The sequence below is a fragment of the Macrobrachium nipponense genome, chromosome 4 (genome assembly GCF_015104395.2).
Source record: "Macrobrachium nipponense isolate FS-2020 chromosome 4, ASM1510439v2, whole genome shotgun sequence".
Taxonomy (NCBI): Eukaryota; Metazoa; Arthropoda; class Malacostraca; order Decapoda; family Palaemonidae; genus Macrobrachium; species Macrobrachium nipponense.
The window spans coordinates 114,492,455-114,606,072 of NC_061100.1; the positions used below are offsets into that span (position 1 = coordinate 114,492,455).

General features: G+C 39.8%; 1 protein-coding gene across 1 annotated transcript; it reads right to left on the reverse strand.

Annotated features, from left to right (window-relative positions):
* Positions 1-31,244: 31,244 nt before the first annotated feature.
* On the reverse strand, positions 31,245-108,910 carry LOC135211076 (serine/threonine-protein kinase 16-like; the record flags this gene model as incomplete). The annotated part of the gene is given in 8 exon segments (XM_064244134.1): positions 31,245-34,836; positions 36,591-36,725; positions 45,262-45,416; positions 61,722-61,866; positions 67,400-67,459; positions 76,612-76,752; positions 90,740-90,833; positions 108,793-108,910. Coding segments are annotated over 8 exon segments (960 nt in total). The 3' UTR covers positions 31,245-34,719.
* Between the last annotated feature and the right edge of the window lie 4,708 nt (positions 108,911-113,618).

Consider the following 113,618-nt stretch of genomic DNA (forward strand, 5'->3'; position numbering starts at 1 on the left):
ATATATATATATATATACACATACATACCAGCAATAAGTCACCAAACAGCACGTGACAAATATGTACATAAATAGCCACATGAAAGGTGAAGAATCAAAGAACAGGTACCAAGCGCTTTCGTGTATTGCGTACACTTCTTCGGGGTACGAAGAAGTGTACGCAATACACGAAAGCGCTTGGTACCTGTTCTTTGATTCTTCACCTTTCATGTGGCTACTTATGTATACATACATACATAATACATGCGTGTGTTTTAGCCAACCAAGATGAGATCGAAAGTGTAATTGTTATCCTGCTTCATGTGCATGTATCTGTATTACCAGTAAAACACACGTGTGCTTTTACAACCCCTGTTTACTCTCGTCAGATAGAGAAACAAATATTATGCACATTTCTATATTCTGTGCACATAAGCTGAGGATAGGCAATGGTTGTAATATACAATAACGAGCAAGCAAGTTATTCATTTCCTGCCAGCGAAACCATTCTGAATCATTTTGTATTTCCAAATTTGCTCGCGCCAAGTCATTCCTAATGAAGTAGTCTTTATGACGCCGCGATCTCATTTGATCATATATACGCTAGAATGGTCGTCAGATTCGATGAGAGCAAGTTCTCTTAAAGCGAGAATAATAATAATAATAATATCTTTTATTTCAGTTCAGGGCCATATACATGGAATATACAAAGTACAGACAGTAACATACACAATCTAGATACATGAGACAACATAAAAAAAAATGAATAATCGGCACTTATCCACAAAATAGCTGAGGTAGCATAAAAGATAGTAATCATAATACTGGTAATAACAGTAATAATATTGGTGAGAACAAAAATATGCATTGAGAGTAATAACAGTTAGTGCACATATTATATAACATTAAATTTCAACTAGAGACCTAGTCAGGTCCAGAGGGCTAAATACAAAAACTGAATGTAAAAAAATCTTTAACTTGATAGTAATCACAGTAATAATGAAAAATTAAAATATCAGCAATAAATGTAATAATGACAAAATCTGCAGATGACATCTTGCCAATACAGAGATTAAGTCCTTTAGGGGACAAAGGCCTCATTTTCCCATCTTTCCCACAATTTAGATCTTGCTTCACTCCTTAGGATGCTTTGTATAAGCGAGTTGCTGCTGTTTCTCACTCGGGTTACCGGACTGGACATTGTTCGCCTAACAATGATTTTTAAATTGTCCAGGTGGTTTTCTATGAACATCTGTGTGGCGGATTGGTAGCGGGGAGTGTTTGTGAGGCGTCTCAGAATGTCATTGTGCACAACAGTGCAATCATGTTGCCAGTTGCACATAGTGTACGACACCTCTGTTCAATGTATGCCGTATCTTTTAGGTCGTCGGTGATAATGTGACCCAAATACGGAAATTCGTGCACAAATTCCAGCCGATAGTTTCCGAGGAAAATTTGTGGTTCTGCAATATGCTTAAGCGACATGCACTGGGTCTTGGTTTCGTTGTAGATTCCTCTGCATATTGGCGGCAAGTGTCGATGAGTCGTTGGAGACCTTGCACTGATGGGGAAATCAGAACCATATCGTCGGCGTAACAAAGGTTGTTTATAGTTGTTTCATTGACGGTGCATCCGATTGGGAGTGAGTTCAGTTTGATATTCAAGGCATCAATGTACGTATTAAACAGGTATGGAGAGAGAATGCCCCCTTGCCGAAGCCCTTTTAGGGAGCCGAAGGTGTACGAATAATACGTTACCCCATTTGACACAGAATTGCTGTGTGGAGAACCAGCAATGTAAAATGCCAATTAGATACAGGGGTGTGCCCCTTTTATGCAGCTTCAGGAAGAGCTTCAGGTAGTTTACTCTGTCAAATGCTTTTCTCACATCTACAAAACAAAGGAAAACAAGAGAGGCTGAAGTAGTTCAGCAATTCTTTCAGTATGTAAATGCAGGTGTCGGTTGAGTGGTTTGCTTTAAACCCGAACTGGTTGACTTACCTTTGGATAACCATTGTCAGATACAGTAATAACGCAAAATTAACTGACGTATGATAATGACACGAAAAATAATGCATTTAATCATTGACATAGTGGTGGATTGAGGTGGAGGTGGGCAACTGTCCGATTGCATCTCTCTACCCCGGCCCGGCTGCGCCTATACTTTTCAGTATAGGGTAGTTAACCGTAACTAAAGCTTCCCAAGTTCATTACATATGAGGCGGAAACGGACTTTGAATCACTCTCGAAACATTACTTCTCCGATATTAACGCAAATGTTCTAATAGCCTCGTTTGGACGTTCAAACACCTGAAACTCGTTCGGAGACAGGCTCGAACTTTCCAGTTTCCAAGTTCATTTCTCAGAAGTAATTCGTAGTGACCAGACTGGTGCGTCAGTGTGGTTTGGTACTCGGGGATCCCACTTAACCTGATTGTAAGAAACGAAATAGGAAGTGCGATGAGGGTAAGGAAATCAGATAGACATTAGATCTTGCCAGAGTGGAAGATATCCTAGGGAAGTGAAAAAAAAGGAGAAATCCTTCATCGCAAAAGATGGAACCTACAAGGCAAATTGGCTCGTCGTTGGACAACATGAAAACGACGCTGGAATTCAGGTACGTAAAATAGCATGTAATTTTAACATTTATTGTATATGACGTATGTGTGAAGGTTATATTTGTACATAATTGTTAGGTTTGTGTGTATGAAATTTTCATAACAGCAAACTTGACAGTAAAGTTAATAACGTATACTGTTCATGGTCAGAAATAAGGTACTAGTAAAGATTTATCAACGGTTAGTAATGCAATTATTTACACATGACATTATTCGTAGTATAGTATTTATTATTATTATATATATATATATATATATATATATATATATATACTATATATATATATATATATATATATATATATATATATATATATATATATATATACATATATATATATATATATATATATATATATATATATATATATATGTATAGTGTGTATGTATACTATAAAATTGGTAACAAAATTAAGATGAAAAATGCTGTTAGGAAGGATGAATACCTAGATGGGTCAGGAAAGAGTAAGGAGAGAGATATCGTGAGGGATCCGAGTATAAACTAATAAAGGGTTTGGGGGAGACACTTGCTATTTTGTAGAGAATTAGTGGTTCATATTGATTCAAGTTTTGCAAACATGTAGGAAGTCCATAGAAAATGATAAGCTATTGTTGTCGCATTAACTTATGTGGGTAGTTAACAACCAGCTATTGGTCAACGATGTCGCCTGCCGTTATCTGTTTGACTATTTCTAGTCGAGACAATGCTCATCACTCAATGATGTTTAGCGTAAACTTATGATGAATGGATAATTACTATAGCAAAATAAACGGATGTGTAACTCCGAACATAAGTCAGAAAAATATTGCATAAAAAACTATTCCACAGTTTTACATTTATAATGAAAGAATGGATTTTACTTTACAATGGCAGGTAATATATGGAGATTTTTTTATATTGTATACGATAGTTTTATTACTGAGAACTTTTTTTATCGAATAGAATATCTTTAGATAAAGAAGGGTGGGTGAGCTAAGTCTACCTTACCAAGTCGATTTGTGGAACCTGGATAATTAAGGATAATTAAAGATTAACAATGTTTTTAAAATAATCTAATATTTTTATTAGATTATTTTAAAAACAATAATATTTTTATTGGAACCCATTAATCATAATAGCTATCGTTCCATGAGGAAAGTCCTGCGCATGCCTAGCAGTGTCTCCTACCCTGTAACCTCCGTAGGATGGTTGGTTAGTGCCGTCAGTGGATCTCGTGCAGCGTCCCGTCGGCCGCCAGCTGCAACCCGTGTTCATCCCTTTTTCTGTACCTCCGATCATAAGCACTTCTTTTCCAATAATTATTTTATCATAATGCAATTGCAAGCTTTTACTTCCGTTTCACCTTTCAAATAGACGTTTTACTGTCGATTCCCTTTTCAGCGCTCCCCGTTAGGCCTTTGGGTTAACTGTATTCTATTCTATTCCTACCCGCTAACTTACGCCTTCAATTCTACAATGCCAACCCTATGTGGAAAAGTGAGAGGAAAGGAGGATTGCACCGATTATTTTGATTGCTGAGTTTGGATTAAAAGAAAAAACTCTTTACTGTGAACATAGTTATACAAATTTAGTCCATTGATCGTAATTAACCCGAGTTTAAGACCCAGGTGAAGGAAGTACAATTCTCGCGACAGTTTAACCAGGGCTGATTTCGCAACTCCAGGTGGCTTCTGAAGGGATGAATAGAAAGATACATGACTTTGGTTAGTATTTGCCTCAAGTGCCTTAGGCATAAATATAGGTCGTCTAGTTCCTGTAAGTTCCTGATAACATTAACTGCTTTTGTTTTCTTCAGTATTCTATTTCAATGCTACATTTTTCAATCGGCTCAGGAAGAGTGGCGTTGTGGTCGTCCAGAGGTCATGATTGAATGTTGTTAATTCTCCCGACTTCAATTTATCAAAAGCATACGATAACGAGGCTGTTTATTTGCCAAGAAGTGAGCTTAATAGAATACAAGCATTTCTGTCCAATTAATGGCGCAGCATTGCAAATAGAGACCTGACTTGGATTAGCACTTGGAATAAACAAAGGTTGTGAAAACAAAGGTTGAGAATATTTTGCAAGGTGGTATATTGGATGATACTGTAACTCTACGTAAAAATGATTTCAGCCCTGAAGCCATTGGGCAGACATGCATAATAATATAAAGCTAAGAGTTTGTTTACATAATCACCGTTCAATATAAAATGAGAGAAAAAAAGAAATAACTTTGGTAAATACTCGAAGTAAAAGATCCTCCAGTTTGCAGCGATGTGGAAAATATGAAATTAGTTCGTGCTATACTAGGATATTTCACCACCCTCTTCGTTAATTTTAGACCTCATATGGTCCGTGTGGCAGACACCATTTATTTATGAGTTTGTAGTTCTCTTTAATGACTTGTTTATTTGACAGAAGTGTTTCAAAGCGTTCTTAAACGTTTCTGAGATTGTACATTGTTCTTTGGGCCAACGCCCTGAATTGTCTAGTTGCCATATTTTCCAAACTTGCGTCAATCCGAATTTTGTCATGTTTTTGCGCGTTTGTGCATTCGGTATCATATATCCTTAGGAGGCCATTTGCATAATTTGGTGTTTTATTGGTAAGCATTGTGTGCGACCAAACAAATACTATATTACTTTCAACTATACACATTAAAAGAGCAAAGAGCCCACAGCGCTCCAGTAGATAATAGAGCAAAGTTGTTCTGTACTATGCTGTATATTTGAGCATTTCAGTGAAATTCAGGTACTGTGCTCAAAATTTATATCAACCTCCCATCACCATTACAGCCAATTGATGGGTTTGTAACACCCGTTTAATTATGAATTTTTGTCACATAAATACGTTTTGACTTTTTTATTTGCACAAGTCCTAAATATATCAAATATGGAATTCACCATGCTTTGGGTATTATTGACAAGTGCTATGTCCCCAGCAGAATTCAAACTTTGGAGAATTCAAACTTTGGTGTGGTTCGGGAACGATAGTGCACTGTGCAGAGTGACTTAATAGTTGTGAATATACAAAAAATCATTGATATTTGTGACAAATTCTTAATTAGAAGTATATCTTAGTTTTACCAGACCACTGAGGTGATTAACAGCTCTCCTAGGGCTGGCCCGAAGGAGTAGATATTTTTACGTGGCTAGGAACCAATTGGTCACCTAGCAACGGGACCTACAGCTTATTGTGGGATCCGAATCACACTAGATCGAGAAATTAATTTCTATCACCAGAAATAAATTCCTCTGATTCCGCGTTGGCCGAGCCAGGATCCGAACTTCGGACCACCGGATTGGCAGCCCAGCGCGAAAACCACTTGTCCAGCGAGGAACTTATCATGGTGATGGGTTGATATTTGACAGGACTGAAATATGTCCTACGTATTGACTGCACGGTCAAGATCTTGCTCTAGTGATAGCTAGGCGACGAAATCGCTGTCTCGTTTTTACCAGGCCACAACTGGAATCCTGACCAGCGTAGACTTACTCACTATCCATGATTTCCTTTGGGTGAGAACCATTTCCAAAGCATATCAAATTAATTATCAAACTATATAAACTTATATATATAAATGTTGGGTATAATTCAATTATTATAATGTAATGTCCATATATATTAACATTCACATATTATACTATATATAGTACAATACACTATATATATATATATTTTATATTATATATATAATTCATGATATGTGTGTTTGTGTATATGGATGTATTATAATTACTATATTAGAATATAATATATATAATATGTAATTATACATGTATAATACAAAGATTATATATATATATATTATATATATTATAACAAATAATACGAATATATATATAGAGATATATAGAATATATTATAATATAATATATAATATATATATATACAGGGTGATATACAGGGTGGGCCAAAAGTAGCCTCACAGTTACTTCATGATCTGTTTCTCATTCAAAGTACTCTTCAATAGAAAATTAATACTGTGCCATTAATACATGCTACTTATTTTTATCCTTTTCATGTCACTCATTCTTAAATATGCCACTTATTCATGTCTGAAAAAATTTTATGCGTTTAATAAAAATAAATGTACTGCGTATTACCTGTTTTAACTGTGAGGCTACTCTTGGCCCACCCTGTATATATAATATTATATATTAATATATATATATATATATATGATATATATATATATATATATATATATATAGTATATTATATATATTTATATATATATAAGTAATTATGTGTGTGTGTGTATGTTTAGATGTGTATAGGTGTACACACACACACACACACACACACTATATATATATATATATATATATATATATATATATATATATATATATATATATATATATATATATATATATGTGTGTGTGTGTGTGTGTGGTGTAGGAGTATATATGTATGCGTACATAAACATACTTGTTAAATATAATAGATATATATAAATATGAAAGCAAAAACATACCTATTTCTTAAGTGAGGTCAGTGGAGATATATATATATATATATATATATATATATATATATATATATATATATATATCATACACACTATGTATTGGCCGACCTCACGTAAGATATCAGTAATAAACCAAACAAAAACTTCTTTCAGTTTTCTTCTGAAGATTGAAAAAGAAACCCACAAAATCACTTTGTAACTTGTTTACTTCTAAGTATTTTTCAATATCAGTAAATATATATATATATATATATATATATATATATATATATATATATACACACTATGTATTGGCCGACCTCACGTAAGATATCAGTAATAAACCAAACAAAAACTTTTCAGTTTTCTTCTGAAGATTGAAAAAGAAACCCACAAAATCACTTTGACTTGTTTTTCTTACTCTAAGTATTTTTCATATCAGTATATATATATATTATTATATATATAGATAATTATATATATATATATATATCTATCTGTATTATTATGGTATATATATATATAATATATATATAATATATAAATATATATATTTATATATATCTATTATAATAATATAATATATAATATATATATAATATATTTCTATTATATATATCTCTATATATATACTATATATATATATTATATATATATATATATATATATTATTATATATTGCTACTTTCAAAATGCATGTTTCCCCTCTTTGAAATGTTATTTAGAATTGTGTAACATTTTTTCAGATTCCTAGATAGCTTAGAGATAGCATGTTTTAAATGTGCGTTCAGATTTCGCATTACATATTGTAAAAGAATATATGTATAACGTAGAGTGTAAAAAGAGAGATTTTCTTTGTCCGTTCGAAACTATGATTGTTTCCCCTTTTATGTCAACACTGTAAGATTAGAGGGTCTGCGAGATCCGTTTGCTTTCCTAATCTGTTTGATAAGCAAGCTCAAATCTTCATTTGTGTTTTGGAGAATCTGTCATCGTATGTGATAAGACTTCTGCTTCGTGTCGATCGAGTAGAGTAAGTGTCTTTTTTTTTTTTTTAAACAGACTCGTTATACGTGTATGTCTTTGCCGAGTCCCACGTGGGGTTACACATTTCTTTATGAAGGTTGCGTCAGATTTCGAAGATTCTGGAAGAGTATTATATCATATAACCTCGAGGCGGTCAGATCTCTCTCTCTCTCTCTCCATCGCATAGCACTTTTGATCTTAACGTAACATAAACTGGTCACTCGTAACTTGAGAACTTTCATATTTGATATTTCTTGGAGTTTATTTAGTATTATTTAGTTTTTTGTGGAATCTGAACAAACATTGTTTCGTAACGGCGCCTGGTTTTTGTGAAAGTGTGATACAAGCTGCAGCAAGAAAGAAAGAAGTTGGTATACCAAGGTAAAGTGTGTTATATTTGTATTAGTTGCAACTAATAATTGTTAGGAACAGTAAGAAACTAATAACTAATAACGGATAGGAACTGTGGTTAACTAATAACAGATGTTTATGAAGGTTTGGTAAAAACTGATGGTTACAATGCTTGAGTGAAAAGATTTACACTTTGACACATTGCAAATTTTTTTGTGTTTTGTGTTTGTTTCAATTTGTACATTTTTCATTTTCTTGTTGAAGTGTGCCTTTTTATTTTGATACTGTCCACATTTTTCTGTATTTTCATTTGCATTCACAATTTAATTGACTTAGTTATTTTCATTGCTTAATCATTGCACATTTAATTAAATTTAACACTTGTGAATTAATTTGCATTTACTTAGAATTCTTTTCAAGCTTTATTATTGTTTAGCACTTGTGAATTAATTTCAAATTTTCAATTATTGCCTAACACTTTGGAATTTCAATTGAATTAATTTTTTTGAATTTTGTGATAAGTTAATTTTTATTTAATTTTACTTAATTTGATTCAAGAATTAATTAAACTTTACTTTGTTTTCAAGTAACAGTCATTTTCCCTGATGTTGTGAATTTCACTTATAAATTTTGAATTTAATAATAAATTTTTGTATTTAAAATTTTTATAAGTATTTCATTTCTAACCAGTATATTTGCATTTGATTATGATCATGTTAGGTAGAAACATAGAGTGGTAATTGATTTGCTTTCCTTCAATTTACTTGAAGTGACTTAGAACCAGGGAAGTATTTAGACTTCTGAAATCAGGGAAATACTTAGAGTTTTAAAGTTGTTGATGGAGTGATGCCCTTTGATTAATTTAGTTACTTACAAGATTACCTCACACCTGTTTTGATGAACTTAGTCTGATTTTCTGCAATAACGGTAAGTTGTTAAGGGATCACTGTTGCCTTTAGAGTATTCAGTCGTTTAATACCTGTTGTGAGGGTTCAGGTGTCTGGCTTTTGGTGAGGTAATAATTGATGAATGGTAACCAGATACTTGGCACTTCGTAACAATATATATATATATACATGTGTGTATATATTGTATGTATTACACATGTTTACATTTGTTTATTGTATGTATATAAATTATATATATTTATTTATTTAGTGTATGTGTATATATGTATATACGTAAGTAGCCACATGAAAGGTGAAAAATCAAAGACCAGGTACCAAGCGCTTTCGTGTATTGCGTACACTTCTTCGGGGTACAAAGTAAAATAAATAGAAACATAAAACAAGAAAATTTCACTGAACAAAGATCAAAGCCATCAACAAGCAAATTATCGTTACAAATTGTCACTACCAAACCAGTGAATACTTTAAAAGTGCTGAAGAACTGAAACTGCAGTTAGTAAAACAGGCTGTTGCTAAAAGGTGACATTGTATTTCCCTACAATTTTATAAACAAGGTATCTATCAATTTAAAAAGACCTAAACTCAGATTCATAAGTTGATCGTTAAAATGCGTAATAAAGGTAGATTCAATTATGTTTCTTTTTACAATATGGTTACAAAATATTACCTCAGATGCATTTTTCCAGTTTATACAATGGTTAAAATCATTCATGTGTACAAATAAAGCACTTGTCGATTTACCTGTTCTAACTGCGTAACAGTGTGTTGTTTTAGACGGTAATCTAGTTCTTTACCAGTTTGACCGAGGTATTTGTAATTACAGCCAGCACAAGGAATCGTGTAGATACAGCCCTATGTTTTGGGGAATTACGCACAATGATATTTTGAAGTGTTCCTGAATTTTTGTATACCACATTTATCTTGAAAGTCTTCAGTAATTTCTGAATAAAAGAAAGATTTACATTATATGGCAGTGTCAATAAATTAATGTTTATATATATGTATATACAAACATTAATTTATTGTATGTAACGTATACATGTATGTACATTTATTTATTGTTTGTATATATATGTATATATACACTTATTGTATGTAGGTGTATATATATATATATATATATATATATATATATATATATATATATATATATATATATATATATTGTATGTAATTATATGTATATATGTAAGTACGTATAGATTATACATATAAACATAAATCAGAATTTATATAGATTTCTAAAGTGAGGTCGATGGAGAGAAGTCGCATTTTAATGGAAACCGATTACCTGTGATTTGCAACCAGTAAGACAAAGCCGAGGCATCTGAAAGCTATTTTGTTACGCAGAGGGGTATAGGTCTAATCAGGCTTAGGGTGTAAAACAATAGTTATGGTAAGCTCTATGAACCAAACCTTTCATCGGCCCCTCCCCCCCACCTCCCCAACCTGCAGTCTCAAAACAAACGAAGTACGGCTTTCATTCTCTTGATTAACGATTACTGGATTATACCGAACCACTTTTAGGCTTAATATATTTTCTCTACCCATGAAACATTCTAGAAATACTCTACTGCGCAGCTCTGCCTTCCATTCTCTTTCTCTTTGCCCTTTGCTTGAATCCACTCCAAAATCCTCTCTGTTTAGGACCTGTTAGCGTAGGTGAGGGTGGTCGTGAATACATTGTTTAATAGTTGAGAGTCTTTATGGCGTCGTGATTTGTAGATGTTGGTGCCACTATATTAAATTAATCTGACTGAAAACTGGTATTTAATATATAATAATACAAATTCCAATGGTGGATGCCAACTACGATTAAACTGATAGATTTAAAGCTATTTCTTATTTAAAATTTCGATTTCTAAAAGAAACTTGTAAACATTCACTCTTTAAAACTTGATCCTAAAATCCATAGAATGAACAATCCCCACAACAACCGCTACAGCCAAAAAAAGTGAACACTCCCTAGCTCATCTGCTAAACTTGGGACATTCAGTCAAAATTGAGGGTTTTGAACTCTGGCTCAGTGTTATTTGGTTGTACACTGCATTTCAAGATAATCTTTTGGGGGTATGACATGTTCCTCTGTCCACTGTAAATTCATCGCGGTATTTTGATCAAGGTAATTCGAAGTAGTTTCTTTTTCTGGTAATTGCACTTTCGGATACGACATCAACGGTAAGTTCATCGCTGTGCTGTTGTTACCGTTCTCCGTATATCATTGTATAAATTATTTTATTAATTGTTGTGGAATTTTCCACCTTTGCAAAATTTATTAGACATGAAAATAAGAAAAGATATTATAGCTGGGATTGTGCTTATATCCGAAACTAAATGGTGGGAACTTGGGTAGGATCATCAACTGCCCGATAATGTTCTGACCTGAGAGATATCAGGCGGAACTATTCTTCAGAGATGGACCACGGATTCTATCTGGTTTGCCCATAACATGGTTGGAGTGGGGATGATTGTATTCTTGTAACTCTGTCCTATCAAGTGGGTTTGGCTTACACTTAAGCCACTCTAATCATGTTATGCCATCCCCTGTGGGGTAGGGTAGGGACGTGGACATTTGGGAGTCTGTTCACACTTATGCCATTGGTGGAGGAATGAACTCCATGAAAGGCTGATGATATCTTTATAAGGTTTTCAAGTTTAATTTTTTTTCTATTTTTTTATACCCCCTCTAATCATTATGAACAGTAACTATAAGGATTCGAGTACCCCGGAACTTTTGATGATTTTGCGGAGATGACGACCTTGGAAAGGCCTTAGACCACCCCCAAGAAATCTCAATTAATCAAGAGCAGAGTTGTAGCTCCAAAAAACATTGTGTTGGTAAATTACCAACTGTGAAGAATTTGCAAGTGCTTCATGTAGTAGACATACCAGTCCAGTACAACTATGATCCTATTTTGACAGCTTTCGATTCCTTTGGACCATGACTGAAATACGAATGAATTTATTAGAAGTCACGTTAAAATTGGAAGCATGGGTTACTTTTGAAAAATATGAAGATGCCATAAAGACCAGTAGTAATATTAATACAGTGCAAATAAATCAAACTGTTATAAAATGAACTTTGACAGATAAAGTACCTTAAAATTTGGATGGACATATACCATTTGAATGGGTTAAAGATACCTTTCAGACAACACAGAGTAATACTCCATCCATAACTCCCAAGCCTCTTATGTGGCTAGTTGCTACAGCTAAGGAGGAAACTTACAATTACGTATTATAGGTTCTCTTAAGTACCTCCAGAAAAAGGTGGGGGGAATAAAGAGTGGAGATATATCTAGTTTTGGAAAAAGTGCAGTGCTCATACATGCTAAATCAAAAACACAAGCACAAATGCTATCTGTAATGAATCCCTCTGGGCATGTAAGATTAAAGAAATCAGACCCCACCTGAATTTTGATTATGGTTGTGGTGTAATCTCTGGAAAAGATTTATAAGAGTTCACAGAAAGTGAGATCCTTGAAATGAGCCCAACGACTGTATGGAAAGTGAAAAAGACATCCGTTGCTAATATGGTAATTTTGACCTTTGAATGCCTTAAGTTCCATCCCATGTAATCTTCGGAAGCGAAAGAGTACGAGTAAGACCCCTCCTCCCGAAACCTATTTAATGTTTCAACTTTTTCAAGTTTAGTCATTCATAAAGAGTCAGCTTAACCATAAGGCTAATGACAAAAATTGTGAATTATATAAATATGAACTGTCAGCTGTAAATAAAGCTAATGCTGAACATTAGCAAAGGATATGCCAGACAACAGTTGGGCCAATCAAAGAGCTATGCAAGAGCTCTAAACCCACTACCCCTTACTACTACAAGGGGACTAATGGGGGCGCCTTCTCCTGCAGTAGGTGTGTCAACCCCCGTGTTAGAGGCCCAGGTATCTGGGTCAGGTGCTCAATCACTGAGAGCAAGAGCACACACTACCAAAGCAGGCAAGCTGCCTGTGGTTGGAAAAGTGTCTTCTCCAGATGATGAGGCGCTTTCATCATCTCTTCCATCTCTTACTTTTAAAGTGATTAATTTATCACAGGCAGAATCTCTGCCTGATCGAACATTCTTTTAAAGTATGCCAGAAATATCCTTACAGAAATGCCACAGAAATGGAAGCCATTAGAAGCTGATGGAGAAGTATAAGAAGGAAATCCAACTAAATAAACCATTTAAATCTTTTAACAACCATGTACAAGCATATGATTATTGGACAAGCGCTGTTCTAGCCAGTGCAGAATCCTCTATTCCAAAAGCCTAGGAGACCAATAGTTCCATGGTGGGACAAAAAATGATCCACCTTAAGAAAAATTACTTAAAAGTGCTACAAGAAGTACAAACCAAGTGGCACTAACACTGCTGAAACAATATAACATCATATCAGCAAGCCATGGCAAAACAACGCCGATACTTTCGTCGTGCCAAGAAAAACTCTTGGATTTATTATATATAAATGAAATTAACTCTAAAACCCTATCGAGGTTTGTATGGAAAAAGGTACGAAAACTTGCAGGGAAATTTGTGCCACCCAAAACCCCCTCTTTAAGAGTAGAAAATAACTTCATTACAAACCTTTATAGATGTAGCTGGAATCATTGGGTCAACATTTCTCCAATATTTCTAGCCCTAATAACTATTCTAGTGAATTCCAAAGTATCAGGAACACTCTGGGCAATCTTAATCTATCTGGTGATAACCGGTAGATATACAATGCAAGGTTCTCTCTTCAATAACTACATGAAGCTCGCTCTTCTTCAGATAACACTTCTGGTGAAGATACTATTTTATATATATTGCTTAGGAACTTTCCTGGAGAGGCCAAAAGCTACCTTCTTAAGATCATTAACAAGATTTGGGAGACTTGAAATTATACCAAGATCCTGGAAAATTTGCATCATATTCCCAATTCAAAAACCAAATAAAGATCCCAAACAGACTACAAGCTATAGGCCTATAGCACTAACAAGTTGTGTTTGCAAATTAATGGAAAAAATTATAAATTATTGCTTGGTATGGATGGCACTTAAAATCAAATAAGCTTCTCTCTCCTTTCCAATTTGGATTTTGTAAAAGTAGTTCCACCCTCGACCCACTTATGAGACACTCAAACCAAATTCAGCAGGGTTTTGCCAATCCGTGTCAGACAATAGAGGTCTTCTTTGATTTGGAAAAAGCCTATGATACTACTTGGCGCAATGGAGTTCTTAAACAACTACAGAAAATGGGTATTAACGGCAATTTAATTTGGTTTGTTCATTCCTTCTTAGATAAGAGAAAGGAGTTCCACAAGGAAGCGTTCTCAGTGTGATACTCTTTGCTGTTGCCATAAATAGCATCTTCATTGGTGGAGAATTTGAATACCTGACTAACCCACGATACCTTCTTGATATAACCAAGCAGTCTACAAGTATACTGAAAATATGGATATCGACCAATGTTTGCCCTCCCCTGGATCAGACGACTCAATGGCACTGGCGACAACTTCAGGCATGGACACGGATATGAGCTTGGCTATCACACGGAACCATGCACCGCGACACCAGGGTGCTATTAAAACTGGTGGATTTGATGTGAATAATAGAGTACTTTATTGCACTAATGTAAGCCTGTTGTTGGACTACGAGTGCTTGCATAGTGTTGCAAAATAGTTTGGTAAGGTGGAGAGGATTAAGATGCTTCTAGAAAAAGACAAGCAGTCTTTTTCTGCGTACATTAGATTTTCCTCTCCCCAAGAAGCTAGTGAGGCACAACTGCAATTAAATGGCCACATTCTAAATGACTCTGTTCTAAGTACCAAGGTGTTTTCAGTGAGGAATTTGAACGATGAGCCGTTTGATTTTGTTCCTAAGGACGAAGAATGTGGACCAGCAACATACACCAGGACGCTTCCTCCCCCTATATGGCATGTTGCCAGTTATAAAGAGGGAAAGGAAAATTTCATTAAAGCGGCTGAATGTATCAAGAACAAAGTGGGTTCTATTCCTATCGGTAATCTGAAACGATATGGAAAGAACTTGCTCATAAAAGCAGGCAATGAGACGCAAGCTGTTTTATTATCAAAGTTCAAACCCCCTAAAAGTGGAAATATTGAGGCTATCACATCACACAGATTTTTTAACACGCTGAAAGGGTTAGTTTATTCCCGAGACGTGCATGTTTTTAATGAGGAGGAGATTCTCCTTAGGTGCCCTCCTTGTGTCTCTCATGTTAAAAAATTGGGAGGGGATGCAGCTATGCTTTTAACGTTCTCCTCCAATTACTTGGCTGATACCATCAATGTTGGCCATGAGAGGATGCAAGTCAAAAAATATAAAAGAAACCCTAAACAATGTCGCAAATGCTTTGAATATGGCCACATTCAAGACTCATGTGGAAATAATAAGAGATGTTCTGTGTGCTCTGCTGAGCATGACAATTTGGACAAGTGTGAAGCAGCCCGTTATTGTTTCCAGTGCAAGGGTGATCACTCTCCAAACACTAGGACTTGCCTCAGGTACAGGTTTGAGCAAGACGTGTTGGCAGTGGCTGATAATGAACATCTCGGCATAAGTGCAGCAAAGCGTGTGGTAATGGGGGCTAACAAGAGTGCCAACTCTACCTATGCTTCTGTAATAAAGTTGATGAAGAGTTCTAGCAATGAGAGGCCACCAGTAATTGAATCTAACAGTAAGCATCGGAAACCTGTTTCTCCTTGCAATGGAAAAAATCAGAAACTTGAGTCAGCACGCGTTATGAAGCCCAATACTAAAAATTGTTCTTCCAAAAGCATGGACAATTTATCTTCTCAAGCTGATACAAATGTAACGATTGCACATTCAGCCCCTAAGCAAAGTTTGGAAATGGGCACAAATAAAAATTTCACCAAGAAGCAACCAAAGGAGTGGTCCAAACTAGAGAGATCTAGCTCGGATCCATCAATTATCACAGTCACTAAGAAACCTTACAAGACCACAGCTGCATCCACCAGGAAGCGTATAAGAAACGCGTCCCCGAATAATGAAAGTTTTATCATAAAAACTTCAAATGGGTACATTGTTCTGGAAGAGAGATCTCCGCCAAGGAAGATAGTTCCGAAAGCAGATTCAGTTCAAAGACATGCGAGTTCTCATCAGTCTTGCCGCCCCAAGACTAATAGCAGTAGTGATGCACATAATCACAGTAAAAATCCTGAGCATCAGCCTCGAATTCAGAAAGCTGTTTGTCAGCCAAGAACCCTAATCTCTGATAAAGATGAAAAGGGATCAAGAAAACCTCTTATTAAGGAGAATTTTCCTCTCCACCCTAGGATCAGTACTTCCCCTCCAAAGAGTGGGAAGTAGTACATTACCACCTTAACATTCAAGTTCGATGTCCTTCAGTGGAACTGTAAGGGTCTCAGAGCCCGGACAGAAGACTTAAAAGTTTTAATGCATGAATTCAATCCAGGGATTGTATGCCTGCAGGAGACTATGTTAGGTAACTCTCCTTATAATCCTGGACTTGATTATGCTATTTTTAACTCTTTTCCCCCAATTGGTGATCGTGCCCATGGAGGTGCTGCAATTATTGTTAATAAATCTCTGCAGCACTCCACAATACAATTAAATACAACTCTACAAGCTGTTGCTGTCTCAGTCATATTAGACAAAAGGATAACGGTTTGTTCATTATACCTCCCACCAGACCTTTCTTTTAACATTGGAGATATTCAGTCCTTGATTAATCGACTTCCCACTCCTTTTCTCTTATTAGGAGATTTTAATGCCCAACACCCCCTTTGGGGAAGTCGGTGTTTAGACAGCAAAGGGAAAATAATTGAGGACCTTATTGACACGAATGATGTCGCCCTATATAATAATGGGTCAATGACCTTCCACAGCATTCATAATAATCATCTCTCTGCACTGGACCTTAGTATTTCCTCAACAAATATCCACCTTGACTTTAACTGGTCCGTTAATGAAGATTTGAATGGAAGTGACCATTACCCGATCCATCTGAAATATGTTGTAAATGCTCCATCTGAAACATTACCTAAGTGGAAGGTAGAGGATGCTGACTGGGACAAGTTCAGTAAAGGAGTCAATCTAGATAGGGAGTTTGAGTCATTTCATTCTCACCTGGATGCCTATGACTACTTCATTGAATCCACACTGAAGAGTGCTGAGGGCTCGATTCCCAAGACAAAAGGTAAACCTCATAGACCTGCAGTTCCCTGGTGGAATAAGACGTGGTATTCTGAGGAAAGTCACTAGGAAGTGCTACCGACGATACAAAACTAGTGGTTCCCCTCAGTCTAAATTAATCTATAATCGTGCGTTAGCCAAGCATCGGCGCTTTTACAAGAAAGCCAAAAGAGAGAGTTGGCTTTACTATATCAATGGAATCTATTCCAGAACTCCAATGAGAGTGGTGTGGCGCAAAATCAGGAAACTAAGTGGAAAATTTGTTGCGTCACCATTACCCTCTTTAAAGGTCAATAACACTCTGATCACAGAGCCCACTGAAGTTGCCAATGAGCTGGGAAAACACTTTTCTCAAGTTTCCAGCCCTGACAATTTTTCTCTAGAATTTCAAAGAATTCGGAATGCCGAAATGACTCTGAAATTTGAATCTGGAAAATCTGAACCATACAATCACAAATTTTCCTTAAGAGAATTTCGGGAGGCCCTCTCTTCAACTGAATCAACAGCTCCAGGGGGTGATTCAGTTTTATATGAAATGCTTAAACACCTCCCAGATGATGCCAAAAAGTATCTACTTAAGATTATAAACCAAATATGGGAAACTGGAATTTTACCCAAGGACTGGAAAATATCCATAATTGTTCCCATAAAAAAGCCTAATAAAGACGCTTCCCAAGCCACCAGCTATAGACCAATAGCTCTTACCAGCTGTGTGTGTAAGCTGATGGAAAGAATGATAAACACCAGATTAGTTTGGCACCTGGAAACAAAAGGACTAATATCTCCTTTTCAATTTGGTTTCAGGAAAAATCGTTCCACCCTTGATCCCTTGCTGAGGCTGACCAATCAAATCCAGCAAGGATTTGCCAAACGATGTCAGACTATCGGCGTATTTTTCGACCTTGAGAAAGCATATGACACTACTTGGAGAATTGGCATCATAAAACAATTGCACAAGATGGGCATATGTGGAAGAATGATTAAATTTGTATATTCCTTTTTAACAGAGATTTTTTAAGGTTAGAGTGGGCAACACACACTCCCAACCTTTTGTGCAGGAGGAGGGTGTTCCACAAGGAAGCGTTTTAATTGTAACACTTTTTTCAGTGGCAATAAACAGTATAGTCCAACAAATCTCATCACCTGTTAAATGCTCACTTTTTGTTGATGACCTTGCAATATACTGCACAGGATATGATGCCTTGTCAGGATGTAAACATCTGCAAAGGTCTGTTAATGCCATTACAAAGTGGGCTGATGAGAATGGCTTTAAATTCTCCTCCTCTAAAACAGTTTCTGTAAGATTTACTAGGTGCCAGCGTGTGGAAGAGGTTCCCACACTCGGTTTAAAAGGATCTATCATTCCTTATGAAAATGAAGTGATATTTTTGGGAATGACCATTGACCAGAAATTGACATGGGCCAGCCACATAAACTCCTTAAAGATTAAGGTTAAACAATCTCTGAATATTTTAAAGGTTGTTTCCTCAGCTTGTCAAACCAGGCTGAAGGAACTAGATGATGTACACAATATGGGGCTGAGAATATGCTCAGGGGCTTTTAGAACTTCGCCTGTTGAAAGCATATATGTTGATACTAACCAACTTCCCCTTGAGTTGAGAAGGCAAGAACTAGGATTAAGGTACATGGCTAGAATTAAAAGTGCTCCCAAAAATCCCTCTTTCCAGGTGTTGAGGGAAGCAGACTCACGGGTCTTTTCTGGTATAAGAGCCTCTAGACCATTCCAAGTTAGACTAAATGAAGATGTTAGGGGTAATCATCTTAAATCCCAGAAAGTCATGGAAATAAAACATCCTGTGTATCCTCCATGGCTTATTCCAGAAGCATCCGTGTGCAAAAAAGCATTTAACAAAAAAGACTGTCCTGAGGAAGAGATTAGGGGAAAATTCTTGGAGCACGAAACTGTCCATACTAATGTGACAAAAATATATACGGATGGATCAAAGTCGAGTAGTGGTGTTAGCTGTGCAGTTATCCTTGGTGATACAGCATATACAGCTAAACTACCTGACTTTGCATCCATATTCACAGCAGAATTAACAGCCATAGTCTCTGCCCTGGATATAGTTGTTCAAAGTAGCGACACTAATTTTGTCATTTACTCCGATTCGAAAAGCACTTTAGAAGCTATTAAAAAATTCAATAGCTTCCATCCGTTAGTTCAATAAGTTCAGGAATCGCTCCTCCATTTGTATTATTTGCGTAAATCTGTCTCTTTCTGTTGGGTCCCTTCACATGTGGGGATTTGTGGAAACGAGATGGCAGATAGGGAAGCGAAAGCTGCTAGTGTCTCCTCAGAAACAGCCTTTAGTAAAGTGCCTCATACAGATCTAAAAGGTCCTTTTAGGTCTTATATTTTAAGCAAATGGCAAGAAAGATGGACTTCTCCTCATCTTGCCAATAATAGAAAGTACAGAAATATTATAAATAATATATTGTCACGGCCTTCGTCTTTCCAGTCTGATAGGCTAACAGAAATAGTTTTAAGCAGACTGAGGATTGGGCACACTTATTTGACCCATCAGTTTATTTTAGAAGGGGGCAGCCTCCCAGAGTGTGCTTGCGGTGGCGAGATGCTAACAGTGGAGCACATTCTGGTTGCTTGCCCCAGATATTTTAACCACAGAGATATCTTAGGGGTAAATCCCTTTGTGATATTTTGGGAGATGAAGCAGATATTTCTGCTCTCATCTCCTTTTTAAAGTCTATAAATATTTTTAATAACATTTAATTATATTTTATCTATCACATCATAGATATATATATATATATTTATTTATTAAGCATTTTCTTCATTTTTTTCTTCAATAATTCATTCATTTCTCATATGATAATTTATGTATGAACCATTTTCTTCATACACTTATTAATGTAATTTATTTAATCTCCATTACGGCGCTGAATGGCTTCTTTGGCCCCAGTGCCTGGGCTTTTGCCCTAAAACTCAGACATCCATCCATAAATAGCATCTTGGATGAAGTTCCAAGCTCTGTTCGAGCTTCACTGTTTGTGGATGATTTGGCCATTTACTGCATTACCTGCGATGCTATATCTGTATGCCTATATATCCAGAAAGCTATTGATTCTGTCTCCAAATGGGCCAAGCTAAATTGGTTTAAATTTTCAGCAATTATGAGTGGCACTATCCGCTTTTCAAGGAGCAGACGTCAAGAGGTTATACCTAATTTAAAACTCGAGAGATCTATTTTACCGTAAACTGATGATGTCAAATTTTTGGGAATGATTTTTGACTCAAAACTCATTTGGACCAAACATATTGATAACCTTAATGTAAAATAAAAGCGTCATTTAAACTTTTGAAAGCAGTCTCTGGATATGAGTGGGGAGCTGACAAGATATGTTTATTAAGACTTTATGATGCACTTTGTAGATCAAAACTAGATTATGGGTGTCAGATTTATTCTTCAGCGTGTAAAAGTAAACTTAACGACCTCAATAGTGTCCATAACATGGGATTACGAATTTGTTCCGGTGCATTCTGAACATCCCCTCTCGAGAGTCTTAATGTAGATACCCATCAACTGCCACTTGACTTACGGGCCAACTTGACAACAAAAAATTTAAACCAAGGTCACCTGTTCCTTTCCAGGTAATGCTACATCAAGGAGTAAATAATGACATGTTAACAAATCAGGATATTTCTCAGTTGATTACCTCCATATTACCCCCATGGCTTATCCCTAAAGCAAAAGCTTGTAACAAAACAATGGTTAAGAAGAACCTTACTGGTGAAATGGCAACGAATTTATTTTTAGAACATGATGTAATCCATGATGGTGCATATAAGATTTATATTGATGGTAACAGCAGAACTTTCTGCCATTAATAGAGCATTAGCTATTGTGCATCGCACCGAGAAAAAGAAATGTGTAATATATTCTGATTGTAGAAGTGTTTTGGAAAGTCTAAATAGTCACAATTCATCCCATCCTTTGATTCTCCAAGCTCATGAGTCACGAGTGGCTTTTTCGAATTTCTTGTAAACACAAATTGTTTTGTTCTGCTGGTTTCCTATCCATATAGGGATCAAAGGTAATCCTATCTGTTGGTCAAATAGGTTTCAAGTGAATTTTTAAAAATCTCTTCCTCTCCATCTAAAGCATTCATCAGAACCAGACAGGCATAGACCAAGTCATGATTCCTGGTTCAACAATTCTGTGAAGAAGGTGGCAGTGCAGAGCGCACTAGAATTGAACGTTCGTAGATGAATATTACTCAGCAACATTTACACTACTTACTTGATACGTAAAGCCATACATTACCGCTCTTAGCTACTTGTTTAAATTAGACGACTAACAAGAAAAAGAATCGTAATGAGCCCTTAATGGATGGAATGCTCCTCGGGAGTAGTAATAACAGGTTTGAGGTGGTGGATTGATTGATCCTGTAGATAAACAATGTTACATGCCACCGATTTCGAAAGAATTGGGCAGGAAAGAGGTGCCAAAATTATCTGTTTTAGTCCATAAATTCACTACTGACAACTTTTACACTGGCTAATATCACGAGTCTGGCGCATCAGGGCATCAGTTCTGCTTCTACTTGAGGGAAGAATGTACTACTATGTTTTTGTCTCGGACAATGTCTTTTTGTAAATTTGCTCATAAATATACCAAGGGGATTGCTGTTGGTTTTTTATCTTGTCTTTTATGATAGTATATCAGTTGTAAATGTAATTTTGCAAAGAAATATTAGAAACATTCACAAATAAAAAAGAATGACTGAATCTTAGTTCTCGGTAAATTTATGTAATTTTTTTAACAAAAATGCTAAGAATGTATTGTTGATTTCATTTCTTATTTGTTTAGATATTGTGTGAGCTATTAATTATAATTTTACAAGATAAAATAAAATAATTTATTTTAAAAAACATATATGTTTAAATTAGTAAAATTTACGATCGTCTTGTAAAAGAGGTCCCACAAGGTGTTGTAAATAGTCATTTTCAACTTCTCATGGAAGGTAAGGACATTTTTTTTTATTTTTTTCTTTCACCATGTGCATTTGCATATCTTCCCCTTTCCATTGATTTTTTTTCGTAAATTTACTGACCTCAAGGTTTTGTAGGCATGGGGTGCTGCACATTGATTTATTACCCTGGCTCCTAAGGGTTAAGACTATCAATCCACGTGCCTCATTCACTTTAAATCTCCCTCCCCCCATGCACATCCCAGGCTACTCTGATCTCCACGGCGTGAAAGCAGCACTAATGTTATGTTTATTTTAAATTTTCCCTCGCTGACAAAGGCTTAAAATGCATATGTTTATAGAACATTTTTTGCTCAAAATTACTTGTTCTTCCATTCCCCAAAATATTTGCATAAACTCGTATTACACCCCGTATAAAGTATGCATAAAGCCCACTCATAAGCCAAGGTATCTAGAAAAAAAGATAGCGTCATCCCCATTGAGTGCCATGGTAAAATACCAAAATATGATTTTTACCCGTTTGTTTTTTAAGCTTCTCTATAATACAAATAGCTTTGCAATCTTAGAGGAAACTTTAGATTATTTGTTGCGTTCCTGATACTGATACTGACAATGATTAAGAAATAAAGAAAAAATGAAAAACCAAGCCATAATTGAAAACTTTTTCTGTCCTGATTGCCTACCAATGTATGATGTCACTAAGCTCCTCCCCATTTATACCATGCTCGTCATCTTCCAGTTCTCAAAGTGGGAAGGCAGCCTTTTTAATTATGCTGACATTTTAACAAAGAAAAAACATAGGAAAATTTGTAAATTTCCATTGCTTTCCAAGAAAAGTTTCTGCAGGTGATGTCATATCTGTAGTATGGTGTTTCATCCGTTTAGCTGACGAATTTCCGTCAGTTAATCTTGGAGTAATTACATGTGCTTTGTCAATTACAGTTACAATTATAATTATCATTCCTAGTATATAATTATAATTACAACTAAGATTAGTATTAATAGAAATAAAGAATTACAATTACCTTAAAAATTTGTAATTATATTTATGTTAAATTAAAATTACTCCAAGCCAGCTGTGTAAAAGGGGCGTGGCATAGGAAGGCAAGAGATGCTGATTAGTCAATTTCTTTCGCATAAGATGAAACCACCTTTCTTATACCCACCTGGCTCCTAAGGGATAAGACTATCAATCCACTTGCCTCATTCACTTTAAATCTCCCTCCCCCCATGCACATCCCAGGCTACTTTGATCTCCATGGTGTGAAAGCAGCACTAATGATAATGTTTATTTTAAATTTTTCCTCGCTGACAAACAAAGGCTTAATATAGTATGATTATAGAACATTTTTTGCTCAAAATTACTTGTTCTTCCATTCCCCAAAATATTTGCATAAACTCGTGTTACACCCTGTATAATGTATGCATAAAGCACATGCAGAAGCCAAGGTATCTAGAGAAAGAGGTAGCGTCATCCCCATTGAGCGCCATGGTAACGAATCAAAATATGATTTTTACCCATTTGTTTTTTAAGCTTCTCTATAATGAAAATAGCTTTGCAATCTTAGAGGAAACTTTGGATTATATGTTGCATTCCTGATACTGATACTGACAATGATTAAAAAATAAAGAAAAAACTAAAAAACCAAGCCATAATTGAATAGTTTTTCTTTGTCCAAATTGGCTACCTATGTGTGATGTCACTAAGCTCCTCCCCATTTATACCATGCTCGTCACCTTTCAGTTGTCAAAGTGGGAAGGCATTCTTTTTAATTATGTTGACATTTTAACAAAGCTAAATTATGGTGCCTTGTGCAACATAAATCAGAAAAACATGGGAAAATTGTTAAATGTCCATTGCTTTCCAAGAAAAGTTTCTGCAGGTGATGTCGTATCTGTAGTATGATGTCTTCATCCGTTTAGCAGATAAATTTCCGTCAGTCTGGCTTGGAGTAATTACATATGCTTTGTCAATTACAGTTACAATTATAATTATCAGTCCTAGTATATAATTACAATTACAACTAAAATGAATATTAATAGAAATAAAGAATTACAATTACCTTAAAAATTTGTATTTATATTTATGTTGAATTAAAATTACTCCAAGCCTGCTGTCAACGCACTGCCCTGGTGTAAAAGGGGCGGGGCATAGGCAGGAAAGAGATGCCGACTAGTCAATTTCCTTCACTTAAGATGCAACCACCCTTCGTATACCCACCTTGGTATAGTCAAGAGTGCATACACATACATGCGTGGATGGTCATAATAACTGTAACGCCACGTATACCACAGTGAATAAAGTAAAATTTTTGGGTACATTGCTGACGGCACACAGATCAACCTTAGGACTGTCTCAGCCTTACATACAGCTATGAAACTTCTCTCATGAACTATGAACTGTATTGAAAATTTATTTACTAAAGGGATAACAAGTTATATTACTGTGGTGAGTAAATATAAGGGTACTGTAGCATTTCTATGAAAATGAAGGCTATGGTAGGAAGGCATCATAAGATACTTGATGAAATAAAAAAAATATATGATAGCTGAAAAGTTTTGTATGAGATGATCCAAACCAGTTTGAAGTAGCCCATGAATCATTTGTTTTGGGGGGCATTCTAGTAGATTATCCTGTTAAACAAAACAATACATAAGAGTAAGTCTCTCTCTCTCTCTCTCTCTCTCTCTCTCTCTCTCTCTCTCTCTCTCTCTCTCTCTCTCTCTGTTGTTAGGATATTACTCTAACGTAGACTATATTCATAAAGATCTCGATTGCTTTTATTTAATAGACATTACTAATTTTTCGTTAACAAGAGTAGGCAGATACGTAATTCTTTACACCAGTATTTTATGAATAGGTCTATTTATTCTGCACTGTTATGATACCATATGAAAAATTTTCAAAGACACTACAAGCACCATAATAGTAGCAACAAGAACAACAATAACCACAATAAAACCATTGAATATGAGATAGGCATATAACCCAAACGTCATAAGCTGCTTAAACCAACAAAAAGACATAGGACCTTATAAGTCTATGTCATTTTTTATGATCCTGTTATTTCAACAGGAAATTCAACGGAGATTTTGTCCTTAAGAAAATTCTCAGCAATTTATATCCAGTAAGACTGGTAAAGCCTATTATACTGTAATTTTCTTTAAACAAAGGTACGTATACTATTCTGGTTTTGTAGTGTAGTCGCTGCTTGTCATCCCTCTGATTGTGTAAACTATTCCAATGAAATTGTTTTTAAGACTATTAAAATACAGTCAAATTTCCTGAAATCAATATGAAATACCAGTCTGCATAACTGAGTAAGTCTGTGTTTAAATTTAGAATGGTGAACACACTTGATAATATCAATTACCATTGTCCATTGATATAAGTGCACCGGTTTGAACACAGACATTTGTATCACATCTGCACTCAGTTTTGAGATGTGTATTATTGTTTTTGTTTTGGGGGATAATATAGTTTCATTTTGATAATCAGCACTACGTATTTTAGTTCGGTAAAACAACATTGCAAAATAAAGGAAGATGAAAAGAACCACAGATTAACTAACTTTTCAAAACTATTAACAACCAATCAGCTTCAAGGAATGGGTTGTGATGTATGTAATCAATGGGAGGGGCTTAGCTGCAAAGCTAGCTGGTCTTTCCTATATCAACGCACATCCAAGAAGGGGATGGTGTTATCAGCAGTTCCCTTGTCCATGAAGTGGAGAACTGTTTATTCTTCAAATATTCAGCAAAGTTTGTCCAGCTCTGCCTCATTGACAACATTGACAAAGGTATTTATGTACATTATGTTACACAGGGTTGGCTTTGGGACCTACTGAAGACATGCTGCTTGATAACTACCATGTAGAAATTGGTGAATAGCACCCCAAAGGGAAGACCCATAGCAACTCCATCAATTTGAGTCATAGTTGTCCCCCATTCATTTACGAAAGGAACCTTCTTTGTATGGCTCTCCAGCAGGCAGTGGAAGGACTCTTCTGGGTTCAAAGTAAAGGTGGAATCATCCTTATAGGCCTTGTCAAGGATTATCTGAATGGCCTCGTCAATGAAAATGTTGGTGAAAAGACCCTCTACATCCAGACACAATGATACCAAGGGATGGCATGGTGAGTAGGTACTTTGCTGATCAGAAACTATGGAGGCTGCATTGCAAAATTCATTAGGCATGTTAGGTGTTGGAATTTTATTGAATATTTTGGTAAACTTAAAATTCTGCATTGAGGATTGGCTGATTATCAGCTGGAGAGGGTTGCTGGTTTTGTGCATTTCTAAGTTGCTGCAGATGTAGCCAATGTCATGGTCATCCATATGTTGGGAAGGTGCATGGCATCTCAGGTGGCATTAACTCTCAATAGTAATGCAGCTTGCTTCCCTCCTGATGTCATCAGCAGGATCCCCAAGTATATATCATTGAGCTTCCTGAGGTATGCCTCTCATCTAATCAAGACAAAGGCAGTTGTTTTATCTACACAGGGAATCACAATGTCTCCCCTTTCTCAAAGTCCTCTGGTGATTTCTATCAACTCCCTGGTTGTCGGGGGGCTATGATACAAACCTTGTTCTGTCAAAGCCTCCACCAGAAGTTGAAGTTTATCTGATACTGTTGAGGCTACAATCTTCAAGGCCAAAGGTCTAAGAGAACCTCTGTTTCAACACATTTAGCACCAAGCTTAGCTTTCTCCAAGACATTGCAATTCAGCTGCATCTATAGAAAGGCATATTCGGTGGAAGAAGTCTGGTAGTCAGTGACGTTGAAATATGTGTTGCCTGTTTTCTTGGGGATATGAAGATGTCCACCATTACATTACATAAGAATCTTGTGAACTGTGTGCCTATGGCAAGAGTAGTATTTGCCCTACAGAGACTTAAAGACGAGTGATTTCTACCTTGTTCGGATAATCTCCGAGGATATCCCAGTCCTTCTTGAAGCGCTTCAGGTGGGGGCTCTTTCCCCTCTTCATGTTTCTTGATTGCCAACTGGCGATGGACAAGTTGTTGATGGAAGTGTGCAGTGTTTGTACCTTGAATCTGGTGTTAGGGTCATGGAGCAGTAGGCCAGAATATCTTGGAAGAAGACCTCCTTTGTAGTAAACTTCATGAATAGAATGGTCCCATGTATTCTGATAAGATTGTATTGCTCCTTCTCAACTTGGCATGCGAGTTTCTTCATTTCAACAGGTATGTTATAAAGCGGTCCTCCAAAAGTTCATTTATTATTCCAGTGTTTCAGTAGTCCATGCTACTTTTTAAGGGTGAAAGGCACAGAGGGTACATACATGGAATATTAATACTCTAAACAGGTTTACAAATACATGAAGAACAGCCCTCCATTAGCAGCCATTCCATGAAGAGGAGAGCACTTCTAACAAATATGTACTGTGCCTGGAGAATGGATGCCACTGTTCTCATGTTGGTATGACCACCACTGTCCTTTCTAAGAGGATTGCCATCCATTGGCATGAAGGGTGGTATACCACCACTGAATGAGAATAAAAGAACTGGGGCTGCGCAGCAGTTTCTACTCCGATAGATCAAAGACCGAGGATGGGCTTAGCACTGAAGTTGTGCATACTGATGAGTCACTTAGTTAAATTTTCCAGTAGACTTCCAATTTTTACTGCTGAATGGACAGTCATGCTAAAATCTCTGGAACTTGTGAAGAAAGGACATCATGGAGATTTCATTATTTTTTCAGATTCCTTTAGTTTTGTTACAGCCATTTGGCAGATTAGCCCATCTCATCCAACTGTTCAAAATCCAAGGATGGCTTTGTGGACTTCCATACCATTATGAATCAGTCAAGTTTTGTTGGGTGGCAGCCCATGCTGGTGTCAAGAGACAACAAACAGATTTAGAAGCAAATTATGTAAAAATAAAAATAATAAAACATTAGTATTGCCTATCCCTTGGTTCTACTTTTAAACAAAAATGACAAAATACTAAATACTAGAAACCTTTCTCTCTCAAAACTTGAAAAATCCATCCATTAATTGGTATATGGTCATTATTATTTTAATGAAATCAGCTACTTGAGACTAGACTGAACAGACTGAGGATAGGTCATGCTTAATTAACCCACAAATTCATCTGTGGTGATATCAATGTGTTCATGTGATGTCTTGGGGGGAGGTCTCCCTTGACTTGGGGGGAGATGTCTCCCTTGACTGGGGGTGAGATGTCTCCCTTGACTGAGGAGGGTTTTAAATTAATATTTTTTTATATTTAACCATTTTCCTATATTACTAGATCATTAGAAATTAAATTATCGCCATTTTATCTCCTAATAATTCTAATCACATTACTGAATAACCATACAATAAGTATATTTGACTTTGTTTGCAAGACCATTTCTTGTGTACCATACATACTGTAGTTAGTATTTTACTTTGTTTGCAAGCCTTTCATCTCTGTATTTCAGGTGTTTCATAACAGAATTCAGGCATTTTCTGCTTGTTTATATATGTACAAGAATACAAACTTCCACCTGTAACAAAACCTGGTCCAGTAATTAATTCTGGAAATAAGTTAACTAGCGTAGATGAATGACAGTTGGAAGACATCCACTCTTGACTTATAGCAACATTTTTCTTTGGCTGCTAGATGGTAAACATTGTTCTGTGCTCACCATGACTAATATTGAATGTCTGCTTAGTATTTCATGGCTTCAAGAGTTGGTGAATTTGGCTTAGCTTGTTAGTTTTATGGTTGACTTCCATAAGAATGATAATCATGGATGCTAAGGCATGGAGGTGTTGTGTGTGCAAGGTTCATGTCCTGTTTCTGGTGACCCCCATTCTTTTTCATCCCTTTTGCAAAGGACAAGTGTGTATGCTCATGAGCTGTATCTGTAGTGGTTTTTTGTAGTCTCCTAGCAAGTGGAAGGGGTTTAGAAAGATGAGGAAGGCACTGTCACTGTCTTTGGAAAGTAGTTCATTCCATTCTCCCCTACTTTTCACCAGCCCAATTCCTACTTGTGCTCCAACGATAGTGTCGAAGGAGGTTATGTGCAGAGCAGACAGCTGCTCACTAGAACTCTTGCGAGATGGCTCTCCTGCTGACCTGATGTTGGTTTCTGTAACCTCCACCATTTTCATTTCATGATTCAGAGGCATTGGGAGACAAAAGATGCTGGTGGTGCTGTGGCCTTGCTTAACTTCAGGAAAAGGGCAGGGGGCGTTTAGTACTTCATAGTTTTCTGGGATTTTGCAATAATATGTTACCTTCTGTGCTGGTCTTCTTGCCCAATACAGGAAACCAGAGTTCTTGTATTTTTCTTAAAGCTACCCAGTCACACATTTGAACAGAGGTAGGATGACTTCTGTAAATAAACCATACTTAGGCATAGTGCCTCAGTGGCGTGATCGGTATGGTCTTGGGCCACGAGTTCGATTCTCGGGCATTCCATTGAGGTGTGAGAGATGTGTATTTCTGGTGATAGAATTTCACTTTCAACGTGGTTTGGAAGTCATGCAAAGCCGTTGGTCCTGTTGCTGAATAACCACTGGTTCCATGCTACATAAAAACACCAAACAAACAAAGAAAACAAACAAACAATTAGGCATAGGGTCCTGTCAGCCAAGGCATCACATATGCTTGTAGGAGTCATCCTAGTCTTGCTCCCATGTGACTGGGAAGCTGACTGTTGTGTGTGGAATATCAACATCAGCCATTTTTATATCAGTCAATACCTCCCTTTTAAGTAGCTAGTCTCTGTTTCAAACAAGAAAAAAATGCACTGAAGTTTCTTCGGCGCGATCAAGTTTCATATACGTACAGCGTATAATGCTGTATGAAATTCTCGGCCTTAGCCCAAGGCCTGGTTGTTACATAAAGAGTTGACAACTTGTGCCCTGCTCTTAAACAACAGTGGCTAATATAAATTCATTCTATTGTTGGAGTTTATGTATTAGTGTAACTGTTGGCATGGTATTTGCTCTTTTTGGAAAACCTTGACATAAACCCATCTCTTCAGTTGGAGTTTTAATCATATTAAAATAGCGTTCATCTTTTGTAGTTGTAAGGATACATCATAGTTATGGTTCTAAGTTATGTAGTAATCTAAAAATCTAAAAGAATTTAAGCTTTTTTTTTACATACATAGGGTTTTTAGAAATATTTTTAGTAGGATTTATTTTAAATAATTTTTTTTATATAAAATTATAGTCAAATGGAAGTTTAATTAATTACATTAATTAAATATGGGTACGATCATTTACATTTATAGAACTAATGATGAAATATAAGGTTGCATGCTCTTCTTTCTTTAAGACAAAATTTTTGTTAAACTTCTATAATACTTAAGTTTACGTGCTACCTGGACATTCAGTGGATTTATTTCACCTAAGTTTTATACATAAAGAAATCATTAATCTTCTTGATATTTACATTAAAAACAGAGATAATGTCTTGTAACTTTTCTATAGCCTGTAAAGTATTACAAATTACTTAGAGATGCAACTTCTTCCCAAGCCAGGTATCAGGAAGACCATCCATCTGTAAAATGTCTGCAAAAACAAATTAGATATTGTCATTCAGTGATTGTGAGAAACACCTGGAAGCAGTTCTTCAAAAACAGCAACTCCAACTTGGGATGAAGCTGAGAACAAAAAGAACACCTAAAGAAGTACTCTTTATAGACAACCTATAACCATGACTTTTAAGGTAGTACCCAACCCCATGGAATACTACAATTCCACAACTGCTCCTAGTGTCATCAATTTCTTATATTTATCTTTGGGATGAAAAAAGATCACAATATCAATATATATGCTTTATTATTTATAAAGAAAGTGTTAGAATATTTTCCAGATTGAAATTAGTCAAAGAATTTTTCTCATTGTTGGAGTGTGATTTGTGTTTGAGGTCATCTTGGCTATGATTTGCTAACTATACAAAATTATTTAAAAATTTTCATAACCTCATATATTGAAATAACATCACATTTCACGTCTTTTTGTATTTAATAAGGAAGATAATGGTCTTTGTTTCTAAGGGATGTAAAATAATGTTAAGTCTTTCTCCATCAGATATTAAAAAGGCACTGAAGATCCATTCCTTCAAGTATTAGTTACATACTAAATGCCTTACAAATCACAAATATAATTAAAACCTACCACTTACCTGGTAGCAAATAGAAATTTAAAGGGTAAATAATAAATCTTTAAATAAGTACTACAATAATCTATATCTTGTTTGATCTAATTCTTGGTTGGTTGGTTGGTGACATAACTTTGTTTAATTATACAAGAGGATACATAGGACTGAAAATAAACATTTTTAGTGGTTTTTCACTCCTAATAACCATATAAAATATACTCAAATTTTATCCCATTAACAATATAATTATATCAAATTACTGCAATCAAAATAATCATACTTACAATTCTAAATAGCCTAACCTAATTTGATTTTCTACTTAATTATGTATAGCATCATGGCAAATTTGACTTTTGAAATACAACTGGAATATCCTATGAAATCAAATCTCTTAATTTTAAGACTGTTCAAATCCTTAATTTATATGACCCACAATTTACCATTTAGCAATGAATCGCCTTTCTTTAATGTATGTTTTACTTTCGTGGATGATGATTGTGATAAATGGTCAACTCCATCTTAAACTTCTACCAGCAAACCAAAACTATTAAACTAAATTTTGTGTAAATTTATATAATATAGATGTGACTTTTTATGGCTGAACATAAATAATAACCAATGTCTCTCCATTTACTTCACATATTTGCCATCTTACCGACAGTTTCACTTTTTTGTAATGCATTGTATTTGCAATTTAGTCATTCTAGACCTGGAAATACAAAGTCATCGTTTAAGAGCTACTCTACACTGAAAACTTGCATTAAATTTCATAAAAGATAGAAGACTACTGAAGTACTACACAATGTCTTGTCATAAAAAAAGTTCAACACTGGTTTTACAATAATTACTTTATAAATGAATTTTGTATTATACTATGTTATATTTATACTATATATTATAATATTACTATATTTATACTCTATAAGAGAAGATGCATATCAAGATTTTGTACAATTATAATTCATTGATTATTTTGGTATAGACTTATAAGTATAACCCTCATAAGATATATGGTTAGTGTACAGAACATCTGACACTATTTTCTATAATTCATCTGGTCAACTCTGCAGTTAATTACATGCAGCCAACTCTAAGGCCGGTCTGATACTTATGCCAGGCAAATTTGATGCCAAGTCAGCTCAGTCTACATAGATGATTACACCTTCAGAGGAAGGATGAAATAGTTATAGAAATGGAACACAGTAGTACAAAAAGAAATCAAAAGTCAAATGGCATAAAATGAGCAACTATTCCTAATGTAAAGGAAACCTATGTATAGACCATCAATAAGTATTCTGTATAATTTTATGCAAAATAAATAACATTTAATGAACAATAGGGTAAGAACATGTCAACAAAAAGTAGTCATAAAATGTGGTAACATCCCAAGCTTCATGATTGAAAAGTGGCAGCTAATGGAAAATTGTTTATTAAATAATAATGCACTGCACAGTATGCCATGTTAAATAGAAAGTAGTTAAAACTACCCACCCTCCCCCCCTCTCGCTCTCTATCTCTCTCTCTGATAAGGATGCTATTTTTGAAGTTGTACTTGTATAGATTTGTGCACTGTTTAGTCATTATTGCTGTAAGTACCTTGCATATCACAGTTTACCAAGTTGACAAATATTTGATGAGCCTACTGACTAAGTTTTCTTTAAACACTGCTGATTTCCCCCTCACTCAGAAGCTGAGTAATTGTTAAACTATGTAGTGATTATCAATTTAAAACTCAAAGACAAGCTGTTTTAAGCATATAAATTTTTTACATAGAAAGCACAATAAATTTATTTGCTATTGCCTTTTATAAGTTGTTTAGCAATTATTCTCTTGCTATGGCCCCTAATTTGGAGGTGATGGAGTTAAACCATCTCTTAGCACCGCCAGAAATAATCCAAATATTGCATAACACCAAGATTTAAAAAAAAAAATTTTATGGATGACATCAGAATGTCAAGGGATAAAATTTACACAACATTATTTTATAATTGTCAGAATCTCAAAAAGTTAAGGCTTTTTAAATAGGAACTTGAGAAAATAACATCCTCTTGTATCTCCAGACATGTGGAACTTATAGTATTATCAAATACTTGTTGGATAAAATCAAATTGCTGAAAGGAATGAATAACATGTTGCAAGTTGAATTTGATATGGAAACTCCCACAAGTCGGAAGACTTTATATGCACTCCATAGTTTAAAAATATAATAAAATCTTTCATATGTCTTTCCAAATTAGTTTTTTTTTCTCTCTCTCTCTTTACATGTTCATACAATTCTTTTATATGTTGGCATTGAGTTTGCCTGGCATAGAGTTGAGTCCAATCCCCTGATACATACTGTATTTAATAAGTTGTGACATGTTTACGATACCAATCAAGGTTCACCACTGAACTACAATAACTGTAATAAAACCGCAATTTCGAGGATATGAGCAATTAATTTCAAGCAGCTTGAGAATTGTGTTTTGCTTTTCAGAGTGGGTAATCTACAATAAAGAAGAGATAAAATATCTAAAAATGCCTTAATTTTCCTCATACTCAAAATTTTTTTTTTTTCATAGCAAACCAAAGAATGATTAATAAACAATAGAAAATTCACAAACTAATAATTTTATACTTTGTTGCTAACTCCCAACATTCTGCTTGGGTACATTAATGATTTTCTCCACAATTTCAAGACTACTATCTACTTAAGTAGTAGTTTGTAAATTATTATTCCAACTAAAAGCAATATATATTCAATAGAACACCTTTCTTATAACTTTAACTTTTAACATCATTGGAATGTACTACATAACAAAAAATAACATCCACATGGCAAAAATGTAACTCCCCATGAAAGTCATAGCTTCTCTGTATAATATACTCTATGCTAATTCACCCTACAAAATACCCTATATAATTACAACCTTGTGAGATCTATAAATATTTCCTGTCATAACCTTCAACTAAACTGTAAATCATTAAAAGCCTCTTAAGAGCATATAAAATAAGTCTTCTGAGAAATTAAATATTGAGAATAACAATATTGAAATTAATAAGTTTTATTATACTTCAGCTAAAAATAGTTAACAATATTTCAAAAATAGAATATAAATAAAATATGAAAAATACAGTTAAATTTTCCTTTTTCATTATACAGCACCAGAAGATCTATTAATAAGCTGATCCACTGTATTGATTATCCAATCAACATATGGCCTTTCCTCTGGATTAACTTTCAAGATGTTTTTGATCAATTCTGTGAGTTCCTGTGAAAGATGTCACAACATACTGTAAGTATACTTAAGAAATAAAAATAACATGCTAGTACGTTCATCAAAGATTAAAACCAAAGCATAAAGGGAAGAAATATTCTTACTAGGGTTATATTTAAACAATAAAGTATCTATTAATATGGATTTGTCAAATACAGTATCAATTAATATGGAGTAATAAATTAATATATAAAATTTAACTAATTCATAAGATTCTATATATATGGCTAATTAAGAACCAAAATCAAATTTCACCCCATAACCATTACTTAAACATAACTTATTCATCTGCCATATGCAAATCAAAGATATATTGATTTATTAGAGAAAAAAAAACCATCAGATAGCCTCTGTAAGTTGGTACATGTGGCTACAGTACCTTAGATTTTTAAAGTGAAAAGAATCTGCCAACTGGTCAACTTCTGAGAATCACTGACTTTTCATTTGCTCTTCACTAGTGCTGAGCTCCCCAGATTTTTTCAAAATAATTATGGGATTGTTTTACTGTCTGGTGTCTAACTAACAAGAGCTGTTAGTATTTCTATTTCTAATTAGAAATCCCTCTTCCATTACTGTCGATCATTTTCTGTATATATTTATTGTAGTATAAAGTGTTATTTAATTTTTAGCTCACAGTAATTTTATACCTTTTCATCATGCATTAGTAATTTTTATACTTTAGCCCTTACAAACTCATTACTATACTATTACAAGATCCATTTTAATGATTTTATCTTTTTGAATAATCAAAATGTTGTGCAGTTTTCATTTTCACCAAAACTTGTGCAGGTTTGTTAAAACACCATTACTTTTACACGACCATTCAAAAGTGCCTACTGAGGGGATGGCTTAAGAGCAAATAACAAGGGCCTGATGCTTGATGACCTGCCCTTAATGATGCAGCCTCATCTGGCCTTTTGTCCTTGATTTTTTGCTCAACAGCATCCCAGACATTCTCCTCATTCTTTCTTCATTCTTGCAGTCCAACTTCCATTACTACTACTAAATTTTTTAGCTGCTGGATTTACCTACAAGTTGCACCTTTCAGTGCTTTGGCATTGCTACATTAAATACTTTACTTCTTTTTTTTCTTAGGAGCTTCATGATTCCACCACAGGTCTTGCTATGAGCTTTAAAAATAAAACTCCAATATGACCATTTTTGTCTCTAAGTAAAGATTAAAAATCAAGGTAAAGCCAATTGATTAAAACAACAAAATCGAGGATAAAAAGAGCATAAAAGTGAATCACTACAAACTGCTATTTTAGGAGCCCACTATGCATAAATGCTAGATAATGGAAGTGCAACTAAGAATGCATATGAATACTGTACATTAAATTTGCACGAACAAATGACAACCAATGTATGCTTTTGGCTGGTGTTCTGGGCATGTGCAGTAGGGTCTTTTTCTTTCAGGATCTAAAAAGTTGGGAGACTATGTGCCTGGCAATAAGATATATATTTATGGGCTCATAATGGACAAAGTTTTTATTAAATGTAATTATTTTTTCAATAACCATTTATTTAATCTAATTGTCCTCTTCCTAACCTTATGGCTTTGTCACACTTAGAAAAAGCACAATGATTATGTTAATGACCAGAGAGCTAATGGAACTCTAGATGCATATGCCAACCTACCAGATACCTTTTTTTTTTATCATGTGCAATTCATGAAAATGCATTATCAAAATAAGGATTCTGCTTTGAAAAAATTTTGTCTTGATACAGAATTATATATTGAAACATACCTCAGAATAAATGTGTGTATCTGGGAATTTAATATTACCACTGACAACAGCTAGGGCCACACTATCACCTCGCTCATAAACAGCATCAAAGGGAGATTTGTAAAAGCACAGTGCATACAAGAGGCATCCTAAAGACTGGAAAGAAAAATGACAGTTCATTTAATTCTGTTGAAACTTACAATTGAGCTGTGCAGTAATTTAAGTATAATTCAGATAACAAATGTCAACTTTAATAAAATCAATATATGACTGATCCATTACTTGCTTTTAAGTTATAAATAAAACTAAGTACAACTGTATGACTACATAAAGTTAAGTATCTTAATTTTACCAGATCACTGAGCTGATTAATAGCTCTCTAGGGCTGGCCCAAAGGATTAGATATTTTTTACGTTGCTAGGAACCAATAGGTTACTTAGCAATGGGACCTGCAGCTTATTGTGGGATACAAAGCACATCAAGAAATGAATTTCTATCACCAGAAATAAATTCCTCTGATTCCAAGTTGGCAGAGCGGGGAATCAAACCTGGACCCTAAGATTGGTAGTCAAGCATGTAACCAAATCGTCCGAGGAAAGCATAGATGCATAGACATTCCAGGTTACATATGACAGCATCAGATAATTATCACAAAGGTTGTGATGGTCCTGAGAAATTCCAGTCAACTAGCATCTCAATGACATTATGTAGCTCATGTGTTCAGGTGTAAACAACACTAATTTACTCATTAATGTTTGTGGTGTCTTTGTACTTCACACATTTTGTTAATAAAAAATCTCATTGTTGAGAGAGAAAGAGAGACAGAAATAAAGCTAGAGAGAGCATGCATGTTCAGACAAGATCAGCAGACAAACACACATACACATCACCTTATGTCTGAAAGTGTTCTTCATTTTTATATACATTTTTGTTAACATAGCCTGTGTTTGTCCTTAAAGGAGTTACCCTTTGGGTCCAGCTAGGGGCTTCATAAGAGACACCAACCAATATTAAAGCATTCTCTCATAGCTCAGTTGGCCAGAATACTGACTGTTGACACAATGATAGAATATACAGGACTCAAGGCAGGGGGCCTGTCTCCCCTGCCTACAGTAATTACTGAAGTACGTATTTACCTTTACCCTTCTTACACAGATGTAGCAACAGTGCTGGATCAGTCATGTTTGCTGTTACTCTTAGGTCTGCCAGTGTGAAAACACTTCAGTTGGTTTGTTCTAGTCTCCAACTTATTGTGCTTTACTGACCAAATGCTGAGGAAAACTAAGTGCATATTCTGAAGCCCCATAAAAAATTAATTGCTTTTGTTTTCAGTAGTAGGCATAACTAAAATTTTCTGACCAGTGCCAGTACATCTATGTTACTCTGGATTAGGATATTAGGCCTTTAGTCTTGACTTAATTTTTAAATCACATTATTTAGTAGTTCTGACATTGACTTGCACTCTCATTATGTACAATAATTGCAATTAAGAATAAAATAAGACACACCCAACATCATTTACACATGTACTTCTAATTTCAATTTGCTTGGGTAGCTTTCAGTGTAAAATACCTTAAGATATAGAAATGGTCTTATCAAATTTGTAAAGTTTTTGCAACATTACTAATAGTTAGTAATATTTTTAATTTAGTAACATCCACATTTACATTTTAAATCAGATTTGCTGGGCTAGTTCTTAATAGAATACCATAGTCTATGAAAGGTTGCATCATTATTGCAAGTCTTCTAGGTTCATGCGTGTCAGCCACCTTATTGTGTTTTTTGCTTAATCAGACGTCAAGATCTCAAACTTATAAACCCAATTTTGATTCATGGTTTTTCTTGGTAGGATAGAGATTATCTATATTTTATTAGTTGAACCTTGTACATATTGGTACCTCCTGGTTTAATCATAACTTAAAGGGGTGACTCCAATAATTAATTATATTATCAAAAGAATTTCAAATTATATTATCATAAGAATGTCATTCACTGAATTTGTCTCTTGCCTAGTTGTCATGGCCATGTATTTATTACTATGTTGGCCCGTGTCATACCAGTGCATTATTTACTGGATACGTATGGGTGGCATTTTAAAGTTTCTAGTGTTTTCTTCTTGTTATGGAGCTAATAAGAAACTAAACCAAAAAGTTGTTTACTTTTAACTGCAAACTGCATATTCCATTGTTTGCAGACATAAAGTTGAGTTTTGTTACTTGTCAGGCACATGGAAAATAAGTACAAAACATTCTCCTGGCCGCAAACCATGATGTTAAAGCTTGATTTAGACATCTTTTGGTTTTAAGTTTTCAGTGGGAGCATGGGAGTAGAGTACATCTTTCTGGCAGAGCTCTTGCATTCTTTTTCTTTTTTTTGTATGGTGTTTTTACGTTGCATGGAACCAGTGGCTATTCAGCTACAAGACCAACAGCTTTACGTGACTTCCGAACCACGTCGAGAGTGAACTTCTATCACCAGAAATACACATCTCTTGACTCCTCAATAGAATGCCCAAGAATCGAACGCAAGGCCACTGAGGTGGTAATCCAAGACCAAACTAATCACGCTACCGAAGTGCTTGCAGAACTCTTGCAGAAAGTATTGCCCCTTCCTTTCTGATCAGATGGCCAGTCTACCAAAGAGCTGCAGTCCAGGATCTTTCAAAATCTAGCAAGAAATGGACCTTGCTGCTGAATTTGAATAAGAAGGATTCTTTGAAAGATAATCTGGGATCTTATCAGGCAATATAGTGTTGAAGACACTGTCAGGGCCTACCCTGCTCCCCTCATCATGTTTCTTCTAGGATGATTGTCCTTGATGATGGTCCTTCATCAAAGACTCCCAAGCATTTGCTTGGACAGTGACTGTGTTGCTGCCCTGACCCAATCCTTCCAAGGATTCCAAGCGGGAATTCAAGACACCGACTTGGATTTATCTACAACTTTTTCATCTTCTCAGTCTCACAAAGAGGATTACAGGCCGTCTCCAGTTATCAGCAGGGGTTCCATTCCCGGGGGTGTGCAAGAAGCAAAAACTGCCATTTACTTAAACTCAGTGATTTATGGTGCCATAAGCACCCTTATGGTGCCATAAGAACCCTTCTTACGACGCCGATAACCAGAACTGGTCCCTTTTAGGTGCCATAAATCACCGATTTTATGGGGCTAGACAAGCATGATAAAACTGGATAGCCAGTAACTGGAGACTGCCTATAAGTAGTAAGTACTTAAAAGCCACTTGTTCAGAGACTGGCTCTCAGATATTTAGGGCAAAAATTGAGTCAGACACCTAAATCTCTTTAAAGTCAGAAGTCTTGAGGTATCTTGAGGTACAAATTTCCTGCTTCCACAGTTCATATATGTATGGCAGTAATAAAATTAATGCAACCTGTTTTAGGCCATTTGTCTTCCCTTTACTAGAATGCTGTTCTTTGTTGTGGATGTCTACTTCAGAGAGTTACCTTTTTTAGATAAGAGTAGTTCATGGTGGTAGATTTCTGTTTACTAGCATTAACAGTTATGACTTGAGCCATCAATGGATGGTTTAGTTTGTGAATTTTTCAGTCTATTTTTAAAAGATCTTTTGCATTCACAATTGATCCACGATTCTCTTTTCCTGGCAAAAGAAACCAGATTTGGATACAACTAGGCGAGTGCAGGTGCTTCCATTTATAAACAAACTAAAATGACCAAACCAACTCATGCCAAAAACATTTCATAATTTGCTATATTTATTTAAAAATAAATGTTTTCCATACAGTCGACCTTTGCAGATTTTTTCATAGAGCATACCTCAAATATTTGCCAATTTTCAAATAATATTAATGTAAACACAGCAAAATATCAATAAAATATATTTTTTATTTTTAAACATTCAAGAAATGATATGTGAATTCCAAACTTGAAGCTCCTGGGATAGAAATTGCAACTTGGGAATCAGAAATACCTAGGCACAATGTTACTTGACACACTATTGGTTGGCATTTGAAAAGAATCCAATCCAGAAGCACCAATCATTTTCCTTGGCACTGATTGACTGTACCCCCAAGACTTGTCTCATGGAGATGTGCTGTGGGAGCCTGCATCTCTGCCAGTTCACCATGTAGACCCCTGCTCTTTTAAGTGTTTCACTGCATAACTGTATACTTTGCATATCTTTGTGTCTCATTTTTAATCTTTGCGTATTATTTTTTAATCTACCCAAAAGGTGCCTCCTAAACACAATGCTCCTTCTAAAGCTTCTAGCAAAGAGCCCAAGTACCAGGAGGAGGTCGTGACACTCCACAAAAAGTTATGCTGCAGTAGCCTGCCATTATGGCTTGAATGAGAGTACTGTCCACTACATCAAGAAGAAAGAGGCATTGACAAGGAAGACCATGGATGTTAGCTTCTGCAGTACAGTTCAACCCTCTGTATTTGCCAGGGATGTGTAACACAAACCTTGGCAAACAACTAAAATCTGCTAATACTTGAAACCCCTCTAAAAATGCTTATAACTGCCTATTTTGATAGTTCAAACACCAAAAAACCCTCTTAAAAACACTTACACCCAAGTACAGGCAGTCCCTGGGTTACGATGGGGGTAACGTTCTTGAGACGCGTCGTAAGCCAGAACATCATTAAAAACTATGTAAACTGCATTCTTATTGCATTTTTCATCAAAATAACTTTCAAATATTGATTATTTTGCATGTTTGGTGTCATATTTCTTCTGCCAGATCAGCGTTGTAGGCGCCGTAACCCTGGAACGTGTCGTAACCCTAGAAATAATTTCTGATGAATATAATTGAAAAGCGCCTTAACCTCAGAACGTCGTAAGCCAAACCCGTCATAACCCGGGGACTGCCTGTATTTTTAATAGTTTTATCACAAAGAATGGGGTGACTGTTGAGATGCCAATTGAGGATGATCCCGAGATGAGGAATGTCGCTGAAGAGAGCTACCTGCAGGAGATTGACTCCTGAGGATAAAGTCTCTTCCAGGAGAACGAGAAGCACTTCCACAAGCCAATGAAGCCTCACGTCTTTGACCCTCAGCCTCAGTCTTGCCAAGCGAAGAATCCTTAGATGAAGCTTGAGCAACCATCACATCTGCAACCTTCGAGCTTTTAACCAGCGCTTTATTGTCCTTGCGCCAATGAACTGGAGCAGGAACAAACGAAGAGGGGCCATTACCGATCTCGTCAAAATGTACGTGCAAGGATGATTCCATTTGCATACAGGAACAGCTGAAGAGGAGTCACCTCCATCATCAGCACATACAAGCAGAGATGATTCACATCTGCAAACATAAGATGTTGCAACACTTAACCCTCTCAACACTCGCACTGTCACGAACACATACGTGAAAGATAGAGACACAGCCATGAAGGGAAGCATTACTCTCATGACTTACAGGGGGTACACAGCCATGTATCAAAAAGGAGGATGCCTTCTTTCCACTAACTCCACTGCCAAACTCACGAATGCGAACGTGTGAGGAATAAACACAACCTTGTGAGGCATGTGGAGAAACACTAATTTCAATTGCACAAACACGGACGTAGGTGGGAGAGAGATGGTTGTGATGAGAAAAAGGCAAAGCACTCCTTTCACTCGAAAATGACGAAACCACAAAGTCCTTGATCCTCCGTCTGACACAATGGCGAGGAGAGAAACTCCTCTCTTTACAAGGTCTCTTACTAGCAGGTGTAGGAGAAGAGACCCTCTGTTTACGACTCTTCCTCTTCGAAGACACAGTAGAAATTCTCTTGCAAAACAGAGACCAGTCTCTTGTAGACCGCTGGAACTAAAGCCTAAAACGGCTCAGCGAGAAGATGATGACGTCATATCGGGAAGCGGTGACGTCACAGCTGGAGGATGAGTGGCCACTGTATCTGACGTCCAAGTCTGAGATGACACTGGAAGTGACGTCACAACACCATAAGACCGGAGCTGGTCAATGGCTTCACTGGCAGAGCAATAAGATTCGACTCAGAGCGTCAATGATGACAAGGGGGCTCTGCAAGGTGGCAGCACACAAGATCCAACGTAGAGAAGTCCAGGGGGAGGGGACTGCTATGTGGGCCGGGGGAGGGGTAAGCGCCTCTAAGAAATGCGACAGCAGTCCATCCAAGGAAGGTAAACCCAGTGGTCCCAGCAACGCCCAAACAGCCACCATCTTGGATGACTTCGAATCTGAAAATAAGGCATTAGATGGCGTAGCCTCCTCCCTCTCAGGTATAAAATGAGAGCTCGAGGAAGAGGGGGCTACATTAAACATAACATCATCCTGTGAAACTCCCAATACTTCATCGACAAATCAATGGAAGAAAAGGAAGGAGACAGGGACACACTCGCACTAGTCACAGGGAGAGCAATCGCGGGATAGGGAGAAGCCGAATCATCCATCCGAGGAGAAGACAAACCCTCCCAAGAAGGAAGAGTCGAAGCTCTATGATGTTCCCTCCTCATATAAAACACACTCCTCTGCAACTTAAGCCAGGAACGACATTCCATACAAGGATTAGTTATCATACAATAATTAGCATGGGACTTACTGCATGTCTTGTGTGGGTCTGTGACAACAGCAGCTAAAAACCCTGAGCAAGGAAATTCCCGAATGCCCGGGCACGTGCGTTGATGAGGCTGTGGAGACTCGGTAAAATCCATAATGCAGAAACACACACACAAACACACTGAAATGAAAGAAACACGGGCACAAAACAACCGGCTTGGGAGGAAAGCAAAACGATAGTGTCTTACTCTCCAAGGCGGTTAAGGAAAGACTAAACACGTTACTAGGCTGTGCGCAGTCTCTGACCAGCTATTGCCTCATACGTGCAGTAGTTCCCAGATCTCGCAGCTTCCTCGCTTACAATCTTTGATTGTTTTTAATTGGTTACCATATAGCGCTTGGAAATATCCTATTGTTAAGACCTCAGGTTTGTTAGCTATGAAAAGGACAAATTGATTTAAAAAAATTTTAATTTTTCGATTGTTACAGAAGGCAGCGATTACATGAAGCAGACTTCTTAGGCTTGAATCAATGACTGCCAAAGAAGAGGACGAAGAAACAGGACCATTGTCAGCTACTGAAGGTTTTCAGGCCAACATGGGGTGGTTCCACAGTTTCCAGAAGCAGTTTCACCTAAAGTGTTTCTTTGTGTGAGGAAATGGCAAGGGCAGACATGGAAGCAGCCACAAAATATCCCAAAACCTTCAAGAATATTATCAGGGACAAGGGCTACCTGTCCAGAACAGGCGTTCAACATGGACAAGACTGGCTTGTTCTGGAAGAAATGCCTTCAAGGACATATCTCATGAAAGATAAAGCCAGAACCCCTGGATTTAAGGCCCAGATGGATAAGGTTACCCTCATCATGTGTGGCAATGCTGCTGGCTTCATGCTAAAAGCAGGACTCATTTACAAGGCTGCAAACTCCAGGGCCCTCAAGAATAAGAACAAGAACTTGTTGCCTGTGTTTTGGATGCACAACGCCAAGCCTGGATCACCAAAAGTCCTTGCGCATAAATAGTTAATTCAAAGCTTCATCCCTCAATTTAAGGATTACCTCAATGACTTGTGCATGGAGTTCAAGGTGTTGTTGATGAGAAACTAGCTTGTGTTCTTCCCTCACAACACCTCCAGCCTATGGACCAGGCTGTGATCTGTGCCTTCAAGGCACTCCAGCTGAAACACCCTTGAGCACCTTGTGAAGGAAATGGAAACTGGCAGTGAATTTACACTAAAGGAGTATATTGGCATAAATTCACGATTACTACGTCTGACAGTCATCAGCCAGTCATTGACAAAAAGGAAGAAGACCTATAATGCGTGCTGGAAGGAGTTGTGGCTGGCAAGGATGCATGGTGGAGAAGGCTTTGAGGACATCACTGAGGATGAAGTCAGGCCCCCTTATTGATACCCACTCTGACCCCCTGATGGACCAGGATTTGGAGGAGCTGACAAAGTCTGCCAGTGAGGAAGAAGACGGCAGGTTCAGGGGACAAGGAGGAGGATGTAGGCCTGTCTTTGGAACGTCTGTCCTGAATAATAAGGGCAGCCAGGGAGCTGCAGATGACTGGGGCATAGGATCCTTATATGGAGCACTCCATAAAGTTTTCAAATACCCTTGATGCATGCATGGGATCCTGTAATAACGTTCCTTGTCAGTATGAAGTAACAGCAGCTGCTTATCACATTGTTTCTCAAGCCCACGAAGGATCCTCCAAAGCCTCCCAAAATCCATGAAGAAGTGCAATTGTAGGACAAAGTGCTTAAAGAAGGGGAAGAGACACCCCAGAGATGTATTGCCTCTGCTTTGCTGTGTAGTGGTATTTTTGTCATTCATCGGACTGCACAGCTAATTCATCATCATCAATCAGCTTTCATCACTGGTGAGTACCATATGATTTACGTCACCTTATGCTTCTCATTATTTCTATTTTTTTCAATTAGGAACAAGGAATAGAGTTCTCCTTGGAACAAAACTATATGTTTATGGAAGCAAACAAGCCATGTAGGATGACCAGCCCCACCACAAGAGACCCTTAGCCATGTATAATCTCTTCCTTGGTGAATGTATGACCAGTCAATATTTCAAAACCAGTATGTAAGGCATTTGAAAGCAATGGTCTGCATGCTTGAAATTAAATTTTGATAAATTTCATGTCCTACTTGTGGAAACTACTACTTAGAACAAAGCCACATACCCAAACATCTGTTCTTTCATCAATATGACAAAAAGATTCTACATTAAAAAGTTCTGGAGGCCGGTAAGGCATGGAGCTCTTTTCAGCTGCTTCATCCTGTAGTTTACGAGCTTCTGAACTCCCATTCACCTCAACCCGTGCCTTAGCTACAGACCCTAGAAAACAAGCAAACGTTACATATTTACTTTAATAAACCTACTTTACTCATTCTGTAAAAAAACTAATACCAATAACATTTACGTTTACAGAGTTTACTTCCACTAGAGGAAAACAGTATGTACTACAGTACTTAACAAAACTACTTTTTATAAGTATTCAGTCTTATGGTATATTTAAGTAATTTACCCAAAATCAACTCCCATAAGCATAACAGCATTGGTTACAGAGGCATGGTTGAGCTGCTACAGTTGAGAGGCCTATGAATTTTAGCCTAGCCTAACCCCTTTTATTTACACAAATGAATAATCTACCCACCTGTACGCTTTCTCCACTTCCGCATACTCCAGAAATCACCTTAAAACAACAGCACAACAAGACTTATGACCCAAATACTCCTACCAGACAGATAGCTCTCCCCTACCAACCACACACCACCAGCACATGCTTTCTACTGCACCATGTTATTGTTTACATCCCCCTGACGCCACCGCCATCTCGTCTATGACGTCACAACACAACTTAAATACATCAACAGACACCTTCTAGAATCAACCATATGCTGTCCATATATAGGACACTCACCATATTTCAACAATGCATAAAATACCAATAACAATTATACAATATATAATCACACTTATCTCTTTCTCCCTCCCCTCCGACTATTTCCTAACCTAGTCCCCTCTTAATTTCCTTCATCCTCCAACTCTTTACCCTCTTCATAATTTCTAATACATTCCCCTGAAACTCCTGCTTTAGTTAATATATCAGCCACTTGATCCTTTCCTTTTATCCATCTCACCTCCTTTATTTCCCCGGATTCAATGGTTTCCCTTATTGCTGCAATATCTATAAAAATGCTACTTACACCAGTGCTCGATTTGATGGCGGTCATTAGTGTTTTACTATCAGTGTTAACCAAGGCTTCTAAATTTCTCCCTCCAGCTACCTCTTCCCACAAATGCTTGAAATGTATCAATCCTTCTACAGCTTCCCCAACACTCAGGGCTTCGGCCTCAATGGTGGATTTTGCCACTCTCCTGGATTTCCTAGACTTCCACCATATGGGACTTCTCCTCTTCCCATCTGTCAAGGAAGTAATATAACCCAGTTGAGTATGGCCATCTTCTATGTTTCCAAATGAAGCGTCTGCATAGGCTTCCCAATAAATCCTTTCTTCTTCCATCTCACTTAATGTAACTTCACCCATCATGCTCTTAGTTTTTCTCACAATTTTAATAAGCTTCTTCATATCCTGAGTTGTTCCTTCTTTAAATGCTTTTCTTAATTCGCTAACATCATATGATATTTCTGGCATCGTGTGTAGTGATACCCAATTCAGCTGTCCTACCACTGAGTTAACTCCTCTTGTTCTAGCACTCTATTACCCGTATATCTTCTAGCCTCTGGTTCTCTTATAGAATTTATATAATGCCACTGATTAAGGGAAAATCTATTCTCCTGCTCTATTACTACTATATACTTGAACCTTTTACTCTCTTGTTCTCCTACTTGCAATTTCCCTTTCAATTTCCCAATCGTTTCCTTTAAGAATCCTTCAGTTCCTCCATAGCAAAAATCATCTACGTGTGTACACAAAATGCCATTCAATTTATTGTCCTTTTTCCAAAAGAATATATTAGGTTCTAGTCTACTTCTCTCGCCTTGAAGCTCCTTCACTACTTTCACCACTTTACAATACCATGCTTTTGCTGCATCCTTGAGCCCATAGACGGTTTTCTTCAACTTCCATAGTAATCCCCTCCAACTGTCTTCCCTCGGTGGCTTAAAATACACTTCTCTTTGTATCTCGTCACCTTGTAAATATGCAGTTTTGACATCCAATGTATAACAATTCCAAATTTTCACCTTTATTATGGTTAGACAGAATTTTAACATTTCTGCATTCCATGTGGGAGCGTCCTTTTCCCACTCTGCCATCTCTTCTTCAAACCCTCTAGCTACCAATCTTGCTTTACATATCCTTTCCCCCCCCCTTTTATCTTTTCAGTTACTATCCATCTTGTAGAGATAGCTTTTTGTCCAACATCATTTACCTCATATACCTGGTTATCTCTCCAACTTTGAAGTTCGTTTTCTTTAGCTTCCATTATGCTTCTATTTTCAAATCCCAGCAACACCACCTCTTCATCTTCAATTTTTTCTACCTGACTATAATCCCTCAAGTTAACCCACCCTTTGTCACCTGACTGTGAGTCTTGTACATTGTACAAATCAGCCCATGCTTGGCTTGATCTTTTTCCTGCAAGACCTAATATAGTCCATTCTTCTACTTGTCCTGTATCGTTGTTTATAGCTCTAACTCTATTTCCCTTTTTGAATTTTGGTATATTAACTCGCCTTCTATTGACCCACTTTCCCCGATATCTTCCACTGTTTCCTCTATCACCTTTCTTTCTATAGTCTCTTCTTTGTCTGCATTCCTTCTCCCACCTACTATTATCTTCTCTCCTTCTTGCCAATCTACTTTCCCTTCATTTGGGCCATCTGATCTACCTTTCACACCATGGGATTTATCTATTCTAGCAGATGTCTCTTCTGTATCTGGTGATCATCGTTGAATCCTAGTCACATGTATCCTAGCTACTTCTCTTAAAGAATCCCCATGTTTGACTATTATTGTTTTCCCCCGATACTCCCACTACCTGAGCAGGTCCTCTCCATTCATTTTCATTTTCCCTCTTATAGAATACCTCATCTACCACTGCTTCTTCAAATTTATGTTCTCTGATGTTTTGTTTAATGCTATTCTTATTTTATTGCGACTCATTTTTTATAAACGCTTCTCTGGCCTTTAGCATTGCATTCAGTGTGTCCCTTACCATACCCTCTTCCATCCCTTTTTCTCTGCTTGCAGGACTTGAACTTTCTTCTCCCATTAGGATAGGCAGTGAAGGGTTTTTCCAAATACTAATTGGTTGGGAGAGAAACCTCCATTATTCATTAAGCAGTTCCTAGCACTCACTACCCATTTCAATGCTATGGACCTATCTACTTCCTCTTCCTCCATCATCTTTCTTACACTTCCCTTGATCATGCCTACGGTCTTTTCACATAATCCATTGCTCCACGGAGATTCTGATGCTGTGGCTAATACTTTAATATTCCATCTTTCTGCCCTCCTCCTTACTTTTTCATTTTGAAATTCTCCCCCATTATCTGACAATATTTTGGAGGGCGCTCCAAATATAGCAAACCAGCACTCAAAAAGTGTCTTTATTATAGTTTCTGGTTTCTTATCTTTTATCCAACAGGCCAGACAATACCTTGTTGCCATATCCACTATTACCAAGAACTTTCTTCTATCTCTCCCACATCCATCGCTACAACTTCATTAGTATCTTCCATTGTCTTTCCTCTGTTAGCTTCCATATTTTATCTCCACTTCCATGACCAAACTGTAAATGTAATTTCTTCATTGTTTTCTTAATTTCCCTCAGATTCTTTCCCTTCCAACCCTCCGGTAATAATTCTTCTACCTTCCTCCTCCTTATAGGTACTCTTAAATGACCCGGTTCATCTTCTCTAACTCTACTTTCATTCCCCCTAATTCTTCTATTATGACATAATTTTCTTTCAAATTTAGGGTCATACCCATTTAACTCATGGTTTGCTTACCTATCAGCAAGGGTATATCACCCTGCAGAATTTCTATCTTCAAATAAAACTTTGTTTTTTAGTATCACAGGTATTTCTATTATTCCTTTGGACTTATAAGATGTCTCACCAAAATTAAACACTTTATTAGACTCTGTCCTAGTGTCCCACATTCTCCTCAACTCTTCCTGACTCAAATCCATGACAATACGTGCTAGCCACAATTCCCCGCAAACTGTTGATTTACACCATGTCAAAAATTGCATCAACCACCTCCCACAACGCTTCCACTATTTTATTAACTTCTCCTACATAAATCTCTTCTTCATCTGTCCCAGTTTCTGTTTTCAGCTCATTTTCATCTAGTCTTGTTTCAGTTTTCTTCCTAGTATGAAAATTCTGAGGACAATCCCTAGTCCTTTCATTGTTTGCGACACTGTTTCGTACTCTAGCTTTTCTTGCCCACAAGCCAATAATACCATTTGTTTTTTATTTTCCGTGAGATTTGCTTGCTCTATTACATGGTAACCCTTGACTTCCCCTTCAAGCGCACCTTTCCCCATTGCTCTTTCACACCCAGATGCTGCCTTCTCGTATCTAATTAAATAGTCCGCCATCTTTCCACTAGATTCTCTTCTTATTAGAAGGTATCTTTTTATTCTGCCATAATTCTCCATTGCTGAGTCTTTTAGATAAGCTTTATCTAGTTTCTCTAGAATTAACTTTGGACCCTCAGTACCAGTAAGTTTATCCCTATCTAGGTAATGCTTCCACTAGCTCTCGGGCTTTCCCTTTTAAGCTCATTCTCATTTCTATTGCCGGGTATTTTGTATCTTCTCCATACAACAATAGCTAATCTTCGGCTTGACCTTTCCATTCTTTGTATTCTTCTTGTATCCCGCTAAACCTAGGACATTCCCTTCTCCATCTAGTAGTCTCCCTTTGTTCACTGTCAGATCCAGGCATCTTTGATCAACCACGCTCTGCTACCAGTTTGAATTTTAGCCTAGCCTAACCCCTTTTATTTACACAAATGAATAATCTACCCACCTGTACGCTTTTTCCACTTCCGCATACTCCAGAAATCACCTTAGAACAACAGCACAAGACTTATGACTCAAAAACTCCTACCAGACAGAGAGCTCTCCCCTACCAACCACACACCACCAGCACGTGCTTTCTATTGCCCTGCCCCCGTGTTATTGTTTACATCTCCCCTGACGCTGCCGCCATCTCGTCTATGACGTCACAACACAACTTAAATACATCAACAGACACCTTCTAGAATCAACCATATGCTGTCCATATATAGGACACCCACCATATTTCAACCATGCATAATATACCAATAACAATTATATAATATATAATCAAGGCCATCATCAACAAAGCTTGAGGTATTCCTCTGTTACTCATTTCACACCTTGCTACAAGTTTGCTGATGTGTTTGTTATCCCTAGTCTTCATTTCGACACATTTAAAAACTTCATTTTATGGTTCTTCCAATATAAATTTGTTACCATTTCTTAGTTGATACGAACATTAAAAATAGATTTATAAAGTACCATTAATTTTTTTCTTACATATACACATCATGGTTCCTGAGCTCATTTGCCCATGTTCAATTGTGAGATTTACCTTTAAAATATTAAAGGAAACATTTTCTTTTGCCAATACCCTGAAGAATATTCATGTCATTCCATATTATGCATTCTGATTAAAATCATAATGCTGAAAGTGCAGGACAATTTCTCCAGCAGCATGTTGTGATTCACTGTTAACTTTCTCAGCCTCTCTCTTATCCTTACTGCTCTGCTTTTGAACAAAGCTACAAGCACTGTGACATGATCACATTTTATTCCACAATTTAATATACGTACAATATTTAAAACCTATTATAATCAATATATATGGCAGAATATATGGAGTAATGAACCTGGCAGCAATAAATTGAGAGATCGGTGTTACAATATGTTAATCATATTAAAAAGAATGATACATTACCTTACACATGGTCTCTCTCATTTGACCCCTAGATATTTTTATGAATATCCGACACGATCAAATCTGCATGTATATACAGACTGTAAAGTAACACTAACAATTAAATAACTCTGAGTAAATGTCCACATATATAATTGACAATGTCAGGTTTGGAAATAAACTACATAAATCTAGCCAATCTCCACCATGACTCCTGTTATAAGTGGTTTAAAAAAAATTACTTTTAATAAATAAAAACCTAAACTTTACTATAAATACAAGGTAAGCCCCATGAGAGCTAAATATTATTTTTCATTATTACTTTATTATATAACTACATAATTGTATAATAATAATGATACATAATTAATAATAATAATCAAAATATAACAAATGGCATCGAGCTTGTTGAGAGACTTTTCTATTCTTTATTTTAATTGCCAGGTAAGAGTTCTCCATTTTACTATTACATTTCAATGTGTACACAGGTGGTCATCTACAGAATTCCAGGTTAGTCTTTGCTCGCAGTTATTTGGACCTTCCTGGTTGTAATGATAGGGGAGGTTTGAAGTTTCTGCTGGTGTATCCCCCACTGATGTGGCTGGTGTAATAGTTTGCTCCAGTGTGGGAGTTGGTCTTATTTCTCTTTTTACTTTGTTGGCATTTGGCGCTGGCTGGTTTTTTCTTTCCTCTTTATGCTCCTGCTTAAGCCTATTTCGTATTGCCTTCTGTTACATCAGAAATGGATGTCAACAATCTGGTGCAGTCCATAATTTTACAGTCTTTATTCATTTTTGGTCTCATCTGGTGTTTGAATATAGCACCTTCCTGTAGATAACATGAAATACCTTTTGATTATGCAGTAGTTATCATCTCAGTATATGAGTGGTTACATCTATCTGTTGGGCATGTGAACTTGTAGAAGACATTTATTTTTTCAACTCTGTAAAAGTGCCAAATTACTTTTACTGTTTCTCATATTTTCATAATGAATTATCAGTTGGAAACTCCTTCAGTTGCAGGAGCCACATTTTCTTTTATCTTTTCATGGACCCTCATATTCCACATAAGTTTTTCAGTGAATATGGATGTGGTTCCAGAAATAAGCTTTCATTAAGCCATTTTCAGTCTTCACTGCTGGGGTTTTCATTCATATATCACTTGTTTAATTTGGTTCTGGTTTGAAGTCCAACTATTTTGTTTGAGAAGCAGTTCACCCAACTCGTTGAACTGCCATGGGTTACCCCACAGTGGGGTGCTGTTCACCAACTTTTTACATTCTCCACGTTAAGCAGCACATCTCCAGTAGGATCCCCCAAGTCTGCTCTATGCATGAGATACACAAATGATACATTAAAAACGCTGCTGATACTTCGCCGCATATTCAAAGAAGAATCAGTTCCCACTTCATGTGCTATAGAACCATTGATAACACTACCCCTTCTTAGACATCAGTGTTACCAGCACTCTTCAGGGCCTCCTGATGGAGATCCACAAAAAACTGACTGACATAAGTCTGTCTCAATAGCAATGGAGAATGCCCTGATAAATTTAAAACATCATTTATAAATGCCTATATCAGCCTCAGCCTCATGCACTCCTACTGCTCCTTCTTTAGGTTGAATGACTTGAACACACTACACTGACACTGGTTGACAAGTAAGCTTACCATCAAGTCACAAGTGTGTTGAGGAATGCTGTTGACAGGTGAAACTGGCAGGAGGGCTGTGCTCCCTGCAAGGGTGAGAGGACCACAAGACTGTACTTACAAGAGAAATATAAATACTGACTACAAGAAGGACAAGACAGCCCTGAAAAATATAATTTGCAATCTAATAGAAGTATTGGAGGACTGTCCAGTAGCTCATGAAGAATAGCCCTGCCATCAGCAGTGATCTAATGAAGAGGAGAGAAGTAGTATACCAAATACTGTGCCCTGAAAACAGATACCACCATTGGTATGACCATTAAGCACCTCTCCAAAAGAATCTCGGCCAGTCTCCACGAGGCAATGGGATATCAACACTAAATGAGAGAACACAGTAGTGGCCCCCAATGCCAGCAGATCCTTGAGGGATGGCCCACCACAGCCTCTTCTACAAGGAGGCTTTTGCCACTTGTGAGGTGGAAACCCACACTTAACATTATCCAAGAAACCCTTCACCTTCTGACCACTGTCGAGAGAACAATGGGTGCACCCAACATAATTTAACAACTGCCCTCCTCTTAGAGCAGCAAGCCTACCAAGCAAAGCCTCTGGCAAAAAAAAAATAGCTCTTCTTAGTAAATGATAAGGGTTGCCATATGGTAGAGTGGGCTACCAAATGTTGAGATGATAAATTAACTTCAGTCAGCTGCTTTAATTTTGCCTCCTGAAACAAAGAAGAAACTTATATGCAAAGCTGACAAGACACAGTATGAGCTCAAAGGCATACAAGCTGCCATTCTTTTGCAATTAAATATTATTATTAGAAGGAAATAGATCCTCTCTTAAGCATGTCCTGTCAAAAGGGATGACTGTTTTATGCAAATTAATCTTTGTTGAGTCTCAATTTTCCATATGACTCTCTTCTCTTTTGCATTTATATTGGTCAAGATCTGGCCCAGTGTTCATAATTTTTCTGCAAAGGTTTTCTTGTCCTTCAACTTTGCCAGCATGTGGATTCTGGATACTTCAAGGTATTTGAAAGAGTTTCTGTTTGTTGTCTGACATTCCAACCAGCACTACGGTCATGCTCAAGATGGCCGAGATGATTCTGGAGACAAGGGGTATGGGATGATTTTGTATACATATACACATATATAAGGGGGTGTTGCAGTCGAGAGCAGTGCTGAATTCTCATGGGTCACTAGGGGATTACTGTCCCTGAGTGAAGCCTTCTCCTGGACACTTTTCCTATGGGTGAGCAATGGAGGATGTAACAGTGGGGGTAGTGGTATGTAGAGGATTGCTGCCAGTAAATGGATGCTCCTGATTGGTTCGCCCGGCAGGGATGCTGGCAGATGTTGCCTTTTGTGCTGATATTTGGAGGAAGGTCTTCTGCAAGGTATCGAGACTGGGATTCTCTCTCCTGATGAGTAGGGCTTCCAAGAGGCATAGGGGACTGGGACACACTCTCCTGATGAGCAGGGCTTCCAAGAGGCATAGGGGGCAATGGTATGTTATTTCAATATTAGGGATTATGTCACCTTTTTTTTATTCTGGAATTATGGGCAGTCCTGGGATAATTACATATGGCACCCTCCTGAGCATGACAGAAAATCCTCTTGGAGAAGTGCATAGTAATCACACTGATATAGGCCCTGAGGCACTCTTGGACGTGCATTTGTATTGGCAGAAGACCACATTAGTTCTCTTCAAGGGATCCTGCATGGAAGAGGCCATGTTATTCTTCATCACCAAGCTGTTGGTTTTTCTATTTCTGTAAAATATAATGGGCTGACTTTGCCTACAATGATGGACTTAAGGTGCACTCATCATCTTTATATTTATTGTGAAATTTTCCTTTATACTAAAGCTTGATGTCATCAGGGGTGCAGAGTGACGTTCCTGATGGTACCATATATTCACAAGTCTTCTAATGCATTTGTCCTGTCTGCAGTACATATTCTCATTAACCCTTAATAGACGGATAGGCTCACATGAGTGACAACAGGTTTTGGATGGACGAAGGAGTGACTCATGGTGAGTAACAATATTATGGGCCATCAATTTGGGGAATCAGTCAGGAAAGAGGTGCATTTTTGTAGCCCATAAATTCACTAATGGCAACTTTTAGACTGGCTAAGATGAGATTCGGCGCTCAGGGCTTAGTTTTGATCTTGCCTTCAAGGGAGGATGTACTGCCTTTCTGTCTTACATGATGTCTTTTTGTAAATTTGCTCATAATATACCAAGGGGTTGCTGTTGGCTTTAGTTCTTATCTTTTATGAAATTTACGTTAAACGTTTTACAACAAATATGCTTAGAATTCATTACTAACTTTTTCTTAAAACAGATATTGTGTGAGCTGTAATTATAATTTTACAAAATATAATTAATTTATTTATTAGAAAAAGCATGTATAACTTCATCAAATTTAAGATTGTTTTGTAAAAGAGGTCCCACAAGGGGTTGTATGGTAGTCATTTTCAACTTTTTTCTTAACCATGTGCATTTGGATATCTTTTTCTTTCCATTGATGTGATTTTTTTCTTAAATTACCTAACCTCAAAGTTTTGCTGGCCTGGGGTGCTGCATATGGATTCATTACCCCGGCTCCTAAGGGTTAATGATAAGATCTTGGGCAACATGTTCCAGCTCTGCATGTCTCCTTCCAAGAGGAGTAGAACAAGATATTCTTCTGATGTAGGCACTCATGGCATATTTCTATTTCATGGAGCACTCACTCTCTCCATTCAGACACATGCCCAGGTTTGTGGGTTTCATATATGTACAACCTCTTAGTGAAGTGCCCCTCCCATTGCTCGATGAGGATGTCCAGGAAGGGGAGGTGACAATTGTTGCTTTATTCAATAGTCAAGTTGAAACAACTGTGAGTGTGGAAGGCTTGTCTCACGTGCTCTATCTCAACTTCCAATCCAGCACTGACAAAGATGTCATTAATGTACTGTAGTCCCCATTGCTTGCGTCCTCCAGGCAGATGCTGTGGTGGCATTTAGAAGTTTGATTTTGTAGGATAAAATTTATTTCTGTTTTTTTTGTTTCTAATGTTTTTGTGAGTATCTTATTTATGAATGTACTGTTTGTCTGAGTATTAAATATTGCTTTTTCTTTCTTTACTTGCAACTGGCCGAGTGTGTCAAGGTAGTGACTTGCTCCCCTTCATCCAATGTGCAAGAGGCTTGGTCAAAAGTAGATACTTTCTTAGCAGAAGCTATTTGAGAATAGATATCTATTGACAGGAACTGTGGTGAAAGTCTGTGTTGGAGTAGTTGGTCTACCTTGTTGCTATAGCATCTGGTAAAACGGTAAGGTGGAAGGTGATACAGTGAATTTACTACATTGGCCAACTACTGACCAACACAGGCAGTCCCCACTTAATGGCAGCATCGGTTAACGGTGATCTGGTTTTATGGCCATTGTAAAGCGACACCCTTAACTGGAGTTTTGGCACCAGTAAGCTATTTTCAGTGCCACCAAGCAGTTTATCAACATCAGTAAATGGTTTGTTGGCACTGATCTCCGGTTAGCAGCGCTAATATCCCATTAACGGCACCTTTAAGCAGTTTATCAGTGCTATTATTGCTGATTTTCAGTTAGCGACACTCACCCAGGAGAGGAACCCTTGCCATTAAGCAAGAGACTGCCTTTTTAATGTAGAAAAGGAGTAGTCAAGGAAAACTGACTCAATTGCCATTAACCAAGGAACCGCTTGTATTAACACAGAAGAGGAGTCAAGGAAAACTGAGAAGACTCAATAAAAGATTAATTCAAATTATTATTATTACTGAAAGGAAGATCTCACATAAACGTTTTATTTAACAAAATGGCAGCAGCAGTCAAATTATTTTAATTCTATGTTCATGATATACATAATATGTTCATGTTATATCTGAGAGAAATGATATCTCCAAACCCCAAGCATCATAGTTTTAGTATAAAACCTCATAATAGGTGTTCCTTCCATTGCTCTATGATGATGTTGAGGAAAGGGAGGCAACAGCCATGGCTGTATTCTGTGGTGAAATTGCAACAACTGTGGGCAAGGAAGGCATGTCACAAGCACTCTCATTTCCTCCTCAGTGCTGGCACTGACAAAGGTATCATAGATATGGACTTACATCAGTGGCTTTTCTCTGATGGCAGATAATCACTGCTCTCTGGCACCCATGTTGAAATTGGAAAAGTGCACTCTGAAGGGAGAACCCATTGCTACTCCATCCTTTTGGGTGCACATATGGGTGGTAAAAGGGACCTTTGAATGCAAATTGCAAAGGGGTTCTTGGGTAAAAGGGACCTTAGGATGCAAATTGCAAAGGGTACTTGGTGGGCATGTTCTGGGATGTTCGATGGAGTGGCAAGTCTGCAGATGCATAATCAGTTATTTTTATTTTATTATTTCATCCACAGGTATGTTGGTCAAGAGTGACTACATATCCGTCAAGGTGATGACTCCTCAAGGGATGCCGATTTAAGGGTTTCCAAGAACTCATAAGACTTCTGACTATGACCATCAGTGACTTAGAGGTCAAAATGGCATTCAACTTCCTTGCAAACTGGTACATCAGGGTCAGAATATGGCTAATAACAGGGCATAAAAGTTACATGGCTTGTGCATCTTTACATTCTTATAGTATACAGTATGCAAAGGCTGGGGTCCTCTACAACCACTAACAGACACAGGGCATTGGAGGTGGCATTGACCACCTCAGTGATCCTGTTGTTTGTGCATTTTGTCGACTACAATGGAACCTCAGTTTTTGTACATAATCCATTCCGGAACCTCCAACGATATCCAAAACGTACAAAAACCGAAGCAATAATTCCTGTAAGGAATAATATAAATAGTATTAATGCATTCCAGACCCCAGAAAATATTAACAAAAAATACCTTTTAAAGGGAATCGACATACTTTTACATACAGAAAACAATAAGAAATAAATACAAATGAGTAATGAACATTTACCATCACTCTTACCTTTATAGAAGACACTTTTTAGTGTATGGAAGACAGAGAGAAGGGGAGAGTGAGGAGGAGAGGTTACTGTTTAGAAGGGGATTCCCCCTCCAGAAGGACTTCAGGTATCAAAGACCTATCTGGTGTTACTTCTCTGGGTTTTTTAGTGGCACTGTCTGAGGTTACTTCCTCATTTTGTTTTTTACTGGCACTAGGACCAGCTTGAGAGTCACTGGACCCCTGTCGAATAACAAAACTGTCCAGACATTTGTTTCTGACATCTCTTCAATATCTGCCTAAAATAATACAAAGAGTTGTCATTAAGCATGTTAGACACTGATTGCAACATCTTTGTTAGGATGGTATGTCTCAACAAAATTTTTAATATCACTCCATTTCGCAAACATTTCTTTAATCACTTAATAGTTACAGTAGCCCCTCTCTTCCTCCTCCTCCTCGGATTCCTCAACTGCCATCTCTTGCTGTTCCTGCTGAAGGTCTTGCAGCTCCTCAGTGGTTAGCTCTTCCCTGCGGGCATCTACTAACTCTTCCACATCCTTGCCATTCACATCCAAGCCCATGGACTTCCCATGAGACACAAAAGACCACAACAGGCGTAGGGTCATCAGGGTCAGCCTAAAACACTACAAAATCCTTGTTGAGGTGATACTAGTCACAATTTTCTCCAAGCCGAGTTCACAGTTACTCCCTGCCAAGCCTTAGCTATAAGGCTTATGCAGTTAAAGACATTGAAGTGATCCCTCCAGAACTCTCTTAGGGTCAATTCAGCGTCTGAGGTCACTTCAAAGCACCTTTGAAATAGTGCCTTCGTGTACAGTTTCTTGAAGTTTAAAATGATTTGTTGGTCCATGGGCTGAATGAGAAGAGTGGTACTAGGTTTGTTTGTATGGTGTTTTTACGTTGCATGGAACCAGTGGTTATTCAGCAAGCAACGGGACCAACAGCTTTACGTGACTTCCAAACCACGTCGAGAGTGAACTTCTATTACCAGAAATACACATCTCTCACACCTCACTGGAATGCCTGAGAATCGAACTCGCGGCCACCAAGGGGGCAGGCCAAGACCATACCGATCATGCCACTGAGGTGCTTACTAGGGGGCAAGAACTTCAGTGATGAGAGATGAATTTAAATTTGTCTAACAGCTGGTCTTCCAAGCATGGAGGATGTGCAGAAGCATTGTCCATTACCAGGAGGACTTGACAGGCAATTGATTCTCTTGCAGGTATTTTTTCACACTCGGGCCAAACACTTCAATTACCCACTCAAACGAAAATTTGCCTTGTGACCCATGCCTTTTTATTGGCCTTCCACATCACAGGCAATTTATTCTTTATCATATTGTTTTTCTTGAACACTCAGGGAGTTTCAGAGTGATACACAAGTGGGGGCTTCACTTTGAAATCCCACTACCATTCCCACAGACCAAGAGTGTTAGACTATCCCTTCACAGGCATGTGCCCTGGCAGTGAACTTTCCTCCCATTTTTTTCCCAAAACAGGCCTATCTCATAATTGAAGACCTGTTGAAGGAGGAATCCTTCAGCCTCAAGATACTCTGAATTCACCAACAAATTTTTAGGCAGCATGCTTATCCGAGCTCGCAGCCTCCCCATGCTGTACGACACTATGTATGCCCGCACTCTTTCTGAATTTTTCAAACCAGCCTCTGCTGGCCTTGAAATCACTAACAGCAGCACTATTTGTTGGCATTTTCTTATTTAAATCAGCATACAACGTCCTAGCTTTCTCACAAATGATCGCTTCAGACAAACTATCCCTACTAACTGTTTTTCATTGATCCAAACCAACAACGCTTCTCAACATCTTCCACAAATTGTGGTCTCTGTTTTGCTAATGACGTGACCCCTTTTGAAAATTCAGCTGCCTTGATTTCATGTTTCTTTGCTAGAATAGAGTTGATCCATCGACACTGACTTGCACATCCTAACAAGATCAGCTACACATGCACCACTTTCATACTTTGCCATAAGTTCTTGCTTGAATTTAGTCGTATTTCTGGTCTGGCACTTGCAACTTTCTTTAGCCCCATGATGGCTACTTTTACAATGGGTTTTTATGGCAAATTTAGCACAAAACAAAAAATACATACGGTGATGAGGACTACAAGCTCAGTGAGAAACAAAGCCAGAATGGGTCATGAAAGAAGACGGGATGCTTTGTTTGGGTACTTGATACAGGGCCCGTTCACGAATGTACAAAAACCGAGGAAATTTACGATAACCATGACAAAATTTTGTAGAAAAAAAAAATCTGTGATAACCGAAATGCACAAAGAGAGAGGCATACGAAAACCGATGTTTAACTGTACTTAGTTCTTGGTGATTAATTGAAACCTGGTCTTCTGCCAGGATCTCATCCGGCTTCCAATGGATATGACCAGTGCCTATGCCCTCATGAGAAGTAAAAGAAAGACAAGCATGCCTTTGGACCATAATTAAAGGAATGTCATCCCAGCAGACTCGGATAAGGAGATCAAGCTCGTCACTTACTATCTGCAAAAAGAAAACTAGCAACCAAGCCCCTTCATGCAGAACCTCCCAGAATGCCTTGACTCTTGGCTCCTGCATCAGTATGTTCACTGTGTACTTCCAAAAGAATTTCTTGCCATGTTCAAGGGGGCACAATAAACAACTACGTCAGAGCTGCTATCAGCAATAGAATAAAAAGTGATATACAACAACCTCTAACATGAAAATTATCAACAGTGTGGTAGAAAATCACTGCATGTGCATCCTTTGGAAGCCCTACACATTACTACACTGCAGACTCTCCTCCTAGTGATATTGCCATGCATGAAGGGTGCCACCTGCAGGCACTCCTGGACTCGGCAAGCAGCCCAATCAGGAGTCCCATCAATTCTGGCAGCGACTCTTCTAGGACTACCGTTTTCCAGTGTTCTACATGGAAACATGACAAATTTTAAAATAAATTTGTATTTGTCAGAGCTAACAAACCTGAGGTCTTAACAATAGGATAATTTTCTTGCGGAAGCTGGAAACCGATTAAAAACAATCAAAGATTGTTAAGCAAGGAATCTGTGGCATCTGGCAACTCTTACATATAAGAGGTGGAAGTTGGTCACCGACCTGGCATAGAATCTCGTTACACATCAGTCTTTCTTTGACCGCCTTGGAGATTAATTAGTTGCCTATACTCTCTTTCCCAAGACAGTTGCTTTGTTTGCCTGTGACATTTGTTTTAGTGTGTTTGTATATGTGCTTTGTTTGATTACATGGAGTCCTCCACTTCTTCTAGTTCTTGTCAATGCTTGTGCCCGGGCATTCAGGGGTTTCCATGCTCCAGCTTTTTGGACGGTTCAGCGTCCCTCTCCCTTGAGATATAGAATGTCCTTTTCGAGAGGGAGGAGGCTACACATTCTGCTTCTTTTATTTCAGATTCCAAATCAAACTAGATGCCAGCCCCCTCATTGGCTGGCCTGCTCTCTTATTTCTTGGCTTCTTGTCACCCACTGATGTCTAGAGGCCTTTATTCAGGAACACTAATCCCCTACCAAGGTAAATTCTGCACTGCTCCTTTCTGCAGCACTGGGCCCCTATATACACTGTCTGCTAACATCCCTCTAGATTCACCTCACCCATTTTGAAGATAAGCCATTGAGTTGGCTGAAACATTGACTTCCAGCCTCAGGAATTAGTCTGCCAAACCCTCCAGCCAAGCCAGCGTTTTTCTAACATTAGAACTGAAGAGAGGAGAATTACGTAAAATTGAAGAGACTCAATATAAAATCAGTTCAACTGATGCTGTCATTTTATTTAACAAAGTATCATTATGAAAATGTAGACCAATTTTTGATGTACACTACAAAAGGTATAGGTAAAAGCTAGTTTATCTTTGCATGAACACAAAATATATTTTGCCTTATGATATGGGTCCCTCTTACCTGTCTGACTGGTTATAAAGGCATCAACAGATTTTATTTAGGAAATAAAATTTGTTCAATGTTATTTCGAGTAACAAGTACTGTCTACTGACAGGTGTGGTTGCTCTCTTAACTTACCAAGATCACATACATACCCAAGTCCATCAACAATGGAGTGAGATCTTCCTTTAGAAGAACATTAGAAGTTTTTATATCCCGATGAGCAAGAGCGTGTGGCTTGGCAGAATGCATACACTGGACAGCCTCACAAATTCCTCGGAAAATGGATAGTACCATCACCTGAAACAGAAGTTACTGATTTATGAAATGTTTCTTCCCTGGAGGACAAAACTGTTTAAAAGAAATATTATTTAAAAGAAAATTATTATGTATTTACCTAAAAATATATGTAAAAAACAAAATGTAAGTATACAAAAATATTTTACGTGTTTGTGATCTAAAAATAATAAGCTCATAAATCACTGCACCATGTTGGGGGCTCCATATCGAGCCATAATAGGGTTTATTACATCCTGCGATTGTTTCTCTTGAAGGGAGAAAGGAAACAGTGTACTATAAACTAGTAGGTTCATTACAGTTAATATATACAAATGGATGGAGAGACATCCGTCAAGAGAGAAGACTGGATGACATGCTGATATGCAATGGCAATAGGAGGAAAACATGCAATGTTACCCATGTCCTCGGGTCATTGCCATATTCACAATGAAATACTGAAATGTGATATAAAGTACACAGGAGGTATATAAAAAAAACACAAAATAAGTATACACAAATATTTTACGTGTTTGTGATCTAAATATAAGCTCATATATCACTGCGCCATGTTGGGGGCTCCTTATCGAGCCATAATAGGGTTTATATTACATCCTGCGTCTGTTTCTCTTGAAGGGAGGAAGGAAACATTGTATAATCTAGTAGGTTCATTACAGTTAATATATGCAAATGAATGGAGAGACATCTGTCAAGAGAGAAGACTGGATGACACGCTGATATGCAATGGCAAGAGGAGGAAAAAATACAATGTTACCCATGTCCTCGGGTCATTGCCATATTCACAATGAAATACTGAAATGTGATATAAAGTACATAGGAGGTGTATATATTATACATGAGACTATTATATCAATAGTACTAATATTCATAGCGAAAGGGTACATGATAATGTAATGAATACAAGCATAGTAGTACAAATAGTGAATGTACAGTCTCACATTTCATTTATCTACAAACACCACAAAATTTTCATTTTCACCGAACAAGACAGTTTCTTTCCTTCCCGTTTCTGTTAAAATGCATTCCAACATGGAATACACTACCAGGCAACTCAGTATAAGGAGTCGAGTGATAAGCAGAATACTGCCTTCTCTCTCTCTGTTTCTCCTCTGTCAAGGATTTCCTACCAATTCAAATCTCTCTGCCCGGCCATCACAGACTTAGATCTCTGGTTGGCTCGGAATTCTCGCGTAAGGCCCATGTCTTGTGCTCCACATTTGCCGTTGTGAGATTTTCAGACATTTTCAGACTGAGATATATCTTATTAGACTCTTTATCATCTTTCTGTTTACCCCACAATATAACAGAAGTCTGTAGTCTACTGTTCCATCGCACCTGCCCAATCGGCCACTGCAATGACGCAGGATGATCTTCTTCAGACAGTTTGAGTTTTGTCTTCTGATATACATTTTCTAATTCGTAAGTTGTTCAATTATTCTTTGTTCACCCCCAATTGAAAATGAATAAAGGAAGACTTCGCCTGTTCCCCACCCGACTAGCTTTGCTTCCAGAGTATATAGTGTTACATTTATTGACTGCCTTGTCTTCCCAGCAGTATTAAATGTATTTTATTTCTAAAAGAGCAGCCATATTCACCCAAATATCAGCTGATTTTAGGCGGGAACCCAAAGTACGCCAGGCAGAGATAGGAATTTCCTGTTAGAAGGGGGGAAATAAAGACTTCTCAGCCTTAAGGACGTATCCCAAAAGGAAGTGTGTAGGTAGCCAGGTACTTATTAGGCCTACGTCTTAAGCTCCTTTTTCCTGTGAACCCTCTGCTGGCTGTATGTTCTGTTTCCAGGATGCCCTGCTCTTGGGGGGTTAAGCTGACCGACCCCCAACACCCATGCTACACACCTGCCTTCGACCTTAGTCTCCTCCAGTCATGACCTCGGACGGATGTCCAGCCACCAGACTTCCATTTAGGCCTAACAAGGCGTGTCTGGCACACCAAGACCCGAGACAATGCCGATGCCGCATTTCTACAAAGGTCCACTGATTATGGCATCCAGGTACGTCTTGTGAAACAGTCATATTGCCAGTTCCTTATCTCCTAGTGTCGTAATGACTCCCCATTTTCAAAATTCAAACTTCTAATTCTCAAATGAACATTTCCTTTGTTCCTCTCACTGCCTTGTGGCCGCATGCTTCCCTTGTGTGATCGTCCCAGACAAATGAAGTCATTGAATATTTCATTTAACGCTAAGAGTTCCTCCTCAGTGTGTTAGACAAAGTGAGTAACTGTAACTTGTGCAAGAACTCTGATTATTTTGTGTCTAATCTGGGATTTCTTCCAGATCTCCTGAGTCACGTGTCCAAGTCTTCGCGCCCGCAAGTGATGCTTTACCGCAAGTGATGCTTTACCGCAAGACATATGAACAATTTTGAAAGCCAGCTTTTACGTGAACCGCATTTTTAGCCAACTATCCATCCCCTTGTGAGAGATAATATTGGTCCCACGTGGACAAGTTGCATTTACTTTCCCAGGCTATTAAGCAGCCTCCTGTAAATAAATGTATGTAAAGTAATTAGTCGAGTTTTCTGGCGACCTCTTCTAGAGTAAATTAACACTATAAATCCTTTTAAGGTAAGTTCAATTAATTTATTCTGCATTTTCCCTCAACTATCTTCGTTTACGTATTTGAGCCCCTTCAGGCCAGGGCTTAAAACGTAACAATAGATAGAAAATTCCTTCCTCTAGAAGGTGGAGGGGAAGAATCACTCCTTCTATGAATCTTCATCCCAGATAGAGCAGAATACTTCCCCCAAAAACAGTCCAGCCTCTTGAACATAGCTTGAAACAATGCCTCCAATGGCTCAACGAGAGGTAGCGATGACGTCTTAGTCGAATGGGATGACACCACGACTGACGAAGAAGAACCCACCATAGCTGACATCATAGGCCAAGAGGATGCTAGGAGTGATATCTCGACATCTTGAATGGGAGCGATGGTCAATGGCCTCACGGACGGAACGATAAGAGGTGACCCGGTCAGTGTCAACATTGACATAGGCATCCCACTAGGAGGCAGCACACGAGAGGCAAAGTAATGTAGGCCTGAAGGACGTGGGACTGCCAATGAGGCTGGGGAGGAGAAGCCTCCAAGAAATGTGAAAGGAGGCCATCCAATGAGGGGGGGACCCGTAGGCCTAGCAACAACCAAACAACCGCTATCTTGTTAGATTCTGAATCTGAAATAAATGAAACAGATGGTATAGCCTCCCCCCTCTCGGGAAGGACATTAGATCCCGAGGGAGAGGGGGGCTACATTAAATACAATTTCATCCTGTACTACTCACGATACTTCCAATGACGAATTGATGGAAGAAAAAGAAGGCGATAGTGGTACAACTGAATCAGGGGAATGCTTCTCAAAGAGGGTGAAGCTGAATACAGTGGCCCCCCCGTATTCGTGTTCTCCGGATTCGCGGAATCATGGATTTGCGGATTTCTCTCTGGAACCATGTCTACCAATTATTTGCAGGAAATTTGCCTATTAGCAGTATTTTTATATGAGAAATATCTAGGAATTCATGGGTTTTTTATCAATTTCATCATAAAATGCACTTTTTGTGATAAAACTATTAAAAATAGGTATAAACATTTTTAGCGGGTTTTTCTTGACTTTTCCCTACCAAAATAAGCCGTTTTCAGTGTTTTTATAGGGGTTCCAATTATTCGCAGATTCTAACTATTTGCGGGGGTCTGGTACACATCCCCTGCGAATACTGGGGGACCACTGAAGTCTTAAACAAGGAGAAAAAACCCTCCTAAGAAGGACAAGTAGAAACCCTGAGATGCTCCCTCTTGTAAAACACCCTCCACTGCGACTTAGGTCAGGCTCAACATTCCGGGCAGGGATTAGTAATAGTAGTATTACAAAAAAATTTTTGTCACCTACTGCATGTCATATGGGGATCTGTAATGGTACAAGCAAAAAACCTGGAGTACGGAAAACCCCGAACGCCTGGACACAAGCGTTGACGAGGCCATGAAGACTCTGAGGGCTCCATGATAAACACTATCACACACAGACAAACTTTAAGAAACATGGGGAAACAAAGCAACCAGCTTGGAAGGAGAGCAAAAGCGACTACTCTCCAAAGCAGTCAAAGAAAGACTAATGCGACACAAGATACTGTGCTTGGTCGACAACTAGCTTCCGCCTCATATGCACAGGAGTAGCCAAACGCCACAGATGCCTTGCTTTACAATCTTTGATTGTTTTTAACCAGTTTCCAGTTGGCGCAAGATTATCTTATGATTAAGACTGAAGGTTTGTTCCACATATGAACAAAACAAACTATTGATGTAAAAAAAAAAAAAAAAAAAAAAAAAAAAAAAAAAAAAAAAAAAAAAAAAAAACTCATCCTGAAGCTTTCAGCTGAAGCTACTCAACTTTGGGTTTGGATACCGAAGTCTGGTAAATAACCGGCGAAAAATGAACAACTGCTGCTGACGCCAGATGGTATCACCAGGAGTCGCAGAAATGGAATGAGCTAGTCTGATGTGTGATTCCTAACCCTCTCGTTAAGGTGTGAGATTTAGTGTCACAGTATTGATGTCACTACCCTGAATCTTGAGTTGAAAACTGCCGCGAATAAGTGAAACTAATAGTTATGTACTTACTGGGTAAGTTACTTAGTTGTTAAATAAACATTTAAAATCTCTCTTACCTTTACAGAAGACTCTTGTTAGCGTATGGAAGATGGAGAGGGAGGAGGGGAGGTTATTGTTTGGAAGGGGAATCCCCCTCCAGAAGGACTTCAGGTATCAAGGACCTATCTGGGGTTAATTTTTCTCTTTGTTTTTTTACTGGCACTATCTGGGGTTGCTTCCACTCTTTGTTTTTTACTGGCACTAGGACCAGCTTGAGAGTCACTGGACCGTTTACTAATTACGTGCAGGACAATTGGTTTACCGAACAGAGAACACACAAAACATAAACACATGAACTCACCTCAGATTCTAGATACTCTGGGCTAGTCTGTGCTGTCCGCTGGATATAAGCTAGTTGAGACACAACAACCGCCGAGAATTTCACTACCTAAGACGGACAAACACCAAAACCGTACAACAACTAAAAAAACAACACCCCAATCACCACGCAAACAACCACCAACAGCTCGAAAACAACACGACAAATCATACACCAACTCCAACCCAGCATAACAAACTGCCAACACCAACACTGTCCCCAACCGCCAACTCACAAACACCAAAATGTACAACCAACCTCTGCAACTATGCTCATTTAAACTGCCATTATCACTCCTCCATATCAAGACAAATAGAACTGTTAACAGTACTTAACATACTTCAAATCCATTCTACTGGGAAGATTTGTTTAACCACCTATGCAAAATTATCTTTATGGATAAAATATGCATGAAACTGATAGAAGATAAAATATGTATGTAACTGATAACTCAAAGAATATGTATGAGAGATTACTCCAGCCAAAGCACACATCAATCTATAGCAATTCTTGTTACATACTAACACATCTAAATTTGCATTATAATCTATACATACCTCATCTAAGGGAGTTCCTGCCTTTTCTCTGTTCATTAATTCATCATGAAGCGTTCCACGCTACCAAGAAATTAAAATAAAAAATTAGATCACATCCACCCTTATACATATCTCTAACACTAAGATTAAACTTACATAGAAAATTCTGTTGATGAAAGCTATAAAAACCATAACTACAGATAATATGAAAAGTACAGTAAGCTGCTGCAGGTAGGAAATTGCTGGAAGGTTTAAAAGGAAAATCATTTTTAAAATAAACAGCTGTTAGTTTGTCCCTGTACCATAAAAACTGGCCAGAGTCAATCTTGACAATTAAGGACATGCACATGAAAAGTCACACACAAGAAAGATCTAAGAGGTGTTCAATTGGGCACCAAAAAAACTAATTGCTTGTTTTGGGCATTACAATGACACAGGGTAACACAAATGTACTTTATCACAAGCATTTGAGTGATGACAACAGCATATACGTATGTTGGAAGGATTTAAAATGAATATTGGTGCCTGTTAAGGATGAGTACTGAGCCCTTACTGTAATCACAGCAAAATATGAAACATTAATGAAACCAGTAAGGGAAGCCTGTTAAGAGATAATGTAGTTAGATCACTGAGTAATAAGAGCAATCGTAAAAGGAAGAAGTCTAAGGCAACTTCATAAAATTAAAGAAAAAATGGAGATAGAGGACAAGCTTAAGGTATGTTCAAAAGATGAAAGAAAAAAATGCAAAACCAAGAATTTTGGGGACCATAAAGAAAACTAAGAAGTTACAAACTGGATATTTGAGATGGATGCAATAATATTTATCAAATGCAACAGATAGTGTCATAAGAAATGTTTGGTATGACAAGGTTTCAATGGAATAGGAATTTTCAATGTTTGGCATAAGTAAAAAAACATCAGAGATAAAGTGATCACATTATTGCAAACTGGCAGATCCTGAAGAAGGTAGAATAACCTGGCAATATACGTACTGTACTGGATTGTGTAGCTCAAACTGAGAGGGAAGTATTAAAGAGTAAGTAAAAGTCTGCATACAATGGAGGGAGATTGGTGGAAAAATAGTAAATAAGTAGTTCCCTCTCTTAACACAATGGAATTCTTTACTCCTTGGCTACAATGAATTTTCTTTGCAGACCCACATTTTAGAAGTGATGCATTTTGTGAATAACTGAATGTTAAGTATAAAGTACAGATTAGCTTAGCCTAAGAATTATATGGAATTACCAACAGCTCTGGGATATCTTAAATGTTCCAGTGTAGACTGTAGCAAAGGGTCTTCGCACTTAATGAAACGTTACTTATCAGAAAGCCAGACCTTTCTGGTAAGCTGAGGCATTACAATATACAGAGCAATAATCTATGATTCCCAAATAATAAATCTGCTCTCATGCAGTAGTGATATTGACACTTGCAGAAAAACACTAATTATGAAGTGAGACTCATGTCAGCTTAATCAACAACAAAAGCATTTGGTATGAAGAAATAATATTCACATAATAGGATAAAAGAATCACATTTTCTCAGGATTAACAGGTCTCCAAAACTTGAAAGTCCTTCTTCTGTAAGTATTAATATTTTGTGTACCTTATGAAGGGATAAATCAAATATGTTTCTCGATATGAATTTGCCATCAAGAATTATAACTAAAATTTTACAGAGGCTGAAAGTAATGGAAGACATCAGCATTGTCAATGAAAATATCTGGGTGAGGGAACCAATTTCCCAGACTTTCTAACAATCGTACTTTGCATTTTGTTAGGGTTTACTTCATCATACCCATATTTGAACCAAGCACTACTCTTATTTTTGCTACATATCCAATAAGAGATTCTGCAGTCACAAGATATTCAATGGAACAAGAGTAGCAAGTTTCAAGGCCAAACCACATACATATGATACAGATTTAATATACAAAAGTATTTGGCCAAGTATTTTTGATCAGTTGAAAAATAGTTTTGAAATATGATGACAAAGGATGAGGAACCTCCAATCAGCAAAGTGGAACTGGCAGGACACCAGCCAATGGGAGAGTATTTTAAACCATTAACCCTTAAACGCCGACTGGACGTATTTTACGTCGACATTTTTTGTCTCTCGGGTGCCAACTGGAAGTATTTTAAGCCGACATACAAAAGTTTTTTTAAAAATTCGCGGAAAAATACTTTTAGGCCTACCAGCCAAAAACTCTTGAATCACGCGCCTTGGGGGATGCTGGCAGTTCACGGATCAAGGTGTTGTATTGTTTACAATCGTTACGCAGGCGCGCAAGCGCGAATTTCTTTCTTACCGCACTAAAAAGTATCTGTGACACATCTCGGAAATTATTTCGTCACTTTGACATAATTTTTGTACCATTTTAAATTAGCCGTTACATGGAGTATTATATATGAAAATGTGCGCATTTTTATGTAGAATACAATAACCTCATGATTGTAGCTTTTATCAGTTTTGAGATATTTTCATATAAATAACGATAAGTGCCAAAATTTCAACCTTCGGTCAACTTTGACTACCGAAATGGTCGAAAAACGCAATTGTAAGCTAAAACTCTTATATTTTAGTAATATTCAATCATTTACCTTAATTTTGCAACTAATTGGAAGTCTCTAGCACAATATTTTGACTTATGGTGAATTTATGAAAAAACTTTTTCCTTAAGTCCGCGCGGTAACTCTTCCGAAAAAAATCATACATGCGATTGTGGTAATGTTTGCACCATTTTAAAATTAGCCGTTACATAAAGTTTTATATATGGAAATGTGTGCAATTTCATGCACAATACAACTAAAAACAACCCATGGTTGAAGCTTTTCTCATTTTTGAAATATTTGCATATAAATCACGATAAATAGAAAAAAACCACGTTCGGTCAACTTTGGCTCTACCGAAATGGTCGAAAAACGCAATTGTAAGCTAAAACTCTTAACAGTCTAGTAATATTCAGTCATTTATCTTCATTTTGAAACAAATTCGAAGTCTCTAGCACAATATTTAGATTTATGGTGAATTTTAAAAAAAACTTTCCTTCCCTCCGCCCGCGGATTCTCCGCCACAAATCTCCGAAATGCGTACGTCCCATTCTCGGAATATTTGCTCCGTTTCATATTACGCATTTCATAGTTTTATATATGAAATGTGCGCAATTTCATGTAGAATAAAACGAAAAATATTTGAAGGTTGTAGCTCTCTTATTTCCGTTGTGATAATATTTTCTCTTTTATCGTTTTACAATGTGTTGTATACCAAAAAGATTGCAATTTAGTGTACATTACAATGAAAAAAAAGTAACTTGTTACCTTTAACCGTTTTTGCACACAGCATGATTTGAATACAATTATATATGAAATTTCGTTTTTGCGCTATCATATATCGCATTATTTATATATGTATATGATAATGATAATTTTTTTCATTTCTGATGGTTGCATACTAAACTTCAGCCAATGACAAAAAAAGGAGCCAAAAATGAACTCCTAATCTTGAAAACTAAGCGCGCTGTGATTTTTTGAAAAAAATATTTTTTCCGCTTCCGCGCTCACTCCGAAACACCTCCGGCACACGGGAGACAATTTGTTTTTTACTGCTTCGGCGTTTAAGGGTTAAGGGGGCTGGCTGGCTAATGCCATTTTTTAAGGACAGGACTTTGATATTCATACCACTTAATAAGGTAACTTGGGACATCTCCAAACCGCATATGATTTTCGCCTCTGACCTTCGGTTTTGTGACGCCAGGGCGATTTATCCGGAAAATAACCATTTTTCAAATTCTATCTCCTCCCTTGATATTTAATATTAAGACCTGGGATTACTACCATATATAGACCTGATGTAGACCTTCAATCGAATGAGGAGTTTTTTTTTCTAAAAGTCATTATTTTACTAGAAATGAATTTTTCAATATGGTAAAAAAATAAACCCTATAAATCAGGAGAAAAAAATTTATTAAAAAAATTACAAAACAAAAATTGAAAAAAAGGGCTCTTTCTGAGTTATATACCAAATTCCAATGTTATAGCTTTAAAACTAAGTGAGAAGATAGGTTTTGAAGGTCAATATGTATAGTTTTGAGATACGGGTGTTCAAAGTTTTCCTTCGTATTTCTATAGACAAATATAATGATTACTATGAATGTATATTTCTTTTTTGTGTATTAATAAACCAAAACTATTTTATTTATCATAATTTAATCATAAATGATGATCCCTTTGCTCATATATCGCAGCCTGGGGCACTGCTTCCTATGCAATTCTCTCTCTCCCCTTCACTAACTCGGCTTATTACAGTGAATTTTCTTCTTCTGTATGTTAGCAAGATGTTTTGCTTGTATTTTCCTCTTTGGCATAATGAAATTCTTGCCGAAACAAAGATAAACAAACGTAAATGCAAGAGAATGTCAGAGGTGAAACTCGAAGGTGTACTCTCTTTTTACAAAGACAATTTAATAAATCATGATTATTATGAATTTCATATTCCATTTTAGGTATTAAAAAACCAAAACTTTGTTATTTATCATAAATGAAGATCTCTTTGCTCAAAGATCGTAGCCTTGGGCACAGTGTGACGTGTGCTGTCAGGCAAGATGGGGCGTTACTACGCAACCCTTACTACGCAACCCTCCCCTCTCTCTTCACTAACTACGCGTATATTATGATATTCTGTAATAATACTTGAGCGATTTTTCTTCGTCTGTATGTTAGCGAGATGTTTTCCTTGTCTTTTCCTCATTGGCATGATGAAATTCTTGCCGAAACATACATAAACATATGTAAAAGCAAGCGAATGTCCGAGGTGAAATCGAACGTGTAGACTACTTGAAGTTTGTGCTCGCACTGATGGTTGGAATGGTAGCTGACTGAAGTGAAGTCTCCCTTCTCGACTCGGAGAATGTCTGCAGATGCCATTTCTCCCAATTTCTTTGACTAATTATCAAAATTTACGGTAATAGAAGAAATATTGCATTTTCTTGTACGGATCAATGTTTTAGGCTTATTGAGTTACGTTAACTTTAACTAATTACCCCGTAACTACGAAAGTAAGAGGAATTTTGACGAAATATTTCGTATACGTATTCTCAATTGCCATATGAACCTCCATGAATTTTTTCATGACTTTGCATTTTTTGCCCTATACCACCATATATAGGGGTTCCGGCCGGCCCCCTTAAGGGAATGCGCTGACCAGATGGGAATTTGGGAATACAAGTGCATAAGATACAGGAGAATTAGAGAAATCAAGATGTCTTATGTGTAAGTAATAAATGTGATGCTGATAATGTATGAGAATGCACAGTCTCTCTGCACTTTCCTAACAAAATGCTCCTATGATCCTAAAAAAATATACTGTATATGTAAAACAAATGATTAATTTATAATAATTACAGTAAATACAAAAGCACAAAACTGTAAAAGAATGAAATCCACATAAAATATTTAATTTTTTACTGCTGCTTGGTTAATTATAATAATATAAAAATACAAATATCACAACCACCTTCATGTTCTGTACACGCAACATACTGTTGCCAGTACATGACAGTTTTGAAAAAATCCATTCCTAAAGGTGCGTCCACACGGTCGAACAATGTCCGACGGACAAACATTGTTACCATATCACGGGCAAAGCAGGATGACGTCATAAGCGTTGAAACGATGGAAGTAGATCTGGCTACAATCAGTGGTACCAGATGAGATTGTTTGCCAATGCTTTTACTCTACTCACAAGGTAAAGACCGGCAGACAATTGTTAATTGGTAACAATGTTTGTCCGTCGGACTTTGTTCGACCGTGTGGACGCACCTTAACACCTGTGTAATACAGATAACAGACAAAACTAAAAAACCAAAAACACAATCTAAATTCCTATTTAGCCTTTGACCTTACGTATGATCATGTACTTGGTCTTGCCCTCAATCTGTACACTGACTTCACTAGTATGTTAAATTTCTTCTTGTCCTCTGACCTTTAATCATGCCCTTGTAGTATGTAGTTTCAGTTGTAAAGTATACTTACCAAATGTAAAGTTTATTCCATAAACTTCAGATTTTTTGTAGCAAGGATTAAATTTGTCTATGGCCTTTGATTTGTAATTACCCCCTTGATCTAACTCTGCCCACTGGTAGTGGATTATGAAAAGCTAGGACAAAAGTTCAATTTATATTCAGTGCTTTACCTCTCAAGTAAGACCATGGCCTTGACCTAGACCTTTCATCATTACCTCATAAACACATGGAACTTGAGTAATTTCCCTTACAGTATCATTTCCACTAATATAATGCCATCGTGACAATATCATTTCCATTAATATACTGCCATCTGACTCAATACTACTCTTCATAAAGCCTTATTCTAAAATCAGTATAATCTTATAAATAGTGTCACTGTCACACCATGATGCAGTCTGTACTAAAGCAATACAGATTATACTAGACCTAGCTTACTTTTGTATTCAATTTCAGCCTATTTGACTTCCAAATCTTTTTCAGCGTGGCCAAAGTCTGCACAGACATTTATAGTCTTTCACAAAATTCTATCTCAAGAGTTGAGTTGAGTTGAATATAGAATTTAGGCTAAAGGCCAAGCACTGGGACCTGTGTGGTCATTAAGCGCTGAAATGGAAATTGACAGTAAAAGGTATGAAAGTTTTAACAAGAGGGAAACCTTGCAGTTGCACTAAGAAATAATTGTTAGGAGAGGGTGGAAAGTAAGATGAAGAAAGAGAATATGAAAGGAGGTACAGTAAAAAGAATGAAAGCGGTTGCAGCTAGGGGCTGAAGGCATGCTGCAAATAACCTTAAGTAATAGCTACAGTGCACCACATGAGGTCTGCTGACGGCACTAGCCCCCCCTTACGGGATTCTGCTCGAGAACCATACCGTACAGTGCAGTATATCACCGTCCCTAAATATTTGAAAGGTTCAAACTCATTTATCTTTACTCCATCTAATGTTATCTCATTCCTTTGTAAATGCTCTCTTCACTACTTCTGTTCTTCTCTTCTTAGATGCATTTTGAGTGCCATCTCTCTATAGATGTATATGATACAGTCTACTAAGCAAGCTTTGTAAATCTTCTGACATTTTGCTAATTGAAACAGCATTATCTGCATAATGAAACGCTGCCAACTTTCTACCATTAATTGAATCTAAACCTTCCCTCCCCCTACTGGACTTGTTTCATTATAAAATATATGAGGGCAAACAGCAAAGTTGAAACAACACTCCCTTGTAGGTTTCAAGCAAATTCACTTGACAAGTCCCTGTTAACAATAAATTTGCATCTACTTCATTTACGATAATTAAAATTAGCTTTATTTAAAACATGAATGCCATAGTAATCCAAGACCTTTTATAACATCAGTCTGTGGACACTGAACAAAAGGCAGTACAGGCAGTCCTAAGCCAGAACATCATAAAAAATCCTAAGAAAACCTTAGTTTTAATGCTTTGGAAACATTCAAAACTATGTAAACTGCATTCTTATTGCATTTTTCATAAAAAAACCTTCAAATATTGATTATTTTGCATTTTTGGTGTCTTATTTCTTCTGCCAGATCAGCGTTGGAGGCGTCATAACCCTGGAAATAATTTCTGATGACTATAATTGAAAAGCGCCTTAACCTCGGAACATCGTAAGCCGAACCCATCATAACCCGGGGACTGCCTATAGGCAGTCCCTGGTTATTGGCAATCCAGTTTTATGGTGCTCATCTAGCGTAAAATCAGCGATTTATGGCGCCATAACAGGCCGAGTTATGGTTATTGGCGTTATAAGGTGCCTTATGGCTCCATAAGGCACTTTGTGGCGCCATAAGGCGCTTTATGGCACCATAAGGTGCTTTATGGTGCCCTAAGATACCTAACAGAGGAGCCATAATGGTGCTTATGGCACCATAAGGTGCTTTATGGTGCCATAAGATACCTAACAGAGGTGCCATAATGGTGCTTATGGCACCGATAACTGGTTATCAGCACCATAAATCGCCAAGTTCAATTAATGGCACCCCCTCGGAAACAGAACCCCTGCCGATAACCGGGGACTGCCTGTAAAGCACAATACATCTAAGTACAATAATTGATCAGTTCAATTCCTGCCTTTTCTAACACCACCTTGCTTATCTCTAAGCTTTATAACAATTTCTTTCTCCAGCTTACTGAGAATAAGCATACTGAATTTTTTTTAACCAGTGTAAGTGCAATGTCTATAACTACCACATTCAGTCAGGTTACCTTTTTTTGGTACCTTCACTACAACTTCTAACTCTCAATTATCAGGCTTTGTTTTCTCATTCCATATTCTGTAAAACTGTTTAGTCTCATTCCAATTTCAACTAAATTCTATTTGCATAAATTCCATAATGAATTGGTGTTTTCCGTATCCTAAGTTTCTTTATTACTGATTGCACTTCAATGACTGAATTCATTAATGAACACATTCAAGAGCTTTCGTAAGAGTCTGGTAAATTAATCAGATTATCAACACCCCCTGCCCCAAGTGTTCAAGCTGGCAAATCCCAAGTGTTCAGCTAGCAAATAAACAATCATACACAATACGGGTAGAAAATATAGGCGATCACTAGTTACAACGAAACAGTAAATAGTAGTGTGTGCTCGACTTTCAGCGATTCAAACTTATGCTGTTTTTTTCAGCGCCATAACTTGATGTTGCATCAAGTTATGATGCCATTGACGATGCTAACAGCAAGAATAGGCATAAAGTTAATGACGCTTGTGGTGCTGTAACGTGATGCAACATCAAGTTACGGCAACATAAGCACTGTTAAAGCGTTGACAATGGCAGAAAATCAACTTGCAGTAAAAATCAACTTACAGCGCTATACTGGAATGGATCCCCCACTGTAAGTCGAGGATACACTGTATAACAAATGTCTGCAGGATTAGATGATGCAATGATTAAAAATGTACCAAACGAAATTATGAGCTAAAATATACTTGATGTAAACATGAATCCAGTTGGAATTTACAACAGAAATGCAGATTGCTCTGGTACCCAGATGCATACTCACATAGGTATAAACAGGAACATAGCCATTCCACTACAGAGGAAAAAATATTTCTACAAAACCTATTACAGTAACGTACACCTGTTCTCCATATCATGCTACAAAAAAATTTAGCATTTTCCCCTTGGAAATTACACAAGTACTTCTTGCCCCTCCAATTAATTTTAAACAAAAATAGAGGTGGTTAACATACCTGACAGTAAGGAAGAATTATGAGTACCTGTGACGTTCTGTTTCCCATCAGATCTGGTACACCAACTAAATCAGAATTTACACATTCTACAATATTTGGATGGGAGAGAGCTTTATGATATTCCACTTCTGCTAAGGCTATCTGAAAAGAAAAAAATTACAAATTGAAGAGTAAATACAAAACTAAGAAATGCTAAATCAAAGATACTCCAGTAATGCTTTCAATTCAGGCAACTACGGATTAATTTCATATCTCGAGGTACCACTGTAGTTTCTTTAACATAATCTTATCAATTCTCAACTGTGTATGATGTATGGTTATCAATCAAAAAGAGAATGCTTCCACTTGATCAGGTATACTACAGTAGTATATGTGTAAGAGATTACATATAATAACGAATGTATTTTGACATTCTATAAATGACGTAACATGTTGTTGAACTAATAACATGACTCAAGGGTTCCTGTAGGATCTTGCAGAATTGTAATCCATAATTAGAGAAGAGTTGACATTGCCTTGTATAACGTATTAGTTTGTTGACACCTGAATCAGCATTTAATGTTGAAAAAGGTAATGCCAACTGATGCCCTCTGGGAAAAACTGTTCAAGCTACTAATGACCATTATCGTTCATTGGCAACAAGGATAAAACTCCGGTAAATGTATGCCATCAAACACAACCGTAGATAAAACTGAGATAAAATAATTTTAATCAAAACCACTGTGCTTGAAAGAACACATTTTATTGTTGGTTTCATGCCAATAAAAGATAAATAACGTAAAGTTCATACTACGATGATATAAAGGAAAATTCCAAACAGAATCAAGTATTGTTTTACTCAATAAACATGCTCCCAACGTAATCTGTTAAAAAAAATAATCTGTTCACAATCACAAGACATATTCAAGTCATATTTCCACCTAAAAACATGTCGTAAAAGGAAAAATAACCTTGTCTCATATAAGCCAAGTATCTAGATATTCGTTTGTGCTAACTAGAAGCAAGAAAATTTGCTCAGAATTGTGTTAAATATGGCGAAACAAACTCGTATTCGCCATCAGCTGATTTCCGAACCAAAACATTGGCCGCTCCACGGAATATTGACTTAGATTTACCGTAGTATTTTATAATACAATAATATGAGAATACGTACATACAATATTATTGGATACAGTGAAGTAATGTTATAACTTTTTAAAAGTTTTATGGAAAAGATGCATAATTACTCTGATTTATGGAAAAGATGCATAATTACTCTTTCTTCTTTGCTTATCTTAATTTTTGTCATTATGCCATCTACGTAGCAGTGGCATCTCGAGCTCGTACGGTCGTACCTCAATTTTTTACTCGCGTAACAAAGCAAAAAATTGACCAAGTTGCACAGTTATATTTTGTACTTCTATCCCATGAAAAAACAACAAATTGCAGTGTTCCAAAATCGAATGTATACGCGAGTTTTGTCTTTTAAAATCAATTTATGCAACAATTGTAAATAGGTTAAAAAAATGTGATTCAATGATATAAATTAAAATTTTATTATTTGGGGGCGACTGAACAACCTATTGTCTTCATCATGTGAAAGGCCTTTTGGAAATATGATGAATTTTTAATCAATTTGTATTTTTCATAGCAAACAAACCTTCAGTCTTGACAATAGGATAATATTCTATTGCTAGCAGGAAACCAGTTAAAAACAATCAAAGATTGTAAAACAAAGAATCTGTGGCATCTGGCAACTCTTGCATTTAAAAGGCGGATGCTGGTCATCGACCTAGCTCGGAACCTCGTGACATGCCAGTCTTTCTTTTACCGCCTTGAAGAGCAGTGTATCGCTTCACTCTCCTTTTCCAAACCAGTTTTGTGATGTTAGCCTGCGTTTTATTTCTTATTATTCAGCCCAGAAGTTCCATGGACGTCAATATTTTCTTGGACAACCCTTCCTTGTTTGCCGTGTTGACCTTCATTGGGACAGATGCTTTGCAGTAGTGATGACTTTTCCTCTGCATCATCATCACTTGCATTATGTGTGATAGGCTGGTCCGTCTCCTAAGGGAGTGTTGCCCCTTCAGAAAGAAAGGACCCCTTACTTTAGTTTAGTGTTTTACTTTCATTTTTTAAGATTTGGAAATATTTGTATTAACATTTATGTTTTTATGTATTTTTTTATATTTCGTATTAACATTTATGTTTTTATGTATTTTTTTTTTATCTTTTCACACATGTCTGGGAACTTTGTAATGTTTTAGTCTTAAGAATATGATATTGTAATGATACAATTAAGTTTGTTCATACTTACCTGGCAGATATATATATCTGTATTTTTCCGAATCCGACAGAAATTTAAACACTTACGACACACGCAGTGGGAGTCAGGTGGTTAGTACCCATTCCCGCCGCTGGGAGGCGGGTATCAGGAACCATTCCCATTTTCTATTCATAATTTTTATTTCCACTGTCTCCTGAGGGGAGGTGGGTGGGTACTTGATTATATATATCTGCCAGGTAAGTATGAACAAACTTAATTGTATCATTACAATATCATTTTGTTCATGAAACTTACCTGTCAGATATATATACGTATAGCTGAATCCCACCTTTGGTGGTGGGAGTAGACAGAATAGAAGATTTTAGGAAACATATATATGCAGATAATTGATATCTTGGTTCCTTACCTGTTAGCATAGCTGACTTCGTGGTTACTGCCGCGTAAGTCTGCTTGTGCTACTAGAGTTGCCAGCAAGGTAGAGACCTATAAAGCTGGTGCACTCCAGATGATCTGTCAACAGGGGCGAGACCACGACGTGACTAGACCAATGACCATACAAATGAGGGCAACGAAGTAAAACCCAACACCTGGCGTAGCCTACCAAAAGTATCCCACTTAGACTAAGCTAATGGAAGGGAGATCCGCCGCAGGCGGTCAACCCCACAACCATAACACAAGTTAAAAACTCCCCTAACCATTAAAGGATAGGATGAGCGCTACCTCCTGCAAACCCCCAAAACAGTGTCTGCAGCGACGTATGGTCCGAGCGAGTAACAATTTTCGTATGTTGCTTTCACCTCCCGCAGGTAGTGTGAAGCGAACACCGAATTGCTTCGCCAATAAGTGGCGCCCAAAATATCTTTGATTGCCATATTTTTGTGAAAAGCCACCGAAGTAGCAATAGCCCTCAACTCGTGGGCTTTCACTTTCAGAAGTTCCATGTCACTTTCACTACACTTTTCATGGGCTTCCTTAACCGTACTTCTTAAGAAGAACGCCAGTGCGTTCTTCGACATCGGAAGATCTGGTTTTTTCAGAGAGCACCACAAGTTCTCCGAAGAGCCTCTGCATGCTCTGGTTCTCTGCAAATAAAACTTGAGAGCCCTGACAGGACACAGGACTCTCTTAGCTTCAGGTCCCACTAGCTCTGACAACCCTTTGATCTCGAACGTCCTCGGCCAAGGGTTGGAAGGGTTCTCGTTCTTTGCTAAGAACATAGGACTTAAGGAACAAACTGCACTATGATCCTTGAACCCAATGTGCTTGCTTATGACTTGAATTTCGCTAACCCTCTTCGCCGTCGCCAGAGCGGTTAGGAAAATGGTCTTCTTAGTAAGATTCCTAAGCGAGGCTAAATGGAGCGGTTCAAATTGACTCGACATGAGAAACTTAAGTACCATGTCTAAGTTCCACGATGGTACTTTCGGTTGGAGAACTTTCACAGTCTCAAATGATCTAATGAGATCATGAATGTCTCCATCATTCGCTAAGTCGAGTCCTCTATGCCTGAAGACCACAGAAAGCACACTTCTGTAGCCTTTAATCGTGGGAACTGCTAGTTTCACTTCTTTCCTAAGGTGAAGAAGGAAATCTGCTATCTGGCTCACAGAGGTTGAGGTGGAGGAAATGCCCTTCTTTCTGCACCAACTTCTAAAGACAGCCCACTTTGATTGGTAAACTGCGATTGAGGAGGGCCTCCTTGCGGTGGCAATCGCCGTTGCCACAGGTCTTGAAAAAACCCCTCGCTCTGGCCAACTTCTTGATAGTCTGAACGCAGTCAGAACTCAGGGAGCGGGGAGGTTTTTTGTGGTACCTTTTTTCTCGAAGTGGGGCTGTCTGAGTAGATCTTTCCTTAGGGGCAGAGTCCTTGGAAAGTCTACCAGGAAGGGGACATCAGCTCCGTGAACCACTCGACCGCTTGGCCAGAAGGGGCGATGAGGGTCATCCTCGCTCCTTCTGATGCAGCGAACTTCCTCATCACTTCCCCAAGGATTTTGAATGGGGGAAAAGCGTAAATGTCTAGTCCCGACCAATTCCACAGTAGGGCGTCTACTGCCACTGCTCCCGGGTCCAGAACTGGGGAGCAATACAGCGGAAGTCTCTTCGTTCGGGAAGTTGCGAAAACGTCCACATGAGGATGTCCCCACAGCTTCCATAGCGCCTGGCATACCTCCAGATGAAGGGTCCATTCCGTCGGCAGAAGCTGTCCTTGCCGACTGAGAAGGTCCGCTCGCACAGTTTTCCACGCCTGACACAAATCTTGTCAGAATCGTGACGTTTTGCGACTTCGCCCAAATCAGGATATTCTTCGCGATGGCGAACAGAGGAGGAGAGTGAGTTCCCCCCTGTTTCCTGAGGTATGCCAGGGCTGTGGTGTTGTCCGAGTTTATCTGAACCACTTTGTTGGAGACTTCCTCTTGGAAGAACCTTAGAGCAAGGTAAACCGCTGAAAGTTCTTTTAGATTGATGTGCCAGGACACCTGTTCCCCTCTCCAGGTGCCTGACACTTCTCTCCCTCCCAGTGTTGCTCCCCAACCCGTGGAGGACGCGTCGGAGAACAACACTAGGTCGGGGTTCCGAAGCTTGAGCGAAAGTCCTTCCGCAAGCTTCTTTGGATCCAACCATCATTTGAGGTGCTTTTTCACTTCTTCCGTCAAAAACAAGACCTCTTCTAGATCCTGTTTGCGTGACCAATTGCTTGAGAGGAAGAACTGAAGTGGTCAGAGGTGCAACCTTCCCAGAGAAACAAACTTCTCCAGTGAGGAAATGGTCCCCAGCAGACTCATCCATTCCCTCACCGAGCATGTTTCCTTCCCTAGAAAAAGGCTGACACTTTGTCTAGGCATTGAAGTTGTCGCCCCTGGGACGGGAAAAGCCCGAAAAGCCACTGAGTCCATCTGAATCCCCAGATAGACTAAGGATTGAGAAGGAGTCAGATGCGACTTTTCGAGATTCACCAGAAGTCCCAGGGACCTCGCTAACGACAGAGTCGTGTGAAGGTCCTTCAGACACCGGTCTTGCGATGAGGGCTGGCGAATAAGCCAGTCGTCTAGGTAGAGAGAGATCCTTATTTCCGCAAGATGGAGCCACCTCGCAACGTTCTTCATAAGAACGGTGAACAACCATCGGCGCCGTGCTGAGACCGAAGCAGAGTGCCCTGAACTGGAATACCTTCCCTTTCAGGACAAACCGCAGGTATTTTCTTGATCGGGGATGGATGGGGACGTGAAAGTATGCGTCCTGAAGGTCTAAAGAGACCATCCAATCCCCCGGTCTTAAGGCTGGCAAGCACGGATTGAGGTGTCTCCATCTTGAACTTCTGCTTGGTAACGAAGCGATTTAGACTGCTGACATCCAGAACGGGGCGCCATCCCCCTGACTGCTTCGGCACTAGGAACAGACGGTTGTAAAACCCTGGAGAACTCCGGTCGAAGACCTGTTCCACCGCCTGCTTCTCGATCATTTGATCTAGTAGATCGTGAAGCACTTCCTGTTTTTCTCCCTGATACGAAGGAGACAAATCCTTTTGGTGTCGAAGACAGCGGGGGTAACTTCAGGAAAGGAATTCTGTACCCCTTCTTGACGATGTCCAGAGACCAAGCGTCGGCACCTCTCTCTTCCCAGGCTCTCGCGAAATGTAGAAGTCTGGCTCCTACCGGTGGCTGAAGGACTTCCCTCTCACTTCTTGCTCTTGGAAGGAGCGGGAGTCTTGCCTCTGAAAGAGCCTCTTCCTCGAGGGGCTGGCTTCGAGGAAGAAGCAGATCGAAAGGACTTCGATTTTCTTCAAAGCAGAGGACCCAGAAGACGAAGTAGTGTAGGCTTCCTAGAAGACTGTGCCAGAAGGTCTCGGGTTGCTTTCTCCTGGAGACTGGCAGCTATGTCCTTTACCATAGACTGGGGGAAGAGATGTTCTGAGAAAGGAGCGAAAAGAAGATCCGCTTTTGCGCTGGCGAGACCGACTTTGCCGCAAGTAAAATTGCAAAAAAAAAAAGTGCTCTCTTCTTAAGCAGTCCCGTGCTGAAATGAGCAGCCAATTCCTCAGAACCATCCCTGACGGCCTTGTCCATGCAAGACAATACACTGGACAGCTCCCCAGACTGATGGAATCAGAACTCTCCTGGACCTGGCATCCAAAACTCCTAGCACCAAAGTCAAGAAAATTAAAGACCTCTAGTGTCCTGAAGAGGCCTTTAAGGTGAAAGTCTAGCTCACTATGCGTCCAAGAGACCTTAGAGGAAGACAGAAAAGATCTTCTGGCGGCATCCACAATACTACCAAAGTCTCCTTGAGCCGAGGCTGGAAGCTTAACTCCGACGTTTTCTCCCGTCTCGTACCACATACCAGCTTTGCCACAAAGTCTTGAAGGTGGTAAAGCAAAAGAAGTCTTGCCTGAAGCTTTCCTCTTTTCCATCCAATCATGGACCTTGCGAAAAGCTTGCTTCATAGAAAGCGACTTCTTCATTTTCACAAAGCCGAGATCTTAGTAGCTTTGGATGACGAAAACTGAGAGGGAGGAGTACGTGGACCTTCAGGTTGGAAAGTGTCTGCAAAGGACTTGGGAACTGTAGCAGACGAGTCAAAACCTTGTAGTCCGTCGAGACTGGAGCCAACTGCTGTTCTTCGTCCACTTCGACGAAAGCGTCACTAATTTCCTCTTCAGACACTGGAGAAGTCGGAGGAAGTAAGGAAGAGTCACGCTCTTTCTCAAAAGAGAAAGAGCGGCGAACAGGAAGAGTTCCCGCTTCCGCTTGCGCTTGCGGAGGTGGTAAACTGATGTCCGTAGGCGCGCGCTTGACGTCTGAAGCCAATCTACTGACACCGACTGAAGCGCGCTCGACAGCAACAGGTGTACACCTGGCGTCCACTGACGCGCGCTGAGCGTCCACTGGCGCGCCGAGCGTCCACTAAAAGCGCTGAGCGTCCACTAGGCGCTCGCTTACCTGCACGAATCACGCTCACCTTGCAACCGAATCACGCTCGGCATCCACTGAAGCGCGCTTGACTTTCACAGAAGCGCGCTCGGCATCTAAAAAGAAAAAAACGCGCTTCCTATCTACAAGTTTCGTAGCAGCGGATACAACTTTGAATTTTGGCCTAGCCTAAACTCCTTTCTTTCTCTATAAAAATGAATAATCTACCCACCTGTACGCTTTCTCCAACTCCAGTACACTCCAGAAATCACCTTAAAACACCAGCACCACAAGACTTACGACCCAAAAAACAACTCCTACCAGACAGAGAGCTCTCCCCTACCAACCACACACCACCAACACGTGCTTTCTACTGCCCCGTGTTAGTTTACATCCTGCCGACGCCGCCGCCATCTTGTCTATGACGTCACAGCCTATGACGTCACAACACAACTTAAATACATCAACAGACACCTTCTAGAATCTACCACATGTTGTCTATATATAGGACACCCACCATATTTCAACAATGCATAAAATACCCATAACAATTATACAAAATATTTATTTTTAATCCACACTTATCTATCCCCATAACAAAAAATTTATACAATATATAATCACACTTATCTCTTTCTCCCTCCCCTCCGACTGTTTCCTAACTAGTATTCCCCCTCTTAATTTCCTTCGTCCTCCAACTCTTTACCCTCTACATAATTTTTTTTTTTTCTAATACATTCCCCTGAAAACCTCCTGCTTTAGTTTAAAATACATTTCAGCCACTTGCTCCTTTCCTTTTATCCATCTCACCTCCTTTAATTTCCCCGGATTCAATGGTTTCCCTTATTGCAGCAATATCTATTTTAATCTCTTGCTACTTACACCAGTGCTCGATTTGATGGCGGTGGTCATTAGTGTTTTACTATCAGTGTTAACCAAGGCTTCTAAATTTCTCCCTCCTACTACCTCTTCCCACAAATGCTTGAAATATATCAATCCTTCTACCAGCTTCCCCAACACTCAGGGCTTCAGCCTCAATGGTGGATTTTGCCACTCTCCTGGATTTCCTAGACTTCCACCATATGGGACTTCTCCTCTTCCCATCTGTCAAAGAAATAATATAACCCAGTTGAGTATGGCCATCTTCTATGTTTCCAAATGAAGCGTCTGCATAAGGCTTCCCCAATAAACCCTTTTCTTCTTCCATCTCACTTATTGTAACTTCGCCCATCATGCTCTTAGTTTTTCTCACAATTTTAATAAGTTTCTTCATATCCTGAGTTGTTCCTTCTTTAAATGCTTTACTTAATTCGCCCTTAATATTTTTTCAAAAATATGATATTTCTGGCATCGTGTGTAGTGATACCCAATTCAGCTGTCCTACCACGATCGTACTCTGTTAACTCTTTTTGTTCTAGCACTCTATTACCCGTATATCTTCTAGCCTCTGGTTCTCTTATGGAATTTATATACTGCCACTGATTAAGGGAAATCTATTCTCCTTCTGCTCTATTACTACTCCTATATACTTGAACCTTTTACTCTCTTGTTCCTCCTACTTGCAATTTCCCTTTCAATCTCCCAATCGTTTCCTTTAAGAATCCTTCAGTTCCTCCGTAGCAAAAATCATCTACGTGTGTACACAAAATGCCTTCCAATTTATTGTTCTTTTTCCAAAAGAATATATTAGGTTCTAGTCTACTTCTCTCACCTTGAAGCTCCTTCACTACTTTCACCACTTTACAATACCATGCTTTTGCTGCATCCTTGAGCCCATAGACTGTTTTCTTCAACTTCCATAATCCCCTCCAACCATCTTCCCTTGGTGGCTTCAAGTACACTTCTCTTTGTATCTCGTCACCCTGTAAATATGCAGTTTTGACATCCAATGTATAACAATTCCAATTTTTTTCACCTTTTATTATGGTTAGACAGAATTTTAAAATTTTCAGCATTGCATGTGGGAGCATCCTTTTCCCACTCAGCCCATTTCTTCTTCAAACCCTCTAGCTACCAATCTTGCTTTACGTATCCTTTCCCCCCCTTTTATCTTTTCAGTTACTATCCATCTTGTAGATATAGCTTTTTGTCCAAAATTGCATCAACCACCTCCCATGATGCTTCCACTATTTTATTAACTTCTCCTACATAAACCTCTTCTTCTTCTGTCCCATTTTCTGTTTTTACCTTATTTTCTTCTAGTCTTGTTTCAGTTTTCTTTTTCCTATTTTATGAAAATTCTGAGGACAATCCCTAGCCCAATGCCATTCTGAGCTGCATATTGCACATACTGTTACCTTTCCCCTTCTTTGTTTATAGGATTTCTACCACCCCTTCCTCGGTTCCATCTTCCCCGATATCTTTGGTTTTCCCTCCTCTCCCAGAACTGGCATTGCCTTCTGACGAACCCCACCATTCCCGTTCCTCTTTAGTCCCTAATCCCTCAAATAGTCTTTTCATTGTTTGCGACACTGTTCCGTACTCTAGCTTTTCTTGCCCACAAGCCGATAATACCATTTGTTTTTGATTTTTTCCGTGAGATTTGCTTGCTCTATTACATGATACCCCTTGACTTCCCCTTCAAGCGCGCCTTTCCCCATTGCTCTTTCACACTCAGATGCTGCCTTCTCGTATCTAATTAAATAGTCCGCCATATTTTCACTAGATTCTCTTCTTATTAGAAGGTATCTTTTTATTCTACCGTAATTCTCCATTACCGAGTCTTTTAGAATAGGCTTTATCTAGTTTCTCTAGGATTAACTTTGGACCCTCTGTACCAGTAAGTTTATCTTTATCTAATGCTTCCACTAGCTCTCGGGCTTTCCCTTTTAAGCTCATTCTCATTTCTATCGCCGGCGATTTTGTATCTTCTCCATACTAGCCAATCTTCGGCTTGACCTGGTCCATCTTTGTATTCTTCTTGTATCCCACTAAACCTAGGACATTCCCTTCTCCATCTAGTAGTCTCCCTTTGTTCACTGTCGGATCCAGACATCTTTGATCAACCACACTCTGCTACCAGTTTGAATTTTGGCCTAGCCTAACTCCTTTCTTTCTCTATAAAAATGAATAATCTACCCACCTGTACGCTTTCTCCAACTCCAGTACACTCCAGAAATCACCTTAAAACACCAGCACCACAAGACTTACGACCCAAAAAAAAACAATCCTACCAGACAGAGAGCTCTCCCCTACCAAACCACACACCACCAACACGTGCTTTCTACTGCCCCGTGTTATTGTTTACATCCTGCCGACGCCGCCGCCATCTTGTCTATGACGTCACAGCCTATGACGTCACAACACAACTTAAATACATCAACAGACACCTTCTAGAATCTACCACATGTTGTCTATATATAGGACACCCACCATATTTCAACAATGCATAAAATACCCATAACAAAAAATTTTTTTATACCCAAAAAATATATAATCACACTTATCTATACCCATAACAATTATACAATATATAATCAACAAACGCTTCACGAGAGCGAGAAACGAATTTCTCGCCTCCTCTAGAAAGTTGCTGGGGAGCAGAACCGAACTCTAGAGGGAGACTCAACGGAGAGAGAGACGAGCGAGGAGGGGAGAGGAACGCCTCGACCTCTTCACAGGAAGATTGTCATCCTTCTTACGGCGACGAGGGACAGTCTCTCTCGAAGAAAAAAATCTCGAAGTTGCTGCTGAAGAGACTGGAGAATCTTGCTTGTAGGTGAAGCCTCCTTTTCTGGGGAGGGGCTGATCCTGTGAGCAGGCGAGTGGCGAGGGGACGCCTTCTTCCTACTCCCAGGAACCGCCACTTCACACACCTTAGAGCGACTGCAGCGCTCGAAAGAAACATCTAGGAAGACTCCGCCTCCGAAGAATCCTTACGCTTCTTCTGCGGAGGAAAAGCAGCAAACGCACTATCAGGCGACGAGCAACGTTCCGGAGAAAAAACTTGGACGTGAAGCGTCCCGAACGCGAGCCGTCCTTTTCAGCGGACGTGATGCGATATGAGAGCTCCACCCTTTGCGCGGGGAGGAAGCTTCAGAAGAAGAAAAGCACTCCTTGAGAAGACGTGCACGCGCACGCTCCTTGGCAGTCTGGGTAGGTTCGTCAGAAGCTGCCGAAGGCACGCCAGATCGGTGGGGTTTCCTCGTAACCCTCCTTTGACTTTCGACATGCTCTCTCCCCGTAACCTGGGAGTCAAGCAGAGGTCTAGGTCTAGAGGCGGAATGAGGCCGATCTGACGCACCCTCCACTACACAAGGGGCACTTTCACTGCACTTCTCTTCACTTTTGCTCTCCAGAAGTTACGAATCGATTCAAGAATTAGCGATAAAGTATTACCTTCTACCGACACTGCTTCAGGGGCCGGAGGCAACACTACAGGGGTAGGAGCATAATCTACAGAAGGAGGGTTAGCAGGAGAATCATTAAAATCTTGCCTACCTGAAACACTCCTGGAGGAAGACCTCCTTAACCTATCTCGCTCAAGTTTCTTAAGATAGGTTTCATACACCTTCCACTCAGACTCTGTTAATCTTTCACACTCCTTACAACGACTTTCAAACGTACATTCATTCCCCCTGCAAACCTTACAAACAGAATGTGGGTCTACTGAAGCTTTCAGTAGCCTACCTCTACATTCGGACATAGAACAAAATCTAGCGCTAGCAGAACTAGACCCTGACATCTTGATCAAAGAAAAATCAATACCAAAATCAAATCAATCCAAAGTCAACGTGTGCCAAGCCACCGATCCAATTCAGATCCACCAAAGAAAAAACCAAAAGGGATACTCAAGTAGCTAGTACGTTTCCAAAATCTGGACGGAGGTGCTGCAAACAGGTGTTTCCAGCACCGGCGACAGAAAAATTATGAATAGAAAATGGGAATGGTTCCTGATACCTGCCTCCCAGTGGCGGGAATGGGTACTAACCACCTGACTCCCACTGCGTGTGTCGTAAGTGTTTAAATTTCTGTCGGATTCGGAAAAATACAGCTATATATATATCTGACAGGTAAGTTTCATGAACAAAATGTGTTCTGGGATGTTCAAGGCAAATTTTAATGGCGGACAATTGCGATCTTCCCTTCTGCTTGCAGAGCCAGTCTTGATTGTCGTCTCGTCTCTTTCCCTCATTTTAGCAGGAATGGGGTGTGGGTGATACGGCTCTCTCCTGTCTTTCCCTCCATCCTCAAATAATTATGATTATTTTAGTCTCTCTCAGGATAGAATCTTCCTGCGGGAGAGAGAATATTTAATTTATTTAAAGACCCTGCAGTTGTCAGCCCTGTGTCTCTTCTGGAATCTGGCAGCGGCGGCAGTCTCCCAGAACTTGGGAGCCCTCTTCTTCGCTTCCATCTGACAGAATTCTCTAATTCTGACTTGTGTTTGTGCTGTGAAGAAGTGAGACTTTAGAGCAGTCAGTACTGTTGGCAGTGGGTTCCTTGCTGCTTTCAGAGCCCCTGCCTGCCACCTGCCAAACAATTAAACGTTGTCATGCGGGGATACCAACTTTACAGTTTGCTTTGAAAATTGTTTACCTATGATGTCCAACTGGGTACCCTTTTGTCTCATGATATCATTGTAATTATTTTTTTTTTACATTTTCTGCACTATTCAAAATGTTCTCTCACTCTTTGTTACAGTAATCTGCTGTATGACATCGTGAATGAGTATGTGACATCAGGTCCCGCCGTCTACAGTTGTCACTATGCTGAGGGGTGATCTCTCCCCATACTTCTTCGATGATGGTTTTTCATGAAGATCTGTCTCTATCTGTCACATATACATGTTCTAGGGAGGCCATCTGGTTACTGGAGGAATTGACAGAAGGCACTGTTTCGCCGCTATCACTGTCACCGAGACCCTTGACTTGAGCTACAGTCCAATGTCATGACGTCATTCTCACGCATCTCTGCCTGTGATATCTGCTTAGGTGACATCCCTCCTAAGCCTGTTGAGCAGTGACGTGACTTCCATCTTTGTCCATGATGCCATCGTGGTCAGTTGTAACCCATCAGTATGATCTTCCTGGAGTTAGTGATTTGGATGAACTGCTATCTTTGGTAGTAGCTGTCCCGGAGTTTCTACTACCGAGAGGAGTGCATCACAGTTTTTTCCACAGTTGCACATTCCTGTTCATAAGGTTGGAAGCGAGGCATTTGGAAGGAATGCATCAACAACTCCGCCAGTTGATATGTCTCTCCCATATGTGTTCGTGTTGACGGGAGTGTTAGAAGGTGTTCCAGAGTTTCTAGGAGGCTCGTAGGGCAAGACATTCGTTGCCTTTCCTCCTCCCCCCTACTCCTCCCATTGGGGGAATTCAAGACTTCTGAGAGTGAGAGAGGGATTTCTCCATCCTCCCAGTACGGATGTGACTCTCCCCTTCAAGTACGGGACGTGCTCCAGTCAGTGTTGATCTCCTCTCGTATCAGAGTTTTCACGCTGATTCTTCACCTCCTCAGCCTGTACAAGTTCGAGTATGTATATCTACTTCTCTACTACTATCATAAATATCAAGCATGTTATGAAAAACCTCCAAGAGGTTTGACAGGCAGGATCTGTTGTGTCTGAAGCCGTGTCAACTTTTAACAACAGGTTGTTTCTATCAATGTGATCCATAATTTGATCTGCAATTATGGACTCAAAAACCTTACAATGAACTAGCAGGAAACCCCACAGTTAAACTAATTAATAGTTAGAGAGGTTGGATAGCAAGATGGTAGAAAGAAAAAAAGAATGGAAGTGGGGTAAAAGGGACCCATGGGATACTGCAAACATCCTTTAGTAATGCCTATAGTGCACCACCTGAGGTATACTGACAGCACTACCTCTCTGCAGGAACTACTTGTTGAAAATTAAGCCAATTATTTAATATTTGAGTCTCTGCCATTTTTGGTGCAGAAAAGAAAAATACCTATGCATCTGGGATTACTAGCACTACAAAATACCTACCTTTTGATCAGACTGTGCATGACAAGTAATACGTTTGAGCGCATACAGCTTATGCGTTGTTGCATCTTCTACTAGATCAACTGTACTGAAGCCTCTGTGAAAAGAAAAATATTGGATTGTGAATATTTGTAATCATTTTAGTTTCCATAAAATTTTACATATTTAATACAAAATAAAAATACATGTCCATATTTACACATCTTATATTAATTCTCTGATATCCTGATAAGGGCTGAGCATCTGCATAAAAAACCAGGTGTATGCAAGCAAAGAGTTACCTGCAACTGAGAGCATAACAAGATTATGACCTTTCTGTAGTAGGGGAAGAGCTGAAAATCAGAGAGGAGAAAATTGCAACTGTGTTGAGCCTAAAGACAAACATGCAAGAGAGATTGTGACCAAACCAACTATTTCCCCTGGCACATGACTGCTGAGAGGAGCAAGGCTAGTTTTCCTTCTACAAAAGCAGAAGGGAATTCCAAAGGACTGTCCAAAAAAGATACTCCAGAATACTACCTTCATAGTGGTCCTTAGATCAAGACAGAATGCAATGATAGAAAGAACAGAAAAGTGGAATTCAAAGCCAGGAGGAACGGTGATGGCAGGTGCTCCAGCTCTCACCTTACTGTATATATCTTATTTAATCCCTTACTGCAGATCCAGAGGATGGCAGTTAAAGTCTGCTGAAATAGACTAAGCCAACCTCCAGACACTGGAATAACATAATCAAGGGGTGTTTAAGAGCAAGCACAAGGACAAAGGCATCAGTACACAAGAGTCAGGATTAAAAAGACTAAACCATAAGAAATGAGAAAAGAACAAGACAAAAGGAGCAAAGGAGCACATACCATACTTATACCTGCATGAAGAGCCTTCCCAAACCTCACAGAAACCTTTATGAAAAATGGCAGCAAGAATATGCATAACTGATAACAGGTGACCATGTGCACAAGTCAGTCATGAATTTCAGGACTGACTGACAAAGCTCTTCTGGTAAATTGTCCCCAATAAAGCGGGAAACATGACTATCTGGCTTCTCAAAAATTCAGAGAAAAGGAGACAGAAGAAGAGCAGAATGGGTGCCTCACCCACTATTCTAGAGATCAATACACTACACTGTATTTCTATAGTATCAAATAAAAATCTTACAGCACAGATGAGATCAATAAATTGAATGAACACTTCATAACAAGAAAGTTTCGCAATAAAAGCTTGATGCTGCAGAGCAAAATAATTAAAATGACAAATTTTTAATCAATTTGTATTTTTCATAGCTAACAAATGCTCGGTCTTAACAATATGATAATCTAGCGCCAGCAGGAAACTGGTTAAAAACAATCAAATATTGTAAAGCAAGGAATCTGTGGCATCTGGCAACTCATGAGTATACAAGGTGGATGTTGGTCACTGACCAGGTTTGGAACCTTGTGACGCACCAGTGTTTCTTCAACTTTTTGCTCTCCTTTCCCCAAGCTGATTCTTTGATAGAAACCTGTGCACTGTGCATTGTTTAATATTTTTCAGCCCAGAAGTTCCTTGGATCTCAACGTTTCCCATATTGACCTTCCTTGGGACAGATGCAACTGCAGTAGATGTGCCTTTTCCTTTGCTTTGTCATCACTTCTGTTATGAGTATGCTGACCCATCTCCTAAGGGGATATTGCCTCTTCAGGGAGAGATGGCCCAAACACTTTTTGTTCTTTAGCATATTTTACTTTTGTTATATTGAGCATAATTTGAAAAATTTGTATTGACATTAATGTTTTATGTATCTTTGATTTTTATCTTCTTACACATTTTCTGGGAACGTAGTAATTTTTAGTCTTTCAGAATTTGTGTTTTGGGATGTTCGAGATGTAGGGGTTCGTGTTGCAGACAAGGTTTTATGCTAGGATTCAGTTGTCTAGCATAGGAGTACATTCCCAAACTTCTTCAACCCGAATTTAATTGCATACAATTCCAATTTTCGCGTCCGCTTGCTGGGCCAGTCGTGATTGTCGTCTGTTAAATCCATGTTATAGTGAGCATAACACAAAAGCTATACCGTTATCATGTCAAACTTCAAAGCCAAGTCAAGAAGTGTGACCATGCAAAAAAACTTAACACATCTTAACCTAACTACAGTTAAAAGAAAAAAGTAGCAGATTACTAACAGGTGAGTGGGTGGTGCCTTGCCACTTGCTTGCTACAAATTAACCACCTTGTTACCAAGCTTCAAAAAGTTTCCAGCTAATATTTAAATACTGAATGGCATTCCTAAAAGGCAATAGTTTGCACTCTCGTAAAAAGAACTACTATTCCTTTGCTGATGACTATCCAGTATGGCAACAATATGGAGGTGAAAATCCTCTACACAGCAATAAAAAACTCCATTTAGGAGAGGAAAACACTCATCAACTTCCATTTATAGCACAAGCAAAAGAAGAAAAGACCTGTATGCTCAAGTGAACAGCAAATTAAGCAATACAATTCTGTAAAGTCAATCAGAAACAGTCTGGAAAGCAAGAAGGTAAAAAAAAAAAGGGATTTTGACGTAAGGAAAAATCTATTTCTGGGCGATTGGCGGTCGTGTCGCCAGCGAAAATATTCCTTTAATCTATTATTTCTAGGGTAAATGTACTAACACATACCAGAGAATAAATAAAATAAAGAAAAAGGTCAGTATAACTGACTCGCTCACCCTCCAAGAGGGTGTCGGTATGAACACTAGCGAGTGAGACCACTACCACGAGCCAAAAACCAATAGAAATCTCCCATAACAAAAACCCTCCATGAGGAGAGCCGACCCACAGAGTGAGCAGCTCGTACTACTACTACTCCATCCCATGCTGCCGACTGCTGCGCCTCTGGTGGGCCATCCTGAAGTTAGCAGACAATCTTGGGCGAAGGATGGGTAGGGTGGGATTTCGCTGGCGACACGAGCCAATCGCCCAGAAATAGATTTTTCCTTACGTCAAAATCCCTTTTCCTGGGCTCAGACTCGTGTCGCTGCGCGAAATCGTACCAGAGAAATAGCACAAGATTGTAAACAAAAGTAATAAAATAAATCAGAATAGGTCTCAAATAAAATAAAGTAAATATTAAAAAAGAATATAATGCTAAAAAGATACAAATACACAGTGATACAAACTAAAAATAGCTTAAATTACCCTTAATTCTAAACATGTTTCTTAACATAAGGTAATTTACATATGTACAGAGGTAAATTGGCTTACATGTAACAAAATGGTATCTGTGTAAAGGCATGTATCAAAAATATAATAGCAATTAAAACAATCAAATGAACAAATTAAACAAAAATGATAATATATAAGGAATGTATATGACTTAATATACAAAACCGTAACCATTATAAATGAGATGTATCCCCTAGCATAAAAATAAGGGGGTAACATCCAAGAGATCAATATGCCATAATCATCTGTGAGTGTCCCTAGCAAAAAAAAATAAGGGGCAACCCACTACACATCAAACAAAAAAAGCAGCTAAGGCACAAGGTGAATGTAAATGAACACGGTAGGAATAGACGAACTGTTGGGTGAAGCAGGTAGAAAGGAGGACTGAATCTTCTACTACAAATTAACTGAGTCAGGGAAACTATGTTTCCCGCTGCTACTGCTGAAAATTTCAGAGCTTCCAAGGACTTAAGGTAATGGCGTTTGAACACTGTCGGCGATTTCCATCCGGTATACTTTTTCAACTCATCGAAGTTCATGTGTTGGAAATAATTAATTAGAGGTGCTACTGCTCTGACATCATGTGCTTTTTGGGAAAGAGTCAGGATTGGCTTGTTTAATAAAGTACAGGATTTGTTGCCTGATGCCTTTAATGGATAAAGTTCCACCTTTTTCCCTCTTAAAGAGGGGCCCCGATGAGGATGAGGAGGTCCTGGATAGAAAGGCTCGTAAGGTTGAAACTGGACAAAGGGATACATCTTGTGGAAGAGGTAGTACTTTCCACGGTTCCCACTCATCAAGGATCTTCATTCTTTGACCAAAAAGCTACGTTCGGAGAAAGTAGGACATTCCCCTGTGGGAAGGAATTGAATATGATCCGGATCTCTGGATAAAGCCGACAGTTCTGAAATTCTTGCTCCTGAAGCCAGGCTTAATAAAAATAGGGTTTTCCTTAGAGCATCATAAACGAGCATGTGTCATTATCGGTTTCGGAAGCCAGTTTTTAGAACATCGTTTAAGAACCATGAAACTGACGTAGGCCTCACAGAAGGCCTAAGTCTAGCACATGCCTTAGGAATAGACGAGAAGTAGGTATCCGTCAAGTCTATGTTAAATCCAAATTGAAATATCTTTTTCAAGGCTGACTTGTTTGTCGTAATCGTGCTAGCTGCTAAACCTTTTTCAAATAAGGATCTGAAGAAGGATATAGCTGAATTAACTGTCATGAGTCTGATATCTGACTCTCTCAGGAAGGTTGCTAACTTTTTGACAGCAGCATCATACTGTCAAAGTTGAATCCCTTTTATCGGATTCCAAGAAGAGAATAATTCTGAGGGTCAATATTCGCATCTCTTTTGCCGCAAACTTCATGAAATCCATAAAGTTAGTTTTTGAGAATCCCTGAGGAAGAGAACACCAGTCTTCGTTTGTACTGACTGGGAGAGCTTGGGACTGGGGATCCGAAGAGGACGAAGGCCAGTTCAGAATTAGGGGATACCAATTGCTCTTCGCAGTACTGGGGCTACTAGAGCCACTTGACCCTTGAATGTCCTGAGTTTGTTCAATACTTTCATAAGGAGATTCACTGGAGGGAAGACGTAAAATCTTCTCCCAGTTGTTCCAGTCCAGAGCCAGGGCGTCCGTGGCGTAAGCCAGAGGGTCCAGGTGGGGGGGCGGGCTACATAACATGTAGTTGTTTGGTTCGCTTGGGATGCGAAGAGATCACCTGTAGCCCTGGGACTCTTGAAGGATCCATTGGAACGAACTGCTGTCTAGTGACCATTCCGACTCTAGGCCGGGGGGTATGATTCGGGATAGTCATGGGCTGTCGCTCCATGACGTTTCTCACTCCAGCTATGTGAGTGGAGGAAAGATGCCAACTGAACTGTCTGCCAGGGAGAAGATAGGCTACCATGACGTGATATGATGACGTGACTTGGAGCCTCCTCCTCTTTATACAATGTACTACCTACTGCGCTGTCCAGGGACTAGCTTTATGTGGAGTACTTTGGTGGGTGTAACCTTTTTAGAGTCAAGAACACTGCATTTGCCTCCAGTACGTTTATATGGAACTGACGGAACTGGAGTGACCAAATCCCATTGAACCTTTTTGACCTGGGAATACCCTCCCCAGCCGCTTAAGGACGCGTGTCTGTGTGGATGGTGATCCCTGGTGGAGGGACTGAATGTGTACTGACACTGATGAGTAATTCTTGACTTTTGCCCACGCCGAAGCCGATTCTTTAGAATCAGAGGCATCGAGGATAGCTTGTCCCTGGACCTGACATTGTCTCGCGAGCGCCAGAATCCTGGTTAGGTCTTTCAGTTTGGCTTTCATTAAGACGTTCGTTACTGATGCAAACTGGAGAGAGCGAGGATCCTTTCCTGAGCTCTCCTTGATGCTAGTTTGTGACTTAGAATTAAATTGCTTGACTGACTTCGCTATTTCTCCTTTTGGTAGATGGAATCGACAGAGTGTGGGAGGACCCAGATTCCATTGAATGCCTAGCCACTGAAAGTTTGACTCTGGAGGTGATGTCTTGACTTGGACTTTTTGTTTATCTTGAATCCTAGATATCTAGGAAACAACTGATCACTTTCAGTGTAGCCTTGTTGCATTCCTCGACTGATCCGGGGGCCCAGATCAACCAATCGTCGAGATACGCCACTACCATAACCCTCCCTTGCGATCTGAGTTGTTGCACTACCACTTCCGCTAGCTTCGTGAACACCCTGGGTGCCACGTTGAGTCCGCAATGGTAAACATAATTGAAGAGAATGTCTGGTCTCCCTATCTTGAAACAAGATACGGACGGAAGTGTCTTGCAATAGGGATATGATAGTAGGCGTCTGTAAGATCGATAGAGGTGGTGACGGCCCCACGGGGAAAGGTAGGTCCGCACCTGTGAGATCGTGAGCATCTTGAACTTGTCGCAGCGGATGGCTAAGTTTAAGCGGGACAAGTCTAAGATTACCCTTCTTTTTTGTGAGCCTTTCTTTGGCACGCTGAACAACGCGACCTTGAAATTTTAATCTCTTGACTCTCGCTATAGCTCTCCTTTCTGAAGGAGGTCCTCCGCGTACTCTGTCAATTCTTTGGAAGGAAGTTGACGGAAAGGTCTGGCTGGAGGTGGGTTCGTCAACCAGCTCCAACCCAGCCCCTTTTGACACTATGCTCTGAGCCCACTGGCTGAAGTTCCACCGGTGGCGAAAGTGAAACAGCCTCCCTCCTACCTGAAGTCTTCATTGGTTCTGGTAACCACCTCGGCCTCCTCTGAAGTGCTTTCCCCTATTAAAGGGGCCTCCCGATCCTCTCCCACGAAAGGACCGCTTACCTCTGCTCCCTTCCCTTACCCGAGCGGTCATACTTCTGAGAAGCTTGACTCTCGAAGGCTTGATTGTAAGCTGGAGAGATGGCGTATGAGGTAGAGGGTTGAGGCTGAGGGGATATCACTAAATTGGCTGTGATGACCTTTAGAAGTGGAAGGTTGGGCTGTCTGCACTAACGGCACTGCTGGAACTGTTGAGGAAAGCGTGGTTGCTTCTTCGGTAAGGTTGGAAACGCCTGGGTTCCTCTGTCCTTACCTTTAGGTGGGTCAGGTCTTGCCTCCTCCTAGCCGAAGGCCCCAACGGTCCTTAAGCTCTGGTTCAACCTCGTAGCCTCTGCCTGGACTTCCTTAACCATAGCCTCTGGGAAGAGATCTGCGCCCCCAGATGTTAGAGGAGAGTAACCTATTCGGCTCATGTCGAATGGTTGCCTCTAGCAGGACATGCTTCCTACAAATTCGTTCTAGCAGTGGCAAACTCGAACATATCTGGACTGCACCGTTGAGTCAGGGCTTGGTCATAAGCTTAAAAATTGGTTCTGATCCATAGGCCATGGTTGCTACCTCAGACATAGCCATAGAGTTGATTGATCTGGCTAGTCGTGATTTTGCGTCAAATTCAGCTTGAATAAGAACTATCTGGGAGCCTGGGTAGCTTTTACCAAACTGCTCCATAGCACAGTCCCGGTTTGAGTTTGCCAGCTGAGAATGTATTCGGCAAGTCTTCCCACAATTCTCCAATTGAAGGGAGTAAGTAACGGAGATGTGGGATCTGCTTCTTTCAACTGAGGCATGGTTTCCCCCTTCTGGGCCGCTGAGATGGCTCGACCTTGCTATCTTGGTTAGGAACGGGAGCGAGGGGTACTCTCATCCATTGTGAAAAATGGTTAAAGGGACTTTTAAACTGGTGTATCTGGTGTTAGAACAATCCATGTCCTCTAAACATCTGAGCATTCTCTCTGAGCCTGGTCTCGTGAATAGAGGACTGTCTCTTTGGTACCATATCGTCCCGAACCATAGCCGAAGGCGTGAGCCTTGCGTAGCCTATGAAGGAGGCTGTAGGCCTTCCGGGTAGAACTCGAAAGTCCTCTATTCTTCGAGTTCCAAACTCCGGGATGGAGATGAGACCGTCCTCCTGGAAGGGGGCGAGACGTACTCTCCATGGGTTGTTCATAGAGAAAGCAGGAAAGTGAGTCATACGGAGGAAGCTGAGTTCCACTTGTGTTGGAAAGTGAGGGAGAGGCTAGAGGGGTTCTCTTAGCCCGGCTATAATAGTATCTTGGGAAGTGATCCTATCCGACAGAGAGAGATCATCTGTTCCATACTACTCTTTAGGGGAACCCAACTAGGTCGCCCACCTGTTGCAACAGACCAGCATTGGAGTCCAAAGCCGGAGCTGCTGCGGAGGTGGAGGGGAGGCTCTGAATTGGAACCAATGGTAGCGGAATGGTGATTCTGCCGGAGTGCGAGATCTCTCCTTGGATTTGACTTTTTGAGGACTTAGAGCCGGAGCTAGAAGCTTTAGACCTGTCTTGGGCCGGGATTGCGAGCCGGAGACTTACGTGAGGAGGAAGACGAGGACGTCTTCTTGAGACGACGATGACGTCTTAGTCAAGGTCATCACTTTAGCCTTGACCTTAGGTCTAACCGAAGCCTCAGGAGGAGTATATAATTCATCACCCGTAAAGCCTTGGAAGGATGGAGAGGTTGCAGGGGTAGAAGAAAACAGTCACACCCAAGGGCGCACCTTGGGTGCCTACATTACTTACCTCGAACCAACAGGTCGTCTATACCTTACCATCGGTTCAACATTAATATCCAGGGTTGCGACATCCGTGGAGATATCCTGGTCTTGTTCAGTTAAGGAGGCGCCAGCTGTTGATGGAATATAAAGGCGATAGTCGGGTCCGCCTCTTACTGGGTCGACGTAACCTGTCGCCTTGCCTCCAGGGGGAAGATTAATAGTGCTAACCGCTTCTCGAGGATGTAGGGCTGACCCACCCTTGGCGGCGTCTTGCCAAAACCTCCGACCCAGGCCGCAGGGTAGCCAGTGCGGGTATCCCTTACTGCGGAGCCTGTAAGAGAGGGCGTATTTTAGATTTAAGAACCACTTAAAACTAAAACTTAGAGTATAAACTTAAACTAGATGCCTTAAGTTAAAGTAAATGATGAAAACTTAAGCACTAAAAAGGAAGCGGAGCAGCTATTGGAGATGGAATACTTACCCCTTCCAAAAGCTGGCTCACCAGATCGTAACATATGGTACACGTTTCATGGTACCAGACCTGGATGTCCCCGTGCGGAGTCGCGCATGGAGCATGGGACCGGCAAACTTCGTGTCCACAGGGGTCCTGAAGTGTAGCGGAACATCCCACGGATGCTCACATTGGTGGCCTGTAAGTGGGAAGACACATGAGTATCTTAAAAGGCATCACTTAGACTAAAGGGGACAAAAGAAACTCCGTTACATGCCGGAGCTCGGAAAAAATTTTGGGCATAACCCCTCCCTGCTTTGCCTGAATAGGCTATGATCCCGGAGAGATCCGGTAAGATATGAAAGGGACGGGGGGATGGTTTTAAGGTACTTAAGATAAACTTATAGATAACTTAAACCTAAACACAAGCGAACCGGACTAGGTCCAGTGTGAAGCGGAGTGTAGTAACTCAGCAATACGGTAAGGTTAGTAGTGACCTACTGTATGTTCCGGTCCACTCTACTGGGTGGACTAGCCCCTTCCGCTGGATACCAGGACTCCGATCAGGGAGGAGCTCTAGTAAGGAGGGAAAGGGCGAGAGGACATACATGCTCGAGCTAGCCCGGAGCGACAAGGTAGCAACAGAGGGGGGGAAGGCCAGGGCCCCCCACAACGTACCACCCGGCCGGACCGATAAGCCGGAGAGGTCGAGACCAGTCTGGGTCTGTCCCGACTCCCTAGCCCCTCCGCCTGAGGAGAGAGAGGGAGGCAGGCTCGGGTATGCGGAGCGAGCATGGGCAGACCGACCCACCCCCGCCCGACTCTATGGAAGAGCGGGAGGGGGGGGAAGGGGAAGGGTGACTGGCCAGGCGTCTGGCTGTCCCGTGATCACGAAGTGACCACGAGGCGGTAAACTGAGATACGATCACCAAACCTAGGCCAACCAACTGATCAGAGAGAAGCTATCGGGAAGCAACTTGAACTGAAAAGCGGTAGCATACGGGCCCACAGGGCTAAAACCAACTGATCAGAGAGATACTATAGGGAAGCAACCGAACTGATCAGCGGTAGTATAGGCTCTATGAGCCAGGACCTAGGCTAAGCCAGACGCCTAACTAACCTAACGATGATAAAATACATATAATAAAATAAAATAAAATGAAAGAGAGAAAGTAATATAGCAGGAGAAAAAATCCAGGAGTGTACGACTAACCCGAAGGCAAGTCTACCACTCAAGGCTAGTCAGAGGCCGATACTAAGAACCTGGACTAGGGTCTGGATAGAAAAAGCCTACATAAGGTGAAATACATGCATGCATGACAACCTGAGTAGACCTTAATCTAAACAAAGCGGATAATCAAATAGAGCGTACATAAATAAGGGATGTTCTAGGTATGGGAGGACAAGAACGAACCCATCACGCGGCAGAACCATGCTGCCATGCTTCCGACCCGAGAACGTATTTATACCTAAAAAACGGCAAATACTGTCTCAGGGACGGAAAAAAACCAACTAATCGTAAATACGAGTACTTAACTTAGCTGCTGCGATAGCTGCACGCTCCATTATAGTAAAAATCCACGAAAGGCACAAAAAACACAGAGAGAAAATTAGCACGTGTGGCTCCTGGCGCTAAACTTTTAAAGGATGGCCACCAGAGGCGCAGCAGTCGGCAGCATGGGATGGAGTAGTAGTAGTACGAGCTGCTCATCTGTGGGTCGGCTCTCCTCATGGAGGGTTTTTTGTTATGGAGATTTCTATGGTTTTTGGCTCGTGGTAGTGGTCTCACTCGCCTAGTGTTCATACCGACACCCTCTTGGAGGTGAGCGAGTCAGTTATACTGACCTTTTTCTTTATTTTATTTATTCTCTGGTATGTGTTAGTACATTTACCCTAGAAATATAGATTAAAGGATATTTCGCGCAGCGACACGAGCTGAGCCCAGAAATGTTATTGTTAGTATACAATAATGGTTTTGTACATACTTACCTGGCAGAATATATACGTACTTAGCTTACGTCTCTGACGTCACGACAGAATTCAAAACTCGCGGCACACGCGACAGGTAGGTCAGGTGATCTACCTTACCCGCCGCTGGGTGGCGGTTGTATGAACCAATCTCCCTTTCCAGCCAGATTTTCTCTTCCACCTGTCTCCTGAGGGGAGGCTGGGCGGGCCATCAATCGTATATATCTGCCAGGTAAGTATGTACAAAAACCTTATGTATACTAACAATAAAATTTTTGTACATGAACTTCCTGTCAGATATATACTTAGCTGATTGACACCCTTGGTGGAGGGAAAGAGACAGCAATATTAACATGGAAAAAGGGGGAAACAACACCTGTTGTAGGATGTAAAATACAACCTTGGTTCTTACCTGTTTAGGCAGAAGACTTCATAGTTACTGTCTATTAGTCTGCGTTGCCTGAAGAGCTTCAGCGAGGGCGTGACCTACAGCTGATAGACCTTGGGTCTATTAAAGGGATTTGGTATCCGCTTACTTGATAGAATCCAAGCAGGATCTTGTCAAAGGGGATTCGCCCTCTTATATGACAGAAACCTAACCACTATCATTGCAAGGAGCTCAAACATAAACTGATCACCTAACCAATCTAATCATTGTTAGACATACGACATGAAAGAGATGCCTACCCGCATGCTCTTTCAAACAACCAAAAAACTTACAAAACTAAACAAGGGGGAAAAAATACACTACAAAGGATATGTCTCAGCTCCCTGCCCCAGCACCGAATCCGCCGATACGTATGGGCCTAACGCAAAGCACTTTTCATACGTGATTTTGACGTCTCTCAGATAGTGGTTCGCGAAGACTGAGTTGCAACGCTAGAATGTTGCTTTCATAATATTACTCAGAGACAATGTTTTTTATTGAAAGTTAATGAAGTGGCAATAGCTCTTACCTCATGGGCTTTGACCTTCAGGAGCTTGAATAATTGACTTTCATCACGTCACATGTGCTTCTTTCACCAGGCTTCTGATGAAGAAAGAAAGTGCATTCTAGATAAAGCCCTCCTTGGATCTCTTACAAAGCACCAAAGGTTGACATCATTGTTCTTAAGTTTCTTCTTCCTCTGAGATAAAACTTTAGATTTTGTACTGGGCAAAGCGACCTCTCTGCTTCCTCCCCTACTAAGGCAGATAAACCTTGGATTTCAAAACTCCTAGGCCAAGGTTTGAGGGGTTCTCGTTCTTGGCCAAGAACGAAGGCAGGAAGGCACAGATCGCTGCATTTCCTTTGAACCCCACCCTCTAGTGCATGGAGCTCACTAATCCCTTTTGGCGGAAGCAATGCCATGAGAAAAAGTGTCTTTCTCGTGAGGTCTCTAAAAGAGGCAGACTGAGGCGGTTCGAACTTAGGGGACCTAAGGAAACGCAGCACTACATCCAGATTCCAACTTGGAATCTCTGACGAAACCTTCTTGGATGTTTCAAAGGATCTTATTAGATCATGAAGGTCTTTGTTTTCTGAGATGTTTTAGGTCTCTGTGCCTAAACACTGCAGCCAGCATGCTACGATATCCTTTAATGGTTGATACCGCCAGTCCACCTTTTCCCTAAGGAAAAGTAAGAAGTCTGCTATTTGGGTTACAGAGGTTACTGGAAGAGGAAAGGTGATGGTTTCTACACCACCGCCGAAAGACGTCCCACTTTGATTGGTTAGACTCTAAGGGTAGAGGGCCCTTCTTGCTGCTGCGATAGCCGTTGCAGCTCTTGCAGAAAACCCTCTCGCTCTCGACCAAACTTTTGACAGTCTGAAGCCAGTCAGACCGAGAGCGGGGAGGTTTCGTGATACCTGTCGAAGTGGGGTTGTCTGAGCAGATCGATCTCTGTGGCAGGGATCTCGGAATGTCTACTAACCATTCCAGTACCTCTGTGAGCCAGACTTGTGCGGGCCAGAAAGGAGCTATCAACGTTATTCTTTGCTGCCTCCGATTCTGCAAACTTCTTGAGAGTTTCTCCCAGTATCTTGAAGGGAGGAAAAGCATACGTGTCTAGGCCCTTCCAATCTAGGAGAAAGGCATCTATTGACACTGTCCTCGGGTCTGATATAGGAGAGCAGTAGTTGTCTATCCTCGCATTCTTGGCTGTGGCGAAGAGGTCTATGTGAGGCCTGCCCCATAGTCTCCACAGGTCCTGGCAAAACTCCTCGTGAAGAGTCCACTCCGCCGGCAGGACTTGATCTTTCCTGCCTCAGGAGGTCTGCTCTGACGTTCTTTTCTTCCTGTACGAACCTGGTAAGGAGACATATCCTTCCTTTCTCTGCCCACAGCAGAAGGTCTTTTGCTGTCTCGTACAGGGAGAAGGAGTGAGTTCCCCCTGCTTCCTGATGTATGCCAGGGCCGTGGTGTTGTCCGAGTTTATCTGAACTGTCGAAGCTAGGACGTAGGGCTCGAATGCTTTCAAAGCTAGCCAAACAGCATCAGCTCTTTCTTGTTGATGTGCCAGGTCACCTGTTCTCCTTCCAGGTGCCTGACTTCTCTTGAGCCGAGCGTTGCTCCCAAACCGTTTACCGACGCGTCGGAAAACAACACTTGGTTGGGGTCGGTATGTGAAGGGACATCCCTTCTGCAAACCTGAGAGGGTTCGCCCACCAAGAGCGGTCCTTCTTGATTTCTCTTGAAATCTTGAAGGAGAACTCTAGGTTTTGAGAAGACAACGCCAGTTCCGATGTAGAAAGAACTGGAGAGGTCTGAGGTGTAACCTTCCTAGAGAAAGGAATTGCTCCAACGAGGAGAGTGTCCCCAGCAAACTCATCCACTCCCTCGCTGTGCATACGTCTTTCTCTAGAAAGGCGGTGATTTCTCTGAACATCGGGCTATCCTTTCTGGAGATGGAAAAGCCCGAAAATCCAGAGAAACCATCCGAATCCCCAGATAGATACGATCTTGACTGGGGATTAACTGAGACTTTTGGAAGTTCACCAAAAGTCCCAGAGAACTCGCCATGAAAAGGGTCTTTGTAGGTCCCTCCAAACATCTTTTCTGTGACTGGCTCTGATAAGCCAGTCGTCCAAAGTAAAGGGACACCTCACTCCCTCCAAATGTAGCCATCTTGCTACATTTTTCATTAGTCCTGTGAAAACCTGAGGGGCTGTTGAAAGGCCGAAGCACCAAGGCCCTGAATTGGAATATCCTTCCTCCCATCATGAACCTGAAGTATTTCCTTGAAGAAGGATGGATCGGCACATGGAAGTAAGCGTCCTGAAGATCTAGGGACACCATCCAATCCCCTGGACGAAGAGCCGCCAACACTGAGGATGTCGTTTCCATGGCGAACTTCCTCTTTTCTACAAAGAAATTCAGGGCGCTTACATCCAGAACCGGTCTCCATCCTCCTGAGGCTTTTGGAACTAGGAAAAGGCGGTTGTAAAAGCCGCTGAGCATGGGTCGCTCACTAGCTCTATCGCCTCTTTCTCTAGCATTTGTTCTACTGAACCAAAGTAAGAGCTTGGCTCATGATGGGATCCCTGTACTTGGCCACCAACTCCCTCGGAGTTGTCGTCAAAGGTGGTCTTGCTGAGAAGGGAATCAGATATCCTTTTCGGATAATCGAGAGGGACCAGTTGTCCGCTCCTCTCTGTGCCCAGACTTCTGCGAATCTTAGTAGCCTGGCACCTACTGATGTCTGGAGGACTTCTTTCCTACTTTTTCGCTGGTAGAGCGAGAGAAGGATCTTCCTCTCTTGAAAGATCTATTACCTCTTGAGGTAGAGGCTCTAGAAAGAAGGCCCCCTCGAAAGGGCTCCTGTCTAGCTGGAGTCTCCTTCCTAGTTCTTAGTCTGGAAGGTCGTTCTAGGTTTCCGGGCAGACTGAGCGAGCATATCTTGTGTAGCCTTCGCAGAGATAGCTCCAGAGATGTCCTGAATTATCTTCTTTGGAAAGAGAAGAGGCGAAAGCTGCGAATATAGAAGCGAGGCTCTCTGAGCATGAGAGACTGACTTGGTCAGAAAAGAGCAGAAGACCGATCTTTTCTTAATCACCCTGCTCCAAACAGGGAGGCTACTTCGCTAGATCCATCTCTCACTGCCTTGTCCATGCACGTAAGGACACTGTTGAGATCCTCGGGCGAAAGGGAATCGGTCTGAGTCCTTCTAGCTAAAACCCTAACGACCAGTCAAGGAAGTTGAAGACTTCCCAAGACTCTGAACATTCCCTTCAACAGGTGGTCGAGCTCTTCATCGCCCAGGTAGTCTTAGCAGACAAGAGGGCCGAGTGTCGGGAGGAATCCACCAGTGAAGAGAAGTCCGCGTCTGCAGATGAGGGAGAAGACCCAGGCCTAGGGGTTCTCCAGACTCATACCAGAAACCAAGTTTTCCCATAAGCTTAGAAAGGGAGGGAAAGAAAAAACAGTCTTCCCTTTCTTTCTCCTCCTTAGAAAGAAGCCAATCACCAAAACCTCTCAAAGCCTTTTTCATTGAGATGGTTGGTTTCATTCTCACACAGGAGGAAACCTTCGTCTTCTTTGATGTCGAGAATAAGGAGAGAGGAGAAGGAGGAGCGACCGGAGTAAGCGCGTCTCCAAACTCCTGAAGAAGGAGGTCTGTCAGGATCTTGTAAGATGAGACCGAAGAATCCTTTACCACGTCCTCGTCTGAATGTTCCTTCTCATCTACAGAAGAACCTTCGGCTTCCTTACGAGAGCAGGCGGACTTCTCTAAAGAAGTGCGCCTATCCTGTGAGGAGTGTCTGGCAGCCGTCTGGCGCCTATCAGGAGAAGCCAAAGCTTCTTGGGAGAGCTCTATCGAAGGCGTCCTTCCTATTCCGATGAGGGAGTCCTCTGTGTTCTTGTAGTCTGTCCCGAGAAACACGGGAGTCCAAAGGGGAGCGCCTGCTAGGAGAGGACAGCCTACTATGCTCAAGGCGCCTACCAGACTCTATGCGCCTGTCAAGAGGAGAGCGGCTGCCTGGCGAACTGCGCCTAAAATGAGAGGAGCGCCTGCTAGGCTCTTGGGGCCTACCAACAGGAGAGTGAATCCCTGGAGAAGAGCGCCTACTAGGTGACAGGCATCTACCAGGATCCAAAATACCTAGATCGAGAAGCGTGGGTCTCTGTAAAAGCTTGTCTACCAGAAGAGAAGCTTCTTTCGGGCTCTTTACGCCTCACATGAACAGAGTGGCTAACAGGCAAATAGCGCCTATCAGGAGAGTAGCGCCTATCTTCAACACAGAGCTTGTCAGCAGGAGAGCGGCTACCTGGGGAGTAACGCCTACCAGGCTCTAGGCATCTGACAAAAGGAGAGAGCCTGTCTCTAGAAGTGTCCATGCAGGGGGAGGCTTCTTATCCGGAGATTGGAGGTTCTTCGGAAAGGAGCGAGAACGTAGAAGCCGTGCGCTTATCCTTAGAAGAGCGCCTACTAGGAGCTTGATCCCGTTCCACGGAGAAATGATGTCGCCAGGAGAGAGCTTCCTGGGCGATTGGCGCCTGGAAGATGACTGGCGTCTGCCAAGGAAGAGTGCCTCACTCTATCCGCTGGTACAGGAGAGAGAGCAGACTCCGACTGAGAAGGCAACCAGGAGAAGGTAGCCTAGAACTTCTTGACGGGAAGAGACGTGTCCTTCTTACGACGAGCGCCTCCTGCCAAGGAGCCCGCAAGAGCCGAAATCTGAGCTTGCAGCCCCGCAAGAATCCGAGCCGGAGATCTTGCAAACTCCTCCACAGAGGACGAGGTTCGAAGCCTACTCTGAGGGGAGAACTCCTGATCCCTCCTGGGTTTCTTGATGTCCACCTCAGGCTCCTCCGGAAAACACTCCAGGCTGGAAGGAAGGGCGCAAGGAGCCTTCCAGGCTCTCTTCAACGGTCGAGAGGTATCCGAGGCGCTCCATCCTCTTCTAGGAGAAGGCGATGAAGAAGAAGAGAAGCATTGTCGCAAAACCTCCTTCTTGGTGCGAATTAAGGCAGCCTGGGAACAAGCATCAGGATCTACCGAGGGGACGCCTGACCGGTGGGGGTTCTCCCTAACCTTCCTGCGGCTGTTGACTTTCCTCCTCCACTGGGACTGGGACTGGGAGTCTGGAAGAGGTCTAGGCCTGGAAGCATTAAGGAGCCGATCAGACGCACCCTCCACTGCACTGGGGGCACTGCACAAATCACTTGCACTATCACTCTTACCTTGCAACGAATGAATTTTCTTCTCCATGCTAATGATCGTGGCTCTCATGGTTGCCACTTCCGAAGCGTATCTTTGGGTTCGATGCAGGGGCAGGAGCTTGACCGGGAGAAGGATCTAGTGCTACGACAGATTATTACTTCTAACTCGCTAACACGAGGTCTTACTAGAACTTCTAGACGAAGCTTTCTCACCTGGCTTTCTCCAACTTCCTTAAGTAGGACGAAAGAGACTTCCATTCACCCTCATCAACTTCTACATCATTACAGGGTTAAAAAAAGCACATCATACCCCTACACTCCAAGGCATACTGGGTTGTGAGGGATCTACCACTGCTTTCACGGTAGCCTCACCTTGCCATTCATCGAAGAAACACCACCTAAACATGAGAAGATTCTTACACCTCTACATCAGACATCTTGAAATCAAAGAAAATCCAAACCAAATATCCAAAAACAATCCACAAGCGCGTATGCAAGCCAACAAGATCAGGTACTTCACCGAAAGTCAGTCCAAAGATATCCAAGGCAACGAGAAACGAATTAAACTATCAGGAGGTAACGACCACAGGTGTAGTCGAAACCGGCGACAGAGAAAATCTGGCTGGAAAGGGAGATTGGTTCATACAACCGCCACCCAGCGGCGGGTAAGGTAGATCACCTGACCTACCTGTCGCGTGTGCCGCGAGTTTTGAATTCTGTCGTAACGTCAGAAACGTAAGCTAAGTATATATCTGACAGGAAAGTTCATGTACAAAAATTTAAGTTTTTGACTTTCACAGTCAATGTTCCACAGCAGAAGCGAGACATGTTGACACAACAGCAGCCATATAAAAAAGATATAATATAGTAAAGGAAATGGAGTCAGGTGCCCAGGCCAACTCACCCATCTGTGACCATTCAACTTCACGTATACCTTGTTAACCAGCTTGAAACAAACCTATGTACTCCTATGCAAAAGTCAAAGATTTGTATTCATATATAAAAACAAAAAAAACATTAGGTAGTCTGGGAAATGTCTTTGCTTTTACAGACTAACAAAGTGTTTGCTGGTTTGACTGGTGCAAACATGCCAGACCTACAATGAAATTGCACAGATCACCTGGCTAGATGGAGGTTTCTTATGCCTTTGGAACAGGCTTGCCTTTGGAGCATTATGCAGGCAAAAGAAAGATATGGATTTACTGACATACAAATAACGACATACAACATGAATATGAGACTTACCCTTCTCCCAACGATCCTCTAACATAATATTGTCGGTCATTGACTTTGACAGTTTCCTTCGCACACAAACAGTTGCCCATTCTTACTAAGATTGCTAGCCCAGCCGTGTTCATCCTACCTGAAATCATATGAATATGATTGAAAATAAAAGTATATAAAGTTTCTTTTATGGGCAAATATTAATCGATCTCACATCTGTTCTGTGAATAGCTAGCTCTATCAAAATACACAAAAGTAGCATTAACAAAAGCTGTGGATATGACAAGAACAACAAATTTTTAACTTGAATTTTTTCCTAACTATACAAAGCAGTAGTCTTTTAAAAGGATGCACTCTGGCAGAAACTGGAGGCAGATGAGTGAGGAGGTGGGAGACCTAACTACTTACTCAACTCAGTTTCACTCTTTTCCTTGGTAACAGGGATAAGTGCAGGTTGGTTAGAGGTGGGATTATGATAAGGACTAGACGTTTTTAAAGCTAGTAAAAATCACAATTTTTGAGGGTAAATTGTATTTTTCCTAATTATACAAACCTGATGTCCTGTACATTAGGAATTACTTTCAGCGTAGACTGGAATATGGCCGTTAAATTCTTGAACAAGGCAGTAACTACTGTTTGGTACCCGGATGTAAACACTCCACATTGCCTTTCAGCCCAGGTTTCAGATTGAGGGGTCGCATGATGTGGGCAATAATGTAAAGGACTTCAGGTTTGTATAGTTAGCAAAAATACAATTTACTTTAAAAAATTGTGATTTGTTCCTACATGATATACAAACCCTCCATCCATAACATTAGGAAGACTCATTGATTGGTGGGAGGAATGTGAGTGAGCCAGCACACCTGGGCTATTCCTCCTGATAGTAAGAGCGATAAGGAGTGCTCTGCCTCTGACAACCTGATCAGAGTATAGGAACTGTATGATCAAGAGTCAGAATTCTGGGCCTTTTCGAAATGAGTGAGGAATCGTAACTCATCCGAAAACGGGCTGGAAGGAATATTTAGAGTCGGAAGCATTAATGCAAAGTTCTGGGAAGGGTTTGCATTGTTGCCAGTCTCCTTCCTCCCCTTGCTAGAGGAAGGAGTGGGATTGCTTCTATGATTCTGATAAGAAAAATAGAAAGGAAATGATGTACAAGCTTACAGCATCAAATGCCCGACCAGCAAGTGTAAGTTCGAGTCTTATCCTCAACCTGAAGGAAGACGAGTAGAAGGACGAGGAGGGGAAAGTGGAGAGGCCAGTCACTCTCACATCCTTCTTACCTCTAGAAGCGCATACCACAGGCGAGATGCAACTTGTCCTCTTGATGGAGCCTGGTAAACAAACACAACATGTGAGCATCCACCACCGGTCGAAAAGAGGTTCCAAGGACCTGTGGGCAGACCCAAAGGAAGAAAGATATAAGTATGGTCGCAATGAGACCACATCTATCTTCTCTGAGAGAGCAAACAGTGGACGTATCCAACTGCAGAGGAGTTTCTCACGATCTCATATGACTCGGAGGAAGACGTGTCATTAGACACTTCTGTATTGGAAGTCAACAGTGGATAAAGGTATCAAAACTCAATGAAGGGTGTTGATCCTTCAGAGGTACAGCAACACACTAATAGGACAAAGTAATGACTGATCTGGATCAACCAATGCAAAGTCCAAAGCGCAGGAGATCATGATGGCCCCAGACTCATAAACAGATGCCGAATGATTGCGCATCTGAGACGTAGTCACGACATGACACCCACCTTCTGAAGGGTAATGTTGAGAACGAACCATGTAAATTGTCTATCTTGTTCGCCAACAATGTTCAGAGACGAGATGATGATTCTCACAAGATATGTGGACATAAGACAAGTCAAATGCCCTCTAGAGACCAAGGTCCCTGTGATGGCAAGGCAGAGAAGTTTCTCATCAGTAGTTGAATCTCAACTAAGGAGAAACAATACTACTTAGTGAATGACAAAGGTGAATGTAGACCTAAGTCTTCACAGCTGAATTGGTGAGAAGTGAACTCTCACGATTCTGATCATAGAAAAAGTCCTGTCGATGACACTGACCAGTGAAAACAGCTCTAATACCTGGTGTTTTACAGTGTACTGAAAAAGTTATTCTGCCAATTTATTGCTGCTTGGCAAGAAAGGTCGTGCTTGCAATGAAAGCTGAAAGTCTTTCAGTAATGAAAACATAGGGAATGTACTGCCTGAAGAACTGCTTCTTGTGGGTTGGATCAGGAAGGAAATTTCTATCTTCTCTGGAAGCAAAGCTAGTCGGGCAGTGAACAGGTGAAGTCTTCCGTTATTTATCTTCAATTCCGGGTGAACAAAGAATAATTGGACACCTTACAAAATGTTATTGTTAGTATACAATAAGGTTTTGTACATACTTACCTGGCAGATATATACTTAGCTATACGTCTCTGACGTCACGACAGAATTCAAAACTCGCGGCACACGCGACAGGTAGGTCAGGTGATCTACCTTACCCGCCGCTGGGTGGCGGATGTAAGAACCAATCTCCCTTTCCAGCCAGAATTTTTCCTTCCACCGGTCTCCTGAGGGGAGGCTGGGCGGGCCATCAATCGTATATATCTGCCAGGTAAGTATGTACAAAACCTTATTGTATACTAACAATAACATTTTTGTACATGAACTTTCCTGTCAGATATATACTTAGCTGATTGACACCCTTGGTGGAGGGAAAGAGACAGCAATATAAACATGGAAAAAAAAGGGGGAAAACAAACACTAGTTGTATGGATGTAAAAACAACCTTGGTTCTTACCTGTTAGGCAGAAGACTTCGTAGTTACTGTCTATGAGTCTGCGTTGCCTTAAGAGCTTCAGCGAGGGCGTGACCTACAGCTGACAGACTCTTTGGGTCTATCAAAGGGATTTGGTTATCCGCTTACTTGATAGAATCCGAGCAGGATCTGTCAACGGGGATTCGCCCACTTATATGACAGAACCTAACCACTATCATTGCAAGGAGCTCAAACATAAACCGATCACCTAACCAATCTAATCATTGTTAGACTACGAAATGAAAACATGCCTACCCGCATGTTCTTTCAAACAACCAAAAACTTACAACCTAACAAGGGAAAAATATATACTACTAAGGATATGTCTCAGCTCCCTGCCCCAGCACCGAATCCGCCGATACGTACGGGCCTAACCCGAAGCACTTTTCATACGTAATTTTGACGTCTCTCAGATAGTGGTTTGCAAAGACTGAGTTGAACGCCAGAATGTTGCCGTTCATAATATTACTCAGGGATATATTTTTGTTAAAAGTCAATGACGTGGCAATAGCTCTTACCTCATGAGCTTTGACCTTAAGAACTTTGTATTGACTTTCCTCACATATCGCATGCGCTTCTTTCACCAGGCTTCTGATAAAGAAAGAAAGCGCATTCTTCGAAAGAGTCCTCCTTGGATCTCTTACAGAGCACCAAAGGTTGACATCATTGCCCTTAAGTTTTTTCTTTCTCTGTAGATAGAATTTCAAACTTCTTACTGGGCAAAGCGACCTCTCTGCTTCCTCGCCTACTAATGCAGACAATCCTTGTACTTCAAAGCTCCTAGGCCAAGGATTTGAGGGGTTCTCGTTCTTGGCTAAGAACGAAGGAAGGAATGAACAGATAGCTGCATCTCCTCTGAATCCCACATTTCCTTCTAGTGCTTGAAGTTCACTAACCCTCTTTGCGGAAGCCAATGCCATGAGGAAAATTGTCTTCTTCGTGAGGTCTCTAAACGATGAGACTGAGGCGGTTCGAACTTATTGGACCTCAGGTAACGTAAGCACTACATCCAGATTCCAAACTCGGAACCCCTGGAGAAACCTTCTTGGATGTTTCAAACGATCTTATTAGATCATGAAGGTCCTTATCTTCTGAAAATGTTTAAGTTTCTGTGGCCTAAACCACTGCAGATAGCATGGCTACGATAGCCTTTAATGGTTGATACCGCCAATCCACTTTCTTCCCTAAGGAAAAGTAAGAAGTCTGCTATTTGGTCACAGAGGTACTGAAGAGGAAAAGTGATGGTTCCTACACCATCGCCGAAAGACGTCCCACTCGATTGGTAGACTCTAAGGGTAGAAGGCCTTCTTGCTGCTGCGATAGCCGTTGCAACTCTTGCCGAAAAGCCTCTCGTTCTGACCAAACTTTTGACAGTCTGAAGCCAGTCAGATCTAGAGCGGGGAGGTTTTTTGTGATACCTCTCGAAGTGGGGTTGTCTGAGCAGATCGATCCTCTGTGGTAATGTTCTCGGAAGATCTACTAACCATTCCAGTACCTCTGTGAACCATACTTGTGCGGGCCAGAACGGGGCTACCAGCGTCATCCTTGCTGCCTCCGATTCTGCAAATTTCTTTAGAGTCTCTCCCAGTATCTTGAATGGAGGAAAAGCATAGTGTCTAGACCTTCCCAATCTAGTAGGAACGCGTCTATCGACACTGCCTCGGGTCCGATATCGGAGAGCAGTAGTTGGCTATCCTGTATTCTTGGCTGTGGCGAAGAGGTCTATATGAGGCTTGCCCCAAAGCTTCCACAGGTCCTGGCAAACATCTTCGTGAAGAGTCCACTCTGCAGGCAGGACTTGATCTTTTTGCTTAGGAGGTCTGCTCTGACGTTCTTTTCTCCCTGTACGAACCTGGTAAGGAGACAAATCTTCCTTTCCTCTGCCCAAAGCAGAAGTTCTTTTGCTGTCTCGTACAGGGAGGAAAGAGTGAGTCCCCCCCCTTGCTTGTCTTTGATGTAAGCCAGGGCCGTGGTGTTGTCCGAGTTGATCTGAACTGTTGAAGCTAGGACGTGGGGCTCGAAAGCTTTCAAAG